This window comes from Condylostylus longicornis, unplaced genomic scaffold, assembly GCF_029603195.1.
Source record: "Condylostylus longicornis isolate FDR11 unplaced genomic scaffold, ASM2960319v2 ptg000009l, whole genome shotgun sequence".
In the NCBI taxonomy this organism is placed as follows: Eukaryota; Metazoa; Arthropoda; class Insecta; order Diptera; family Dolichopodidae; genus Condylostylus; species Condylostylus longicornis.
In genome coordinates this window covers 2,214,476-2,358,654 of record NW_026577978.1, presented here as the reverse complement: position 1 = coordinate 2,358,654, position 144,179 = coordinate 2,214,476, and the positions used below count along the sequence as shown (strand labels likewise).

General features: G+C 24.7%; 2 protein-coding genes across 2 annotated transcripts; one reads left to right on the top strand and one right to left on the bottom strand.

Annotated features, from left to right (window-relative positions):
- Nucleotides 1-35,862: 35,862 nt before the first annotated feature.
- LOC129618549 (probable cyclin-dependent serine/threonine-protein kinase DDB_G0292550) lies at nt 35,863-49,889 on the bottom strand. The gene is made up of 7 exons (XM_055533356.1): nt 49,723-49,889; nt 49,013-49,425; nt 48,639-48,824; nt 47,089-47,378; nt 46,178-46,449; nt 44,955-45,624; nt 35,863-35,943 (listed from the first exon to the last, which is right to left on the bottom strand). Exons 1-7 carry the CDS (start codon nt 49,887-49,889, stop codon nt 35,863-35,865), a joined length of 2,079 nt encoding a protein of 692 aa, XP_055389331.1.
- Nucleotides 49,890-57,489: 7,600 nt separating this feature from the next.
- Nucleotides 57,490-143,391, top strand: LOC129618548 (tyrosine-protein kinase Dnt). The gene is made up of 4 exons (XM_055533355.1): nt 57,490-57,532; nt 141,573-142,698; nt 142,792-143,088; nt 143,150-143,391. The coding sequence occupies exons 1-4, from the start codon at nt 57,490-57,492 to the stop codon at nt 143,259-143,261; spliced, it is 1,578 nt and encodes a 525-aa protein (XP_055389330.1). The 3' UTR covers nt 143,262-143,391.
- Nucleotides 143,392-144,179: the final 788 nt, after the last annotated feature.

The window sequence follows — 144,179 nt, the reverse complement described above, 5'->3', positions numbered from 1 at the left end:
ACACTTGTTCCAATTTTTTCAAAAAATATTCCATATTTTACATACATATATAAATAATAATATGAAACCTTTGATAATCTAACCGGTCTGCATTATTCATTAAAAGGTTATTTCCTTATGTCCCATATCCATATAATATCCTTTTAGAAATTTTTATAATCTTGTATTATTTTCCTTATTACTGTGAATGATATTACTGTGAATGATATTATAGTGTAAAAAAAAAAAGAAAGTACCTTCTCTCCTTCCCAATTTTTTATCCTAAAAGAAATATTATAGAATGAAGGGGGAAGAGGAAATTTTAAGGGGTTTTTTTAAAGTAGATAATATGAATTATCGCACCAGGTATATATACGCGTGTCAACAATAACAAAATATCCCCATAATTTAATATTTCTGTACTGTATATTATATCATTATACATATTTTATAGAAGGACTGAAGGGCTTTCTACATAATATTATAAAATTACTGAATAAAATTTTTGAAAATTTTTTAATTTAAAGATAAGTATGTATACGTTACGTATAATATACAGGTACGTACAGGTACATATACAAATACCTGTGGTTAAGGGTATGCAAAAAAAAATTCATTTCCATTTCAAATAAAAAAAACAAAATATTTTTTGTAGGGTAATTTATTTGTGACGAAAACAGAATGCAGAAAACAAAAAATTTTTAAAATTCTTATACTCTTATACAAGGATATTATGTAAGTAATATTTAGGACTTTAGTTAAGTTCTAAAATTTGTTTGTGTAGATAAAGGATAAATTTCAAAAATATTTTATTATAAAAAACTTTATTTTAATAAAGTATTAAAAACTTTATACTTATATGTTTGTACGCTTTTGTTTTATTTACTCATATTACTTGGTAAAATTAATTGAAATTTTGTTCTTTTTAAATACACGCGTACATTGACACACATACCTGTACTTGTAGTGGGTTCTTATGTCTGTTGGGGATCTGAAATTTATATAATGCTTTTTCAAGTTCTCTTCATTAATAATTTTTTTTTCTAATTTATAAAACATATTGTTTTTACTATATGAGTGTGTGTAGTGTGGGTGTTAAAATAAATTTGACGATATTATATACAAATTTATACCTTGCAGACATTCAAATTTTAAGGATAAATAATATATGAAATTTAATTTTTGTTTTTAAAATTATATAGTACTTTTATGTAATAATTTTTGGTCAGAAGGGGTAATAAAGAAAATTTAATTTGCTACAATATTAGAATTTTTAAAATTTTCAATAAATTGAATTGTAATTGGCAATTTTATAATTGAAAGTAATAATTCCTGAATATTGCTAATTTTTTAACTGTTACTTAAAGAAGCTTTCTAAGATCATAAAAAATATTGGGGATTTTAATTCAATTTATGAATTAAATTTAAAAATTACTTTTCTGATGTTTAGGGATTTAGCGTTCAATATGCTAATATATCTGCAAATATTATGGTGGAATCAGTACTGAAACCAGTAAAAGATATAATATTTATGTAGTTATATAAAATAAAAAAAAATTCGTATAATATTTTGGAGTTTATACAAAATTTTAAACGATTGTTGTACATTTTTCTATGTCATTGAAGAAAAAAATTTGGTATAAAATAAGATTTGTAATACTTCATTTTTCTCAATAACTCCTAAACAAAATCAAGTAGCGTGATGACTCATATACCAAATTAAAGCTCAGTTAACAAGATTGCCAGATGTGCTAAAATTGAAAAAAGCTTTAATGTTACATCACCTAGAAAATTAATGTTTTTTTAAAAATGAATAGTTAAAATTTCACATTTTTCGAAATTTAAAGTCATGTTATTCCGAAATCTGAACAGATTATAATTAATGTTGGTATTCGTAAGAAATCCCTTACTGTTTCCAAATCATATTTATTAATGCGCCTGTTTTACACTATCGTGGAGTTATAATTAAAGTTTGAAAAAGTATATATTATATAGCTTCGAACCTGTTGAGCTGTGAACATCGCCTACATACAAAAGTTTTAAGGGTTTATACAATGGCATATAGCACTTCACTTTGTCACAAAACACCCTGTATATAAATATTCAGCCGTCCTTAATTAATTTTAACTGCTTATAAGGTTATAAGACTTAAAATCTATACTAATTTTTACTTCTTGTTATCGGGCCCATTTAAATGCCGAAAATTTAGGAATAATGGCTCTCATCCGTAATAGGCTATACAATTTTTAAGTATTTAATTAGTTATAAGGGATATACTTAAATTCAAATACACTCAATCTATTCAAAATTACTTGTATCCTGTTTTGATCGTAGACCGCTGCTTCCATTTCAAATCAAAATCTTCAATAGAGATGCAATTACTTAACACACTAGAACATTTCTCATTAAAAACGAATTATTCATTAACACAGAGAAAAAAAAATTCAATTTATCATTAAAAAATTTCCACTTTATTTCACATTTCAAACCAAAAAAATAAAAAATAAAAATTTGAATTAAATAAAATAAGCGTTAAAATAGGAAAACAATAAATCGAAAATGTTCTTTAATCCTTCGTTTCAATCAATTTCAATTTAAAAACTATTTCAATAAAAAAGGCAAAATAAAAATTCAAACCAAAGTCTTTAAAATGTTAAAAGGAACGAATCGCAACTATTTTGAATTGTTTTTGTTTTTCCCTACGTAAAATTTTCTTCGTGTTTTTTATTTCCTTTGCTCTACACTTTAATGCACATAATATACGAGTATTCAATACTAATCTGATGGAACATCTTTTCCTCTATCTTTGTAATAAAGAGGAGAAATATTGTTGGGGAGCAACGGATGAAAATAAAATAAAACTTAAATTGCTTCTTTGTTACTTTTATTCTTCTATAATTTTTTTGTTTCTGAATCGATTTGTTTCGCTTACTGTACTTATTATTACACCAATCTGTATGAATCTAAAGTATACGTCAACGTACAATAAATCACCGGGCGAATTATTTTATACATACATAAATATATACATACATTCAATCTATAATACGAAAATCTATTTTACTCTTTGAATTTATGCCGTCAAAAGACTTTTTTTTTTTTTTTATAGAATCTTTACTATGCATGTCTTCTACACAATTATATGCATTTTATTGTACAGTGTCGTTCGAAAATTTTTAGGTACTTAACAGAATTAGTTCGAATTTTTTGTTAATTTTGCAGAATTTATGAAAATTTGTAGAACTACAATAATTGTTTGAAATTTAATAATTATGAGATTTCAATTGCACGGATTTAATTTTTGAGCGATTTGAGCGATTTGAGAATGAGAAAATAATTAGAGAATGACCGTACCATGATTCGAAAATGAGAAATTTTGAAAAATTTTAGGATTTATTGGTATTTTTAGGTAATAAACGAAAATTTTTACAATATTCCATAATTTTTTTATAAAATACTAGTAAAAAGTTTTGTATTATCTCTTTGAACAATCAAATTTCTCTCTCTCTCTCTCGCTTTTCTGTGTATCCATCATTAAGCAATGTAATGATTATTAGCTGTACTTAAACGACCACTTTTATATCAATAATTGACATACATTTTTAATTTTTCTTGCTCGCAAACTCTATTACACGAAGAACGTAAAAGTCTTTGGTTACTCTTTTATGTATACAATAACAGATATCAAACTTTATTGAATTTGAATATCGAATTTTAATGAAATGGTAAGGAACTCAATCAGCTTCTGATTTGCTTGAAAAAATATTCTCGTGGGAATTAATTTATTATTAATTCTGTTAAGATAATTTGAACTATATGATTCCAAACGACTACACCTATAATGTTCTTTATGCGGTGTTTCTCATTCATTCAAGTGACATTAGAGATTTTGACTGTCGTAGTCATTCCAGTTATTTAAGATTTTCTTATTTCGATTAAATAATTTTGTGCGCTAGTGTATTTCATAATTTTTTAATCTTCTTTTTTTGTGTAAAAAGTTTTTCTCAATTTTTTCTTCTTACTTATATCGTTAAACAAAATGATATGAAAATTGTAAGAATAAAAATAATTTTATTTCTATTTTTTTATTTTTTTTTAAAGTTCACAACCATTATTTTTATTACTTAACAATTCAGATAAATGGTTACCTGCCTTCTCTTCTACAATAATATTACCTTTTACTTTTCTATATTTTCAAATGTACATAGCTAGGGCAGAGCTATTTTACTGAATACAAGATACAACCACGAAACAAATAAGATTTTTTCTTCTACTTCTTGTTCTCTTGGTTTTAGTTTTTAGTCTAAACAAAATTCTCTTTATCGTGGTAACGTTTTGTTGGTTGTGTTTTTGCTCATCTTTTATATTTTTCAACATTATTTTTATTATTTTGTTATTTTTTTTTTTTTTAAGAATCATAATTCATATTTTCATATCTATTCTATGTACTATAAGAGTTTTATATTGCAATGCAGTAAACTATAGTTGAAATTATGCCGGTATTTCTTTTTAAGAAAATGAGAATTGAGAAGGTTTTTTTTCTGTGTTTTTTTAATAAAAACGCTTCTTTAAAAATAACAAAAGATAAATTATCAGCTCGTTACCTTATTCTCTCTTATTATTAACAATATTTTTTTTTTATTTCTTATTTTGTTAATTTTACTCAGAATAGTTTCTATATTATATATATATGATTCTATGGATGGACCATAAGATACGGAGACTTGTATACATTGGTAGGCAATTTATGCACAAATATACAAAAAAAATATTATTGGATTTTTAAACATAGATCTATTTTGAAATGGTATAGATAATAAGTTAATGGCACGCAATATACAAACTTTTTAAGGTATATTGCGTTTAGCCATCAGGGAAGGAATTATTGTACTTAAAAATATAAGAGAGAAACCAATAATATAAAATGTGATGAAAATATGGATCTAAAGAAATAGACCGCAAGTTCTTATTTAGTCTTACAATATGAGAAATTTAAATAGGCATTTTTATACTGTGATGATAGTATAATGATAGTGATGATGATGATGATGATGATGATGAATAAAAAATTTTCTTTGTTTTTGTTATTTATCATACAAGCGTGTTAAAAAAAAACGACAATATTGGAAAATGCTTTTTCCATTCTTATTTTTTTTTTCTTGCAAAAGATTCGACCTTTTGGAGTCATTATGATTTGCTACTCTTTTGAATTTCCTTTTGTTTTCTTTTTGTTTTGAATTATCATTTTCTATTAGTATTTAAACAGCATAGGAGTACACGCAGTTTTTGACTTTCCAAAACAATATGGAAATTTTTTTAAAACATTGATATTCAAAGTGGCTTCTTATGAGAATGCGTAAAAAAAATTGTAATCATCAAAAGACGGAAAAAATAATAAAGCAAAAAATGGAAAATAATCAGGATTTTGTGCATCTCGATTTTCAAGTATATGATATAGCACAAAAAATTAAATTTATACAAAGAAACGAATGGAAGTGAGCTCCTAAACACTGAAAAATCCGCTTAAACCATCTATGCCTCCTGACAGCCAGAACAGAACAGTCACATGTATGGATATTGTATGATGGTCTTGTCATCGTCCCGGTAGAATCTATATAAAAAGGAATGTCGAGTAAAGAAGCCAGTAATAGCACGAACCCGATTTTCATTCATCCTTAGCAGCTCTAAAAAGAATTGTTTTTGAACAAGATGGAAGAAACAGCTTCGCATGATGACATCTTCCGGTAGTTGTCAACTGAAAATTCGATTCCTTCACAAATTGCGATCTTGTTGCCCCTGTGGTCTGGCACCCAAATTAGTAGTATTACTCTGTTTGTTGGTATTAGTTCCGTCAGTATAAGCACACAGCCTTAAACTAGTTTTAATATGACTTAAGCCGATTGGTACACCAGCAACGTCGCCTAGAACACATAATTATAAGTAGTTTTAATTTCAATTCAGAACAATATGGCTTTTAGATAAGCACAATTTTCTGCTTTTGTTGGAACATGAGAAATTCGGAATTTTTTAAATTCACTTAATCCTTCGAAAGTTAAAATAGTACAGAAATTTTTCATGGTATAACAGCCAATAATATTATTCAATATTTCACATGAATGATTTTTTAAAACTTAGACAAGATTATGTATTGAGTGTCAATCGATTCCAAGTTATAATGTGGATTTTAAAGCTAGCCATTCTTTAATAAATTAGAAAAATATTTGAAAAATTTAATTTTTTTTTAATTTGAACTTTTACAGACTTTATTAAGCAATAAATTAAAATAATTTGAAAGAAAAAAAAAATTATAAATAAAATATTAAACACCAGGAGCAGTCCAGCTTTGTGCGTGAACTAAAAAAAAAAATAAGAAAAAAGTTTTGAATTTGCAATCCTTCAACTTTTTTTTTCACTCAGAAATCTCTTTCTTTTTCTTAATACTTCGATGGAAGAAGAGAATAGCTTTTTTGCTTCTAAAGGCATCAGACAGGAAAAACTGCTTTCGTATGCAGTTTTTCCTATTTTCTTTGTATTTTATTTTTTCTTTTAAATATTTTCATACAAAATTACACATACTTACATATTATACATAAATATTCGAATATTCTTAAATTACCCTTAGTGAATTGAAATTTTACCAGTGTGAATTCTTTACTACCCGCACCCAAACAAATATTTTTGAAAATACAACAATACTTTACTCCTTTTCATACATATATAATGTTTTGGTTCCTCTGGAAATGTTGTTCATTTTTTTTTAACTGCTTTGTTATCAAAAAAATAAACTTGGCGTCTTGCGTTTTTTGTCTGCCTCGAATATTTTCTTTTTCTTTCTTAAGTGTTGTGCATCAATTCAAATTTAAGAATAATAGCCTAAAAACAGTCTTAGAAAAAAAAAATTTGATAATGTTAAATCTTATGCTGAGAAAGCACAGTTCTGATAGTTTAATATGAATGGTTAGACAAAAATTATTCAAAAGATTGCTATTAAATATACAGGGTGACTTTCACTGGAAAATAAGTAAATATTAATTATTTTAGAAGAGTCAATAAAATTTACAGAAGCAGTAAGCAGTCATGCATTATGAAAATCATGAATCTTTTCAGATTAATAATTCACATTCAATCATTCAATTATTTAAGTTTTTTCCAATAAATTTTGCATAAATGCAAAAAAGAGGACATTTGAAGAGAATATTTTCTGGAGCTCACAAAATCCTAAAATTCAGGTCTTATTTAAGTAAGGGTATAGTTTAAATGATCTCAAATTACTAATACTTTTAATGATTTTCACAAAAATTACTGAGCACTTAAAGATTTTCCACAATAGTTCCGAACATATTAGGGTCCAGCAATTTACTGACAGTACCAATTACCTTGGACTATACATGATAACATCCGACATTTGAATTACCTGTAGACAACTTGTAGCACACATTTCTTTCTTTTTAATAGTAGGCAAAATTTTTGATATTTCTTTTTTGATGTAGCCGCAAGTAAGTTTGTTGCTTTCGGGAAAGGACATTCAACAAACAAGTAAAAGAAATTGTTAGAGTGAAAAAACCGAAAGTGTACGAAAAAAAAAAACTTGGAATAATATGGAAACACAATCAGTTGTTTATAATATGAGAATGTGTAAGTGTGGATATGTGGAAAGAATATAATATGTGTGCTTTAATATTTTATTGTTTGCCAGAGTGAATTATAATAGATGGTTTGTTTATTCCTCCACTCATTTTTTGTTTTTTTTTTTTTTTTTTCAGAATTGTTTGCTTATATTTAAAAGGTGTCTTTAATCTTCCGGTTTTTTCTTGGTCTATTCATATATTCCGGTCTATAGTGAATTTTTTTTCCACATGTTATTTATTATCCGTATACAGCCGTGTTATTTTAAGTGTGATATTTTGCTTTTCTTTGATAAATATTTGCTCTTTAAGAGTATTTTTTGTTTTTATTTTACATTGTGTGTGTGTTTTATCATTATTTGTAAGGATAAGAAGAAAAAAACAAGAAAAACAAAGAACAACACTCTTCCTAGTGACAAATTACTATTTTTTCTTTTCTTTAGCACTTTCGCATATTTATTTTAGGGAATGCTAGTGATTTGTTCAAATTTATTTCAAGAAAAAATCTTGTTTATCCAAAAAAAAAATTATGCTTGTATGAACATTAAAATATTTTTATAGATTATCATGTTTATTTAAGACTTAATTAAATGTATGAGATTTGGAAATCTTTGCGCCTATTTAATATGTAAAAATTAATTCTTACAAACATCGGAAATTTCGGAAATTACTTGAATATTTGTTCAAGTTCACTAAATTTAAAATATTTTCTTAATATTTAATTAAACTATTAATATTAATTTATTAATGTCATGTACAATAATATTCTATTCCGGAAAATGTCAGCATTACTATAAAGTAATGTTCATATTTTTGTATTATTTACGCTGTAATTTCAACTCAAACCAATATAATTGGTCAGACTAAAGTTAAACCTGTGACCGAATTAAAAATGCAAAGTTGTCACCATTCTAATATCGGGAATGGATAAAACCGCAGCGAAATCTCGAAGAGAAAAGTGACATAATTATCAACATCCGAGAAAAGTGATAAGGTGTTGACACGCACTAATATCAGCTCTGTCAATCTGAACTTCTACTATAGCCAGTCTCCTGCTTATATAGTATACTTTCAAATTTAGCTCTACAACAAAAAAAAACATAGTTGACACTTAATCTGCTTATTTCCAACGATCATTGCAAGAATCGATAACAGCTAGTTTTAAATAAGGTTGACATCACGAATCAAGTCTCTTCGCGCATTGTTTACTGCTCGGTATTTGAAGCTGATACGTATACGACTTTAATATTTCATCCAATAGCTCTCCACTCAGTTTAAGTTTCAAATTTAAATTTCTTGTTTCTTCCCATTAAATATTGACTAACTTAATATATGACATTGTTATTTGTTCTATCACTACCAAATACTTAGTATACCGAGTACCGAATACTAACTACCGACTATTATAATATATAATATCTACATATCTACCTACAAATCATATTGTACTCACTATATTATTAATCTGTTGCATCTATATAACATTTTACACGTGTTCATTATGTTTCAATAAATTTTTAATTACATAAATTTGACATTCGTTATGCATAACATACAAAATCACCAATCTATTTGTGTTCATCTTCCATTTTATTATTAAATTTTTAAATTTTAATTTAATAGTGGAACACAAAAAAATGTTATTGTTAAAATTTATGTTCAACAATTTTATGGTACATTAAATTATTTTGGTTGGTCGGAGCAGCGGGGCAATAAATCTCTATGAAAAATAAATTTTTTTTTATTCCAACATTTTGCACAAATTATAAAATATTTATTTGAATGTTGACAATATTGTTAACTTGTAAAATACTATAAAGTGAAGTTTGAAGTTTGTTGTTTTGCTTATTTTTACCTTCTTTTCGAGTAAATTATGTTTAAATTTCATTTAAATGTTAAAATTACATATAAATTAACTATTTTGATATTATGAGGTGACAATTAACTGTACAGAACGAGTTTTTGTTTTAAATCGTTTGCATGTTTAAAAAATACAGGATGTACCATCATAAAACTTTGAGGCAGAAACAAAACTATAAAAAATTTTCCGTAAATTTTCTGGGAATTTGATGATTTTATACTGATATCTGAAATATATTATGTTTTGATTGTTTCTATGATTGAACAACTGCCCCGATCTTGTAAGCAAATTTCTCATTTATTTAATGTTTGACTAAAATTATAAAAGCCATGAAGTCTCTAGTAAAGGAACGATTCTCTAGAAAACTTTTCCAAATGAAGTTTTTTTCGAAGATTACAAGTGAGATTGTGATGAAAATATCAGATGCAGTTTACATTATTTCTGCTATTTTAGTAATTTTATTAATATTTTTAAAATTTCTCGTTTTATATTATTCAACAGACTATTTAGTTCAACAAGAACAGCAGTTCTTGTTCAACAAGATATTTAGTTCAACAAGAACAGCAGTTCGCAAAGTAGGCATTGAATAAAACATCGCTCGTGTAATTTGCAACCGAAATCGAATGAACAGAAGTTTTTGTTATGTTCATTCTCTCGATCTATGTCCACAAATAAATTGATCAATGCATTATTAGTCTCAAGCAATAATTTAAAAATAAAATATATTCAAAATTTTATATTTGATACAAAATAATATTAACACGTAGAGGACAGGGACCGCTGAGCCACATATGGTTCAGGAAACGTGCGCTTGATAAGCACTGATATGTGGTATATGAAACTTCTAAAGCAAATTATTCGACTGGACGTCCTGGTACGATAATAAAGTAAAGAAAAACGCCGGGACATACGAAAAAATATTTTTTAAATTTTGCATTTTTATATTGGGACAGCAAACGTGTTAATCGGGAAAGTAACTTTAATTAACCGGTAAAATTTTTAATTTTTTTTTTCAAATAAATTTTCAAAGTCATTAATTCTGTCATAAATTACAAAATAATTCCAAACAATTTTTTTTTTTTGTCCAACGAAATTTCCTATATTTTCTACTAAATTATAAATTATTATTGGAAAATTTTCAGTAAATTTTTTTTTTAAATATAAAAGTATGAAAATTTTTGGATCAAAGCAATTAATAATAAGAGTCGTAAATAGCATGCTAACGTAATTTTATAAACAAGATTTATGAAATATTTCACGATCATTATATACAATGTATTGTAGTCGAAACGCTTATCTATAGTATGAATGTAATATTAAATGTGTTGTGTACATTTGAAATTATTACGCTATACTGTAATTTTGGTGGCCTATAATAAAAGTAGCAATTACTTGTTTTAATTGTGATATTATTGGCGTGATTTTACAAATATTTGTCTTGGCGGATTTGAAATCTTTTTCAATCACCGGAATAATTTTTATAAATGAAACCATATGCATAGTATAAGGTCTACTACAACAATGTTGTAATAAGAAGTTGTAAATCAGTCATATATAATGAGTCTCATATGCTTACATATTTTAAGATTTATGGTAATTTTTATTTATAATTTTCCAAAAAAAAAAATGTCGTTTATTTCAAATACATTACTGTCAATGGTTGACAACTGGACAACTGGAGAAACAAAGTTGTAATTTTTTAAACGTTATTAAAGTTAAACTCTTCTGCATTGACTCACATAAATTTTAATTTTTGGCAACAATTACAGCCGTAATATCACAAAGTCTATTTCTCATAACATGCGTAACTTTTAGTTTTAAATTTATTTTCGTTTTGTTGGTTTCATAAGATGCACGGGACAATTTCACGGGAGTTCACATTTTTTTCATGCTTGCAATTGAAAAATTCAGCAAATTTTGGCGGAAACTTTTTAATCTTAATAAAACAGATTAAAAAATCTTATGATGGCGCCCGAGCTTAGGCATATTCTCTTATGAGTATTTTAAATTTTTTTAAGACAATACGTAATTTCCATAGAAATTTTTCAAATTTATAACGTGAATAACAATTAATTTATACTACCTTTGATAATAATTTCAAATTTTATTTTAATTTTTTTAACTTTTAAATAAAATATTTAGCATTGCGATAGAAAAATTCTAATAAGCACACCAATTTATGCGTATTTTTTTCAAACCAATATTTACATAACATTTGCATTTAGTATTTTCATTTCCTTGATTTTTAACTTTAATCTGAAACCTTTAATCTTAAATTCAAGAATTATAACAAGAAATTTTAATCTTTAATATATACAATTGCCTTTTAACCAATATTTGTTACCAACTAATATGCGTACACCATATTATATACTGAATTTAAATAAGCACTAGTATGTACTATTGCACAAAATATTTTATGTAAATATATTTTGACCTTTTATGGATAAATCCATCTAATATCAGTTTTATACCAGTAGGAAAATTTAAGAATAATAAATTTTTTTTTTCTTATTTTGCTATTGTTAGTTTGTTTCTTCAACATAAATTTTACTGATTCATTTTAAGTGGTATAAAAAATTTTCCTATTGTGAAGTCACCATTCGGAATTAAATAAAATGTCGTAAATATGCGGGAAAATAAGAAAAGAAGGACAAAAAATTTATGTAACAAAAAATATGTTGGCTAACTTAATAATAGTTAGTCTTTATAATCTTTATTTTGTTTTGTATTAGAAGACCTTTAACGCACCTTTATTAAAAATTTTAATAGATTGAAAAAGTAAAAAATTAATACAAATTTAAAGTTGACTATAAAATTTCTGGATAGAATACCGCGTTGAAATTAGGAGGCAATAAATTTTTGGGTGCATTGTTTCCATTGACTGCATCGTCTAGAAATTTAATGACATAATTAAACAGGATCTAGAAAATTAATAATTTGAATTTTCAAAAAATCTAAAATCTTGAAGTTGAAATTTTATAGGTATTAAATTGATTTCAGCTCATATATCCAAATCTTTAAAGATTTAAGATATCGTCGAAATTCAATATACTGGTTCGTAACTGATTTCCCAACCTTTGAACGAATTTATAATATTCTAAGAACTTCTGAAGACGAATTCAAATGATCTTAAAAACGACGTCACTGATTTGATTCCAGCTTTAATTTCCTGGTCTAATTTAGATTATGTGACAATCAAATTCTGGGGTATTGAAATGTCTTACGATATTAAAATTTCTAAGTTTCTTAATATTTTTCGGGACTTAAAACAACACAATTTTCTTATCCCCATTTATTTTTATTTAAATAATAAATAATGTAGGAAAGTACGAAATTGATAATTAGAATGAATTTCGCTGTGTTTGAATGATTTTCGCTGTGTTTATTTGGATTTCGCTGCGTTTGAATGAGTTTCGCTGAGTTTGAATGAATTTCGCTGGGTTTGAATGAATTCAAATTAACCATTTAAAATTCAAATTTGGCGAAAAATTTCATCAAATTTCGCGAAGTGGAAATTTTTTCAAAATGATAGAAAAAAGACGGAAATACAAATTTTTTAATAATAATTAAAGCTCTCTGATACTCGTACTAATAACATAATATTTGTACCTATGTTTAAAACTATTCGTCATGTCTGAGTTTAAAGCTCTATAACTCAATAGTTTTTATAATATTACAATGTTAAATATTTGAATGACCAAGCAAAAACAAAAAAAATTGTTCTATATAAATAGTTCAGAAATTAGAATTAATAAAATGAAAATTCATTCTATTCCAATACAGTAAATAAATTAAATGACTAAATAAAAAGCCAACTTGAAAAACCTCAAAATCATTTTTGATGAAAATGGAATTTATTTCTTTCTTTTTTTTTTACCTTACTATTTTTATTTATCCTCTTAAACCTTTTGCAATCCGTACGCGTTCCCACTTGAATGACTTGATGATAATAATAAAAATTGTGTAGTTTTTTTTTTACCTTTTCATGTACATACCTACATTTAATAATATTGTGGCATATTTTGTCGATTTGTTGCTTTGTGTATTCGGTCTCTAAACTGGATTAAAATTAATTAAATTGATTTGAATTTAGTTTCTTTTTTTGTTTCGTTGTTAGTGCGTTGTTATTTTTTATCATCGCATTTTAACATTTAAATTGCCTTTAATACACTTGAATTGTCTGCTTTAATTTTGCAGTGTTTATTATGCTCCCTTTTCCGTTTTTGCCTTTTTTTTCAATGTTCTAAATCCGTCAAATAATGGTTTATAATCGCATTCTATACTATCTTGTGTGTTTTTTAAAAGAGTGAATCAACAACAAACCATAATAAAAATAATAACTTTAATAATATTTAAGTATAAATACATAGATTGTATTTGACTAGTCAGTCTATTCTTTTTCCCTGGAATGATGGTTGGTAATGAATGAAAGTTGAAATCATCCATTTTTTTTTACAATAATAATAATGATAATAAAATAGTGGGGGATTTTTTCATGGTTACAATGATGATTCTCAACGGAACTATTAAAATCGTCGCGTGCTCACATTTAAAGAATCATGATAATACGATAAAATAAAAGAATTAACTTTGAAATAATGGGAGGCTTATTTTGTGTTAGTATTATGTGTAGATACATACATAGTTTATTTATTGTAGGTATTTAACTGAATTATTTTAAAAGTAATATACTATGCTTGTCACTCCATTTGTAACATTGAATAATTGTAGAACTAATAAGTAAATTATATAACACGTACAACACTAATTTCGATGTATTTGAATTTATGGCTTAAATTTTGCTTTAGAATATGGTTCTGTAGTGGGGTTTTAAAAATAAGGAGCGCAACAAAATTTATATATCCATTTTTATTCTCTCAAATCTCAATTATTATTTTCTTAGAATATAAGACTTTATTTAACAATTTCTCAATTAACTTTTATCAAAAATTGCATTATATTGCTCAAAACATTTTATTCTGCATAATCTCTCAGTACGCTTCTCTCCTCTACTGTTCAAAATAATTTAAATTATGTACCATTTTTTGTTCATAAATGCTATCGTGTAATTATAGAAATTTCTCTCAAATTTATTCTTTCATATTATTTTCTCATTTTCACTACATTGATATTATTGTTATGAGTTGAGATTATTTTAATTTAAGGTATAATTGCTCTATAAAAATTGCAGCATACCTCAACTCAATAGGTTTAAAACAGCAAACTTATTATATGAGGTAATTTTGTTTTCCTGTTATCATCATTGTAACTGTATTATATGCTCTTATAGATATTATTAAAGTGAAATTATTTCATGTGAGAATAAAATTTATAGAGCTGTCATCAAGGTTAGGATTTTTTTTTGATATTTTATTATTGTAGTTATGTGAGTATAAAATGTTATCGGATTTAATTTGATAATGAAATTAATTAAAATTTTATTACAGTTCATTTTTTTTTTGTTTGTGAACAATGAATAAAAGTTGCATGATTTAAAAATTTATTTTACTCCTAGTGTAGGTAAAAATTTTGTGTTTTAAGAATGAATTTTCTTCATTGCGTTTAAATTATAGTGTGTTAATTTTAATATTAAAAAAAAATTGTAAATTATATTATATGAGATACGGCCATACACATTCCCTCTGACTGGTTATCAGAAAGTGCAGATGGTTTGGGCGTTGATTTCTCAATGTGAATTTTCGCTTGAGACCGAAGTAGTTTGAGTGGGATATGGGTGAGTTACAATACGATTGGCTGCGGTGGCTGTGAGGGAGGAATTTCCTTTGCCCATGTCTCTTTTCGGCAATTGAAAAAAAAGTGGGGTTATTATGAGGAGAATACACCTTTTATAATTAACATTTGGGAGGATTATTCAGTAAGAATTATATAAGTTACAAATTAAGTTTTGAAAATGCTGTTTTTATTTTACTACAGCACAAATTATGCAATACAATTCTTTCAACAAAAATATTAATTGTATGCTTACGGTCTTGGTTGAATTTCTACTTTGAATAAAAATTTGACGATTCGTTTTACTAACAAAAACTTTGCTATTTTTAATCACATATATAAAACTTTAAATAATTTTGTAGGTATTGCTCTGATAAAAAGTTTTCCTATCACAGAAAACATGAATTTCAAACAAACTTTTTACCAGTATAAATACTAATTTTATGTTAATTTTCAGATTAAAGTTACTTTTAGTTTAAAAAATATAAAATTGCTCTGAAATTAATGATAGTGGTACAAACATATTAAACCCACATTCATTTTTCTTCTATCCTCAAAATATTATGATTATTTAACACATAGAACCAAAAATATTTCATAAATACACGAATTATTGCAAAAAGATCAATATAATTTTACAATGAACAAAAAGGCAGAAATCTCACTATAATATTATTTGCATTGAAACAAAAAAATTAATAAAGTTCAAGAGAAAAAAAGTACAAGCCAATCCAAATATTTTCCAATATTATTTGTAAAATTTATCAAAGGGAAAATCTTCAAAACAATAAATTACATAACATTTTCTTTTTTTCTTATCATATTGATCCTGTATATTAATTTCAAAAAATTTTCTCCATTCATTTATACTTATATAGATTTTCCTTTCATTTTATCCAATTTTTATTTTATTTTCAAATCTTTATTTGAACACATCCTATATAGAAACTCATATAAAATTTTCCATTAAAATTGTACAAGAGATTAAAATATTTTGTAATCTTGCCATACCATATTTTCTGGCAATATAATTAAAATTGAAATACTCAATAAAATTTCCAAAAAAAAAAAAAAAAAATGCTATAAGAAGAAAAACAAATATTTTTAATATTGGAAAATTTTTACTTTTCTTATCCATCCCTCTCTACAACAATTAAAAATTCCTGAAACTAGAAAAGATTATGCTTAATAATTTTTTTTTCCTCCTAAAATTTTGTTAAGAAATTTTTTTTTTTTTTTTGTTAATTTTAGTATTTTGGCCTTTGTTTACTTTTTGGAGAGCATGCATGCACCTATATAATAGAAAACAAAAAATTTCAATTTTTGAGCCTTAAAATATGCAAAGAAATAGAATAAACAGCATACAAAAATTTTTAATATTATCAGTTCACAATATATTGTGAAATTTTAATGCAGCATGTTATTTTCATTCATACATGTACAAACATATAGAAACTATACAAAATGCATATGCATGCAATAAAATCATAACTAAAATTACAATTTCCATTTCATATATGAATAATAACAAAAATAATCATTATCTTCATCATCATCATAACAACTACTATTACTATCATAAGAATTATTGTTATTACACTTATCGTTTTTTAAAGAATGTGATAATGCTATTATGGGTTTCTTTATATACCAATAATAACATGCATGCAAGTGCTTATATTATATTATACATAAGTTGACCGAGAAGAAAATAAAAACAAAAATATTATTCTCCAATATATTTTCAAATTATCCTTCTATTTTTACTGTTATATGAATATGTATCCTTCTTCATGGTATACCCAAAAATATTAAAAACCAAACCACAAAACAAAAATAAAGATTTTTTTTTTCTCATATTATTGCTGTTATACTTTTGTTTCTCTCTTTCTCCAATTTTTGCCTCTTTGTTTTTAACTTTAACAATAAAATACTCTTTGCTTTATACTTCGTTTCTTGATCATAAAATTTCCTGTATTAATATTTTCATTTTATGGTCCAAAAGAATTTAAAAACCCCCCCAAAAAAAAAATAAAATTTGGAAGTAAATGAAAATGCAATTTAAAATGGATTATCCTTGTTTATTCTTCCTTTTAGTGCATTCCACACAGGTTTTTTTTCTTGTTTTTTTCTCTTTATATTGCAATTTCATTCTTGTTCTCTTTTTTTTTTTAATAATTTTCTCCCCTTGTTGTTATCCATACTGTTGTTGTCACTATTTTATATTGCAATAGAGGAAAACAATCCGGAAATTCATTGTTTGTGGAACATATTTTTTTTTTATTTTCTCATTTATGATTTTCTTGGTTATTTTGTTTTCTTCATTCTCTATATTTGGGAGTAATATAGTTTCTATGTAATATGCTCTCTTTAATATTCTTAACACTTGTATAATACGTATATTAAAAAATTATAATACACAATATTAAGGACATTTTTGGTATAACAACAGTATTGTCTTTGGGTTTTTTTTTATGTTCTGTTGTTCTTTGAAGAAATTTAAAAATTGCAATGCAAGTTATACAATTATTATGCAATCCTGCTTAAATGGTATATATTTTGTAAGGATATAGGTACGTGGTATACAAAATATTGCAGTCATATATACAAATTTAATTCTAAAAAATTTCAATTCAAGTTCTTTATTACATTTTAGTTAACTTTTAGGATAAAATGGAAAAATGTAAAGAAAAGGAAAAATTTTACTGGTCAAATTTTGTTTTGTGGTTTTTTTTTATTCTTATTGCCAAATGTGATTAAAAATTATAAACCAGAAAAAGCCTTTAGGGGAAAAGTAGACAATGACAAAATAATTCACTGAATACATTAAAAGTAATCAGTCTTGATCTACTGAACTAAAAAACTATTTTTATATTATTTATATTGAAATTTTAGTTATGTAATTAAGTTATGAATTAAAGGACATTACAAGGACAATTGAATTAGGAATTTAAAGACTCATTTAAAATGTCATTTGAAAATTATTATATATTATCGAAATTTGAAGAATTATTAAATTGAGGAAAGAGCAGAACAATGCATGTAACAGGCAAGAGAAGCTACCGTAATTTACATAAGACCAGAATGGGAAAATAAAATTTCGCCGCTTTGTATATTTTCGTTAAATATTATGATAACTGATTATTCAAATCGGATTAATTACATTGCATATTTTTTTCAAATTTTTCAAGTTAAAATATTTTCTACATCTTAGGAAAAAATTTATATGGATACTTATAATTTAGTTACTTATAATTTACAAATGCATGCGAAAATTTATTAAAAGCATGTTAAGTTCAAAATTATCTTCTCATTGCTTACATCAAAATATAAAAAACAAAATGTCTGATACCTCATTTTTCAAATTGAAATTATTCAAATTCCACTTCATATTTTCATTTCTTTATAGGTAATTTTTTTAATCTTTTAATTTTGTTACAACTATAATGATTTTGTTTTACAATAATTGTTTTGCTGTTTGCATTTCAATTAAATCGAATGCAAATTATTAAAGAATTTACATAAATTAACCGATAGCTTTTATTAGCACTTCGTTATAACTATATGCAAATATGAGCCGAACCGGTTCTCACTTGATCGGTTTCCAAAAAATGCGCTCTCCTGCTTTCAAAGCAATGAACAATATTAATAAATATTTCTTAAATGTTTTCTGGCGGTCATTGCACATGCTTACTTTGCATATACGGTAGATCCGCCGCTGCATATAAGACCATTTCACTGCAATTCTAACATATTATTCCTTGACAGAGAAAAATTAAATTAATTTCGATGAAAAATCTATCCGTATTTTGCTTTTAATCTTATGTAAATGTAATGAATACTAGTAATAGTGAGGTGATTAATAATTTTAATTATGTCATTAATTTATTTCATTAATATTAAAATATAATTCAGATTTTAGATAACTTAATTAATAAATTGACATTATTTTTTACATTAGCTTGTTCTATTTTAATCTTATTGAAAAAACCATAGAATTATTTTTTATAATTTAAAAAATTAAAAACTTGTTATATTAATCTTGGAATTTAATGAATGTTGATCTAAATAATAATAAAAAACCGGTTCTTTCAATCAGCACACATAATTAATTAAAATTTAATAAATATTTAAATAATTATATAAAATGCAAATACTTGTAAACAATTTATTAAATTATTTTTAATTAAATTTTAAAATAAAAATTAAAAATTTAATAAAAAAAATTAATTCTTGCTTGTTGACGCTTTTTTTATAAAGTTAATTAATATTTTTGGTATTTATTAAGCTCTTAAAGAGTTCTTACTCTTTAATTCTTAAATTTTCAACACCTTTTCTCTTCTTAAATTCGCAACAACTCTTCACTTAATTCTATTTTTGTCATGCCAAAAATCAATCTAATTAATCAAATATCAAACTCTTATTTTTTTTTTCTCTCAATTACCTTAACTTAAATATTATTGTATTATTGGAGAGCTGGCTTAACCGGACAGTAGGTTTGTTATCATATTATAGGACAACAGCTGTTATAAATTTATAAGCGAATAAATAAAATTATGGAACAACATGAAAACAAAATATAAAATAAAAGATAAGGTGATAAAATAGAAAGAGAATCAATATACCTCTGTAATATGTTACGTTGCAATTTGCAATTATAATAAACTACATTGCTACAAAAATTACATTAAAACAAATCGCTCGTTTAAAACTTGCACTCAATTTATAAATATTAATGTTACTCTCAATATTTTAACAACATTTTTTTCTTTACGATCTTAACAAAACTATTAATATTTTTACATTGTACAATAAAGACGTATACATTTACTTACCTATACATGATCATATATATAGATCCCCATTATAAATTATTAAAATATTTTCTTTTTAATGATCTTATATGTCAGCCGGTAGCATTATGATGTCAAATAACTAAAAAAAAATATATATATATAGAATAACAAATTATTTTCAACACTCTCTTTCTTTTTCTTCTCAAGTCCAACCATCAGTCATTATTGTTTGGGGAAAAAAAAGTTGTTAAATTCCAAGTAGCAATTGATAGTATAAGCATTTTACGCAGCTATCCAATGAAAAGAGAACATATACGTATGTACATAATGTACTTTTTACTCGAAATTAGTAACTATTAACACTGTGATTACTATTACTTTTGCTTTATTTTATGCTTCGTGTATTTCTGGAATATATAAATAAGGTTTGGTGGACAATAAAAGAAAATTTGATATGATCACCACATAACCGACCGCAATGTTTATTGCCTTAGATTAATAAAAATATTCCAGAAGATTATGAAAATGAGTTTTAAACACTTTACAATTTTAAGAACGGTAGTTAGCTTTTGGTTAACATTTCTCCATATATGTAAATTTGGCTCTTAGAAGAGTTTCTCTTTGTGATATTCGAATTCCACAATGACACAAAAGTGAAAATCTAAAAAAAAAGATTTTCGGTTAGTTTCAGCAACAACCAGAACTTAAATATTAAATATCAAAAAATTTCAACAATTAGTTTCGTAGTTATGGTACAAAATATACAATCTGCCCCTAGTTCGGCTTCCCCTAATCTTTCCGCAAAATTTATAGGTTCATTCTTTAAGTTTGAAGACAATTGGTTGATTATTTCTTTTTATGTACGCACAAATGTTAAATCGGCCTGCAAAAAGGTTAAGCTCCCGAGACCTCAACATTGGTTTAGTCGAACTTGTGAAGCACGCGTACACACAAAGATTGACAAACAAAGGACCGACATCTCTCTAAAAATAGTTTGTTTACATTCTTTACTTTAAATGTTATTCTCTATACAATCTCTACTTAACGCACTGTTCCTACCGAAAAGTCGACATCCCAAAATTTGGTGCCATCACATAACCTCCCTTATTGTATGAAACGCGTTCGGTTAAAAGGGAAAAATTATGATTTAAAAAAGAAAATTTACTGCTCATTTATTTTTTAAGCTGTGAGTTGTTAGGCGAGGCAAAAAAATAAAAATAATAAAACCAAAGTGTTAAGTAGTGTTAAGAAAATTTCTTTTGATAAATTCAGGTAGTTAAGTTAAATAACGGTTTATTAACTTAAGTATCGTTAATTATGAACAAAAGAAAATTTGCAAAATCGGAAAATTAGTCAAATGATTACTGTATACCTTGGTTAAGGTTAAATGTATTTACAGACATGAACAGAAGTGTTTACGTCTATACATAAATTATGAGTATAAAATTAAATTATTTTCAAAAGTAATGAGCTTTGAAGAATGCGTTAGTCAAGAATAATAATTAAATTTCCAAAACGTGTAAAAATTAAAATTTATACCATCGTAATATTATTTAAAATTGCATGGGCTGTGAATTTAAAAAAAAATTCTATTAGAATTCTATTGTAAATTGTTGTATAAGCGAAGCACATTTGAAAATATTAAAAGAATTTGAACTTGTTAATTTTCTTTTGTATTTGTTTAAATGCTGTTTAATAAATTATTATTTATTTAGCGGAAATATTTAGTATTTTCTGAAGGACTGAATGAAATTGATTAATGATTGCATTTAATGTTTATTCACATTTTTACTTAACATAGTAACACTTACAGTTTTTATTAATGTTTATTCACATGTTCATTTACATTTTTACTTAACATAGTAGAAATTTTATGAAAAATATTTGGAACATTGTGTTGATGATGATATTGTAATTTTTCAATCCCAACTACGTTCATATAAAACTATTTTGTAAAAGATTTTTTCGAATGTCGTAAAAACCAATTTACAGGATAAAGGCAGGTTTACAAAGTCGATTAATTGAAATAAGATTCGGGGTCGTAGTCGAAAATCAAATTTTTTTTAATTGAAAATTCATTTACAGTGGTCGGAATTCAAAGGTATTGACGACGGGAGTCGGTATATCTAAATTTTTTACCCATTGATAAATTTCGTTCAAACCAATTTTATTCTAGTATTGTTATGTTATATTAACAGTAATAACTTTTTGTAGTAAATATTTTTTCATATTTTGATTATTAATTCTATAACGAATTTAACACTAAAACGTTAACAAGTCGAATTATGGTAAATTTATAAATATGATCTGCTTAATTTATTTTTTAAAGATTGTTTACCCTAATACTGTATTTATCTATATAGTTTATATTTAATTAACTATATAGATTGTAGATTGTAGATTACTGAAGAGATACGAGTATGGGCAAAGGAATTCCTGCTCGTTCACCGATACAATTAGCCATGACTTGTAGCTCTTGCATATCCGAGTTACATTAAATATGTCCCAAATACCCTGTTCCCAAATAAATACACCGAGATATCGCTCAGGGAGTTGACATGAATTCCCCAACATTGACAAAGATCCGTCCAAATCCTCTGTACCTAATATAACTACTATTTAAATGGGTTAAATATAATCGTTATCTAGGCACATTATAACTATAGTTAATCTAAAAATTAACACGTCAGCACATTCAAATTCTGAAACCTCCCGATATCTCAATGAAAACAAAAATCATAAATAAATTTTAATCAAAAATTATATTTTGAGTAAATTTTTAATTAAAACTACGATTTTACAAGATTCACTACAAAATTTTTTTTATTATTTTTCTTCGTATTCTTCTAATTTTCTAAACATAATGTTTTTAAAATCTTGACAAGAATTTTTAATTTTTTTAAGATCTTAAATTTTAATATTCGTAAACAACGCACATTTAAATTTATAATTAATTCCTTAACAATTTTCATTATAATTTTTTCCTTACTGTGTTACATTCAAGAAGTTTATGTTTTTGTAATGTGGTAACAGCAATCAGCCAATAACTATGTATACTTCACTAACTACCATTAACATTAAGTACTCTCTATAATCAACAGTAATAATACATACCTATACTCATAAATACTATTTGCCACTTTTATAAATTCTAAAGATATTAAATGAGCTCCTTGAATTTTCACAATTTGGAAAAAAAAGACAAGAATAGAAAAAACATTAAGAATGATCAAGGTATTAAAAATAACAAGGTTGTACAACACAATATCTTCGTGATAAAGATGAAATAAAAAAAGAAGAAAAAAATATAAACAGAAAATGCTAAATTAAAAATTAAAAGACGACAATGAATAGTTGAGAAAAAAAAGAAAAATATCAGTAAAATTTTAATCCTTGTCGCGAATTTCTGTTTTTTTTTTTTTGAAAGTTGAATGTATAAAAAAGAAAAAAACAGAAAACACAATTCGTACTAAAAAAAAAAACCAACGATCATTTTACATAAACGCTGTTTTTTTTTAACTAGCTTGTTCTTCTGTACTTTTTTTTATATCCGTTGGGGTTGTTGTGTATAGTTATAGCCGCCGTTATTGTCCACGTAATTATTGTCATCCATATACTTATATAAAATATATATGTACCTACACATTTTTAAAACTAGATATAGAGTGTTCCAAAATATACAAAATGCTGAAAAACTATTTCTAGGACAAATTTTAAAAATACTACCCGCTCGATTAAGAGTAGAAGGCGTGTATTGAAATAGCATTAATGAATTCCAGGAAATCTCTTAAATAAATTAAAATTCTGAAAATTATCTACCGAACAGTAATTTCTCTGTTTAATTTGAGAAATTTCAATTGAATTCGGTTCGTAAGCAAAAATACTTTATACTCACCACGAATATTTTAAAATGCTTTCAATCTTTGGCTGTATCAGAGAGAAGAAAAAAAATAACTCTTTCTCAATTTGCTTACATAAGATCACGTGATTATGTTATTGAAATTTTATTTCTCTTACAAAATTAAGAGAAAACCTTATTAATTTTGCATTTCAATTCGGAAATCACCTAACAATTTTAAGAAATTGGGATTGTGATAATAAGAATAATAAGTCCGTTCGAGCATTAACAATAAGCAACAAAGAATTGAATTAAATGTTAAGAATTTCTTATAATGTTCACAATCGAATAAGACTCTTTTTGAATAAGAATCTTATTCAATTTTGAATATTATATTTTTTGGCCAAACCGTTATGTAAGTTTAAGTGAACAAAATAATGAAAATTAATCCACAATATACTAAAGAATACAAAGCTTGGAGGACGCACTCACCGGACAATCCAATATAATTCCAAATTTAATTAAAGAAATTTTAATATCAATTGGTACACCATGTAATTTATACATTTTATAACTTCATACTGCGAAACCATTAAAAAATAAATACACAATTTTATTTTTTTTCGTTTGGTACACGAAAGCCTCTTCAGCATAACTGCGCTAATGCTAATATTAGTGTTGGCGCTATTTCAATGTACTAAATTTTTTTTCATTTTTTTTTATATTTTCGTATTTTTTCAATTTACCAACAAATGTTGCAGTTTTTTCCCACTTACATAGAGTATAAAACATAACAGAAAATACACGACACGATACAGAAAAAAAAAAAAACTGAAATTAAAATTAAATTTATAGAAAACCAGGAATAAAAAAATAATATTAAAAAATCAAAAAATTTAAAATTAACAAGGCTCTAAAACCCAGCAGGACATTTTCATATTTGTGTTTTTGTTATTGTTGTACATAGTTGTACAATTGTGACACTCCGGAAGATGATTTTTTTTTCTACATGGAAAAACAGAATAAAAGTAAAAAGCCTCTGTGATTGCTTATTTTTCAGATCACCGTGAAATTGTTGAAGTGCGGCGAAAATTTAAATATAAAATTCAATTTAATTTTAAGAAAGAAAGAAAAACAATTACAATAAAAAATTTTAATTTTAAATTATAATTAATAATTTGTAAGATTTTCTTCTATAAAAAATTTAATTGATAACATGACCAAGACCTGAATTATGTCTAGGTGAATAACGCATTTGAGCTTTAAAAATTAATTTTTAAATAATTTAATATTCACTTAAATCATTTGAATCACTTAAAACATTGTGAAGTATTTTTGAAAGAGAATAAAAGTAAATTCCTGTTTCGTTCTAAAAAAGATTTAAACATTGACCTAGTGTATTAGATTCATAGCCCACAACTCTCCGCATTTAAAATAAGTTTTCAAGTATTTACTGTGCCGTTTTCAAAAATATATTTATTAAGAAAATATAATATAATCATTTTGTATACACCCTAATATTAATTATAATTTAATTACAAATTAAGTTGTCTTAAATTAAGTTGAACTTTAAATTTCTAGTATATCATTAAGACTATTTAAACTATATCTTATACAAAAGACTATGTTATATTAAAAGTAATCTAAGTATATTAATATTTTCATTGAATTAATCTATAATTTTTATTTTCTTTTTATTTCAGGTGAGCTATTTCATGCAAATTTTCATTGGTTTTATTCTTATTTGCGGTTGTGTACAATAACGTAAGCTATTAAGTGTGTTTCAAATAGAAGATTGCATGTAGCATCTTAATGTAAACAATACTTGGTAATCATATGGATTACAGTATAAAGCAATATGAAGAATAATTCGCCTTCAATTTTTTCATACCTCTGTAGCTGAGTTAGTAGATCGTCCGTCTAAAAAGCGGTTGGTCAATGGTTCGAATTTAGTTCGAGGAGAGAAATTTTTTAATTTTCCTACCTTTAACTCGTTCCTATGATTATGTCATTCATCTGTTCTGCAGTTGTATGAAAAAATTTCAATTGAGTTAATATTATTATTGTAATAGGCACAAATCTTGTTAGTTAAACAATTACACGTTGTATTAGTAATTTAGTAACGATAATAGGCTTGTATCTACATCATAGAAATTATAGCGAATAGAATGGCATACATTAACATTTTTTTTTGAAATTTTAAATATTAAAATTTAATTTTAAATTTTAAAATCTACTTAATTTTACTTTGCCACTCTAATTGTAAAATTATGTGAATTCATTATTAAATTTAAATTAATTTTTTAAATCATAATTGGAGAAAAAATGGAAATTATTTTTCATAAATAGCAGTACATTTGGGCTGAAAACTGTCCAGTAACAATATTGTAGTTAAGTTGATAACAATTCTAGCAATGTTAACAATTTAACTACAATAATGTTGAAATTTTTTTTAATTTACTTAAATTTGTGTATGTTTCTATGTTCGCAATTAAAAGAAGCATTGCCGATTATGCCAAATAAAAAACGCCCTAAATTCAATTTTTTTTTGTTGCTAGTATTGAATGCCAAAATTAAAATTGTATAAAAAAACCCCTTCTATATGGTACACGTATGTAATTACAAATTCAAATAAATCAACCAATTGTAAATAATTTATAAATTTCTAAAATAAGGAGAAATTAAAGTTTAAATTAATATTTTTTGTTTTAATTTTATTTTTATTTCAAAATTTAATATTTTTTTTTTCCAAATTTCTTATTTTTTCCCTCAATTTATATAATTTATATATAGTGTATGCGTAATTCTATTCATAATTTCATTTCTATATGTAAATACTAGAGTCGTTTAGGTTCATGCCTTATAACTTTCCACACAATATGTATACATACATATAATTATGTATGTAAATTTACTTCATTTGTAAATTTTAACCTACATAATTATTATTTCTATAATCGTTAATTCAAATGCATCATATTTATATAAAAAATATTATATGCGTATACAATATAATGTGTATAACACATTTTAAGTACATTATATTGAAAGAAACATACATAATAAAATTTATAGTAGTATAGCGTAACCATTTTCAATATTGTATAAATAAATTTTTATTGGTTTTCCACCAAAATATTCTTCTATAGGTCAGCGTTTTTCAATTTAAGCAAATAAGTAATTCCTTCGATTCACAAAATATTAAGGAATATTGTTAATACAAATAAAGGTCTTTGGAAACACTATTGAAATTCCTACTGAATATACTGGTGTTTACATTATTGGAGATTTGTTATTAGGAGATTTCACTTTTGTTGTCATTTTTTATCGTATACAATAACAATTGTTACCAAAACACCTGGAATAGGTAACTGTTATCAACTTCAAAGGAATAATTAATAAGTAAAGTAATAATTAAGTGAGGAGTCAACGAATGCCAAATGTGCACTTACACTGAGCGCCAATAAATACGGGCACCGTTTAATAGCATTTGCTTCAGTTTCGCACTTCAAAATGACGTATTCAGGATTCAGAGTAATATCACAAATATGGTTGTGTACACGTCATAGTAATACTTTATTGTGACATAATTTAAAAATAAACACTCATAAGCAAAATTTGTGATGCCATCCTTGTCATTTGTACTTCAAATAACTATAGAGCTATTAATTTAACATTTACAAGCCGTATGCAAACTGAACCTCAAATTTGCTATTTAAATTCAAATTTATGCAATGCCACTCAGAAATTCATAATTTAAAGAGTTAAAATTTAAAAATTCACACTCTCGGTATACAATAGATTGACAAACACTGTTCTAAGGCTTCTAAATATCCTAAACAAAATTAATGTTAAAGTTTAAATAAAGGCCTGCTCATAATTTATTATAAAATTCCAAAAAAAAAAAAATAAAAGAAAATTATGACAATTTTTGGCATCATGCCATCACCAGTTAACCCCTTTATTTTCCATTTTATTTAAATTCATTTATTATACATGTTTTGTTCTTTTTTTGTCAAAAATATTCTCATTCAATTTTTGTATACCAATTCACTGTTATCTCTATAAACTGTTCTTCCTATATACAAAATTAAATTATAATTTTTATTTAAATTTTCTGAAGTTTTTTTTTCATATTTTTCATTACTTTTTGTTTTTTATTTTAATTTAAGTATAAAAAGAACATTCAAAGAATTGAAGTTAAAAAAAAAAAAAGCAAAAATAAATGAATAACGCTTAGCACGCTCATAATTTTTCTATAGTCGAGTCTGATAATGAACAAATAACAGCAAAAATAAAAATAAACAAAAATATTTTTGATTAATGTCGCGTATTTTATAAATTCATAAATCCTTTGCAGTTCAGCTCTCCCCCTCTATAATATTAACATTTTAGTGACAATTCAGTTTGCAGTTAGAAAAACTACATTTTATACAAGAAAGTAATTTCAATCAACGCTGATTTACTTAATGAACCATATTACAAACTGTGATACAATACTCGTATAAAAAATATATTAAAAAATTTAATGCATGATAACTGTAGGATAATCAAAAAAATGAAGTAGATATTTAGTGATTTTAAAAAATGGTTTTAGTCCACATTTAAGTGGAACATAAACTCTTTGAACATAAGATCTAAAAGTCGTTTAAACTTTCATAATACGATTCGTGTTCCCTTCAAACCAAATATGAATTTGGTTTGAAAATTGCCCTTCGCCAATTTTCCAAGTTACTAGCAGATAATCGAATAAATCGCATGATAATGCTGATATTTCAATCTCTGGAACGTTGCATAATATAAAGAACTTCCAACACAATTTTTTCCAATATTTCTTAAAAATTTTAGCGACTTATAACTTTTACTTTTATTAAAAACTTATAGCGTTAAAACAAGTAGTTTTTACGTTTTAAGCAAATAATTTAAAGTTTCACCTTCTAAAGAGGTGTCCTTGGCATTAGTATGTTATTTTATTTGACAAAAATCTAATAGATCACGGTGTTAGACAATCCTCTTAATAAACAATCGAGTAAAAATAAGATAATAATCAATAAATCAAAAATAGAAATTGGTTTTCAGTTTTCTTACCAATAGAAGGTGTTCATCGAATTCAGTGGTCGGACTCGCATGCGCAATTTGCATACTGATCAAATTTGTGGTTTATGCTAATCTAAGTATTTCAACTTTTGTGTTCATTCCAAACGAGCCGTGATTTTTTCAATAACTTTTTTAAAATATAATCTTATTTCTTTTATTGAAAAGCCGTTATACAACAATTCATCTGTATTCATGTCTTACCAAGCCTAACTATATGTCTATTATGTACCAAATGAGGAAGCGAGGGTTGGCTGCCAGTAGACTACAATTTAACTAGAGTGGTAACGCTATAATTTATTTAAAAACAATTTTTTTCTCTTTTCTTTTAATTTTTTTTTTTCGTTTTTCTTTGTCACTTGTCATTTTTAAACTACTTGAGTCAATTATAAGAGGGTCCACCCTATTAAATATTATAAACAATGAGAAAAATAAAAAAATATTTTCTATTGTTTTCTTTAAATAATAGTGATGATTAATTTCTGTTTATTAAATATGTATCTAAAATAACAATAATTTAAGTTTTTTTGAAAAATTAAAGAAAATTATTATGAAATTTGTTAAAAAACTCCAACAAACTCTTAAAATATTAAAATATTTCTGAGCTTATTTAATTAAAATCTCTATACGAATAAGTCTATTACGTAAATGATTGTTTATAACATAAGAGTAAAAAAAAAACAGAGAAAAACAGAGACAAAAAAAAATTTTGTTCTCAATTTGTTTTGAGAAATATTACAAATTCTGTCACATTAACTTGTCATATTAAATTAAAAATGTCAACTCAAAGAGTGTTGACGATTTATAAAATATTTTACACATTCCTTTAAATGGAATTAAAAAAAAATTAAATTTAATGTAGTGAGTAATACAGATAACATTACATTAACATTATGCAACGATTTAGATCAGTATGTAATTTTACTTGACTCACCAACATGTTTTCAAATTTGATTCTGTTTTAATAAATTTGTATAAAATTATTATTGAAATTGATTTGATGATAATGAATTATTTTTATGTCAATGACAATTATTTGACATGATGGTGATGATAAAATATTTTAAGTGAAAATTTTCATTTGTGACTCAAACTTGTTTTAAATGGAATTGATTTTCATTTAAAAACTCGAGCAAAAGTTCCTTTATAGAAAATAGACAAAATTTCATATTCGATGTTATAACACTACCTTATACAAGTGATTTGCCAGAATGTAACAGTGGCTAAATTTACTTATGGTAAAATAATATTGGCAGTAGAACCTAATTGTTAAAGAATCGAAAAAAAATTACAGAAAGTAATAATATAGCAGTAGGACCTAGATAAAGAATTAGATAAGTAATTGTATAAGTAAACGGTACATGTAAATTTCGCAAAAAAAAATTTAGTTAACTCACCACAATTAAATTTGAGCGGTGGTACTCCAGTAGAGTATTATTCCAAAAGCAAGATACCTTGGAATGACTTTAGAAGTCAAACTCAGGTGGAAAGAATATTTATATAGATAAAACTATTGCAGGAGGCTGTAGGTCTAAATCAACAATATACAAAAAGGTGTTGTTATAAAAAAACAAGTTTATATGTGGTTGTGCCAAGCGAACACACATCAAACAAATACAAACTTTCTAGAGCAAAGTGCTTCGTAATATGGTAGTCTCTTTTTGATATGTAACATTCATAGATATTTGGATGTCTCCGGTGTAAGTGATGAAATAATAAGCTGTTCCATGAAACATAGTGCCCGTTATGAGCAGCGTGTTTATATTGGGGTCTCTCGAATCAACTTAACTTATAAAATTAAAAATAAAATAGTAATTATAGAAATAGAGTAGTTAATCTCTTGAAATTTTCATCTTTTTTTTGATTGTATAATATACACTATCCATAATTCACTGTACGAGTATAAATAAGCCATTCTTAAATTTTGAAGTAACTCAAATCGTTCGATACAATATATACGTCTCATGTAATCGGAATGTCATTTGTAAAACGTTCGTTGTACAAGTTGCTTGAAGAACTAAATTTAAGTACAATTTGATGCGTTTTGTTTATTACATGGCATACATTTTAAAAAAAATTATACAAAATTGATATTAAAAGCTTAATTCATAATATTCAAATAAAAGATGTCAAATTTTTGACACTCTTATACAACATTATTTTTTAATTTATTACTTTATTGTATTTATTTGGCTTATTGAGAAACCCCATAGTACTTACACATTATTCTTTCTCAGCCTATGCTCTGTGCTCTTTTTATAATTCTTGTAAATTTTTTTAAAAACTCACAAAAAACAAATAAAAATTTCGTCATTTATTATAACACTGCGGTATTCCAAGTACCTATATAACTTTGTTTTTAATATCAGCGGGAGAAAATCCCCTATTCTTGTTAAATTCTGAAAGAGTTATTGGTTATACAAAAATTTAAAATTAAATTTCAATATTTAAAGTGATAATATACGCTGTTTAAGATCACATTTTCTTCCTACACAACAAATTTTTGTTTATATTTTTGCTTTTTGGTTTGAAATACTTCAAAACTTCCTTTTCAATGCAATGCTTTTAGTTTTTTTCTTTGTTTGCTATAGAGAAGATGAGCGTCACTGTGTATTTGTTTTATTAAAAATAGAAAAAAAAAAAAGCGTATATAAAAAATTTCTCCGATTATAATTGATTACAACATTTCGCATTCTAGACATACCATTTTAGAAAAATATTAATAAAAAAAATGCATGTGCATTACACCAATTCAAGGATAATTCATTGCACTCGTTTGTGAATTGAGTACACAATTAAATATTACAAGAGCGAACATTACAGCTTGTTTTCTTCATTTCATAATAAATGAGAAAGAATTCATTACAAAATAAAAATAAAAAATTAAAAGAATTTTTATTATTATTAGTGAGTATACGAGAGTTGAGAGTATATCCCGATTCACATATTTTACATTTGAATTATATTTGATATTTACACTGGTAAAAAATTAATTTAAAATTATTTTAAAAAAATGTTAATAAAGTATGAGCAGCAAAAACATGAGCAAAATTTTTGAATTTTGTGCTAAGAGTATTTCCACAATTAAGTAAAAATTAAAATATTTCGTAAAATATATGAAATAAATGTGAAGGATTATAAAATATTTGAAGGAAAATAAATATTTCACCAGCCGCTGTGAGATATTCATAGAAAAATTGCTCAGATTCATCAAAAGTGTGGGTCTCGAGGGAGTGCTCTAGGTAGGACACTGGGAGCTCGTGGTGGGGAGCACAATAGATCTTTTAGGTCTCGGTCATCATCATCCCATTTTGCAATCTACAATCTACAAAAATTACCCTATTTCTCCAATTGAACGAAAACTTTAATCTAAGTTTTTATAAATTTTAAATGCAAACAGCTGATTGAAAAAAAAAAGTAAATATTCTTTAAAACGCAACAATTTTTACAAATTTTTGTAAAATGTCGCTCAATTAATGCATATTAATTAATTGTAACAGAGAGTATTCCAGCAGCAAAATTATAAAATAATTGCATATGAATATTTGTTCGACGCTATAAAATAAAACATGTTAATTTGAAATTATTAACAATAACATCACCATTTTGTTTAGTTTGTATAAAACTATTGCTAAAACTGAGCGAAAATTGATTTCTGTATGAATGCAGAGTAGAATTGCAGAGTTTTTGAAAGAAATTTTGCATGATTTTCGCTGAAATGTTGCTAAGCTTGTTTTAAATAAAATTCATAATTAAATTTATGTTGTCTAACACTTAAATATAATTTTCTTCTTACAGTAATTTTCTGAAAAGTTTTAAGAAAACCAGAGGCGAAAAATCGACTTCCATTAAAAAAATATTTTTTAAAATATTTTTGGCGTCACTCAAAAAAATGTTAAAAACTGATACTGAAGATTTTTAAACTCTCCTCCGTATTAATTTCTTATTCCATTTCGATTATAAGTTATTTAAAAAAAAAAATTGGATTCTCATATCCTCTCGGCAGGTGATCTATACCTTGATCAGCCTCATTTTACCAAACACACATATTAAAATAATTATGTATGAGTTTTTTATTTTGTTTTTTTTTTTTTATTTGAATGAAATTCAATTTTTGTTTTATTTTTTAAATAACGCGCTAACAAAAAAAAAATGCACCAATTGTATTTTGCATTTGAAGGGTTACCCATGGAAAAAAACAGAAAATACAAACAGAAAAAACAAGAGAAAAATAACGCGATCTTCATAAAACAAACACTATAATGAAAACTAAAAAACAACAACAGCGAAAATAAATAAACAGAACAGGAAAAGAAGAAGAAATATTCGCGAAAAACAATAAAACAACAACAATTTTCTAGTGAATATCCAATTTACGGATCACAGCAGGATGTTTAGTACTGGCTGGCTGGTTATTTTGGCTTTAACATTAAAATTTATTAAAAAAAAAATTAAAAGAGAAAAATAAGAATAAAATAAAAATGAGAAAAACAAACTGAAGCCGCCGTGGCTCACTGCTGAGCATTATGCACTCTTTTTTCTCTTTTTTTGTTTTGTTCTTTCATAATTTTTTGATCTACTGTCGTTCGTTGTTATTCGACTGGCGTTTTGATTTTTTTTTGTTTCAATTTTTTTCAATTTTTATTAATTTTGCTTTTTATTTTAAGGATCAGCAAACCATAATTTTAAAACAATTTGCCTGATGGTTCATTAATTTGTTTTTTTTTCTTGCCCATTTTGTTATTTTTTTTTTTTTTTATTTCAAGTTATTCAAAATTAATTTTCAAGTTTCGAAAATGATTTTCCAATAAAACTGTCAAAAATTCACAATACTGCAGACAAGTGAAAAAGAATTCAAAGTTCATTTTTAGATTCCATTCATTGGTGGTGGTTCGTGGTGGTGGTGACTTAAAGAGAATTAAAAAGTTAAGAAGTTTTTAATTTTTTTTTTTGTTTTCGGGTTCTCTGACACTCTTTTGAGTTAGGAATCAATTTGAAATTAAAAAAAAAAAAAGAGCTGAAATCATAAAATTTTTAAATTCAGTCCAACCATCAAAAGTTTTACGACTTTAAATAAAAAATTAATGAAAATGAGATGAAAAAGAAACCAGAGAATTTAAAATAAAAAAATTTTTTTTTGGGGTTAATTGAAAAGTTTTTTTTTTTTTAAATTGTTTCGGAACTTATTAAATTTTTTTCTTGTCTGATTAATATTATTCATTCTTTATGTTATATAGAATTAAATAATTGAAAATTTTTTAAATTAAGTGGGTAATTTTTGTCATTCACTGTTTAAAATAATTTTAAATTACTCAAATGAATAAATTATTATTCGTTGTTCTACGAATAATTTCAAATATTTAATATAAAATTATAACTTAGGTAGTATAATATCTGAGTCATCTTCAGCTCTGAGGCAAGGCACCTATTTAACTAAATCCAATGGATTTTAAATTATTAAATTAAATTCTTAGTAACACTGTTGTTGACTAAATTGTATTTATGTGCTTGCATTAAAAATTTTGAGATAAATTTACTAATAAACTGTGAGAATGAGTCACGTTCAAAAATTTTTTTTGCTCCTTGCGAATCAGTGCTGTTCATAATATTTAAGTTTTATAATTAATTTAATTGAATTCAAATTCTTCCTTGAAATCCATGAACCATTTCTCAAAAATACGCATATTTCTGTTATAGAGTCTTAAATTTCCAGCTTTCTCTCTAAATGTGCATAATTCATTTAATAAAATGTCTTTTCAAACAATCTTTTAATATAAAATGTTGATAATCTTTCCGAAATACTTTTTTTTCTGGTGTATGAAAAGAAAACTCCTATTCGGAACAAAAATAGTTTATAATAGCAACCTGTCGGTCTGTCTGTGTGTTTACGCGTGCATCTCAATTTCGGCTGAACCGATTTTGATGATATTTTATATGTAAGTTTATTTCTACTATGGCACGGATTGATCAACTTTTGGGATATATCAGGCTTGGGGAACTGCACTTTTTAGCTGGCCTGTTTTACATTTTTGACCATTTTGTAGAAAATAATCAACCGATTTCATTGAAATTTAATACGTAAATTCTTTGTATTAAAACAATGAGCATATAAGTTTTTTGGAAAGATCAGGGCTCGAAAACTAATTTGCGGGCCGATTTTACATTTTTCACCATATCTACGGAACGGATTGATGAAATTTCTTGAAATTTCATATTTGAGTTCTGGTTGTTAACGAAAATAACTGGTGGGCATTTCAGGGAATTCGGGTAGCACAAAGCGAAACTCTACTAAGACCCAAATTTACATTTTTCTAGGTATGTTAACTATAAGCTTACTAATGTCCTAAAAATTGGAAAGAAGTATATAACAGACATTTTTATAATATTCTGTAACACTTTCACTTAACTAGACAATACACATTGCGGTCGGTTATGTGCTGACCACATCATATTTTTTTGTTAATGTATTTTGTGCGCTACTAACGCACTTTATTAAATCTGATTTTTTTCTAATTAAGACAACAAACAATTAAATTGACTTAATCTAATTTTTTACTTGATTTATTCCTTAAAACTGGTCAAATAATTAATTTAAACAGACATTAGCCGCGTTACCTTCGTCCGTGTTCAGTATACAGTCTTTGTTTTTCTTCTTTCCTATATTTTCCTTTCACCTCTTTTAATACGTTCAAGTTATTTTCCGTAATTATGTGATCCGTTTCAATAAATGTGTTTTGCAGCCATTGAATCGAAATTCCTGTTAATTCCTACTCTCCTTGCACGTTTTATCTCACTTAAATTTTCCTTAAGTTTTGTTGTAACAGGTCCCTTCGTTTGTTTTCAATTTATCCTTAACCGAATTTAACAATTTCTTAAGCTAGTATTTACTATTGGTTTCCGATGTCCAAATATTGTGTTACTTTAGTTGCTTATTAATCAAACAAATTTATTGTTCATAGAGTGATGATCATAAGTTAAAGATGTCCATGTTGTTTTATGTTCTTCCAATAATCTGTTCTGTTTATATAACGTGTTCATATTTTAATACTCAATTTTTCGTTCGGTCGGTGTTTTTCATGTCGTCATTAAAAATGATTAACTGAATTTTGTCCTTGAAGTACTTCGGTATTCCTGCTAAAAAATTTATCTTAGTTTATTGTTATCGGAAATTTCGAAAACATTATTCATGTGTATGTGAATTGAAATTTTTCAAATAAAAGTTTTTCTAAAGAAAAATCAAATGTGATCATTTTTTTTTATCGTCTTTCAGGCAGCAAATCATATGTGAACATAAGAAAACAAAAGGAAAAGAAAACTTTTTTCATTTTAAAATTTCACTGTTTTTATTAGTGAAAAACTTAAATTCAAAAACTTTCTTATAAAATCTTTTCCAGTCTCTTCTTCCTTATTACTTTATATGGCATTTATTATCCTTGTCTCTTTATTATAAGAAAAATCCTTATGTCTTGTCTATACCAAAAATTTCCACAATAACCATTTTTTTGGTTTCTATTTAATTTTTCAATTTTTAATAGAGTTATTTGAAATTGTATTGAGAAATTTTGTTTTTGTATCGGACAAACTGTAATCATATCCGGTTACTTTAGTGCTTCCTTGATGTGGCAATTTGATATATTTCCGGGAAATTTTATGGATGATTTGTACTTTGATTTCTTTTGAATTCTTATTTTTTTTTTCTTTAGTATTTGGCTTTGATCTCGTTTGTTTTTTTTTTTTTAAATGAGGCCATTCGAATACTTTTGTCGTATTAACAAAGTTGGTATGTGAATTTTACATATACATACACTCGTAGAATTCTTAAGATCCAAAGTTGATTTTATTATTATGTCATTTATATTGTCAATAAATTGCCGGAAGCGCATAATACATACTTATATTATAATATTGTTTAAAGAAAAGAAAATTCTTGGAATATAGTTTAAATGTGAAAGTTGTAAAAAGAATAAAAATGTAGTTTTTGAAATTTTTTAAATCCTACCATATTGGAAAATAAGTAAGGGAAGACTATAAATATAACGAAAATTTAAGTTCTAAATATTTATTTTTCTTTTTATTTTATATACTTAAAAGGATGTAGACAAAAACGAGTAGGTTTTTATGATTTTGTATAGGATCAATAAGAAACGAATCCTTGATAGGAAATTTTTATTTAGATGTAGGGATTCGTTGTTGAGAAAATTGGAAAAATGAGCTTCCTATTTGAGAATATTCTAGTTTTTATTTTCACAAAATGTGTAAATTTTTTAGTTGTACAAAAATACTCTAAGTATTAACGAATCGAAAATGAATAAATGTGGGCTCCTACAAGGTGTATAATTAAAAAATTTGCCAAGAAATATGCAAAAGAAATGTGGTTAGAAATCTTGAATTAATTGGTTAATATTAATTTTTAATTTTGCCGCCATAAGGGTTTGTTATTATAAGGACGATTCTGAAAAATATTAACCAAATTTATTAAATATTTTTAATCAGTACTGGAAAACTTAGAAAGGAACAATCGAAAAATATCCCGCATTTTTACTTATTGAGGCAAAATTATACTTTACACTTATCAATTGCTCCCATGTAAAAATTTAATGTAAACGAAAGCAAACATGATCTTACGGTTCTGTATGATTAATTTCCAATAATATTACATTCTTCAATTCAAAATAAAAATTTAATGTTTGTTCTTCGAATTAGACAGCACTATATCGCTCACTTGCTACAACAGTGACGTACTCCATATTCTCCATAGCATGTACTCCATGTAATTTATAATGAAAATCTTGTATTAGAGAAGAATTTTACTTAAATAAAATTTGTCAATAAAAAAATTAAGCTTTTTATTATAAAGTTCATGGAAGATTTGTAAACGGAAATATGGACGATTTGTTGGGCAGAGTGAAAAAATGACTAAAGTAAATTAACGACTAACAAGATTTTTTCGGAAAATAAAATTTTAAAATCGAAAAAAATACAGAAATTTTAAATAAATTTCAAATATTCATACGTGTATTCGAAATTGTAAAATTTTTATTCTGAATCCTTTTTCCTAAAATATTCTATAAGATTTTAAATAATAAAATTTTTATTATCCCTTTATTCTACATATATTCCAAATTCACAATGATCAAACAAAAAAAAAATGTAGGAAAATCCTTATTGATATCAACAATTCTTTATTGTGATTATTGTGATTTTTCAAAGGAATAATAAAAAATGGAGTATTTCGCGCCCAGGATATTAAGGATATTTTACTACTACTATGTGTAGGTAGTTGAAAATACTTTTTTTTTGTTTTTTGATAAATATCAAAATGATCGAATTTAAAGTTATAAGAATCACATTTATTATTCTTAGAAAAAACAAGAAAAGCAATGAAAAGAAGAAACGAGAACGAATAAAATATTTTACTGTTTATTTTCTTTTGTAATGATCCTTTATTTTTTTTGATATCCTTATGAGAACAAAAAAAAATTGAGTTCGTATAAAAAGAAATTTCTTTATGTATAGAATATAGAATAAAAATTACTTCCGTTTTCTTTTATATTGTTATACTACTTTGCAAATATCATTATTTTTGATTGAATAGAAATTTATTTACATAAAATATTTTTATAGTTTCTAACATAGTAGATGTGATTGGGCCCAAAGTTCTTAAAAAGAGGATATTATGGCTTGTGTCAATACTTTATTTCTTGGAAATGACATTTTTTATATTCTTTCAAAAATTAAAGAGGTTGATTTATTTGAATAGAACCTATACACAAACACACACATGTATTATAATATTAAATTTAAGGACATTAAAGACATTAAGGACAATGAGGTAATAAATTTATTTCTTTTTCTACAGAAGAATTGATTTATTAAAGTTAAACACGTTTATTGGAATAATTTTTTGTTATCAGTTTTAATATTTATGTGAAAAGTTTGTAATATAAAAATTATTCTGTTATATTTCTGCTTTGGATTATGTAATTGGCAAGATCGTGAGATATTGTTATATAGTAATTTAATAAATATTCGAAGAGTGTGTTCATTACTGTACAATAAAGTTATGATTTTTATTGACGCCCTAATAATTTAATTTGAAAATGTGAGCAGCATTAAATATTTTCATATAATTGCTTTCATATACTATGATGATTTGACCAATAGTTAATTGGGTAATGTGAACAATAAAGGTTTTCTCCATAATTTGCTAAACCAACTTAGTGTTTATTGCTTAGTTGAGAAATTGGAATTAAAATTTAATATTAATTTGGTCATATGCAATAATTTTAATAATAATTGGAGACATTGTTATTATCTTAACAATCGATTGTAATATAGAAAACTACGAATTTTAAATTGTTGCTGTTAAAATAAACGACATCAAGTGTAATAATGTTTTAGAATATAAAAGCACTTTAGAGCAAAAAGCAAAAATGGGGAATAAATTCCACAAAAAAAATTTATAATAAAAAAAAAAATACAAACAAATAATTGTCAATCCGTTGAATGAATGTCTAAAATTGAATTGGTTCTATTAAATTTTTCAAATTTAAGTATTTGGTTGTGTCCAGCACCGGATCTTCCATATATGCAAAAGTAAGCATATGCAATGAGTGTAGGAGAACTAATGCGTATTTATTATGCGCAACGTGCAGTTTTTATAGTATACTGTTCATTGATTTAAAAGCGGGAAGGAATATTTTTTGGAGACCGCGTACGGCGCTCAACAAGCCGGAACTGGGCCTTGTTTATTCACACTGTACTTATAAAGCTGTATGTATTCAAAAACCATTTAAACAATTGTCCGAGCCTTTTTCACTCCAAAGAAAATGTATGTGTCCCTTAAGAGGCGATGGCTCCTCTGCGACTGAGAAGTTTTGAGAGAGCTTTTGTGAGACCGACGAAAGTCTCACAGCTTAAATTGGCCGCATATTACAATTTTGCAAGGGCCCAAATGAAATGTTAATGTGGGCGAGGATGGAAATCACAAAATATTCTATGAATTGCGCTCATTCTCAAAATATTTTGATTCTCAAAATGAAAAATTTTAATTCTCATAAAGAATAATGTTCAATACATTCTTGCATTTCTTGGAAAATATTGGCAATATTTATACCCATAATCTTCTGTCTCTATTCTGTGTACTCAACTTGTCCGTGTATAATGGAGAAAAATTTTTTTAATAATAATCTGCAAGTATATCTGCTTACTATATATACATATATATAAATGTATAACAATAATTATTACAAAAAAATTTCATTTTTAAATTACACATCATAAATCTTTTAACAAATTATCATCATGCATCCATTAAATTTTTTACAAGCTAAATTATCTCTCTACCATATTATACCCGTATACTGCATATAGTAAGTAGTTATGATGAGCTGGTATCTAAGTAAAAATAAACAAGAAAAATTCCAGTAATAATAATTTTACATCCAATTAACTGTGATTTTTCTTACTTTTTTACCGACCGTATTGTGTAAACAATAGGTAGGTTATGTGATGGCAACAAATTTTGCATATCGAGTTTTCGGTGGGAACGTACTTCTCCATAGTAGGGAAGTGTAAATAAACTATTTTTAGCAACCTGTCGGTCTGTCGGTCTTTTTAGCGGGCCTGTTTTACATTTTTGAACATTTTGAAGAAAATATTCAACCGATTTACTTGAAATTTTATATATAAGCTCAGCTCGACCGTCCGCAAAAATTCGTATGTTTTGGAAGAAATCAGGCATCGGCAACTAGACGTTTACTACGGGCCAAATATAAATTTTTGTGTATATAAAGAGAAATAATCAACCGATTTCATTGAAATTTAATATATGAACTCCTCGTATTAAAACAATGAACATATAAATTTTTTGGAAAGATCAGGGCTCGAAAACGGATTTGCGGGCCGATTTTACATTTTTCACCATATCCACAGAACAAATTGATGAAATTTCTTGAAATTTGATATTTGAGTTCTGGTTGTTACCGAAACTAACTGGCGAGCATTTCAGGGAATTCGGATAGCACAAAGCGAAACTCTACTAAGAGCCAAATTTACATTTTTCTAAGTATGTTAACTATAAGCTTACTAATGTCCTAAAAGTTGGAAATAAGTATTTAACAGACATTTTTATAATATTCTGTAACACTTTCATTTAACTAGACAATACACAATGCGGTCGGTTATGTGCTGATCACATCAGATTTTTTTTTTTTTATTTTAATATTTTTAATTGTGTTAACTTTGATTATTATTTGTTTTCTTACTTATTTTTAAATATTTTTTTTTTCATTGTACGTGTACATTATTCTGATTATATACCGTGACTTTTTGTTGTTGGTATTTCAGTTTATTAAAAAAGTAAATAAAAATTTAAAAAAACATAAATCATAAAATAATAAGAAGAAAAAGAAAAAAATTAGTTCACGAAATTTCATTACAACAACGTTGATTTTCTCAAAATCATCATTAAATTTTGAAAAAGAAACAAGAGAAAAAAAAAATTATACATGATTCAATCAAAAAATGCAATTCCTTCCCCAAAAACAGGATCATCAACAAATTATCAAGATCGTATTTATATATAAGAGCATCGAATTTTTATGTAATGTAGAACTAGTAAAAAAAATTAATGTTTAGTATTGGTACATGGTTGAGTCTCACACAGTGATGAACGGGAAAAAATATCCTAAAGGTACTTATATTAAAAATCTATATAATTACAAAATATATGGGGAAAATATTGGGGTCTTAAATGGAATTCTATTGTATAATTTAGATTTTAAAACTTCTTTTGTTTGTTTTTAATAATAAAAGAGTAAAAACACCCCAAAATATATTGATTTTTTTCTTAAAAATTCTACTTTGTTATTAAAACTGTTTAAATTCCATTGAAATTTCTTAGCCTTTTACATGAAATTTTTAAATACATTATCAGAATTTAATGGTTTTTTACTTATAGGCAATATTATAAAAATTTCTCGATATTATAAGAATTTGTGAACGGGAGCTATAAGTGTATTTATTTTTTCATGATTTTAATCAATTTTTTATGCTATTTATGCATTTTACGAGTACTTACTTTTTTTTTCGTTTTCAATAGTTCTTGTTTCTGACTTCACGATATAGTCCTCAAGATTTATAAAATTTAAATATCAATATTAAGACCACCATAGTATAAATATTGAGGTAATGTTGTGATAATATTTTGTGTATGCTTACAAATTTTTTTTTGTGGTGAATTCAAGAGTCTATTGGAATTCATTTTCATTGTAGCATTTGCATTTATATTTTATTTTTTTTAATATTGTATGAACAATAAATTTATTCTTGAGCATTTTTAATGAAATGGTTACTGAAAATTTTTTTAAAAAATTTTACAATAGATTAAATTTTAATCTGATTATTGAAAATTTTCATGAAATTGTATGTTTTAGCAGTAATTTTCATCGAATTTTTTAAAGTTTTGTATAATTATATGGCAATAACGTAAGAGTTTTTTAAATTAATTTATCACAAAATCAGATTATTCTCTATATTAGAATTCCCTATATCTATGCAATTAATAATAGTCAATAATCAGTATTAATTAAATTTCTCTACATTAAAATTTCTCTGCCATTTAATTCGGAGAGAAATTTTAATCGATTCAGAGAACTCTAGGCTTGTAAGAATTGAAATGAAGAGAGTATTAGATTACTAACCCGACTTTTTCTAATATTTACTTAAAATTCATGTATCAACAGTGGGGTTTTAACACAAAACAAATATTTTGTCTAATATACTTGATATTACTATGTGGCGCATAATCTGATGTGTTGCAAAGGAAAAAATGTGTGTTACGCCTAATTTTATGCAATTTTTTTGGAATTCTTCTTTGATAAATTAAATAATCACATCTTTCTCTCGTTTTCATCTCACTCTGTAAAAATACTTTGGTTTGTTTTTAAATAATTTTCTTCTTATTTTTACTAATATGATTCCTCTACCCTCCATCTTCTCCGCTGTCTTGATAATAATTTACTTAAGCAAAAAAACCACCGATTATAATATTTTGATAATATCAAATTCCATAACCAAAACACCAAAAAAAAAAAAAAGCCAAAACGAAAAATACCATCAAAATTCAAATTGAAATTTTCACGGAACATTGAAAAAGAAAAGAAAGTTCTCATATTTTACTTTTTGCCTACCATTATTTTTTTTTATACAAAAAAAAAAAACGAAAAGAAACAGAAAATTATTAACCACCATTGAATGCAAATAACCTGATGCTTGTTAAATTTTTTTTTTACTAACTTTAAATTGCAAGTGATTTCTCTTTTTTATTGTCTTTTTTTTTTATATGCACTTTTAATGTTACTAAAAAATTATTGTATAAAATCAAAAGAATTTGCAACTGCACACATAAAAATAAAAACAAAGAAAATATTAAACGCGTAAACGAAAACAACGCAATCTCTGATGAAGCGAAAAGAAAAAGTAATATGAAGAGGAAAAATTAAAAAAACAAAAATAATAAGAAATCCATCAAAAATTCAAATTATGAGATGCAACCCGCATCAAATGTAATTTAGGTTTTTCTTTAAGTCTTAAGATTCTTAAAAAAATAAAACAAAAATAAGAAGAAATTGAAATGAAGAAGGTTCTTCTCATTTTGCAAACATATATACTCGTATATAACAGTGTAAATTAAATTATAAGTTTTTACTTTACACAAAAAAAATATTTTAAGATTTATAAAAGTTCTTTTTATTTCATTTATTAATTAATTACACTTTAATTTCCAATTCCAAACTTATTAAATTAAACTATAAGTTTTTATTTTACACAAAAAATATTTTAAGATTTATAAAAGTTCTTTTTATTTCATTTATTAATTAATTACACTTTAATTTCTAATTCCAAACTTATTAACTTTATTTTTAAATCTTTATTTTCTAAACGGCAAAACGATTTAATAACTAACGAGCTACTGAATTACCAACCAAGCCAAGTTGCTATTGAATTTACTCTATTTATAAGAAATAACTGTTTAGTAAGCAAAAAATTGTTTAGAATAATTCTCATGGGAAAGTTTTAATATTGTAATTTGAATATTTGGAACTTTGCTTTAGTTTTGTCTGTAAAAGTTCAATCACGTTGCAATTAAATGATTTCATATAGGAGTTTAATTGCAACGTTGAATTTTAATTTTAATTTAAAATAAATATTTTGTTTTTGTCAAATCACGTTGCGATTAAATGATTTAGAATAGGTTTAAGTAATAAAGTATGGAAATTTGATCGCAACGTTCGATTTAATTTTAGTTATAGTTAAATTTTATTTTTTGGTGTTCCGGGCGTAAGCGAATATATAACTCCCCCCTCGTTAAGCTGGAAGCTCTCCTGAGCTCCAGAGATTATATTTCCTTTACTATTATTTTCATTTGTATCGTTTGGCCGTTTTTTACATTTATAAAATTTTTTCATATAGTATTTTGTAATAAAAATTATTAAAAGCAATATAATAGAGATATTTGACAGTATTAAAATATAATGGTTTTTAATTTCAAATTTTACAAATTCTATTTCATTGTAATTTTCAATTTGCTTCAAATTAATATTTTCTAAATTTGGTATATAACTAACATTATAAGGTTCTAAATAGTTTGGTATTATTATGTGGTTGTTAATTTTTCTCTCTATGTTTTTGAATATTACGTCATCTATTTTTATAGTGCAATTATAATATGTAATTAAGTTAGTTTTAATTAGTTTGTATTGTATGTTATTACAAGTATTTTCTAACATTACATTATTTGCATTTTTTACTAAGATAATATTAGATGAAACTTCCACAATCTCAAAATTAATATTTTTTCTTTTTGTACAATTCTTAAAATTATTATTCATTAAATTTTTTATACAACCATTTATTACTTTTAGTTTATTTTCACAATTCTGTTTATTATTAAAGTAAATTTCATTTTTAAATTTCAATATATTAGTAGATTCAATGTTTATTTCCTCGAAATTTTTGTTAGGTACTGGAATAATTTTATATCCAACTGCAAGTTCCCTTGCAACGTTAGGAATCAAAATGGCAAAAATAATATTATTATCTAGACTAATAAGTGAACTTTTTATTTCTTTATATTTAAAAACATCGATTTCAAATTCATCAATTTCTTCATTGGATAAAATGGAGTGAGTCATGATACCATGTTTAGCGAAAAGAATGTTTTGTTGGACTTTGTCTATTTCTGAATTTAGTAAGTTAATATTTGTGTAACTAGAAAGAAACTGTAAACTTTTTATGCTTTTGCTAAAGGTGTTGTTTTGTTCTCTCAGTGTAATATTTAAAATTTCTTGGTTTTCGTTAATTCGTTTCTGTAGAATATTTAGGTTTTTCTGAAATTGGTCGTTTATTTTAATCTGTTTATTTATGGTCTGAATGGAGTTGTAATTTCCCTGTTCAATAAGTTTTATGTTTTCTACAATTTCAGTTTTGTCATCATCGTCTAAGTTTCCAAATAACCATTTTAAAATTTTGCCACCTAAATTAATGAGTCCTCGTTTTTGTCTGTGTGGTAGTAATGTTTTAATGTTATGTCGAGTTTTTTCGATTTGAATTTGTAATTGTTTTAATGTGGTATTGTCTTGGTTAAAAGTGTTGTAAATATTATTTTCAATTTGTGCTAAAGTATTTTCTAGTTCGCTAATATTTATAAAGTGAAGAATTTTAGAATAGTTTTGAATTATAGGAATTTCTTCCCGTTTGATTAGTTGGAATCCACCTTGATTTTCCAATACCTGAACGTCAATATTTGCAGAACAAGTATTTGAAGTGAGGAGTAGAATTAGTAGTGCTAATTTAAGTTTGTTGTGGTAGTGGTTGAGTGGAGTTTGTTTCTGGGTTACCTGAGGAAAATTTAAAATTTCTTTTTAATCTACTTGGGTGAATATTTCTATTCCGGTTATCTTTTAATTTACCGTTAATTAATTTAGATTTAATATACGTATATTTCTTTTTATGTTTATATCTTAGAGCTTCGGGATTTTTTACAAGAACTTTATCTCCTTCTTTATAGTCAGGGTCTATCCTATCTTTGTTTAGTTTTTCAATCGTTTTAAGTTTATTTTCATCAATTAATTTTCTAATTTTTTCAATATCGGTTATTTCGTTATTTACAAAGTTTATAGGCTTAACTTTAGTTACAGAGTGAATGGAATTATTATATTTTTCGACTGCGAATAATATTTTTTCATACGGTGTTAAATGTGATTTTTGTGTATCTAAGATACGAAGGTGTTCGCTTAAAGTTCCGTGAGCTCGTTCGATTGTAGAATTTCCGGTATGGCTTCTGGGTGACGTAAAGTGAGCGTTTATATTTTCTGTTCTAAAGAAGTTTTTGATATTAAGACTATCGAACTCATTGTCGACAACGATTTTATCTGGCCTACCGAATAGTGCAAACCTGTTGCGAAGTGCTTGTATAATAGTAGTTGCATTTCGGTCATTAAGACGTTGGACCATTAAATGCTTTGAGAATTTGTCAATTATTGTAAGAAATATTTCCTTATAACAGAAAAATAAATCGACGTGTATTATTTCATTAGGAGAGCTCGGGGTTTCGGAAATTTCGAATCTATATTTATTTGGTTTGCGATCATATTTTGATTGATTACATATGTCGCAATTGTTTATATACTTATGAAATAGTTCCTTAAGTTTAGGGAAGAAAAACTCATCTTTCACTTCTGTATAATTTTCAACGATACCTCGATGGTTTGATTCTTTATGAATTTTTTCTATTAATTTTAAGGCCTCTTCTTCATTTTCTATGTCTATTGCTTTTTTAGTACATTTTATGAATTTCATTTTATTATTATTAGAAAAGAGTTCCGTGAGTTTCTGTTTTACTATATCAAATTTTTCATCATTTAATTCGGAATAGATAGCAGTTATTCCATTTCTAATGAATCGTCTAAGTATGTCATTTAAATAATGGCTATTATTGATTTCATTTTCACTAATAAAGATTTGTCTAAATTTTTTATATTTTATAATTATTTCCCTTTCTTTTTCTTTTGTCAAATAAAGCTGCGTCAAATATTTATTAATTATTATATCGGATGTTGGGAATTGATTTTCATGGCGACTATGGTTTGTTGTTATAACTGAATTATTAGAAGGTGTTTCGTTAGGGTCATCTATATGATTAATTTCATTATTTGTAGAATCCATTCTACTTAAAAAATCAGCAACACGATTTTCTTTTCCTTTTACATAGTCTATTTCGAAGTCGTATTCGTTTAATCTGATTCGCCATCTTTGTAGTTTGGCGCTTGGTTCTTTTAGTGAATGCAACCACTTTAAGGGTTGGTGGTCTGTTCTTATTAAAAATTTTGTACCATATAAGTATGGCCGAAAATATTTAGTGGCCCATACTATGGCAAGAAGTTCCTTCTCTATAGTAGAGTAATTGCATTCATGATTATTAAGGGTTCTGCTAGCGAAGCAGACCGGGTGGTTTTCTTGTGATAGGACTGCTCCAACCGCAAAGTTGGACGCGTCCGTCGTTAATACAAATTTCTTTTTAAAATCAGGGTAACGAAGTATAGGATAAGTTGTAATCAATTCTTTTAATTTTTGAAAGGAGTCTTTATATTGTATATCATTTTCATTGATTTTATTTCCCTTTTTCAAATATTTAGTCATAGGCTGAGCTACTTTCGCATAGTCCTTGATGAACTTGCGATAGTACCCCGTAATGCCTAGGAAACTTTTTATCTGCTTGGGAGTCTTAGGCAGTTTGATTTGTTTAATTACATTAATTTTATCTTCGTTTGGCTTTATTCCCTCTGGTGTTAATATGTGTCCTAAATACTCTGTCTCTTTAGAGAAAAATTTGCACTTATCCACTTGGATTTTTAGATTGAACTCTCTTAATTTTGAAAATATTTTATTAATAGCTGAGAGGTGTTCTTGTAGTGATGTAGAGAAAATAAGGATGTCGTCTAGATAGACAACGCAAATTCGCCCGATAAAGTCCTTTAAAACGTAATTGATCATCCTTTGAAAAGTTGCCGGAGCATTCTTTAGTCCGAATGGCATCCGTACAAACTCAAAGTGACCCTGCGGTGTAGAAAACGCGGTCTTTAGACGATCTTTTTCATCCACTAATATCTGGTGAAACCCCTTTGCGAGGTCCAGAGTGGTGAAATATTGAGCGCGACCCAATTTATCAAATATAGAATCTATATTCGGTATCGGGAATTAGTCATCAACCGTAATTTCATTTAATTTACGGTAGTCGATGACAATGCGCCATTTTTGTTTCCCTGAGTAGTCCAATTTTTTGGGTACTACCCATATAGGGCTATTATAAGGGCTACTGGATGGTTGAATAATATTTTGCTCTAACATTTCCTGAACTTGCTTATTTACTTCCCCCTCATGTATTTTTGGAAACCGATATATTTTACTATAAATCGGTCGGGAAGTAGTTGTAATTATTTGATGTTTTACACTTTTGACACATGTTAATCGATCTCCTTCTTTATAGAAAAGATCCTTATTAGAGTTTAAAATATATTTTAATGATTTAGTTTCTTCTCTATTCATATTTTTATTTAATAATTTTTCAAATAATTCATTATGGTTGATTTGTAAAGGTTCTATTTGACAAGTGTTTTCAAAAGGACAAGCTGAATTAAATTTAATATTACGGTTGTTAATTTCTAACCGCTCCTTTGAAAGATTAATATTTGCTCCTATTGGTTTTAAAATATTTTGGCCTAAGAGAGCGTCAAAGTTTTTATTGCTAAGATCCATTACTTTCCAGGACATAGTTGAATTTTCATTGAACTCGTCAGGTACTTTTGTAGTTATTTCGTATTTAATGGCTTGGTTTCCTGCGAGTGTTTTTAATTGAATTGGATTTTCTAATTTGTTTTGTTTAGATCGATCAAAAATATTGCCGTTTATAATTGAAGTAACTGATCCTGTGTCGATCAGACAGGTCAGCTTTTTGCCTTCTATTGTTAAGTCTACTAAGGGTAATGTCGGATAGGGGGACCACAGTGAAAATTTTCTGTGGAACCCGAATCTACATCCATTGGAACTGGACCTGACCGATTTTCGTTATAAGATGGTCCTGGTAGATTATTACCTGTACCACCAAATTGTTGGTTGGGCCTAAAATTCCTAAACTTTTCGTTAGTAGTGTAGTTTCTGTCCATTGGTCTATTTGTGTAAGTGTTTCTTATGTTGTTATTGTAATTGTTATTGTTGAAAGTTCTATTTGCGTTTCTATAGTTATTTCTGGAATTTGTATTATTACTACTATGTCTAGAATTTATGTTATGGTTATTTCTGTAATTTGTATGATTATTGTTCCTATACTGAGAGTTGGTGTTTGGAACCTTGCTGTCGGATATATTGGTTTCTAATAAGCTTCTATAAGCGTCTTCTAATGTTGTTACATTTTTAGTTCTAAGGTACATTGAGTCTACTCTATTTAATTTATTCAAAAATTTTTCTAATATTGAATTTTCATTATTAATTGGATTAAATTCTGAAGATTTATTGTCATCCAAATCATATTTTAAATTTAACAAATTTAATATGGAATTTAATTTAACATAAAGATCACTTACATTTCTAAAAATTATACAGTCTGCTTCTTCTTTTAATTTCAAATAAGATTTCTGTACTCCGAAGGTAGCTTTCAGTTGTTGTTTTACTTCGTCCCAAGTTTTTTCCTGAATTCTCCGGATTGCTGCCGCTGCAGGACCCTGGATCTTGCTGTACAAAATTCTGTATAGATAGTTTTTTGCATCGGCATCCGCTGCTAAGGCAATTAAACTTTCGACTTCTTCGATGAAGGATTTTAGACTGTAGGCGTCTTGTCCAGTAAAAATTGGTACTGAACGAGCTTCGCCTATCAAGTCTTTTAATGTAATTGCAGCAAGTGACATGTTAAAATTTTTTTGTATATTTTTTAGATTATCAAAGTATTTTTCTTTTTCACTTTTCTTCATAAATGTTAAAAAAAAAAAAAAAAAATATTTTGGTTTTTTTTTTTTTTCTCTTTTTATAATTTTTGTTTTATCAATTTAATTAGTTGTAAAATTTGATTTGATTAAAGATCTTTTAATAGATATTTTATTTGTGTTTTACTTATAATTTTTGTTCGTTTATTTACCGAATTAACTTTTTGAAAAAAGTTCTCCGCCTTTACACAACTAAACTTTTATCACTCAGTTCACCACAAAATTTTTTTTTTTATTATTATTATTTAATTTTGCTTAATGGTTTGAGCATTACACTATTTTATTTTCTAGTTTTTTGTTCATTTAAATTGACTTAAGAAAAATATTAGTGTTTTCTTTTTTTTTTTTGTTTAGATTTTTTTTTTGTTTTTATAGACGGAGTCGGTATCCTACCGACTGCGCCAATTAAATTATAAGTTTTTACTTTACACAAAAAAAATATTTTAAGATTTATAAAAGTTCTTTTTATTTCATTTATTAATTAATTACACTTTAATTTCCAATTCCAAACTTATTAAATTAAACTATAAGTTTTTATTTTACACAAAAAATATTTTAAGATTTATAAAAGTTCTTTTTATTTCATTTATTAATTAATTACACTTTAATTTCTAATTCCAAACTTATTAACTTTATTTTTAAATCTTTATTTTCTAAACGGCAAAACGATTTAATAACTAACGAGCTACTGAATTACCAACCAAGCCAAGTTGCTATTGAATTTACTCTATTTATAAGAAATAACTGTTTAGTAAGCAAAAAATTGTTTAGAATAATTCTCATGGGAAAGTTTTAATATTGTAATTTGAATATTTGGAACTTTGCTTTAGTTTTGTCTGTAAAAGTTCAATCACGTTGCAATTAAATGATTTCATATAGGAGTTTAATTGCAACGTTGAATTTTAATTTTAATTTAAAATAAATATTTTGTTTTTGTCAAATCACGTTGCGATTAAATGATTTAGAATAGGTTTAAGTAATAAAGTATGGAAATTTGATCGCAACGTTCGATTTAATTTTAGTTATAGTTAAATTTTATTTTTTGGTGTTCCGGGCGTAAGCGAATATATAACTTGTACAGTGCTGATCAAAATAATTTTCATATAACAGTTTTGTTCTTATATACGGTTTTTTTTTTGAAATTTCAAATACGGCTCTACAGAGTCGGAACCGTTGAAACGTATTTAATTGCTCAGTGCTCCATAATAATCACAAAAATATCAAAATATAATTTTCTCTTAAAATGTTCTGTTAAATAATTTACATTTAAATTGCATTTACTGTAAAGTTTTCTAGAGAAAGGCATTCATAAGTCATAGAATATAATAAGATTTCCAAATATATATTAGAGAATAATCGAGTATATTACTGAAGAGAGCTGACCTACAGATAAATTGTGGTGTACGACTTAATAACATAGCTCGCAAGTTACAAATAACCATTGTACTATTGCGAGTAAATTAAAATGAGCAGAGAGTTTACAATTCCATTCAATAAAGAGAGAGAGAGAAAGAATTTTTCCTGTTAGAAATTTTTTTGATAGAACATAAAATTCTTAAAGTAATTTTTTAAAAGCATTGCTACTATCGTCACAATTATAATTAGCTATATCATAGAGAAACTCCTACATTGTTTGTTTTTCTCCTGAGTTTTTTTTTTTCTCTTTTTTTGTAAATTCTCATAATAATAGTATTATAATTTTTTATGCTCATGTTTCTCTTATCGTTGTTGTGCTTTTTAAGTATCGTTAATGCTGCTGATATTGCTCTTTTTGATACACACAAATTTACTTACAATACCTTTAGTTTCTATTCTTTTAAATGCTCTCTTTTTTTTTTCATCTTTAAAATCTAAAGGAAACATAAACATTAAAATAATTGCATCATGAATAAGAAAAACGAAAAAAAAAAATTTTTTAAATCAAACGGTAAGACGAAAATTTACAATAAACAAAGTGTTTTTTTTTATTCTTCTTCCTCTTTTTTCATCTTGTGTTTTTCTTTCTTAAATTTTTTCTTGTTTACTAAACCATCCTCCAAAAAACCACCTCCTTTTCAATTAAGATGAATGATGATGCATTTTTAAGAAGCAAGAAAAAAATACAAATTTTTTGTCTTTTCCTTTTTTTTTTTTTTAAAGATGAGAAAAAATTATGAATGCAACAAACAAAAATTTTCTTCTCAAACTACATCAGCTGCTGCCACATATATGCAATACTTCTGTGTCGTCTTTCACTATTGATAAGATAAACATGTGTGCATATGAGAGGTTTGACATGCATGATAGTTATTATGTTCTAATCAGTTAATAAAGAGATAATCAATTTTACTATAACAGGAAAGAATATGAGAGATAGACCCTAATACTTACTTGTCTGGCAGAATGAAACTGTTACGACATTTTAAAAGGTTTTATTATTAAGCATTTAATATTCGTTAAGTATGCTATAAAAAGTAAGTTTTTATGAAATTTTTAAATTATAACACCACCCAACGAATTTTAAAATAAAATTTGTGAAGCTTGTTCAACAGGGAACAATTTATAACAGATCAAAAATTCACATTAAAAATTACTGTCATGTGAAATGTCAGAAATTAAATTGTTATATCAGAATTAATACGAACATAAACGACTAACACAGTTTTTGGAAAATCTTATAAGAGAACCTACTATATGGAGACAGAGAGAATATTTATTTTGCATAACATGTATGCAATGCAATTTACATGATAAATTCAACGGCCAATACAATAGTAAATCTTTAAGATTCGGTGTACAATATATTTAGGCACATACATTTACTGACAAAATTTCAATTATTTCAGAATTTCTTATAAAATAGCTAAGAGAAAACTATAATAATTATCCGGGGAAAACATTAAATTAAATTTTTGTTTTTTTTGCTAACTTAATAACAACATCCTTATATCTACAATTTCTGGCAATTTAGATCATTTTAAGATATTATTTGCTAATATTATTGATAGAGAACCTATAATCGAGTACTTTTATAAAAAAAAAAATAAAATATTTAAATTACTATGATAAAAACTAGAAATTGGTATTGAAGAAAACCGAGCAATCAAATATTGCTCAAAAATGAGCAATAATTCCTCCTTCAAACTAATGATGGATAACAAGTAATCCTACTGTTATAACTATAATGATTACCTGATTAAAAACTATTGAATTGCAATTTACTTAATAAGTTTTAGATGAGAAATAAAAATAATTTCCTTATATGCTTCTTATTTTAATACTTTAAATATTGCAAGGATTTTATTAAAGATGATGTTTTGCATAGTTTGCTTTTTTTCTGTACAAGATTTTAATCTAATTGATCATAAATTCAACAAAGTATTTTTGAAGAAATTCATTTTTTTTTCTTTTTGAAATAATCATCGTAATCAGTAAATGGGGGATAGAGATAAATTTCTATGGTAAATCTAAATATTTAGTATATAGAGAGAGTCTCAAGTATTCCAAGAAATCAGATATAAAATTTTTTATTTTAATGAAGATTTCAATTATTATTTAAATTTGTAATAATTTTATAAGTATATAGTTCATTTTTACCTATATTTTATAAAGTATATACAGGGTGATTCAGTAATACGTGCTTTAACATAAGTATTTAGGTCTTCAAAAGTTTTGTATAAAAATTTTTTAAACCCTCCGAAAATTTCAATACAAAATTGTTTGTATAAAGAAAATTAAAAAAATTAAAAATGAGAAAAATTGGAATTGTTCTAAGTTGTGAATACTTGCATTTTTGAAAATACTTAAGGAACAAAATGAAATAATATGTTGATTTCAAGTCTCTTATTAGCCCTTTTAGAAACTATTTGTATTAAGCTTCTACCTTTATTGAAACGGAGGTTATGAGCAAAAAACTTGTGCGGGTAGAATTTTCATTAAAAATTCGTTAAAATCTCCCAATCTCGCAAATCATTGACGTTTGATATTTGAACCGTTGAGTTCTAAGCAAAAAATTTTCCTCATTTTCGGTGTCGAAAGCGATGGCATATAAATTAAATCACCGATTACTGAATCACTCTGTAAATAATGTAGGAAATTATTAAACAAGCAAAAAATTAACCATTACAAAATTGTAGAAAACTCAAACAATATGAAAATTTTTTTTTAATCCTTTTCTATACTAGTGTTTTTTTTTCCTATATATATAATTTTTATTTCCTAGGTAATTAAATTAAGTTGTCTGGAAAAAATAAAATTTGGTATGTGCTCGTCTTGAATCAATTTTTTATTTCTACTCTTCTTCAAGTCAAAAGAAAAATACCATAGAGAAGAATAATTCATCTTTTATAATTATTTTTCAAAAATTTATAGTTATACTTGTAGAAAACCTCAAGAATTAGCAAAACTTTTTAAAAATTTTTATTTATAATTAGCGTTCTTCATAGTAAAATCAAATTCATTTTTTCACTAAGAAAGAAAAAAGGAAAATTATTAAAAGCAAAAAAATAAGGATGAATTTTTCAGGATTGCAAATAATTTATTTTATCTTAAGTATAGCTACCTTGATTACCACATAAAACAATTAATTTAAAATGGCTGGGTTGTCTTAGTAATCTTATATGTATACTACGTATAATAAGTTCAGTTCAATTAAGAAAGGTTTATCGTGTTATGGCATTATAGAAAAAAACAAAGCAAATGAGCGTAATTTTTTTTTTAATCCTTTAAGAGAAAATAATTTTTATTATTTTTTTTTAATTAGAATATTATTATTGAAAAGTTTAGGATTTTCTTTTCTGTTTTTATATACTTACAATATGAAGTAGAGGAAATGCGATTAAAGGATGAAATCAAATAGCAGTTAAATAGCTTTTCGTATCGGAAATTTTGGTGTATTCTTGACACAAAATCAAGTATGAAACGTATCGCATATTAGACCTATATTCAGCAATCAAAATCATATTCCAAATGTAAATGAAATTGTCGTCAAATCTTCATTAAGGCAGACATTTCCCGAAATCTTCATTATCAGCAAATTGTTATAAGAATTGATTTAAGAGCAATGTACTATGTTATGAATTAGAACAAAAATAGAGGACAGCTGTTAAAAATGCAAAATACTTTTCATATATACGACAAAAGTTAAGGTTAAATCTACAACGAAATCTGATCGTTGGTTGCACGTCAGACTGAAATTCTAAATTTTCTAAAAATTTGGCAATAAATCTGGTGCGAATAGAGAAATTGCTATAACACAACGTCCGATTTCATGTTTACAAATATGATTATCATGAGTCGTAGATTAAATCTTAGATTTTGTCGTATATGTAAACAGTAGCAAAAACTATTGGGCGGCTTAATTTATTCAGCAATTGAATTTGTATTGATCCATGGAATAGTATAGACACGAACCATTTAACAAAATTCTCACTTTTAAATCTTTTGTTAAAAAATTTTTAATTCACTGTACATTTTTATCAACACTAGATTCGCGTCCATCCAAAAGTAATCTGCAATAATGAGAAACTAGAGTATACAAAAACAAAAAATCACTGAAACATTGAATGATTTTTTTTTTCTAATCAAATTTTTGATTTACATATTATAAAAATCTTAACAATTTTAAAAAAATTTTTATACCAAAGCGACTTCTGTTTACTTATACATGAAACAGAAGAAGAAACCCTTGTTAGATGTATCAAACGTTGAACATACACAAAAACACTTACATAATATCTATGAATTGCAATCAAAGTCAAAGGTGCACCTAAAAAGGAATCAGTCAAAGTCTTGTCAAAATGTCAAGAATTAAAAAGACAAAACAAAAATTTAAAATACAAAAAAAAATTTTTATCTTTCCTGTTTGGTTTTGAATATTTTTTGCCATTCTATACTTTATTATTATCATCCAATTTATATTTTATTTATCCTTAAGGATAAAAATATTCAGGAAGAAAAAAAAAATAAGTCAAAATAAATTTCCATAAACATACAATTTGCAACGTTACCACAATATCTAGAGGCTTTGTATGGCCTTTTATGCGTTCAATCTGTAATCGAATGTACTTTTAAGTGCCTTTTTTTATTTATAATAACTACTATGGGTTTTTTATCCTATTTAAATTGAGGCCTATATAAAAGAAGAACAGAGTTGTGAGAGCAAAAAGGAAAAAAAAAACATAAATTTATGATCGTGGTACTCATTGAATATTCCACTTTCTTCTCATCTCATACAGAACAAAAAATAGTACTTTATTATTGTTGTCGTTTTTTTTCTGTGGGAGTAATTCTACTCCCATAAAATTATGTATTAGTAAATCATATAGTTACGCGAGCCAAGTACACATACGTTAACTTATGGTAGTAAAATAGTTTTATCATTAAATTTAATTTTGAAAATAGCCAATTTGGTTTTGAAATTTAGTAATTTAATTTTGAAAAACTCACTGCTTCTTGCTTCTCTGTCACTTTTTGGAAGTCAATTCTGCATAGAATTCTGTATTGATATCTAATATTTCCAGTTCCGTTTTTAAAGTTTTAGTAAACAATGTGTATAATTCACCAGTTTATTGGTTAATGTTGTTTTTTTATTCACCTTTAAATCAGATTATCGGAATTATTTTATTTAAAAAAATATATTTTACTAATTCATAATTACCGTAAAAAATAGATATTAATAATAAATAATAATAAATATTCATAATTATGGTATTGGCAGAAAATATTTCTGAAATGTTAATTTCTACGCATTCTAATAATAATAATGCAGCATAAATTTCTAAGTTGCATTTTATATTTATATCGCATTATGGTTTTGATTAAAATCCGTTCTTTTATAAACAAAAACATGTGGTAAAATTGTTATCTTCATCCTATCAATCATAATTCTTATTAAGCGTATAGTCTTTAACCCAATTACATAAAACAAAACTTAAAAATATTGTAATATTTTGCTTTTTTATTCTGATATTTCCCTAATTAAAAATTTTTAAATTTAATTTTTTTTTATAAAATTTAAAAGCCCACAGAAATTTTATTAAAATATTTACATTAAACCTTTATAACACTGTTTCGGATATCAATGGACGGCAACACTTTTAAAAAATGAAAATTTTCTAAAGAGAAAAAAATTGTGTTGTTTTTACATAAATGAGTGTATACCTACATGCATAGTTGTATTTCCTGTAAAAAACAAAAAAATTCCCTTTTATTTGCATATATGGAAATAATCTCTTCTTTTCTACTTTCTGGTAGAGTGAGATCAATATAACAATTCCTTACAAGGAAATAAATGTTATAATATATTTAATAAAAATAAAAATAAAATATTGTAGAAAAAAAAAGAGAATATCTTCCCTTTCCCCACTTCTATTACAATTTTCATATTATTCTCTCTCTTTTATTTTGAAGGGAATTAAATACTATTTTTAATAGTGTAATTGTATATAGTGGGATCTTATAAGATTTTTCTTGTCTGATTGTTGTTTCATACGACAAGTACACCGAAAATGAAAAAAAATGAAATTTATTTTAACATCAAAATAAGATGGATAGAATGCCTTCATACTTTGGATTGGGATGGATGAGATGTAAGATGGTAATTGATGAATTTTTGCTGGCAAAATATTGTATAGTTGCTTTGTTATTTCTTATTTTCTTTGTATTTTACTTAAATTATAACATATGTGAATAAATTTTATTCTTAAAATTTATCGGGCATGATTTCTTTTACGATTTTTTATTTTGCCAAGAAATCCTACATATGTAAAACATTTTTTTGTTTTTATTCTTTTAAGATGAACGGGAAAAATGTATAGCGCGACTCTTGTCGCATTTTTTCTCTGTTCTTTCCCTTATTCTTTTATTGTTTTTTTTTTATATTTGTACTTGGGGTTTTATTTTGCTTAATAGTTGTATAAGAGAGAAAAAAAATGTATTTATGTATATTTTAATTTAAAATCATATTCTTGAATTTTGTATAGGCGTATGTGCACATTTATGTACACAATATTATGTATATAAATGAATAATATGAGAATAAAATAAAAGAAAAATTCTATGAAATTATGCAAAAGGCGAATAATAAAATAGAAGAAGCAGAAAAATAAAGATGAAAAAAAAATAAAATATGTTTTATAAAAAAATTAAAAAATTTCAGTGAAAATTTATTCAGGGTCTTGTAAAAAGCACATTTTCCTTCAGAAATTTTTCTTTGAATTCGAATATTAATAAAAGGACAATTAGCTTTTACTCACATAAATTTAATATCTCTTAGTTCTTGAATCAAATATTAAAGTTTTCCATATACGCAATACTGCAGCAAAACCATGACTGCAAAACGCAATAGATACTGCAAATAACGTAGACTCATCAATATATTTTCATGCTAAATTCTGTAAGAGCAATTCTATAAGAGCAATTCTGCACTGTACATGTAATTTAACTGTGTGCTGCTCATGATCATTTCATTATAATCCTGATCGTTTATGAAAAACCCATAATATCTTGATTATCATCTTGAATATCAAATAACTTATGAGAAATTAGTATTATGACAGTGTTTGTTTTAGTAAAATGAGTAATTAACAATGGCAATTAGAGAAATTTTTTTAAAAAAAATATTAAATTTGCGATATTCAAGTTTAATTTCAGTATATAGGTATTGGAATCGTGAAATTAAATGAGTTTTTAGTTTTCTCCTTACTATGAGTAAAGATCATTGTGTACAAAGCGTACATTATATTCAATTTTTTTTTTCTAATTGAATGAAATTAACACTTAAAATTCCTAAGGTAAAATTATGGAAAATCCATTGCATTACATTTTTAGTTTTAAGCTAGCCAAGAAGTTAGAATTTTATAATTATATTGGTGGTACATACTAAAAATTCATGTATAAATTTGAGTTTCACAAATTCTTAGATTGAATATAATTAGCAGAAAGATTTTTATTCTTTATTTAAATCATTTTTTCTTCTTTGAAATAAACTTAAACGTAAAAAAAACTGAGAATATTGCAAAGAAAATCTTATACAAATCTTTTGCTATCATTGACATTTTTGTGCATATTTTACAGCCATAACAGCTTAAACTCATGCAAAACAATTCACTTATTCTTTATTTCTTATTGTTATTCTTTATTTTATTGTCAAATCAAATAAAATGTAGATGTATAGAAATATAGTAAAGGCGACATAAGAGATCATCTATCTATAATATGATATGATGTTGAACACATCTACAAACCTACACTTATAAGCATATGAACGCCAAGTTAATCATTTAAAATATATGTAACAACAGAATGTAGGTTATATATAAATATATCGTTTCTTATATAAGGCTAAAAAGGAATTCATCATCATTTTTATTCTCTTAGTGATTTCAATAAAGACAAGCACTTAAGCAAAAGAAATCAAATTATTTAACTTTGGCGACATCGGAAATATCAGCCAAACTATTTTATATTCTGTATATTTAAGTACGTATGTATATATTTCAATATATTTATGTATATGCAAGCACAAGCACATATGACACACACAATAATGAATCTTTTCTTAAACATTTTTTTTCCTTAATTTAATTGGACTGTTCTTTGTATACAATTTTTTTTTCATAAAATTTTATATTTGCATAAACTAAGCATAGGAGGTGGAAAGGATTTTGATTTTTATTATATTTATTTTATTTATTTTATTTATTTTTTTCTTATTTTGTATAAAAGAATACAAAATAAAGGATTAAATTAATATAGTAAAAGAAAAAAGAGAATATATTATAAATATCTAATGTAGGCGGTAATGATTTACGAATATTTTTTATTATACATGAAAATATACAAGAATATTTTATTAGTATTAAGTATGTAAAAAATTCGGTGTTGGTGGCTTCTCATGATTCTACTAAAATATTATTGTATAATATGCATAATATTTTATAGTTAATTGGAATTCAAATTTAGAGTGATGCTACAATGCCATAATATTAAATAAAATAAATAATATTAAAAAAAAAAAAAAAGAAGGGAAACGAGAATGTGGAGGATAGAAAAAAAATATGCATAAAATGATTAAGAAATTTTATTTTATAGTGCATTTAAAATGTATATATGTACATAATATGTATGTACGCATGTAATAAATGGTAATAAATATGATAATACAAATTTACATATTTTATATTATGATAAATTAAGTCTATAATAGTTAGTTTAATAATAATATGTCGAATAAATATAAAAAAAAAAACATAAGCTTGTTATATTGCAAAATAATTATGTCTCATGCCACTAGAATTATTAAATGTCTAATACCACCATTAAAAAAATATTCTTTGTCGGCAACAATATTATATTTAAAATTTTTAATTAAGGTTTTTAATACACTCTTTATATCATACATTTGGTACTTTTACTTCTCTCTCAAATTTTAAAATCCCTTTTCATATTAATTATTATGACATAAATTTAACATATAAAATGTTATTTTAATTATTCATGTTACTGTTATTAATTACATTGCAATTTATTTACTTACTCTTATATTATTATTTATTCTCATACTTTTGTCACTGTCTTTTTCAAGGTTCACTATTTTGTTAGTATTGTTGTTAAGTTAAGTAATGATTGATCACTGATGAATAATTACCACAATAATTCCTAAGTTCTCTTTATTTCATTATTATGATGAGAAAATTATATATTTTATTTTTAAATATAAGCTTCCTCATTCTCAAGAATTGAATATTGTAAAATTTATTGCATGTAAAATATTGAATGTTATGTTATGTTTTTTTTTACAGTGAAAACAAAAATGTTTCATAAATATTTTAAATTGCTTATGTAAAACATTTTTAATATCGTTTTCCAGACGTATTCTAAAAAACTGTTATATTGCGCTCATAATAATTATTATAATATCGAAATATTCTTAAATATTCTAATTATTAAAAATTTATAATAATAATTTAATAATTTAAATAAAAAAAAAAAAAATTTAATTTTGTTTATTTAATTTTAATTTTATTACAATAAAATTTTATTGTAGTATAGTCAAAGTTGTCCTTCTGACTAAATTTTTCTTAAAAATTATAGGTAAGACTATAATTAAGGTATAAAAATTCTAAATATTTCAAAAATAATTTTACAATTCAATGGCAGCAACCAAATAATAAGAAAAAAAATTCCTAATCCTTATTTCAGCCTTCTAATTTATAACAAGGACATATTTTGAGAAAACCATACCAAAAAATACTTACCAATAGTACAATGCAAGTAAAAGTAAAACAAGAGATGAGCAAAAAAATTATTCGAATTATCTATATGATCTGGAAGGAACTATTATAACAGTAAAATATACATAGAGGAAAAAATGTAAACAAAAATTTTTGTTATTCTACTTCGAATTTTCATAATTGTTAGGTATACAATCTAAGTATACGACCATAAAATGTGGTAAAAATATAGTTATACCAATTACATATAAGTGTATGTAAATTATTTATAAAATTTTTGTACAAAAACATGGACAAATGTTTAAAATTGTACACGGTGCTTGAAAATTTCACTGCATGTAGTTGATTATTGTATTCTGTACTATAAATGAGTTGTGTAAGTAATTAGTTTTTCTAATTACTTACACAACTTAGATAGAAAAAAATCAACGAAAATTTCCCTTTTTTTCTTAGACACAATTTGTTTAGACCTCAAACCGTTTACTATGAGGTGGATTAAGTAGATGAGGTAGTACACGCGTTTCAATTTGAAATTAAATACGAAATTGGTTGTGTTTTTTTTACAAATTCACCACAATATCATATAGATTAAACTTATAAAATAGATTACAGAGTTCAAATTTGAAGAGTTGATTTTTTCTAAAAACTAATTCAGTGCGCTTAATTATTATTATTAAAATAAATTTTGACTTTGTTATCTGTTTGAGAGGTTCATTGTTCCATAAAATAGGTGAACTTTATTTGATTCTTTTATATGAACTATAACATATAAGGATTCTTGTTTTTGTTTAAACGGCATTCGTAGAACACTTTTACTTCGCAATTAATAATAATTGTTTTTTCACCTAAATTGCCTTTTAAAATATAAACGTAATCCGAATTTCTCAAGCACTTTCAATATTATTTTTATTACTCCTATTTTTACAAAAATTTTTTTTGGTAGTGCTTCTTAAAATTCGAATGAATCCACTTTTATTCTTTAAATTTTTTTTTTTATTTCTGTACATTTATGTAGGTATTATGAATTTATGTTATGGGAATATTTTGGGTATACATAGGGAAATAATTTAATAAAGCTAGTTAGTAAAAAATCAACAAAAAAAAAATTACCAATGAATAAAAATTTCTGTTCAAAAAAAAACTTGTAGAACCATTTTAGTTTTTTTCTTATTACTTCATGCATATACATACACTTTTACACATACAAATACAAATTTAAAATAAATATGTTTTGTGTGTCTCTTAACATTACTACAACACGGTTTTATATTTTTTTTTTTTTTTGTTAATATAGAAAGATAAATTTTCCACTAACGAGAATTTTATTCATCCTAACAATGTAAACAAAAAAAAAAAAATATTTTTAGATAACATGTAAAATATGTTAATTTCCTTACTATTCTAGGAGCTTTTCTATTTTTTATTTCAATTTTTTTCTCTTTCAATTTTTTACCAATTCCTGTAACCATTCATTTTGGTTTTTTAAATACTCTTTACGAGTATATCGTATACAGATAGAGCCGAAAAACAGAGTGAAATGAAAAATAGGTTAAAAGGATTTTAAATGAATCGAAAATAAAAAAAAAGAACAATAATAATAATAAGAATACAGAAAATAAAGGATCCTTTTTTATTTTTCTTTATTTGTAGGGAATTTGTTTAAAAAAAAAAAAACATATTTGTTTTCGTTTTTTTTATTATAAAAGAAAACAAATATCCCATTTTGTTTATATACAAAATAACTGAACATTCGTAACCAATGGAACTACTAAGTATGTGAAAAAAATTGAAAAAACGAAACAGAGAAACAGTGCCATGTCTTTTTGTTCACTTAATTCTACAACATTAACATTTATAATGTATATAAACGTATGTGAATATGTCGGCATTCTCACATAATGCCTTCATGAATAATGGTGTACTACTTGTTACATAAATAGTTTTGGTATATAATATGGAAGGAATTAAGAATTTAAAAAATTTTTCAGAATATTTTTGCGAATATATTGTAGGTTTTCGAATATTAAATTAAATTTTTAGTGCAAATTGTTAAACACATTTTATCACGCGTTACCATATATCCTTTGCTACTCTGTGCACATTTAAATGTTGTATTATGAAGCACGTCAGAAACGTATAGAGTATAATAGAAGTAAGACTATTATATATATATATATATATATATAGAATGTGTGTGTGTGTATATATAAAATGCATAAAGAAGTTTCGAATTTTTAATATATAATTATGTAAAAAGAGGTATTTAATTGAATTTAAAAATGATTTAATAAATTTTTTTAAAATTATATCTAATTACAATTATATCTATTATCTAATCAATCAGGAGCACGTCTACATGCTATCATATGAAAATCAAAATTTTTAAGGATTTGGTCACTTATTTTAACATGAAGTGCAGCAATTTCATTGCTTCATGTTTTATTTCTGGAGTTATTGTTGCCTTATTCACATAGATTTTACTTTTCAAAAAATCCCACATAAACTACTCTAATGGATTTAGAATAATTTCTTTCTTTATATAAAATATAATTATAATTTATTTAATTTTTTTAAATTACTGAAAAAAAAAATTATTGAATTTATTTCTTTAATACAAAATGGTATTTAATGGCAGCATAGAACTACATTTATAACAGAAATATTGAGAAATACAGAAATAAATTTTGTAAATTGAGAAATAAAATTGCAAGAGAATAAAAATAACATTTTGATTTGATGAATGTTTCGTAATTAAAATGAAAGAGTATAGAAAGTAAAGAGAGAGTAATTGCCTGAGACAAGAGATATTGTGAACTGATGTTATATTTTAATATTTCCTAAGAGAATAAAAAGTACGACCTGGAGACATTTTAATAACTATATCTTTGAGTAAACTGCTATATTATAACTTAACTGTGGGCAAAATTGTAAGAATCAATTGAATTTTTAAAAAATTTCAAAATAACTCAAAATTCATTCTTTAGAATAATATTTTTAAATTTATTTTCTCTTAATATTATAACACAAAGGTTCTCGTTAACAAAATACCTTTGTAAGTTAAATGTTATCATTTTAAATTTCAGATCTATATTAAATGTTAACAGATTTTTAATTAAAGAAGTTCAAAATTTGTTCTTTTTAATGATATTTCGTAAATATTCTCATACTCGTACATTTATTTGATTTTAAATAATAAAAAAAATTAAATTAGCTACTAATATTTTTAAAATCAATAATAGTTCATGGTCATGATCACATTATTGACAATGAATTCTTGTCATGCAATTTTTTATAAAATATTATGACAAAACAAAATTTTATGACTCAAAATATTCTATTTTCTCACACTATATTACATAATATGTCCATTAATGTTAAAAAAAAAAATGTTCTAGAGTCAATATTATTATAAAAGTTTTAAAATAAAATATTCTTCTTTATTATTGTAGCAACAGAAAAAACATAATGAACAAAATCATAATACACATTATGTACGTATGCATGTAAACAAAAAATGAAAACATCATTATAATTTAAAAGGATTTAATGGAGAGGCGTTCAATATTAATATGATGACAAAATTTATGGCCAAATTCCATTAAAATTTTCTCAAATTTTCCTGTTTTTTTTGTTTCATTATTATTTTTTACATTATATCAGAATAGATATCAGTATATTACTATCATATGTTGGTATTTATTTTGTATATGCTCTATGTACATTGTATACAACATAGAATATTATATACATTAAGCACATATGTACACAAAAATAATAATTATAAAATTTTCTATAGTGTTCATTGAAAAAATGAAATCGTATTTGCTTGTACGTATGGGAACAAATAATAATATTATTCTTAATAAAATGAAAATATTAAATAAAAATTTATTATTTATATAAAACTGAAATTTATGATTAAAATATTTGTAAAAAAATATAAAATATTATTTTATTTCTACTTTATATTAAATTTATTCGTTTTACTCCAATACCTTTATTGATTGTATAAAAGAATTACCGAAGAGAGTGTGTGGAAAACGCACTGACAAATCAAATTATATCACAAGTACAATTTTTTTTTAAATTTTAATAAAAACTTGGTCTGTTTTCGAAATTTTACCAAAAAAAAAAAAAAAAAAAAAAAAAAAAAAAAAAAAAAAAAAAAAAAAAAATCGAAATAAAAAATGGATTGATTTTATTTGATTGGTTTTTTGCGGTAAAATGAAAATTTTTATGAATAAATTTTCATTTAAATTTAATATTACACGCACGACTACATACATAAATATTATTATTACTTATATTTAAACATATGTACATAAATTGTGTACCTACAAAAGTGAATTTCATAAAAAAAAATATGTTTTTTATTGAGATTGGTTAAGATTTTTTTTTTTAAAAAGGTGTACAAAAATATTTACTAGACCCATTAAAATGAAATTAATGGAAAAATTTTATTCGTAAATAAAATTTTTATTAATATGATTGGAGTAAATACAATTTTTGTATGTACAAATTTATGTATGAAAATTTTTAATATGGGGACAAAAAAAAATTATTTTTTTATTTTTAAATTTATTAAGTTGTAAGGGAGTACAAGTTCTGAGTGGTATACGTAAATTTTTATTATATTATTCTATGCAATATAAATATTATTTTACAATCATTAATGCACACATAATTTTTATAAGGTATGTGATAAATTGAAATGAAAATAATTTCAATACATTGTGCAAACCAACTTAATAAAAGAGCATTGCTATTCAATATCAACGATGAAATTCCTCTGAATATACAAGAAGAGTGTTTCGGTATTGTAAGAAAATTCAAGTACATATGTATGTGTATATAAATAAAGTTGAGTCAAACCAATGGTTTGTAATGAAGCACTTTTCCCATCAACAACGTGAAATTATTGTTTTTAAAACAAACTTTGTACCTGTACCTACTACATTAATAAAATTGTTTTCATTCAAATCATTGTACGATTTCAAGAATTGCATACATTTAGGGTGAACAAGCAAAAAAAAATTAAAGAGTTAAGAAAAACTTATACGGATTTTAAATAACGGTAAATTTTTTTTTTTTTTAAAGCTCAAATTTGGTATGTCGTGGTAAAAAATCAAACCACTGCTTTTCTGCGTTTGCAAAATTTCACAATGCTTATGGTTTCACTGCAATAAATAGTTGAAAAATGGCAATATTAAGGTATTGGAAAGGGGGGTGTCAAATAAACTTAAAGCATACCACTTTCTCTTTTCTCTTTCTATCAATTTTGGGCAATGTAACTGAGCTATTCTATAGTTTGAATTTCTCTTTGAAATCATTTTAATTGTTCTCAATTTAATATTCTTAAAATATTGATTGTTTTGTATCTCTTTCAAGGTTTCGAACACCTACATTGTATTGGGACTAAAAACTCTACTGAAAATCTGAGTAAATATAGTTGCAAATTTCTAAAAACAACCGGAAATAATAAAAATTCCAAAAACATACAGTCCATATGTATGCAATTTTTATATAACAATTTTTTAAATTAATTTTTGTTCTCTCTACTTAATAATATAAGTATAATTTAATTTAAATAAGAGAACGAGAAGTAAATTCTTACTTCATGTTATTTACAAAGTGCATATTGTACTATCACTTGCATAAAAATGTGCACTATGCTGTTTTCTTTAAATTTTCTTTAAGTTGCAAAAACCACAAAATTATCCTTATATTTCAAGATATTCTTTATTTTTATTTCTTACTATTCTTACTTCTTCTTATTTGTAGAAATTTATTTGCTAAGAAAATATTCTTTATAGTATTGCACAGGCAACTATTATTGAGAAATTCTGATGGTTACTAATGTTGTTAGAAAAAATTATCTATATAAAAATGTATAGCTATGCTTGTTATGAACATAAGAAAACACTTATTCATCATTCAATTTCATGTAACTCATCACATACTAGTAAATAGATATAGTATTGTAAGTTTCGAGAACGAAAGAAAATTAATTATAAATCAAGCTTATGTAGGTATATACCTACTTTAAGATCATGTTCTCGTACACACTACAATTTATAGTCCTATGTAAGGTATAGACATATCTGTATCGTGCAATTTAGTTGACGCTTATCGTATGAGATCGAAGTGTACTGTAAGCAAAATAGTTATATGAGTACATAGTTAGTTAAACTACATCGATACAATGATTCGTGCTTACTCTCATCACAATAAAAAACCATTAACTTTAAAACAATTTTAAAACAAAGAATAATTTGCTAAAGCAATTTTCACAAAATTTTTTTTTCCTTCTTTATTTTCTGAATTTTAAATTTGAAAATTACTAGGTTTTCACAGTCTATCGAATGCAATTATCATATTTGTTTGCTTTAAAACATGATAAACAAGAACCAAAATAATAAAATAAAAATAATTATTATTATTAGGTGAGGCCAATCACCGACAACATTCATGTGGCTTAAAAACCAAAAATTTTGTTAAATCTATTGAAAATTTTAATAAATCACTTTCAATTTTTAAAAAACAATGGTCAAGTGTCTTGCATTTTCTGGAATTTTGTATTCTATAAACTCAGTTAATTTTTGTAAAGCTCCCCCTTTGTAATTTAGTAGATTTTCATTCAATATAAGTAGATGTTTTTCATCACTGCAATGTCTAAATACCTTTCAATTTTATTCTAACATTCTTCTAATTCACTATAAGCAAAAAAATTCCTTAAAAACGGAGTATCAGCACGTCAATATTGCGTTGTCACTTTCCAAAGGGTTGAACAATCTTTTACGTATAGTCCAACAATTTTCTCAACTTCTTTTTGCTATTGCCTTAAATTTTTCTTTTCAATTTTATTGTGTTCCTTCCTTATATAATTTTTTTTATTTTCTTACCTACATGCAATTTAAAATTAACGTTTTTATACAGATTTGAAAAGCTTCTTTAAAACTTGTTAAAAGATTAACTAGAATTTCAAAAAACAAAGAAACAACTGTAAGAAGAAAAAAAAAATAACGCCCAAACAAATTATGGTAATTTTCACAACATAATTTTAATCTTGTTCATTTGTTGAAGTCATCATTATCGTTTCTTGTTCATCGTTCATCAGTCTTAACTATATAGCATCAAAAAAAAAAAACGAAAGAAAAATGGAGAACAACGACAACAATAACAAAATTGTTTTTTTTTTTCACAAGACAGTTAAAAGGAGATTCTACAGTTAAATAGGGCATTGAGCATAAAAATAAATACGAAAAAAAACTATGGTTTTATAACAAAGCATTAACAAAGAAAATTGTTAAAAAAAAAATCTGCATTCATTTTAACAAAATGCATAGCATCTATACCTAATCCTTTTATAGAACAGCATAAAATTAAATTTTGTTTCGTAAATGCAATAGGGGGACGCAAATTTTTCAGGAATTTTTAAAAAATTTATGCGATGTATTGTTAAAAATTATTAATCTATTTAATAAAAAATATCCGCCAGTCGCCGTGAAGTATGCAATTTTAGTGATATTATGTGTAAAACTTTAGAACCTAAAGATTTTAGATAATATAATTAAATTAAACCTAATAATTTGGTAATTTCGGCAAATTTTTAATGATTAATCAAGAATAAGATGAAATTATCGAAATTCCGAACAACTATCTTCAAACTATCTTCAAACGTCACAAATTTCTGAAAAAATTTCTCTCACCTAGTTTTCTTCTCGACTATATTTTAATTAATTTTCTATAATATTTTCCTTAAATACCGGGTTGACTCTCAATATTTTTGCTCTTGTAATAATATTTAACCACTAAAAAGGCGGACTATCATTCCGTCTAAAATAAAACCATTTATTTCAAAAGTTTTTCCGCAAACTTCCGATTAGTCGAGAAATTGTGGAAAGAAGAGAAGGGAATAGAAGAGCTCATCGCATGCGAAGTTAATTGTTGAATGAAATAATTTTAGTTTTTTATTTTTTATTTTGACTTTTTCTCTTCATCATCTTCTCTTATACAGAAAAATTATATTTACTTGCGTGTTGTTGTGTTTCTGGCTGCGGGTTGTTGTTATGTGACGAGATGATTTGATTTTATTTTTAGTTTTGAGAATTTTTAAATTTTAAAATCATTTTCTCATCAAAACAAAGAAGAAAAAAAAGAAACAAATTAAAGGAACTCTGAATTTAATTTTAATTTTTCTGTTTTACTCATTATTAGTTTTTTTTTATTATTATTGTTTACTATTATTGTTATTATTGTTTACGTCATTTGTGTTCTCATTCACTCTACTTATAACACAACGATGTTGCATTTTTGTTGTTGTATTGTTAATCTTTTTGTTTTCATTTTTCTCTAAAATGAAATGAGAAATTTGCAATTGAATTTTAAATTGCAGTATACAATATAGTTGTATTGTAGGTTAAAGGTGGATTTTTATAGTATAAGAGGGAGATGCAGAAATTTTAATAATATCTTTTGGAACTATAGTTGAATGAGTTTCCAAGTTTTATCATAGACTGCAATGGAGAGGGGGGTGAGATTCACCAAAATAGGGAGAAGAATCAAAAATTTGCACATGAAGTTAAAATTGAGAAGATTTCGTTAATTTTATATTTTATATATTTTTAATTTTTCTCCTCTCTCCCCTCTATTTCCCTCTCTCTCTCTCTTTGCCTTCTTCTTTTCTTTTCCTATCTTTTATTGTATTTCTTTTAGTTTTGTTTGTAATGATGCTGTGGGTTTCAATGTGGCTTTATTAAAGCCCATTGTTTGGTTATCGTGGTTAAAAATTTTATTTTTTTTTTTTCCTTTTTACTCTAATTTTTGTTTTTGTCTTTCTGTTATATAAGTACGTAGTTATTTTACTTGTAAAGTTCATGATGCACGGATTTGCATTTTAATGAAAATTAAAGAATTTATTTTTGTTTTGTTTTTCCTTTTTGTTTTGGTCTCCTTTTGACTTGTTATTTAAGAAAAAAAAAACAAAATAAATGAATGGTTTTATTCAATGTTTGTCGTTTTTATGTCATTTTGTGATCAGATAATTGTCTCGTTTTCCACTTATTTTTTATTTTATTTTGATTCTATATTTTTTTTTCTCCATTTTTTATAAAGCTAATGGAATTCGGTTCTTTTTTTTTTGGTTGTGTTTGATATTGAAAACGTGCAACATTGAGATCCGATTTCAAGGATTTTTTTTTGTTATACTTGTTTTTTCTTTAATATTTCGATTGTTCTTATTCTTTTTCCTTTCCGAATATACAACAAAAAAAAATAAGACAAATTAATGGTAATATTTGGAATTTCTTTCCTATATTTTTGTTCATGTTTTTGTGAAGGCGGTAATTATTGTATAAATCGGATCAAAGATCACAAAAAAAAAGAAATACAGTTGGAAAAAAAAAATTTTACAAAACTTGTGATTACACACATATACGATATGTTAAGTGAAGTAGAAAATTGAAGAAATTTTAATTTGGTGGCTTTAAAAATATAAAGAAAGAGGGAAATGTCAGATTACAAGGCGATATAAGTGGTTTATTTTCTTGTTTTCATTGAATTTTATGCTTCCAAATTGCTATAGAAGTGCTTAATATTTGGAGGCAAATCTGCATATACGTTGTATGCAATGTTTACAATACAAAATGCATTGCAGTATAAAAATTAAGGCGATTTAATTGTAATTATTTTTTATTGTAAAATTCAATTTATTAATAAATTAATAATTTTGTTTTTTGTTACTTTTTCCAATTACAGGTGAGTGCTGAATTATTCTTGAATTGTAAAATTGTGGAACAAGAGTATTTCAATTTATTTTGGAGTAAAGTAAGTGTTAAATAATCACTTGATCTTAAAATATCTTATTGTATTAAATGAAATTAAAATTTAAATTGAATTTTATATAGTCGTAATTTGTAAATAAAATTAATATAATGTAATAGTTTTCAAACATTAGACACGAGTATCGTCTCTTGTCACGAGCCATGACTCTGTCACAAATCTCTCTCACAAGAGAGGAAAATTTACTAGGTTTTCAAAAATAGACTCAAACTTAATTTTCTGTCATTCACAAAAAAATGTTCGAAATGCTCTCCTATAAGTAAAATATTTGAGATAAATGGTACAAATTAGTTGACTTAATTTTAATATTTTTTGTATTTTTTTTTAAATTTTAGAATTTTCGAATTGAAAACTTAATTTTAATATTTTTTTTTAATACTTATATTAAGATTTATCTAAATTTATATAGTAAAGATTTTGTACCAGATTGTCATTATATTAATATTATTATCTATTGTATGGAATAAATACAAATGTTGTTAAAATTCTTGAAAAGGGCACAATTACATAATTAATGAGTAAGACCCTTACGCTGTTTCTGAAGGTATCACCCTTCGCATTTCGGGCTTCACACTTTTGCACTAGCACAAGCACTTTCCGGCAATATTTTAATTCGCACTATTTTTAGTATTTTAGTATTTTCCGAACTTTAGTGCGATGAAGTCCGGACACACTAGATACTTTTCCGAAAAAGAAAATAGTAGTGATAAAGTAGATTTAAGTGCGAAGTGCGATTCGTTCGCAAACAACCTTAATATACAATAAATTATATACCGAATTGCAAATTATATAATTCAAATTCCACAACTGATATAAAACAATAATTTTCTGTTATCAGTTTCGTTCATATTAAATTTTAAATGAAAAGTATTATTTTTAAAATTAAAATTTTCAAATTCTATTATCAAAAAATTTACAATAGTTATACGAAATTTCTATACCTATTAATTACTATACTAATCAGATTATCAAATTCATATAAGGTATAATTTTGAATTTTACCTATGCCAGATATAATAAGGGAACCTTATTAATAGAACAGTATAATTTTTATACATTTATGAAGTAAGAGGGGGTAATAATCTCATAGTAGTAATTTTCTACTGATAATAATAGTAATGTAACTTAGTAATAGTGTGTAAGAATATTCACAACAATATTCTAGAAATGTTCTGAATAAAAATTCTGTAATATACCAAAAAAAATAAAATTTTTTCAAATAACTTGTTTGTAGTTGAGATTTTTTTTTATATTTTTCATGCTCTTTTAATAATTTCTGTTCTGATAACCATAAAATTATGTTCAAATTGTAGACGACTTGTTTGTTTCCTATACAATTTTTGGGAACTCATATACTTTAGTTTACTTGCATATTTATATAACAGTTTTAATAGATACTATAGGTACTTTTAACATTTTTGTTCGGTTTTGTAAATATACCGAAAATAAGTACAGGGCCGGTATATTGTAGCAAAACGGAACTTTTCACTACTCTCTACCTCTCTTTAAATTTTACACTTTACTCACATCATTGTATTTTTGTACTATTCTTTATAATTTTAATTTTTTTTTCAGTTTTACTATTATTACTGTATTTGCTGCTCTGTTTTTTCTTGTAATATCAATAAAAAACCAATATGCTTCCCTCCCTTTTTTTTCTGTGCGTGTTTGTTTGGTTTTTTTTTGTTAGTATCTTTCATACAAATGAGATTTTTATTAGCTCGGTAGGATTCTACATAACTGTAGACAACAAAAACAATAAAAAAAAATTATAACTGTTTTTTATTTTACGATTATTAGCACAAAGAGTCATAAAAATAAGATGAAAAAAAAAAAAAACATATTGAAAAACAAATAATAATAATAAAAAAAGAAAAGTAAAAAAAAAAAACAAAAACAATTGTAAAGTTGTCCATTATATAAATAGTAGAGAGTAAGTGGGCCCAAAATAGACCACATATTGAACATTTATCAGCTATAATATTGTATGTATAATATAGAGTCATAGAGTCATAGAGTCACATAGATAACAATATTTCAATATAAAAAAAAATTACATATATATAATATGTTATTTAATGGGACACATGTAGCTCACACATTTTTAATGGTTTCACCAATGCAGATTCCTATTTATATGATTTTGGTATATGTATATGAAAAAAAGGGATAAAATAACCCCCCTATATCAGTGTATTTTACATGATTTTTTTTATAAATATTAAAATTTTCTAAGGATAATTTTTTTTTTTTCATTTTGCACACACAGGAAATGTTTTATATGCTAAAGGTGCGGTAAAAATTATATTCATGTTTAGTACACTCATATTGTACAATAAATGTATGTATAGATAAAACGCCGCAGGTAAATTGAGGTTTTTCTCTCTTAAACACCCATGTGTATTCTCTCATACATATATGTACATCAGACACTATTTTAATTTACAATATAATACAATTTGTATATACACGCTAGCTGTAGTAGACATAAGTGGTAAGAGTTAATAGACAACCAACATATGGTAAATTTATAGTTATTTACATATATACTGTTATAATATATATGTACAATAAATAAAATTCCATTTTCATTTTTATAACTCCATTGTTTAGTTCAATATATTAAGGACATTTTCAAATTGGAATTGGGAATTTTTCGAATAGTGTTGTAGTACATTAATTTTTTGTATATGTGTATATATATAGGTGGTAATTATATTATGAAAATTCATTTGATTTTGTGAAAATTATCACTCTTGACTCTACTGTACACATAACGTATGTATGTAGTATTTGTTTATTGGGTAATGTTTATATGTGCTTTTATACATTGAAATTATGAGAATTCTATTGTAACTTTTATTTTAAGATAATTAGTGTATGTGTTATTTATTTATGGACTTTATATAACAAAAGTAGTATTTTATGTATTTAATAAAACATTTTTTTTTTTATTATATTAATTGTTCTACTATAGATAAGAATGAAAATCAATAATTTTTAATAATAGTCTATATGTTTCACGTATAGAATAAGTAGATAGAGAAGCTATACTGTTTTTGTATTATACTAGCTTTGAGAATTAAAATTCGTTGTTCTGCCACATAATAAATGTTAATAAAATTGTAGGTGTTTTATGAAACTTAATTAATACGTCCATAGTGCTATACACTCCAAGCATAATGTTATATTTCGATAAATTCTATATGAATTTCTCAAAATTTAGCAAATTTATGAATTGTACAGGATAATAAAAATTTTGAATTAATAATTGGATAATTTATTAATATTTTCAAAAATTGTAATAAATTTTAATTGAACAATATATTATATTTAGAATTCCATTTAATTTTTATTAAAATTTTTGGTCAAAAATAATTTTATTTCTGTTTTAATGTGAAAATATTTTCAATAATTTTAATAATTTATAAAATTATAATAATTATTATAGTTAATTAATTCTTATTCAAATTTGTTAAAATATTAATAATATATTCGAAAAACATGTTTAATTTTAGTATAACGAACATGCATGCTTTTCATTTGTAATTCGCGTTGGTAAGAGTAACTACAAGTAAAAATCGTCTAAATTCAATTTGGTCACTTTTCAGTTTATTACAAATTTAAATTCTCCATTGTTCAATATTTGTTCTGTTAAAATTTATTTAATGTAAATCAAATAGATTCCGAGTTATGGCTTAAATTTTAAATAGTCGAAATTTTTCAATAAATTATGGAAAATGTTGAACGAATCACAATTAAGCACTATATATTAGTTAATATTGTATTGCATCTTAATTTTAATATTCAATGAAATTCTTGTACAAAATATTTTACCCACAATTTTACCCACAAGTTTTATACAATACGAACTTTCTTGATTACAATATCATTTTTCTTGATTAATCGAATTTTCTCAATTGAATTTCCTTGACTTTAAATAGCAATATTTTCAATATACTTCCTATTTTTACTTGTAACTTCAATTAATATTAGAACGGCTACACTCTGAGTATCTTACTCAACTCTTAACAACTATCTATTACTTATTTTAAATTATTGTATATAAAAACAACATAATTTCAAAACGACTTCCCTTTGAATAGTGCTTTATTCCTTATCTATTGCACTATACGTATCGTATAATATTAAAACTGGATGATTTAGTTTAACTATGAGATTATTTAAAATATTTTAAATGATATTTTTTAATAAATAAATATATTATTATGTAGCTACATTTCCCAATAATTTTAAATTACTTACTCATACTGATCGTATATAATATAACCATATACAAACATATATAATTTTTTATAATCTTAAAAAAATCTTATGCATATTCGAAATTTAATTTTATTTCATGTTTTCCTACACTTAACAATTAAATTATAATATATGTGTATTTATACAGATCATTGCCCTATTGAGAAATGTAAAAAAAAAAAAAATTAAATATAAAAAGCAAATTTATGTAGGAAATTGCGTAGATTGCATCGAAATGCTACTTCTACCTACAAAATCACATATTTTCGTATACATATTTAAAAATATTCCATATTCATGAAAATATAAGAAAATTTACACATGTTCATTTTAACAAAACTTTTTTTTTTCCTAACAAGCATTGAAACATTTCACCAAGTTTTCTCACTCTCATATGTTTTAGTATAGATATATATGAATGTGTATAGCTTATATATTTGCTATAATATACAGATTGTTAAAAGGAATTTTGCTGTCATAAATTTTCATTTTTCTAAATTTAAATTATGCCAAGAATATACATAGATGTATATTTGCATATGGATGCGTATTTTCAGAAAATCTAATAATAATAATGTTGCCAGGGGTGATATATGAGAGATGCTACTGCATCTTAATAGAAAAAAAGTCTCTTCTCTCTAATATTGAAAATGCTCAATGTTTTTCGTCAAAATGAGAATAAAGCTTTTTTGACGGAATTTAGCACAATCAAATTTGCCTTAGACTAGGCTCTGTCTCATTTCTTATTGTTACCTTACTTTAATTTAAAGATTTTGTTGAGTTTCTTATACTACTTCGAATCCTACTTCGAATTTATTTCTTTCTAATAATCTTTTAAAAACTCTTAGTCTGCAAATTTGTAAATCCATAAATTTTTCCAATTAATTTTCTAACTACACACATTAATTTATCTCGTCAACACTATGTTTATGAACTTGTTACGAAACGCCTATTCGTTTATATTCAAATAATACACACTTGTCCGAACTCTACTCCGAAAAATACAACTCCCTTACCAGTTTTCACAATTTCCATTTCATACGCAATAATCTAATTTTACCATCACTGAATACTATATACATTTTGTTTAAAAAGACATGAGTAAAATTTAAGAAAAACACTACAAACAACAAAAATAAAACATTATTGCAATAAACATAATACTGTCATGGCAGTGATTCATGTTTTCTTAACAATAAATATTTATTGCTACTCTATATAGTAAAGTAGTATTCGTGTACACATTTATATAAACATGTAAACATTGTTATATTTATAATAATAATATGAATACGCACGGATACGATTACAATTCAACCGGACATAATTTGATATAAAGGAAATAAAAAATAAACAACAAGAAAATAAAATAAAATATCTAAAAAAATCAAAAGATAAATTTAATAATTGAGAGAGAAAGAAAGAAAGAAAGAAAGTACCTAATAGTTTATGAACATAAATTAGAACTGTAGAGCTTGTGGGTTGTATGTAAAATTTTTAGAAAATCTTAAAAAATTGAAAAAAAAATTTCAAAATATTATAAAAATATTTAATTTGTATAGTTTGGAATTGCTTGCATTAGTTAAGAAATTTGAACATAAAAATGCATAGCGTCACACGCATAACTGAATCACACGGAGTTTACACTAAATAGTAAAATATACAAGTATATATAGTATTATATGAATTGTAAAATTATTGCCGCCACTGAAGTTTCCATTAAATTCAAAATGCCGTATTTAATTAATGGAAAAAAGCAAGTCATTTTATATATTACTTACATACTATTTCGCACTCTCATTTACAGTTAATTGACAATTTGACATTTCCCATTCACAATATAAAATCAAAATTTAGAAAAATATACACAGATTTAGTGCACGATCGCTACGTAAAAATGTTGAAACTACACCAGTAGCAAAATTTTTCACCCAGATTAAGTTTCTTCTTTAAATTTCTTATTCAAACTTTCTTTATCACAGCTATTGTGAACTAATATATTTTAACGAGTAAATATAGGGAGAATTATATAAGTGTTTATGTTTTATTTGTTAAAAATTACTACTATTGAGATAAAAAATTAAACGCGTTCTTATCAATCTAAGAAATCTTTAGACATTAATTCAAAATTTAATTAAACAGACCGTTCCTTGATTTAAGAACTTTTTCATTTTCTTGACTTTCTGACCGTCTCACAATGCCAGTTATCAATAGAAGCCCCACTCGAGCTAGTATGCAAATAAAATCTTCTCGGTAATAATTGTTAACAAAACAATAATTTTAAGAATATATTTTCAATATACCGAAAATGTTCTGCTACTGCGTACGATTTAAAATACTTAAGAGTCAAGACCGAAATCAAAATTTCATGTTTCATACTTAAATTCATTGAAATCGAATTTATATAATCTCATAAATACCTTCTATTTTTATTTTATGAATCATACAATAATACTAAAATATGACATACAACATAAAAAACAAAGTATTTCTATATATACTTTTACTATATAAAAAATAAAAACAAAATTATTTTCAATATAATAAAAATAATGAAATATTTAAACTAAGTGAAATAAAATTTATAGATTTTATAGCTTTAAATTAAGATATATGTGACATTAAAATATTATTAAGGAAAAAGTAAATGAAACATTCAAAATTAATTGAATACTCCTAAACAAATTGTCTGACTTGTGTACTTTTATAAAAAATAATATAACAATAACAATTTTAATGGCAAATAATAGTATTGTATATTAAGTATAACTATAAGTGAAATAAAAAATTAAGTTGAAATTCGTTTGAAAATTTTAATAAAAAAAAAAATTATTAAATAGAAATTTATTGTAATGCAAATATCATGTAGGATGTATCATCAAACTACCTATGCATATACTATACGAGTATAATAGACAATGTTGTTATATATTTTTGTGTCATGCAATAAATATTTCAAGTATTTCATGTGAAATTGTTTAATGCGATTTTGATTATTCGCAAAATGATAAAATCTATTTTGAGGCATTAATGTAAATCTCGTGTGTGTGTATTGTTTTATACCATATAATCCTACAAGATGACAAAATAAAGTTGGGTCAAACCAATGGTTTGTATTGTAGCACTTTTCCCTTCAACAAGTGAAAATTCTGCTTTTAAATACAGTCTATGTATAGCTATCACACTATTAAAATTATTTTCATTCATATACAAAACTATTTCTAGGATTGCATATATTTAGGATGAACAATTTATACATTCTTTGAAATAAAGCAAAAATTAATATAAAGTGGGGTTAATATAATGCTCGATTTTAAGCGTTAATTGTGTGAGTTAAGAAAAATAATTATATTTTTTAATGTCATGGAATTTACCGTTTGCTTTTTGCGTTTATAGAAATTTGAAAAAGCTTGCGGTTTCGGAAATATAAGGTGTCAAAAATTCAAATTTTACAAAATTCAAGAGGCGATAACTTGAGAGGGGGTGGAGATGGGAAAAAATTTTCTTCTAACGAAATAAACTATTTGTTAATGTCTAAAAGCTCCTAAAATTTCAGGCTCTTACAGGCTGGGGTCTAGAAGAAAAACGACATAAAAAATTTGGAAAAAAAGGACTTTAGATAACGGTAAATTTGAACGGCCATTTTGTTTTTCTAAAGTTTAACTATAGTATACCGCGCTAGAGAAAGTAAGCCGCTGCCTTTCTGCGTTTGCAGAATTTCAAAAATGTTTATGGTTTCTTTGCAGCAAATAGTTAAAAAAGGCCATTTTTAGAGTTTTGGGGTGGTATAGCTTCTAGAGGGAGATTGGTAAAAATTTTGTTCTACGGAAATAAGTTTCTAGTAAAGATCTATTTACATACAAAATTTCAGCTTTCTATCTTCAAGGGTGTAAAAGTTTTGTAAACAAAAAAAGTGTCCACGGACGGACGGACGGACTGACGGACGGACGGACGGACGGACGGACGGACGGACGGACGGACGGACAGAGTGAAACTAATAAGCACTTTTTTCAAAAATTTTTTGGAAAAGTGCTAAAAAAATATTTTAAATTGAATTATGTGAATTAATTGCCGAAAAAAAATTAATCATAAGAATTAAAATGTTCGTGTTTATAAGGGATAAAATAGAAAATATTTGTTATTGAAATTAATAATAGGAATGCGTTAATTCTGATGACTGTAATTGGAACAATAAACTGTACTTTTAGTCTTAAAATTATTTAAAGTATAACTTATGTTAATTCCTTAAACAGATTCCGTATACTGAATATCGACGCACGCTAGGGATCTCATTGGAACTTTCTCCGAATCGAAGCTTTGTATTTTTCCAAAAATTTTATTTATGTCTCCTTTGTCTTCTAAAAAATCCTAGAGATGCGTAGGCCTTCTGGAACTGATTTTATCATATGTCTTCTTATACTGCAGTTAATCTTGTTAATCTTGTTCTTCATTTCCATAATTTTCTTTAATTACTTGTAGTCACAATCATTAAATTTTTTTTTCGAATGTTTCAGAATTTATTTTTTTCGAATGTCCCCGAATGTTTTCTCCACAATTTTTATCTTAATTTCTCGGACTTCCTTTCATTACTTTTTATAGGTTATAGGCTTTATCATATAGAATACAATTTTTATTTTGAAAATATTTAAAATATTTTAATTTCATGTTATTCTTTAAGAATTTATGCCTACAATCACTTTGAATTATTTACCTTTGACTAAGAGTCAATTGATCCAATATGTACACATTTAGTGAATTAAATCGAATCAACACAATTAATGAAATAGGGCCTTTGGGTCATTTCAGGAAATCAGATACCAATTATGTACACGTATAGAGTTGTTCTATTATTCTATTTTTTCGAATAAAGCATTCTTATATCTTAAATTCCTTATATACCTTAAATGATATATTATAACCAAAAATCTAATAACACACAATCTATACAACTTTTACCAAAAATATGCATAATTGATTTTCACTTTAATTACATTTTAAATTCACTAACTTACTATAGTTTTGATCCTTTTTATATACAACATAGAGATTATGCATTACAGAGATTAGTGCACTAATTTGCATATTTCTAATATAGTAATACAAACATACAATAATATTTCTCATTCTCTTGCTGAACATAATTTTAATCAAATATTTCTATTCAAAAATTAATTAATCATTATACCAATTAAAATTCAGTAGAGTAAAAAACAAGTCAGGAAAATTTAAAAGTAAAATTCTAATAATATTTGACATGGGATTATACAAGAATCTTCTATACTCGTATAACTACACACTAAAATTTCTCTGACATTAAATTCAAAATTTTCAAATCAAACAGTATAAGGGTATGCGATATACTTGTATGTTTGCTTTAGAAGTATACCATTGCTGTCAATAGTCATTAAACATTATTTGTAGAGGAAAGACAGTCATTTGCACATATTGATGCACAATGATTGTATGCTTGTATTAATTTACTCTTAAAGATAAAATAGTCATATGTGTATGTACATGTATGATATTTTGATTAATGAAACAGACCTTTTAACTCTAGGTTTTGATATTAAAAATTATCATAAATTATAAAATTATATTTTGATAAAATTTTATTTAAACATTATAATTTTCTTCACAAAACAAAAATCTATTGAAATTAATCTTCAATATAAATTTTAGAATTGTAGTGCATAAAAGGCGCAAAAGCAACTCTTAACCAATAAATTATGGACTATTAATTTTTACGGAGTTGGCTATCCAGTTATTAACATTGAATTGCACGACTTTTATAAAATTTTATAAGCAAATCAATGTTTCATTAAATTAATCAAATCCAATTGAATTCCGGGGATTTAATTCGGATTTCCAATGGAATTACGTAGGAAATTTCCCATAAATTCTGAACAGAATGTTGAGTTTTTTATGCTATACAGCTTTTTCGAATAAAATTATTAAATTATGTTCCAATATATACAACGATGTTGTTATACGAAAAGTTTTCAAAAATTTCCGAGGAAAAATATGCTGAATATGTTAGATATTGGAACAGCGGAAAAATGCTTGAGACAAACCCAAACTCAATTGAGAAAGAATTGACTATATTTGTTCTGTTCTAACTATGTTTTAAATTGTTATTAGGCATTTTTAATTAAATTGATATTTAAATTTTTCAAAAAATTATGAGTTCTACTCATAAATTATGAGTTCTACTTTGGATATTTCAAACCAAAATTTTACTAATGCTATCAAAGAGAGTTCCAAAACTCATTAACCACCACATATAGTTGAGGTATAAAATATTCTCGTATGTTAATAAATAATTTAATACACATAAGTATAGTTTATATAGTGATGCCATCATATTTGAATGTCAAAACAATTTTCTATTTTATTATCAATTTATTGATATTTTTAAGAGAAAACAAAAATCAATTTTAATTTGATTATATTTACGATCACAAATAAAAATATTCTTTAATTTTATATGAAAAATTAAACTTTTAATCTTTTATCATGGTATATGATTGTGGTTCAAAAATCAGAGATCCCTGCATGTTGAATCAAATATTTTATAATATTTTTGATTTAATTTTATTGAACTGCAAAATGCTTATTAATTAAATTTTATTTTATTTCTATTTTTCTAAAAAATTAAATTATAAATTGTGCCTATGCTGGCTAGCATGTAGTTCTCTCTTTATAAAATTTATATTAAAATTAAGCCTGATGAACATTTTAATTCATCATTTATTCTTAAAATACAATATTATTTCATTAAGTTTACATATGTATGTATGAATAAATTGAAAATAGGATATGTCAATTATAATCAACATCAAAGAATTTTGATTTTTTAAGAAAATAAAAATGTTTTTTTGTTTTAAATTAAATAAATTTACTTTTTATACCGTGTTTTACTTTATTTTTAATTTTCTTGCCTCGGTACCCAATATTTGTATGTATAAAATGTTTATCGTGTTATATTTGCACACGTTTACATGCAATTATACGCATGTACGCTATAGTAAACATAGATACAAATTTTTTTTCATCAGATTTAATTGGTTTTGATTGACTACATCAACACCTGTGGTTTTGATAGCTAAATAAACAAAATGTTGTACATAAAACAAAAAAGAAACATTAAGCAAAGTAAATGAATTGCCATTTTTAATATTAATTGATTAATCAAGAAATCTACTAGAAAATTCTAGTAAATTTTTTGTGTAATTAAAAAAATTTTTAATAATTATATTTTAAGTGCGCTTCTGTCACATTAAGAGTGTTAATTTTTACATGAATACCAAATTTCTTTGTGTAATTAGGATTGTTCATCTGTTGTGCTGATTCTGTCATGATGTGGAGGATGCGGCTGTGCACATTTTCTGTTTACCAGGACTCTGGGGCATAAAACCATAAATCTTGCGCTCGCTTACCTCTCAGACTTTATATAAGTATTAGTTCCTCTATTTTTTCCTTTATTGTTTTAGTCCGATCTTTCCGTTCGTGTTCATTTTCCTACCTAAATATATAAATTAATAATATGAGAAATTTATATTTATTGTAATCTGAACTCATATTAATGCTAGTATAGGAATTATATTAAAATTGTTATCAAAGTTGTGCTTCCTCCTAAAGGTATAGGAATTATATTAAAATTGTTATCAAAGTTGTGCTTCCTCCTAAAGGTATGCAATAGCGTAATACAATGATTATAATATTATTTCAATAGAATTTTCTTGAGGTAGAGCCAAGCCTGTGTAGCTATTAGTTCTAAATTAAAATTTTAAAAGGAAAATCTAATATTAAACAAACTATAAATTTGCTCAACGCCATTATTGCAGTACAAAATTATCTATATTGTTGGATTATGCAATTATATTTAAGACCTAAATATTTTTTAACTAGCCAATAAAACTTCTTTTCAAATTAACTCTTGTTTTAATTTAATTACTATTTTAATTTATTAATTTTATTATTAGTACATTTCTATTACCCGTACATGAATGCTTAAATTAAATTTTTTCTGCCAATTTAAAATTATGGTTTAAACTAAACCAATTTTTTGATCGAAATTAATTTAAATATATAATTTTATTTTAATATACATAATCAAAACCATTCTAATAAATATTATATGTTTCAACACAATTTAATACGAGGTCAAATAATATGAGTATATAATATAGAGAAGTATGTTAAATGAATTCCACTCTAATAATTATATTGAATATTTTATTAATAAAAAAAATTATAATATTAGCAAATTTAAAATATTTAAATTATAGAATTACAAAAATTTCTATATACATATAGTTAATTATTAATATACATATAAATTGTATAGATAATTATTATTATAACCGAACTATGGTATATTTTTGATTATCTATCAACATATATGTAATTTAAAATACCACAATTTGGTTTCCATTTTAATATTTTATAAAAATATATTAATATACCCTATAGCTATCTATGTAAGTTAATGAAAAATATTATGTTTTACGCGTTGTACATAATAGACTACATAAATTTTGATTTATATTAATTTTTATTATTTGTATAGATCGGATAAGAGCAAGTATGTAAACCAATATTTGTAATGTTAATGCTGAGCTATATATATGTATATACATATTGTAATTTTTTATAATGTTATACTTATTGTGCTTTAAGTGCTAGAAATTGCATTCAACTACATGCGTATTTCTGTATGTAATATGTCCATTATGTATTTATTGTTGTGAAATATTAATTCATTTTCATCTCATCTACTTAATATAAAACTTCAAGTTCAATTAAGATGAATGTCATACATTTATTTTAATTGTTTAAGACCGTATATAATTTCTTACTTAATAAAATTAATATAGAATAAACCAAATTCTCACACCTTATTTACAATATAGTCAATTCTTTCACAATGACTATATTTATAATAATAAATTATTCTGTGAAAAAATTAATTTTTTGTATAAATAATTTACTTTAACATAAATATATGTTATTTAAATATTTATATTCAAAAGTGTTCATTAAAAGTCTTTAGAAGATTTCTTGCGGTTTCTTGAACTCTATTTAATACTTAAATTTAATATCTATGCATATAATGAGTTAAAAAGCTTATAATAACATTATCATTGGTGATCATATAAAAGTGTTTATAAATTAGGTGTACTCTTTGGTTAAGAATAATAATTATAAAATATATAAATACATGTATATATCTGTAGATTATGTAATAAAAATAATTTTATAATTCAACAAGAGAAATTCTCAACTTTATATAATATAGTTTTGGCCGATGTAATGTATACGAACTTGAAAAATTTTACAAAGAAAATGAAAAACAAAATTAAAAATAATTTCTCTTAAAATGCAAAATTTTATATCCAGAGAAGGCACTCTCCATCTGCGAATTTTCAAGCAAATTTTTGCATGCAGAGTGGGAATCCTTTCCAAAATACTCTTTTTAAGTTGTAAAAATTTTTGCATGTTTTATTTTCTGTGAAAAGAAATCTATATGAAAGTGTGTGCATATTCGTTATGAAAGTTGGTCATGCAAGTTGGTCATGCATGTGGGTCATGCAAGTTGGTCATGCATGTTGGTAATGCAGGTTGTTCTTGAACATGCTTGTTGGTCATGCATGTTGGTCAATGCAAGTTGTTCTTGAACATGCTTGTTGGTCATGCAAGATTATTTTGCTAGTACGTCATGTCGTTTGGTTATGGAAGCTGTTTATACCAATCATTCATAGCGTTTACAGATGCATGACAAAAGAAAACGTTTTATATAAAGTTTTATGTGCACTAATTTAGTTTTTGATGTGACAATCATTATAAGTGTGTACGCTAGATTTGGAAAGTCTGTGCTTCTTTTAATCTTTTAGAATGTACTTAGTTTTTCCTTATTAGATTTTTCGTCCAGCCGGCTTTCTTTACCTTGTATGTCCGTAACGGCAAACTATTTTACAATATTTTAATGTATTGAATTACTCAAATCTTTAACTTTATAAAACATCTGCTGCAATCTAAGCTTAAACACTCTGTAGTTAAAATATGTACACCACTAATAGTTTAACTATATAAAAACTTTACTTATTGGTGAAAAATTAATGATGACATATTATTATTTTGCTAACGCCCAACACTTCCACTGACAGTAAATACTTTTAATAAAGTCTTCAAGAAATTAAACATGGAAAAAAAACAAGAAGAACAAAGTAAAATCATTAATAAAAGAAGCGTAAAAGCAGAAAACCTTCCCTAAAAGGAAACTCTTTATATAGAAGGAGAGAGGGATTTTGCAAGCATAAAAATAAAACTAAAATGAAAAAGAAAAAAAAAACATTAAAAAATTTTATTGACATTTAAAATGACAGCTCAATTGCAAGAATTAAACAACAAAAATTGTAAGCAAGCATAACATTAAACAAACACAAACAAAAAAAAATTGAAAAAAAAACTAAAAGAAAATTTTATACACAACATTTACATGAACTCGTTACTGCCATGATATTTTAATAGTAAAAATTATAAATGCTGGCATCAACTTGTGGTTCCTGTCTCTAGATTTATATTCAGATATAATATGCATTTACAATGAACTCTCTAAAATGAGTACAAAATGTATTACACTTGTTTGTATGCATGAATGTATTTTAATTTGCAGAATATATCACAATTAATGTGCACATATTATAAGTAAAAGTTTTTATAATATGAAAGAATGAGATAGAATTAAGTTAATTTTTTTTGCTTTTCGATGATAAAAGGGAAATATAATTTTTCATTTATTCATAATCTATGCATATTATGAAAACTCCTTTAGTAATGCGGCCGACGACCGTAGGAAGAATATTCAAATATGAGTTTGCGATGCAGGAAGAAAAGAAAGAAGGAGTAATTACATATTGTGTATAACAGTATACATATTCATATTACATATATACAAATATGATAGTTGTTATTAGAAAATTATTAAAATATGTAGTACAATAAAAAAAATATTTTGTAATGAGCATAATATTGTATAAAGTGTCTTTAACCACATATTATTATGTAATAAAAAATATTTTTATGTTAAAAGAAAAAAAATGCTAGAGAAATTATTTTTAACTTTTTATTTTGCGGTAATTTTGAGAATTGAAAAAAGCAAATAACGTTTAGAAAGAAAATGAAAAACAGAGCATGTGTTTTCCAAAATTCTGATTACGTTCATTATCACAAAATTTTTATTATCATTATTTTCATTTCTATTACATTGATATTCTCTTAATTTGTTTAGATATTAAGCACTCAAAAATTGAAGAAGAAGTGTATAACAATCAAAATGCGTCATGTATTTTAAACAAATTCGGTAATGCATCAACGCAACCTCCATAATTCACTCTTAAATGTTAAAACTAATGAGAGTTCAATTATACAAAGTGTCAGATGTGATGCACTATGTATTTTTGATTGAATGGCAGCGTTACCCCATCTTTATTTAAAACATAGCTTCCCAGACATAACGCAGAATTACCAATTGTCTATATCAGAAAATTTTACTTCCGGAAACGACAGTAGAGTTTGAAATTTACTCAATTGTTTTATATTACAATTGGTGACAAAGTTTCGGATAATTAATTACTTTGAAGACGGACAGATATCAGTTTTCATTACTAACTTTGTACTGGCATTACTTTTTTTATTGCTTTCGTAATTTGCCTTGCATTATGGTCGAGACGTTAGCATATTTCAATTTTGACAGGTTTGTTTCTAAAGAAATTTCCAAGTACATAACCAACTTATATAGAAAATTTCAAATTGTACAAATTTTCATCAAATCTTCATTCATTTAAAATAATTTTATATAAAACTAAAAAATTATCTTATACTAGGACGGTATGAAATTTTTCTTATCTTTATGTTTTAAATATAATTTTGTTTAACACATATAAGTTTAATATATGCAAAATTTTTTATGAACATATTAAGTTTATGGTTATAGAATATTAAAAAAAAAATTTATAATTTAAAATTGTGGTAAAATAAACTGCAATTAAAAGATTATAAAGAAAAATTCTCTTGATTTTTATGTTCAATTTATGTTATTCAATTTATGTGGTGATAGAGGAAAGTTCAGAAATTGTCATAAAAATCCAGAAATATGACATTAACTATAAAATATATGAGGAAAAATTAAAATGCTCATTAAATTTAACCTTAGTTTTATATTTAATTTAATTAATCGATTGAATACACACGGTCAAAACTCTTCTAATATGAGGCAAATAAAGTTTTCAGTTACATACATAATTTGAGGCAGGTTTATTAATATTAAAACTAAATGCTTAATATGAATTCCACAACATTCAAAATTTAAATGCACTCTTTCTTTGATTTTATTACTTTTTAGCTACTGGAAGGCAAACGTACTTTAATGTTTTGTACTTAAAAAATTTTTTATAAGTAAATATAAAAAAATTTAATGAAATTCTAAATTTCGTGATTCAATTTTGAACATTACAATTAAATTGTAAATACCAAAGTGGGAAACCTGACTGTATTCAATGGAGCACCATTTATGGAGTAATTTCTTTTAAATATTAAGTTGTGAAAATCCTCAATCCGATTGTTCAATTAACACTAATTTTATCCTATTTTAAATACAATAGATCATAACTAACGTATAAACATTGTTATTCTAACATTAACTTTTGTTTTATAACTATTTAACAAGTTGATGGTCATTAATTCATTCCCAGAAGTATAAAACAGTCTAGCAAAACATATAAACTACAAGAAACCTCATAAAATTCATTTAAATTATGCTAATTTCAAAAATTATTATGAATTAACTGTATATATATAGGGGTCCTTTTGGGCAAGTTTTTATTATCTCAAATCTATATTGTTATAATATCCTTATTGCATTATTATCTTTATAACATATTGTTAATATGCATAAAATTCTCATTTCATGATTTTAATTTCACATTATTTATTTTATATAACCAGAAACAATAATATAAATCGTAGGGGCTGCAAGAAAACAACTGCTTAAATCAAAAAAACGTGTTTTGAATAAATTGTAATAAGTGCTAAAATTCGATTATTGTGGCAAAAATATAATTCTTTTTTATAGAATTTAGAAACTAACTAGATTATATTAATCAAATTTCGACAGAATATAGAATAAACTCTACCGAATTCAAATTTGTATAATAATTTCTGATAAAAAATTGGCTAAATTTAATAAATTTTTAAAATTTAAATATAATTTTTTTTTTATAAGGGTTAACCTTATTGATTAATGTAGATTATACTACAAGAAATTCGAATACAAAAGAAAACTATAAAATTTGTTAAATTTGACTTGACCACATTTTGATTGTAACCACAGAGATCGTATTATAATGAAGTTACTAATGCATAGACTGAGTATTGTGTTTTGTGTTTATTGTTATGGTATGAGCTCATGAATAATATGTAGTTCATGTAAATTGTTTTAACATTCATTTATGTTTAAGGTTTCAGTGTAAACAGTCTTTAATAATATGAAATTTCTTCATCAGCAGAGTGCTGCCCATTTAAGTTCAAAATACGGCCAATTATCATATTGCTTGCAAGAAAAAAAATATATTCGATCCCAACTAAAAAATTTTGTGAACTCAATCGTAGATATATCATAAAATTTCATACAAATTTATTATTTGTCAAAACAAAACAATTAACAAAGTCATTTGAAAATGTCATTTCTTCTTGTGAAACGGTCGGTAATATAAGAAACTCGAGTGGCCCATACCCATATTCATATAATACATATTTGCACATAACCCCCAAAAGTTTGCCGAACTAAGTAAGCCAGTATGTTTCCTAGTACTATTAAGATTTCAGATAATTTCAGCTTTAGTTTACATTTTTATTAGGATATTTATTGGAGCTTCTTTCAAAATTAACTGATGATGCCTCAACTAGACTGTTGAATTAATACATAACGTCTTGATTTAATTTCACTTTTAAATCTACTGGAATCTTAGTAACGTCCTGATTAGATGACCTTTTACATGTCTAACTATTCATATAAATTCACAATTTTTTTTAACTATATCATAATAATTCTCTTGATTTATTCATTTTTAAAGGATTCTTCATAATAATTACCATACATATGTCCTTAAGAATTATTTAATACCTATTTATATACATTATTTATTCCCCATTCATTATAATATATGCAATATAAAAATTATGTAGGTATAAGAAATGGGGGACAAAATTATAAAAAATTATGCAAATTTTTTTTTGTCATCCTTTTTTACCCCTATAACATTAAAATTTGTAATATTTATTTTTGTTTAGTGTTTGAATATAGTTGGCATGCTTTCAATTCCCAAAAAAAAATTTTTTTATGAAAATTCTGTTTCCCATGAATTTCATGATCTAGGATCATGATAAAAACCAAAGAAATACAATGAACAATGGTTATGACAATGATGTAGCGATTTAATTTTAACAAAAGGTATAAACTATTTAAATACTTAATTAACTTTTATATTATAAAACTAGTAAAGTTCTTTTTGTTTTTGTATTTTCTCTGATAATATCAAACAGTTTTTAGTACAAACACAAAATTATTTGTGATGGGTAATGTTATCCTTAATAGAATAGCATAAAAATAAAAGGAATTTAAATTAGTTTAATTAATATAGACATAAGGTTATCCTTGAACTTAAAACAATCTACAGTTTTTGGCAAAAAATTTTGGGTATGGTGGGTGTGATATTTAAATTTTTTTTAAATTTAATGACGTCTTTTTTTTTCTCTCTATTTTCTAAGAATTGAGTAGGAATGCCTGGAAAAGAGCCATAATCGTATGTGTAGTAAACAAAAATATAAGTAGTTTTTTATTTTGTATTGGCAAAATATCCTGTCTAGACTAAAATTTATTCTTATATTTTTAAGTTTTTCCTTAATTTTTTTTTTATTTTTTGGAAAAGATAATCCCATATTTCCATCACATTAGGCTTTCTTATTTAATTTTAATTTGTTCATTATTTTGTGTATTAGTAAAATGCTAAGTAGAAATTTTGTAAATCCAAACGAAATAATCTTTAGTTTGAAATGTGAGTAATTTTTAGTTGAATTTCTTAGAAGGAAGACCCATTATCTGAGAACTTGTTGTTTATTGCATTAAATTTAGTACATAAACGAAAACTCGTTCTCAACTTAAAATTTTGTAATACCCGTCCAAATGAATAATTCTAAAAGTTTTCTTCATATAATACCTGATTCTATTATTTTTGAGGTTATGTGCTGAACTTTACATAATTTATTCCCGCTGTAGGTTTAAAAATTATTTAGCGCTGTAGGTTTTAAAAAATTTTTTTAATATTATTAAACAAATTTTGAAGCTCAATGATATTCAGACTTGTACCACCTCACAAAATTTTACCAAATGATCTAAAATGGTGGAGATGTAACAATATTTGTCTGTTTAAAATTTCTTTACTTATTGTAATTTCAATAGTGTCTTTAATATGACCAAATTAATTTTCATGTTGTGTGGTAGATATCTTACGTAATTTCAATTACTCATACAAGAGTTTTAATATTGTTACTCTTTTAATAAATTAGCTCATGTGAATTTTTAAAACTATTGCTTCTATAATATTATCTAATATATGGTTAAATAACTTCTAAGATTGCCTGCTATCCAAACCAGATCACATTAAATTCAATTGTAATTCTGGCATTTACTATGGTATAAGAATCTATTTGGGAACTCAACTCAATACTGTTAATTATTTATTATATAAACTCTTGAAACTAGTTAGAATACTTCAAATGCTTACGTACTTCTTGTGAAAATGTATTCAAAAATTAATTTGTTTCGTGGTATCAGAATTGTGAAAAATCAGAAAAATACGCTGAATAAAATTGTAATAAATAAATAAGAAAGCGATGCAGGAGTAACTAACAACAAGTTTGGTTACATTTCTTCAATTGTTTCTTTACTAATGATAATATCCTGCGAAAGACAAACTGAATTAAAAATCAAACCTTCCTTATCATCATGCCATAATTATTATCCCATTTCATTAAATGTAATTCATATATCGTTTTATTTTGTTAAAATCAAAACCATTTAAAAATTTTTAATACAAAAATAAGAGATTTTTAAATTCGGATTACTTTTTAATGCAAATATAAAACTTATGAAACCCTAATTAAAAAAGACAATGAAGACAATAATTTTATACATATACAACACATATACATAGTGTCTTTAACACAATAAACTTAAATTTCAAAATATTTAAAGTAGCTTTAAAAGATTTACTGCTCCTAATCTGATAGCATAACCTATATATAATTCCTTTTTGGAAGCTCAAATTTTCATGCAACTCATATGCAGAGAATTTAAAAATTTTTTTTTATTTAAGCAAGAAATAGACACAAAGAAAACAATACAAAAAATGTAATATAAAAAAAGTTCTTAAAACTTTTATTATCCTCTAGGATAAAATACACATACTCGTATATGGAAGAAAAAAATACCCTAAAGTTGGAAAACAACTAAATAAAATTTTAGGAAAACAATAGCAGGAAAGAAAAACACAAAAACATCCTTCATGAACATTTTTCTTTTTTTTGTTGTTCTGTTTTTGTTTTTAAACTCTTTTAAACAATTCAGCAACACTTTTAGCCGCATAAGGATATAAAGTTTTTGATCAGATGTTAAAAATAATGTTTATTGAAGGTCTTTAACTGCGTATATACGAATACGAGTGTACTTAAAACTTTTTCTCCGAAATTCTTAATTATTGGTAAAAAAATTTTATTAAAAAATTAATTAATTTTCATTATTAATTTAATAGAATAAAAGGATTTTAATGAAAATTTAGGAGTTTTCAATGATTTAAGTATTGGAAACTCCCTAAAGTATGCAATTTTTTTGTAATTTAAAAAATTTTTAAATGAATTTACTTTGAGTATTTCTACCCAAATTATTAATGAAAATTTAGAGTTTTTGGAATTATTAATGAAAATTTGGAGCTTTTGCCAATACTTGAGCTGTAATAAAAATTTGTGTTTTATTTAATTTAAATATAAATTGGAATTCTTAGTTAAAATTGTGCATCTACACGTCTTAATTCTAGCTTCTTTAACCATTCTACTTACAGCGATCACTGAGAGAAAATTGATATGTTTTTTGAGGGATTTTTCTTTGAGGCAATCTTCGTCGCTATAACGACTCCCGAAAATAAACCCATTTCGAAAATACAAATTATTGCAGATCTTCAAATCCAAGTCCTTCATCATTTAGAGAAGAACCGTTTGCAAAAGCTCCTGCCTTGCATATTAATTATAACAATTTTTTCAAACTTATTCCAGATTTTTATGCTGTGTAATTTAAAATTTTTTCTATTTTATTAAAGGAGCTTCTAAAATGCATTTCAATCTAATTTTTTATTATGATCGGAAATGTCGATTTTATTTTAGTTCACTTTAAATTTTCAGTCTTTAATCTGTTACTAAGGTTAATATGAAAATTCCTTATGAAAAATAATAAAAACACACAGAAAAATTATAATGATGAAGCAAGGATCTAAAGGAATAAAACGCTATATACAAAAAACCAGTAGAAAAACGGAATCTATTTTTTCAACACTTTAATACATTTTTACATTAAAATCTTATAATATATAGCTTCCGGGAATTCACAAAATTTTCCCTTAAAAAAACAAAAAAAAAAAAAATTTACAAAACAAATCATTTTTTTTTTTTCTTACTCTTTATTCTTGGAAGGTGAACTTTTACATTCGCATATACGAAAATAATGTCTGGTATTTAATACATGCAAGGGAATATTATTTGATGTATGTATGTGTGTGTTTATATAAGATTTAAAATTGAAAATAATTCCTTAAAAAACATTTCTTAATAAATTTTTGTGTTTTTCTTTAAAACTGACATGATTTTCTCCCTGTTGCTACTTGGATTTATCTCCCAAAACATCAACCAACATCCATCCATATGTCAATAGATAAAAATATTATAAAAAAAATTTATAGACTCGGAGAATGGTTAACAGCAATAAGAAACTTTGCTTCATGTCCTTAATTCTTTTGCTTTTTTTTCCTCATTTCAACTTTAAATTTTTAGAGCAGAAAAAAATTTAAACTAAAAAAAAAATAAAATTGGAATATTTGGATATATGACGGAAAATAGAACAACAATAAAAAAGTAAAAGAGAAAATTATATATGAGAAATGAAAAAATTAGTTTGGGGATGTTGATTGAGCCCTCAAGGGTGTCAATCTATATTCCATTTTATTCAATGTCGGAATAAATAAGCCAAGAAATAGCAGAAATAACGAAACAAAAATAACATTAACATAGTATTTTTGTAATAGTAGCACAGCATATAGCTCGCAAGTAATAAGAAGAGAATAAATACTTCATAAGAAGAGAGAATTTTTTTTTATAAATAATATTGAGAATGTCGCCTTTTGATACTCCCCATGTGCAATCTTAGTTTTTATTTGTTATTTTCTCTGTTATTATTAAGGATTTGATAAGAAATAAAAATTGGATACGTCCTTTTACAAAAATCTTAATATTTATTCTGTGTATAAGAAATTAAAGGAGAAAGAGAATTTTATTCTGAAACAAAGTATAATTGAAATACGATGAAAAAAAAAACAAAACAAGATAAACTTTAAGAGTGAAATGGTAAAAAAAGATGAAGAAAATTATGTAAAATTGGCGCAAACAAAAAAAAAAATTTCCAAAAGAATTTTCCATTCGACAATTATTTGATTTTTTATTAGAAAACAAAACATTAAAAAAAAAAACAGATGAAAAAATTTTTAAATTTTTTCCTTGAAAGGAAAAGAAAATTCCTGTTTTTCTTTTTTTCCTTCTTTTTTCTGAAATTCGAAATTATGCATTGGGTGTGGATGTTTAGTAGGAGTATATGTGTTTATAATATAGATGAGGAGGGTGTGAGAGAAATTTAAATTATTTCAATATTGAAGTTTTATTTGTTATAAAAATGTTCGTTCTTGTTGTTGTTGTTGTTGTTGTTGTTTTTTTTTATTCATTTTTAAGGATATAAGCAAATTGATTATTATTTGATGATTAAAGTTTACAAAAGAATTCCGGTTTTTTTTTATTTTTATAAAATGTTAGAAGGATGTTTGGAATTGAAAATGATAATAAGAAAATTATACTTTTAAAAAATTGTGGAATGGTTAGAGAGGTTTTCCTTTATTAAAGATTATATTGAATACAGCTCCCTGCTGGTAGAATGAAATTGCGAGTTGGTTGGAGAACTAGAAATTAAAATATTTTATTGATTGTTTTTGTGTTTCATTTTTTTTTTAAAAGTAATTGTTATAGGGATACATTTTATTTCAATTTGAAAATCTTTTCTAGTAAATTATTAGTAATAAAATAAATTTATGAAAATAAATAATTTATTACCCCATTCTATGAAAATTACTATTTTTAGAGTCACTTAATTATAAATCCATTCAAAAAGAAACGAATAGAAAATGAACTGGGGTATATTTTATAAATTTTAAAGTAAAGTAATTAAGAGATAATGAGGTATAAGTAATTATTTAGTAATTATTTAGTAATTAATACACTACATATACTGAACCTGTAGCCTCAACCATTATAACGAGAAATTTCAAGAGTTTTGAATTAAAAATTTAAAAATATTTGAGTAAATTAATGCAATGAAACTGATAATCTTGCGATATTATTGATATTGCTAAAAATATCATATTCTATAGCGCAAATTTACTATACTAGACTACTCAGAAAAAAACGATCCTTTTAGCACTTATCACAATTCTAATAGGAACTGCAAAAATTGCACAAATGTAGTAATATTAAAAAGATCTCTGCACCAAATCATAGTATTCTTTTAATAAATTACATTTTTAGACATGAATTCTGTTATAACTTTTGTTATGTTTATTGGATATCCCAAATTTCCAGTTCGTTAAGTAAGGACAGTTCAAAATTAAGTAAGAACAACATAATATTATTAATACACTTTTATAAAGAACAAGAATGCGAACATTTTTCTTAATGAAATGTTAAGACAAATTTAATTAATTTTGCCCAGTAAGAAAAATTTATAACATTTTTTTTAATTTTTGCAAACATAATTTCTATCTGGTTATATGTCTAGTCGAGACGCAACATCATATTAAACCAAATATTTTGAATCAAAATAGAACAACAAATTGAATGCCAAATAAATCATAGTAAACGAAAGCCATAAGAGGAATAATAGCCACAGAGACGAAGCCATAAGAGGAATAACAGCCACATAAGGGAAGCCAAAAGAGGAATAATAATGTAATAAGAGTAAATTAAGTTCTATGAATAATTTCAATACATAATATCAGTTGAAATTATCAGTTGAATTAATATGTTGAATTTGATTGGAGGAAAATTAATTTTCTTGAAGAAATCCGTGTTAAATATTAAATTTCTTTTAAATGATACTAGATTGTTGCATTTACCCTCAACTTCATTTAACATAATTGAATGCTTATTCCTTAATGATTAGGACATTTTTTTGTTTCAGGCTTTTTTTGTAACACTTTGTATACCAACAAAATTACCCTAATTTTAATTTTACCCTAATCAAAATCACAGAATATTTTAACATTAATCGTATCTTATATGCATTAAAACCAAAAAACTATATCTTACACTATATAATAAGAACTCTAATATTTTAACTAAAAAAATCTTTAATTACATTTACCACTCATCATCATTAATTCTATAAAGCTCTATAGCATTGGAAATTAATTTCTATATTATCTAGGTAGCTATAATAAATACAAAATGAAGAATCATCAAAAAAAATTCAATATATATATATAATATTAATTTACTTAGAAGCAACAGTAAAAAATTTGTTGAACAAATGAAAAGAACAAATTAAGAAACAGAGGGCTGGATATAAGGCAATTTTTTTTTTTACTTTATAATTAAATATTTATCTAGCTCATTTTTTTTTTCTTGTCATTTTTAATGTATAGTTCCTTTTATTTTATATGTATATATATATAAATTTTTTTGACAATTGCACATGGTATTCAACTATTTATATAGATATCCCAAAACTTCTATTTCATTTAGTCTCCATCTATTTGAAAATATTTCAAAAAGAACAAAAAATTGGGGTTGTGGTGGATGGGAGAATTATTTACAATTCCCATTCCTAATTTCATACTGTCTTTATTTTATTAAATTAGTACCTATCACCAGATAGATAGAGCATCAAAGAAGCTTTTATAAAAATATATAAGAATTTTCAGAATTGAAAAGAAATGAATATATAGAGAAACAAACAGAAGAAACCTTCACGTTGAATTTCATGTACTCAAAATTTTTAAATATATCCTTTAAAATAAAATATTATAGAAGAAGAAAAATTTTTGTATTTTACAAGTAATTTTATTTAATAGAAAAAATTGTTACTTTAATAACACCTTCTGTTAAAAACAAACAAAAAAAAAATCCTATTTTAATATCCAATTTAAGGAGATATCATCTCTTATCTCTTACTCTCCTTTTCTTCCTTTCTCTCCTTTCCTTTCTTTTTCTCTCTGTCTATCCCTATTATCGTCTGTTCTACCCAATCTATTCTATCATCTATGTATCTTTAAATAAAAACACAATATATTTGATTTACCCTATGTTATAGTTCACCCTAATTTTTATATTTTCCAATATATTATATTTCCTGTGTTAGAATAGCGGCCGCGTGATGTAAATAGAGAAAAAAAAATTTTCTATATAGAAATAAAATTTACAGTACTGAACATTTTATTCTTTCATTTTCTATTTTGAATTTGTTTTCTTGTTTTTTTATTAAAAATCACAACAAAGTAGATTTTTCCCATTTTCATATGCTTTTTTTTTTGTCTTTTGTATTTTAGATTAAGATTTGTGGCCAATATAATTTGTGTCATCATTTTAGAAGTCCATTAAATGAAATATTTTTCAGTGCTTGTTTTTTTTGTTTTTTGTTATAGGGACACATATGAAATATTTATTGATAAAGCAATAGCATATACCAAACAAAAAAAAAATTCCAATACCATAGAATTTATCCTTTTCAATACCCTTTCAATTTCTGGGATTTTATTCCTTTTCTTGTTTTTTTTTTTGGTGATTATCTATATAATTTATACATATGAGCAATATATGAGCTTTGATTATAAAGCATTTACGAAAATATTTTGTTAGTTTGAAATGGGGGGGAGATAATGCCATTTCACGTTACCTACTGTTTATTACATATACGATATTATGTATAGGTATATGTATAAATAAAAAAAAGGACTCTGATCGGATAGTCTAAAGTTTAATATCATGTTCTTTTTTTTTCTCTCTATACTCTGTTGTCTTTATTCAAAATGGCGCAAAGTGTTTTGGGTTCTAATTTTTTTTTTTTGATTATCCTTCCTTTTGTGTTTGCTAGTTGCTGTTTTATAGTTGGGGTTTATTGTTACTAAAATGGAGAATAAAGCCTGATTAGATTATATCCTTTTATCCTTAAATTTCCTTCAATTCGATGTTACTTTTCTGTTATTTTCAATGGCACTTTTTTTAAAACTCACAGTTTGCGCTTTATATAAGAGTAAAAAAGTAGATACACATATTGTTTTTTTTACATAACAGGAAGTATTTGGTTTGTCAGAGACTCCTCTCATATATTTAATTTTATTATGTGTAGGAGAAAAATTTTATATATTTGGTATATTTGTACCATTGTTTTAAGGATTTTTTAAATAATTTTTTTTTTTGCTTTTTAAAATACAAAATGTAAGGATTTTTAAATAATATATTGAATGCCATTGTCAAGGACTTTTATATTAAATTCATGTATGCACATATAGACGCACACAACATATACAATCAATTTATTAAAGATTTACAATTTATCAGATTCTTTAAATGTACAATTATTTTAATTTTTTTTTTCTACTTTAATTTTAGACTTTTCATTATTAATTATTTGATTCTTTTCCTTTTATTTATGTAGGTTTAAAAGTTTAAAAAATGTGACAAATTGTGGCTCTTTTTCATGGTTTTCGAGACCTAGAAACATCATCTAGTGTTTTGTGTGTCTGGAACCCTAGAAATAATCTATAATATTTGGATCTGGAACATAGAAATTAATAAGAGAAATTTTGTCTTTCTGGAAACCTGTTTTTGTAAAAAATTGTATCTGGATCTGGAACATAGAAATTTTGTCTTTCTGGAAACCTGTTTTTATAAAAAATTATAATATTACAAAATTGTATACTCGAACCAGTGATTTCCTAGTTCCTAGATGCGCAGGCGAAAAAGAATATAATTCACAGAAAAATTCTCCATAATCCTGTAACTCAGTTGATTCAGAGCTTCGGCTTAGAAAGCGTTTCGGGTCGAATGCTAAGATAAAAATTTTTTTTTAATTTTTCATTCTTGACTCCTTCCACGAATCATTTTATTTATCTGTTCTGCAGTTGTCAGGGATATTCACTATTTATTTTTGAAATTTCCACTGTTAGTAGAATGAATTTTTCGCACGATTTATTTCTATATTAACTAAAACACATGCCACATGGAATGTAATACTTAACAATTTTATATAGCATGAATTTTATAATATAATTAAAGTGAATAAGGAAACGATTAAGGATATATGAATAAGAAGAAAAGAAAAACAAAATATTTTCTTGCTCTATTTTCATTATTTTCTATTCTTAGAAATTATATAAAATTCATCTTTTAACCTTATTTTGTTTTACTGTAAGAATATTAACATTGTAATATAAAACATAATTGTTATATTTTCATATACATATACATTATTACTTTCCCTTTTATCGTGTAGAATTAAAATATTTTATAAATTTTAAGTTGTGTTGGTGATGTTACAAAAAAATTGCAGAATTTTTGATACTTAAAATTTTACATTTTCTATTATGTAGTTTAGTGTTATCGAAATTTTAACAGCAATTAAGAAAATTTAGAAAAAAAATAGAAAACCACAAGTGGTAACAAATTGCATTGATTTATTAAATTGCGACCAATGTTAAATTAAAATGAGAATATTCACAAATTCTACCCTATTTACTGCTACGCGAATTGTTAATAAAATTCATGAGCTTATGTAACGAACGAGCACAATTATAGAATAACACTCAAAATATTCCGACATTCACCTACTTATTTATTTTAAAAATACAGAAAATTCCAAATTGTCAAATATTTTCATCATCTTAGTTAAATATGAAAATTGTTATCATACTCTCACTATATACCAAAGAACTACTGAATATATGAAGGGAACTTTTATCAGTATCTAATTAAAACTCATTTGCATCGACAATAGTATAAATTGTAAGCAAAAATTTTGAACTACTTACATTAATATTGTTTCATATATTAGTAAACAGTATACTGGAATAGTAATAATTACTATTATGGCGAGTGGAGAGAGAAAAAATAAAAATAAATTTTATAATCTTTAAGACACTTTCCTTTTAATGCATTACGTAAGTGTAAATAATTATTAAAACGCACACACACATACACGTATTTGTATACATCCTTTATTTTGAAAGGATCATAATATAATATAATCCTTTCATATATATTTTCATCAGTGATAGTGTCATATCATAATACAATAATGAAATTTAGTCCAGTCACACACTTTTTATTCTTCAAAAATGAAAAAAAAAAATATGAAAAATGAATTAAATTGAACCTTTTTTTTCTCATTTTCTCTTCATATATCCTTAAAATATGTTATCTTTTCTTAAGACACACACATTTGTTTGTATATCTTATATATTTGTATATGAAATATGAATAAAAGGATAATAATAAAAGCCTACACTTTAAGTGATTATAATTTTTTTCTTTCCTTTTTTCATACATTCTTCATTCATACATCCTTTTTCTTTTAATGATTTTCTTATGTTTTTTTGTTTATTATTATTTATTTAAATGTTTCTTATCTCCTTTCTTTATATATCTTTAACACTATCTTTATTTTATATTTTATACCGGTTTGATTCAGATATATTACTATACTACTTTATTATAATGTAGATTTTAAGAAATTAAAGCTTTTCATTATAACGTATTATACATTGGTTTTGTATGAATCATACATACATATATGTATGATGTATATGTATGAATAGATATTATGTTATAAAACAGTAATATCATACAGTAATATTGTGAATATTATTTATTTGTGGTATATTTTATAAAAATCTTTATCAATAATAATTTCAGTGACATAATCATCATTATTATTACTGTTATTATTATTATTATAAACTCTTATAAAGGGCTCAGGAGTAAATCGGTATGAATCATTTTTCTATCAAACTTATGACTTCCGCAGTGTTTACATTATAAATATTTTTTTCATGAATTTTGTTTAATCTGATGAAAATTGGAAGAAAATTGGAGGCCATCCAATTTTCATCAAACAAAAACCAATATTGAGAGTATTAACGTTGTAATACACGTTGTATAAGCGCTGTCTTAAGTTCTTCTTTAGTTCACGAAATTATTAAGTTCGAACCACTGATATTATTATTGTAATTATGCACAAAAAATTTATGGGGCTAACTGAATTTGATTCTGATTCTTATGTTACGGCTTTCAATTCCTAACTTAGTTACCATTTACTGACTTACGCAGTAACTGACTTCTTCTAAACCCTCAATATTATTATGAATGCACCATTTTCATAAAAATATTAAGTCAATCAATAAAAAAATGATTATTTTTTTTGTTATTATTAAAAGTTATGTAGAGGATGGTTAGATCTTAAACAGAAAATATATGAATAAGAAATAAAACAATGATATATTTTATTTCATATACATCCAAGAAGTTAAGAAAAAAAAAGAAATAAATTAAAAAAATAAGAAAAAAGGACTGAAAACATTATAATGAGAATTTTTTTTTTCTCTCTTCTTTTATCATCTTTTATGAATTAAAATTGTGAAGAATAAAATTGTATGTATGTTAAATTTAACATTCATACATACCTTCATACCATATGTATATGCATAAAATTATACATAAATTTTTGTATTTAAAATTGGAAACAAAGTCCTCTTTTAACAAAGAAATGATAATAATAATAAAGAAAAAAAAAATATTATAACCGAAAATGGGGTCATATGAGAGATAATGTATGTATACCTCATACCATACAGACATTGTAAACATACCGCACATATACGTCGCATATTTACACACAATATGTATGATATGTTTAATGTACATACATAAAATAAAAACTATATTAAAAATGTATCCATATTTTGTTTTTTGTTTTTTCTTTCTATATTAAATCTGCATATGATCCTTTCTCTTTCATTTCTCTATTTATAATATTAAAATATTGTAATCATTAAGTTACCATATCTCTTCGACATATCATAATAATATTCTTTTTTTTTGTATGTACATATATATATATATATAGAGAAATAATTAGAGCGGAAAAATCAAAAGCAGCTAGCTATCAAACATTTAAAGGCTATCCTGTAAACTATATATTTCAAAAAAAAAACTATTATAAAATAACTAAACTATTATATTATAGAGAACAAACAAAAAAAAAACTAGAAATCCTGAATAGTGTAAAAGAGAGCACATATAATGCACTTTTACTTCATATATGCAATATCAACTGTCATATGCAAATTCATATATGGATATATATATATAATGTGTGAATGTAAGTAAACGCATATTTATACATGAATTATGTATTATAAAAGAACTATTTATGAGCCCTTATAAATTTTATTAAAAATTTGGGTTATTTACTTTTATATTTGCTTATAATATAAACATTATTTGTCCGTATATATTCGAAATTTACTTGAAATATTTTCGCAATTCAATACTACTATTATATAGATTCCGAGATTTTTATATAACAAAATCATGATCTCTAGTTCAGTAAATAATATTGAATATTGAAAATGATTATCAAAAAATTGATTCTTTATATATAAGTAAGGAATATTTGAGTTAAAATGAGTTTAGGAAATTTCAAAATATCTTGAATTCTTAATTATGGTAATCGAAACAATTAATACCATTTATTGTCATATAACAGTAAAATTTTAATAAAATGTGTTTATTATCAAAATATTTTGTAGAATTGTATTTCGCGTATGAATAAATCCACTCTGGAGCAGTTCATTACTTCAAATATAATATTTTTATGATATTTTGGTTGAAATTTATTTAAGATTTTGTTAGAAAAGATGCTGCAAGATCGATATAAATTTCAAATCATCGCAAATTAATGTTTAGAACGAATTGATCTTTTTAAAATAGAATATAATTGCAAATTACGGTATTTGGCATCAACAAAATTCTATTGTATAAGCATAACATCTGTGTACATAACAGTAAATAAAATATTTTTTAATTTTATGCTAGTAGAGAGTAAAAAAAAATTAATTCGCTACAGCAAGCCTTAAACATTGTACAAAACAGAGAATATACAATCAGAAATAAATTTTAGTTCAGAGCATTTCTCTCTTACTTACATGACAAGTGACAACAAAAACTATGCAGATAGTCTGCAAAAATTAAGTCTAGAATGAAATAAAATTTGATTTTATTAAATTTTCGAGATTTTTCAATATGAAGCTGTAAAAAAAAAGAATATTTTTTCGCTAATTTACTCACCTCACTATACTAATGCAAATATTTTTATTAGAACTCATAGAATATTCTTGTACACACTATTTAAAAATAAAATAATAATAAAAAATACAATGATAATATGAACAATCGTTTCATGTATCCCTTCAAACGCAATATTATTATGTAGACATAACATGTATTAAAATTATTTTTATAATTAAATTAAATTATAACAAGCATTCGTAATACAAGACTTTCTTTTATCTTTTAAAAAATTCTTTTAATATTCATATGTAAGACAAAGACATTGTTGTATACTCATATCACATAGTTGCAGTATAAAAAATTGCAAAAAAAATAATTGTAAAATGAAACTTATGAAAAATGAAAAACAAAAGGAAATTATTTAAACAATATTATAAGAGAAAATTATGTTTTCCTGATTTTTCCATAGACACATTGGTACTTGACAATTTAGTTCAGAATATAACAAAATAAAAATTATGCTTGATTTAATTTTTGTAATGCGTCATTTTATTAGTTGCAATCCTAAACATAATTTCATTGTTTGTTCCGCATTTTAGAGTTTTAATTCATAAAAAAATTTTTTTTTTAAAAAGGTTATTCGAAAATCTTATATTATGTACAAGATAAAATCAATGAATTGAAATTATATTATTAATATTTTATTGAATATACTATACAATTGTAATTTATAAAGACTACACACACTTTTTTAGTGATTTTTAGTGATTCACATGAAAAATCATAGAAGAAGAATCATGTATAGCTTGCAAATTCTTTACTTCAGCTTTATTTACTGTTCTGTTTCCCATTTAGACTTTCCCACTTGATCATTAATTGCAGAATGTTACCTTAAATAAATTTTCACAACAGTGTGCATAATTAATAGTCACAATATTTTTTTGACTATATAAAGTGTAAAATGAATGAAAATTTTATAAATGAATAAATTTTAGTGTTTTGCTTGAATAACATTTTAGTATATGAATTAATTCGACAGAACATCTTTTATATTATCTCAATTTAAAAAACAAAATTAAAAAATTCCAAAAATTAACCCAATTACAAATTGAATCGTCTCTTACAATTAAATCTGAGAGCACCCACAGAAAGGATTCAATTGTGCATGAGAAAATTTTATTAATTACTTTATGTGTTTTTAAAGTAAAATTCTCGGCATAAAAGTAACAATATGCACCATATATCCATAAGTGAGAACTAAATTCTGATTTCTTCTATTTTAATAGGATATATTCCAACTCTTCTATTATATTTGTTCATAAATATTATCCTTATAAACTTACAAACATACCTCTTTTTTAATAATAATTTTCGCGTGCCCATTTTCAACAATTTCTAAATCAAATTTTCAAAAAATAATACGACTATCATTATTAATCTCAATTGCAATAACTTCATCCTGTATTTTATAATACTAACCAGGTTATGACTACAGCATACATAAATAATATGTGTAACACTAAAAATCCCTTCAATTCCCTTCAATTATTACAACAATTTATCTAAAGTTAATCAATAAAAGTATTTAAATAAAAAAAAAAGTTTAATCCTGTTGTCAATAGATGGCTTTAAAATTATTAACACTCTTTTTTCTTTCCACAATATTTTCACCATTGTATGCAAGTGACAAAATAAAAATTAAAGGAAGAGAAACAAAAAAAATAAGGACAATAAAAAAATCTTTTATTTTTTTTCTAAAAAAAAATTTAATAAAATGTTAGAATGAATGCAAAAAATGGCGAATATTTCAATCAAAAATAATTTAAGTACTTTTTTTTGAAAAAAATCCCTGGTTTCTTCACTTCTTCTCTAATAATTTAATTTGATTTTGAGAAAAAAATTTTTTTTTTTTAAAAGTTTTTGAAATTACATTTTATCGATAACAAAATCCCTAACAAAAAAATAAACAAAATGAGAACGTTTCCTTTAAAAAAAAAAAACAAAGCAACAAAAAGAAGAGAAATAAAAAGAGCAGAAAAAAAAATTGTTCGTTTCAAACCCCCATATTCAAAGTGTGTCTCGACACGATTTTATTATAAACAAAACTCCCATTTTTTTCCTTTTTTTTGTACAACACAAAAAAAAATACCAATAATCCTTACGCTCCCAATATAATCCTTCGTATAAAACGGAAAAGAGACTAGAAGTGTCAGAGACAAAGAGAGTAGAATATTTAGATCAAACCGGGAGGGAAAATGATTTTTTTTTTCTCTCTCTGGTTTTTCTTTTCACTGAAAGAAAAAAAAAATAAATTTATTTTTTAAGCGTTTCTTTATCCTTTTTCGAACAAATATAATGAAAGAATATAAAAATTAAATTGTTCTCTAAAAAGTATTGAATAATATTGGCACACACTAATACTATTCAAATGTTCAATGAAAAAAATTAAGGATTGATAAAAAATTTAAGAAAACTTGGAAAAAAATTGGAATATTTTTTTCTTTTTTTTGCGTATTTTTAAAATTTAATCGGAAAATATCGAAATTTCAAATTATATTTGACTGGCATAGTGATGATTTGTAAAGCATGTGTGTGTGTGTGTGTTTATTTGTACAATTATTGTAAAAATCAAAGAGGTTACTGTAACAGATTCTATATAACATAAAAAAAACTGAATTGATTGCATAGGGGTTTTTGTTGCAAATTTCATACTATTCAAAAGTAATTCAAATAATTGTAGAAAATTCTACAATATTGACGTATATACCAATTCTAAAGTGTTGCAATTCGAAAATATATTAATTTTGAAATAATTACAAAATTAGCAATTGTAATCATATGTTATCATATGAAAATGAGAAAACAAAAAAAAATACTGGGATTATCCTTTATCCTTTATTGGATAATGAACTTTATAATAAATGGAGATTTTTGATAGTTTACAAACAATTGGACATTTATATTCACTTATATTTTAAAAAGTCTTATTATTTGTCACTCAAATGTTCTGTTTTCTAACTGATTTTTCTTTGGAAATCCAAGGTACATCGAAACAAAGCAAAAATTTACGAAATATCCTTATTATACATAGAGAATCCTTGAAATATATCACTTTTAATATTGAAAAATACCAGCATATTGCCTGTATAATTTGAAAATTCATATTCATAAAATATTAATTAGATACCATCAATAATCATTGAATTTATAAAAAAAAACAGAATATTTTTGATTGATTCTATGAAGAATTTTTTGATTGAATAGTATTAAGACTGCGGCATTCGGGACATTAATAAATCTGGGGTATCTGGAATATGAATAAAGCCACGGCACTTTCATATTATCACATGACAATCAATTTCTATTCCTTAAAACTGGTAATTTTACATAATATGCAATTAAATCCAACGATAATTTTTAAAATGATATTTTACTTGGAGTTTTGAAAGAATTTTCTGATTTAGATACGATTTTATAAATCTAAGTTAGTGAAATTTATAATTTTAATTCGAGAAAATTAGAATTTTTGCTTTTCTAATCCAAAATAATTAAATATTTCTTTAAGTTTTGCTTCAAATACTCTTAAATTTAAAAAAAAACCTCATATTTAACAAAATATTCTTTAAAAAAATTTTTGAAATATAAAATACTAAAAGAAATACTCGCGTTTTCTTCTAAATATGTATAAAAAATACAAGCACGATAAATATAATTATTTGATAAAATAAAAATGAAAACAAAAATTAACAAGAATTTTATTTGCTTTTCAAAAATAATTCATCCAAAGTCTAAACAAATATTAATTATAAGAGAAGAAGAAGAAATTCTTAAATCAACCAAATACAAATTTAAAATTTTTGATTTTATCGGAAATAAAAATAAATATTAAAATAATAATTTTTTCCTTTTTCTTTTTAAACAAAATTTTGTGTATGATTCAGGAAACTTATAAAATGACCTGGTTTTTTTTGTATAAGCGCAGATTATAAACTAATTATAGTTTAGTCCTTTATAACAATATTTTGAAATAATTCAAAATTCCGGTTTTTAAATTTCAAATCTGTATAAACTAAGAATGCTGGGAGAATATAAAATTGAAAAAGTTTTAAATAATTCTCATTCTTTAAAAATTCACAGAATTTAATAAGAAATGGAATTCGTCCCTTTAAAATAAATCCTTTCCGTTTTAAAAAGGGATCTTCTCTTTCCTCTTTAGTTAAAAACTTAATTGTCCTATTCTTCGCGCTCGAATTATGTTGTTTTACAATTTAATATTCATCTACTTAAATTATTAAATAATAAATAATTCCAAATTTTAAATATAATTTCCTTTATTATTAAATATTCTCTATTATTTTCGTCTATTATTCAGAATTATTCTTCCAATATCCTTTTATAAATTTTCTTCAAAACACTTATAAAATAATTGAGTAGCTATTCTCAAGTAAAATATTTTAAAAATTTTAATTATTTTAGTTTTTGGAAGAATCTACAATATATTCTCTTTTGCGCATTAAAACAATTTTTCAAATTTGAAAATATTACATTTTAAGGGGACAAAATAAAAAGGATTTAGAATCCTTTCAATGATGATTATTTTCATTTCATTAACACTTTGAGAACAAAATTTAATCTGTTAATTTTAAAGTAAAATATTTTATATAATTCGTTTAAAATATGTGTGTGTGTACTTTCAAGGGATAAAGGACATTTGAATTACAAAAAAAAAAATTACATATAATAAGGGTATATTTTAAAATTTCAAAGTAATATACGTTAATATGTTGGTGCTTGTAAGGAAAAAAAAAGAAGGTTGTCAAATACAGATATTCAAATATTTTAAAGTGGATTAAAATTTAATTTTCGGAATATCAAGTAAAATTTTAAAATTTCCATACACTAAAAGGGATTTAAATAAATTACATACAGACGTCTTTCATATTATTATTACATCTAATATAACAAAATTTACATGTGTATAAAAAATTATTTGGTTTAACTTTAAATATATTTGAAGATTATAATTGTCTGCACTCTGATTTCGAATTTTATTATATTAAAAATTTTTGAAAATTAAATTATACAAATATCCTTGAACAATTTCTCAGCCGTTTACAAAAAAGAAAAATATTGTATAAATTTCATTTACAAAACTCTATAGTAAAAGAAATATTTAAAATTTAATTAAGTCGAACATAATTTAAAAATCCTTAAATTATTTTGTTGAGATTACATTATTAAATATGTATATACGCAGTCCTTAACATTAAATGGAATTAAATTATTACAACTCAATAACATATGAAGCAAATATAACAAATTAATTTTCTCTTTTCAATTCAATGCCATGACAGTACAATATTCCTAAAATAAACAATATTGAAATAAATTTTTATTGAGTGGAATGCTTTGCTATTGAGTGGAATCTGTCTGTGGTGAAAATATTATTATTTAGTTGTTCTCTTTTTAATCGGATTTATTTTAAAATATAATTGAGGCATTATTAATTGATTGCTTTGAGTTTTAAAGTAAATATACTTACGGATTATTAACGTATAAGAAAGTAATTATCACCAATATTGTTGTGCATGTAAAATAAATATAAATGAGAAGTAAAAAAAAAAATTTGTGTTTTCTAAGTAGCTGTATGTACACGCTTTTGAGAGAAAATGATTCAAAAGAACTTGAATTTGTTTTAATGACAGTCAACTTCTCTTCTCTAGGACAATGTACTGATATTTATTATTATGGTGATTCAAAAGTTTTAAAATATAACAATTTGGTACAGAGATACAGTATTGCAGCAATGATGTAAAAAAAATCTAAAACTGGAATATCTATATTTGCTCAGTGCCTTCCTAGTAATAAACTGGCATTCTATAATTCAGCCTTATTCAATATTATAAAAATTTATTATAAAGAATAAAAATTTTAAACGTATAATATGTTGTTATACTAAATATGTACGAATGCGGCTTATTCAAGTTTCAACTCAATGAGAACATAAGAAAATTGATTATTAACATAAGAATATAGTCAATTAAGTTACACTAAAAAATTTCACGAATAATTTAAAAACTTTAGGAAAATATTCAAAAATTATTATATTAAAAAACTTCTGAATTGTACCTATATATACGTATACATACTCGTATATGTAATTAAATATCCTTTGAAATATAATTTATTGACGCGTCATAAATTCAATTAAAATTTATGAATTCAAGTGTTGTTTTTAAAACAATTAAAATATCAAAATCCAAATGCCATATTGCACTCAAGGGAGCATATATAGCTTTACATATAATAAAATATATGTATATACATTATATAAATTCAACAAAATAATTTTTTCGTAATTATGAATAGAAATTCATTAACAAATGTATATAGGCTATGTACAATATGCATAAAATTTATTTAAAAGAAAAAATATTCTTTTTGTAAATAATACAAAATCTAGTTTTTTTTAACAATAATGATGACTAAAAGTAGCAAAATTACCAACAATGAAAATCTTTCATTAACCTCATTATAGCCTCATTAGCGATAATAATTTTATCATAATAATTTACTAATAGGCGCTTTAAATATAATAATTGTTGTCTATTCAAAATTCAAAAAATAAAAAAAGAAATTAATTTTAAATTAAATTTTATAATGTTGAATTTAATTTGTATAACAAAATATTCAAAATATATTATAAATAGATTGTTATATCACTCAGGAATCTTTAAAGAAATGATTCGTATGTCATATAAATTAATTATTCCCTTTAGTAAATTGCTAAATGTTAAAGTTCCTTTAACATTCTTAAATTAAAAAAAATAAAAATAATTGCCGATTAATAAAATATCAAATATAAAAATTTTAAATATACATAAAAGTATTTTCATATATTTTAGAATGTATTAATCTTAATTACTTTTAATAATAATAATAATGAAATAACGAAGGTAATATTATTATATTATCCTTTTGGTTTCATTACCTAATTTTTATAAGCTTTAATTTAATTCTTTTCATATAAAATTTAAATTTTTTTGTGATTCTATATTTTACACATACAAAAATATTTCATATGAGATTTTCTACTCATCTCCCATATAGATATATGCATTTTATATAAATATATATATATGCTAACTGTTATACGTATAAAATTATTTTTTAACATCATCATCATAATATGTTAATCCTCTGCATGGATTATAAGAGCACATGGATCTGTTACAAAAAGAAATCATAATAATTATATCATGTAATATTGTAAATAAATAATTTTCTCTTAAATCACACAGAATAACATAAGATAACGTATATATTGTATGCTCCGCTATGCTATCTCTTTCCATTCTCTTCGCTATTCTTTACCAGTGTTGCGATATTGAGGAATTTTTCCCATATAATGATGGGAATTTCAATGAAAATATATTATGGGAATTTATTGCAAATCACAACATATACCATTGTTCCAGACAAATTCACACGGCTGCCTAGACATAAAAATTTTTCAGAATCAAAATATCCTCGTATGTACAGAATGTACAGGTATAAAGCTACAATTGGCAAATCTAAATTTCTGAAGATGCAACATGATAAATTTTATTGGATAATTACGCTGAACCATGTTTGGCAATGATTTTTTTTGCCAAAAATTAACATTTAATATAAGATTACTTTCATTATCAGTTTTATTTGAACCTTGTATAGGCATAGAACCGCGTTATGGCGATTTGTTGCATGACACATTATCGATACTCTCGAATTTTTTTATCGTTGTTTTTGACTTTTGATGAGTGTGGCATTATTTGTAAGAATTTGTGGAAATTTGTTATTTGGGAAAATCTAGATTAAGAGGTTCACATTGTGGAAACTTCAGTAATATTAATTATCACAACAGTGCTCTATACTGCAATATGTAAAATATATAACAATTTATTTTCTCTCATAAAATTTACTTATTTTTATTTTACTCAAAAATCAACTAATTAAATTTTTCTTCTCCTCTCCTCTCTCCTTACTTTTCATTTGATTTACTTGGTTATAATTATGTTATACTTGACATATCTCTTCTCTTCTCATATTTTTTTTCATTTTTGTAATTTTTATCAAATAATAAGAGTACGGGTTGCTTTCTCCATGTGTGTATGTATAAAATTTTAGGCACTCATTATTATACTGTCTATTGTGTTGAGCTTATTATAAACAAAATGAAATGATTTAAAATTTTTTGTTTTTTTAGTCTAGTTGGAGTCCTTTATAATATTTTAATTTTAATTTTTATGATTTTTAATTTTTTGGTTTTTGAATTTTTTTTTTATTTTTGTATAAAAATTTCTGTTAATGACTTTAATTGGATTTTTAGAACTCATCATCATAATTATTATCATTTATTGTGGTTTGCTATAGTGGTTTATGGTTTATAATAAATTATTTTTTTTATTGTAAAAATTTCTTTTATATTTTTTATGTAGAAATTATTGTATAATAATATTTTTATTTGTATATTTTAAATTAACATAATTATATTATGTATATATATATTTGTATATAACATTATAATAATCTCATATATATAATAGGGTTTTAATGTAAAGTAATTATCATGATTATAAATGAATTATGAAAATAACTGATTTGCGTTTAAATTAGCGTAGATATATACAAAAAAATTTATTAATTAATTTTTTTCCCTATAATTATATTTTAGAATTTTATAAACCAGAATAGAATAGAAGGTAAAATTGTTATATATTGCAAATTAATTGCAAAAAATAATGATAATAATTACTGAATATTAAAAAAATAGAAGGAAATGAATTAGATTTTACAAATAGATACGCATGCAATATTATATAGATATTAGACTTATAAAATTGGAAATTTTGAAATTATATAAGATAAATCTTAAAATAATTGAAAGTATATTATTTAGAATTTTATTAGGAAATTAATATTAAAACAGCGTCTTTGACAAATAGATAGCGAATAAAATAATTGCTTACTTGATAAAATTTGCATTAAAATTTAATTGGACCTATGTGGAACTCTTAATATTAAAAAAAAAACTATAGAATTTGAAATTTGATTTTAACAGAACCTCACCTGACAAACGCAATTTTACTATAGTATATTTACTGTACATGCACATACTTCAAGTATAATAAAATAAATTTTATTTTCCTAATTCCATATTTTCCTTATTGCATATACAGAAATAATATTACGCACTTGATACTCTTAATCAATATTCATTTTACAAAGTCATTACATATCTTTTCAATTTATATCCTTATGAGTATCTTACTATATATACAATTATTTCTACCTATGTATATAAAATCTTATCTATATTTACATACTGCGTTCATTCAACTTTTAAACTTCTTATACTATATAGTAGAATCACTTTAATTTAAATTCTTATATATGAATATATCAAATAATAAAATATTAATTACATCAATATTATATAAGATACCGGGTATATAGTGAAAATAAAAAATAATATTACTTATAGTATTTGAATGTATATTAGAAATTTAAAGCAAAAATGCAAAAAGTTATTGAAATTTATTTTAAATGCGGGAATATACAAATATTTGATCTCCATCTACGTATGTTTATATAAATATTAAGAATCCTTTACATACAATCCTTCACAATTTACTTTGACATAATCTTATTTTAAGAATCATATTTAGAAAAATAACAAAATATACCATTTTTAAAGACGTCGCATCCTTACTATACCTTTATATGCATATTATGTATTAATGTGTGTAATGCAAAATATCCTTAAACTTTGAAATATATTAATGAAATATAACGAATGCGATTGCGTATTTGTACACGAATGTATATTTTATTGCAATTAATGAAATATATATATATATATATATATATATTATATATATTATTATTTTATACATATTATTATATGTATAGTCGTATACATAGTAATTTTCGCTCTAATTCTCTTGATGTCTTAAAATCTAAAAATCTGAAATTGAAAAGGAGATATAAAGTACCTTCACATCTTTCATACTTCTAATTCTTTTTCATAATATAAAACAGTGTTGTTAAACAATATTGAAATCATCTCTAGCAATACCTATAGCAAATTTTGTCTGCTTTTTATTTTTCTTGCAATTTGTACTATTAAAAAGCTTTTTTTTTATTCAAAATTCTGAATCCACATTAATTCAAAAATCTCAAATGTGCTTTTAATGATAACTAAACTTTTTTGAATTGCAATAGTTCAATTCTAATTTTATGTAATTTATTGAATATTTAATTCGTTCTTATATATTCTAAAATTTATATAACCTAATAGTATGAGCAATTACGCCCGCGTTGCTCAAATATATAGCAACAAAATTAACACAATAGTCCGATTGTGTAAACATGTAAAGTTACAACACTGCTAAACAAAATATTTTAAATACAAATTATTTATATCAAAGACATATTTATGTGTTGCTCCTACGGAATATCACTGGCACAACACAACATACGTAATAAAACAACTGTGTGGCAATTATAATATAAAATACCAGTTTTTATATGTTTTATTTGGAAGAATAGCTACAGTACAAAATATCGCTGCTTTACAGTTCCATATAAATATTATGTAGACTATACTCAAAACATTTTTGAATTATCACTGTGTTACTTTACGGGTGCAAAATTATTTCTATATAGTAATGGAATCTAAAATACGCACATTATTATTTTATATTTATGTTACGCGTGATTATGTTTTGTTTTCAAATTACAGATTTGCAATATTTTTATAATATCTACACTACATAACATAATATTAAGTTATATGCTACCGTATTACACACATAACGTGTATGTTGCACATAATACACATCCTGTACACCAAAATGTATATATTAAATTATTTTATGTATATATATAACTTGTACTTAATAAACTTCAAAGAGGTATATCGTATAATTCATTTCCGCAATATTTTGATATGTCGTTTAATCTTAATAAGATCAATTATGCTCCAATTCTGTTCTTTAATTATATAAACACACACATACATACATGCATTATCTCTTCTCTTTTTTATATAGATTTTAAATTTAAATGTAATTTGAAATGTATTGAAAAAACAAAATTAAATTAATTAGAAAAAAATTGGAGTCATTACAAATATAAAATATTTTATTTATTTTTAATTATTTTATATGTCTATGGTATATACGCCATTCGGAAAATTCTCAAAGAAAATTATAATAATTATCAAAGATGATTAATCGCCTTATATACGGAAATCATTTTCTAACACATATTTTTTAATTTCCGGTTCAGTTCGTTTCTAGTTACGAATTAAAACCATAATCAAACATTATACATATATTGTGGCATTATTTTAAAAATCTTATACAATCAACTTATCAATTCTCTAATAAAAATTATTAAATATCAACTATTTAATAATTAATTCTAATGTAATATTATTTTTAAATTTGTGATGTTCTAATGCATTTAATTCGTGAAATTCGAATGTATTTAAATTAAAACTCAGAACTTTTAAATTTTATTCAGGGTTTTTAAAATAATTACTCCAAAAATTTGCTTATCTTTGGCAAAAATTTTAACACATAACGGCAACACCATTCAGTCATTCAAATCTTCTTCATAAATATTTTAAATCTTCTTCTCCATAAATAGGAAAGCTATAAAATAACTAGAAGTTTTCAATATTCTAGATTATTGTCTCTCTTATATAAAACAAATATAAATAATTAAGGATAAAGAAGAAAAAATGGTTAAACTTACAAAACTTCAAAGAAAATTTCTTTTTTTTTTTTCCTCCTATACTTAATTCATTCTCTCCTGTTCACTTGTTCTTTAATCCTCTCTTACCTCAGCTGTCTGAATTTATTGCTCTTCCTCTCTTGCTTTAACTCCGACCAGTGTTCCCACTCAATAAAAACAAAATGTATCCAATTTCAAGAAAAAAATGTATCCAAAATGTATCCAGCCTCCTAAAGTAGAATTATTATATTAAGTCGTCTTATTTTATACCAATAAACTCATAAATAATATTAATTTGCTTTATTCAACAATGTAAGTTTCGTTATTTATAGTAAATTCTTTTAAAAATCACACGCAATTTCTATTACATTTTAAAATTTAAGGTCAGAAAATATATGTTCTGTAGCTATTGAACTATGCGGTAAAAACTATTCAGCACGAAAACGGGCAAATTTTATTTAGTCAGCAAATAACATTTTTTGGAAGATAATGCACTTAAAAGTTACAGCACTTTAAAAGTTTTCTAACATTTATTTAGTGTTCGAGAAAGATATGTATCCATATTTCAGCAAAATTTTAAAATGTAGCCAATTTCGACATTTTAGCAGATTTGAGTATCTTTGTATCCAAGCTAAATTTTAAAGCAAAAATGTATCCAAATGGATACAATTGTATCCAAGTGGGAACGCTGACTCCGACTCTTCCTTAGAGAGTATAATAATTTTTGAGTAGCTTGATTAAAAAAAATTGAGAAAAAAATTATGTAAACAAAACTTTTTTCCTTGTATTTTTCTCTTTTATACTCTCAATTTTTATTTCGTTTCCTATATACAAGAAATTTTTCAAAATTAATTTACTAGTATTTTTTTTTTATAAAATTTATGATTAAATAAAAAGGATAAAAGAAAAATAAAGAATAAATTCAAGATTTTTGGATTATTGCGTTGCGATGCACTGCAATAAGACTTGAGGCAAAATCATAAAAACAAAAAAAAAAAACTCTGCAATAATAAAAATCTATTCTTCTAGAAAATAAGATGATGAGAAGAATACTTTTATGTTCACATAGGTGTACTTAGCCATGGCTAAAAAAAAATAAATAATTTATTCAGTTTTATATGAAAAGAAGAAGAAAACAAGAACGACTCATAAACAATTTAAAGAAAATCCTGCAATTTCTTCTTTTTTACAATACCAACTTCAAAGTTTTATATAAAAAAATCCTCATACTATTTACAATATTGTCTTTATTTGCGGGATGTACTCTTTGATCAGAAAATAAAAAAAATTACGAATATAAGAGGGTATAGACTATGAAATTAACCTAAAAAATTTTCACTTAAAATTGCATAACAATGATAAATGAAGGGGTGCAATTCTCTTGTTTTGTTTTTTTTTGTAAAATAAGCACCAAAAGGACTTTTATAATATGATTTATTCTAACGATGCTTTTTTTCCATAACCAACCAGAAGTATATGCTGCTTTGTATAAATAAATTTTGTTAAAAAGGATTCTATTAGATGTTGTTCTTTTCCTATTACAATATAAATTACAAATAAATTAGATTTATTTTCCTAATTATGAATTCAAAATTTATTTTCCTTTATAATATTTTTTGCAATTTTGGATCGAAATTTTATTCAACCAATGTATAAATTAAAAGCCCCATAGAGTTATGACAGAAATATTCTGGATATTTGTCAAAAACAATTTTCTTGCAATGCAATTTTAAAACAGTTCAAATTATTTTTGACGATGTCCCGAGATTTGTGGGTATATGTTGAATAAATTACAAATTTTACAGCTTAACTCTTAACCCTTTTTTGACCCACATTTAAACAAATAAGTTGCTAGACTAAAGCTGAGAAAATTTTAATTTTTTATACCCTGCACCGTCGTGAAGTGGTCTCTGGTATGGACATGTATATATTATATTAATTAATTTCCGTTTTCAGTAAGCGGTTATAGCATTTTCAAGATTTTAAAATTTCTTAAAATAATTTTACTTAATTCAGGAATTATTGGGGGGATTGTTGACATTAGTGGGCTTATAAGGAACTAGTGGAACGAAAGGATTAATATTATTTTTTGTATAATTTATTACATATCTGATATATAGAGTAATTAATATATTTTAAGTCACTTAATTACTCGTATTCATATTGTAGTAATGTAGTGCACATTTTATATTTTCTTTTGATATTGTTAAAAGTTATGTGAGTGAAAATGAAAACAATTTGTGCACCTTAAGGCAGAATTTCCGTCTGTTGAACATTACAAGTTATTTGAATTCATCATAGGGTTGGGTCTCGTAAAGTAGTCATGCGAACAGGGATGTTGGTCGCAGGGTCATACAACCCCATTGTTATAATCTACAATAAAAATAATAAAATTGCTGGTTAATCTGCTTTTCACAGCATAATTATACGATTGCAAAATATTGCCTTCCTACATAACTTACATAGGTTTTCAAATTATCAAATTTTTGAGAATAATTGAATTTTGATTATCCATACACACAAGAGTGGAATAATTTTTTCCTACTCTATAGCGTATCGTTAATTTCTCTTAATGAGAATTTTTGAAAAGAGAAATACAATTTTTCCTATTATAGCTGCCCTTATTATATTGATATACAAATCGAGTAACTTTGCGCTACAAGAAAAATAGTTTAGAATTCAACTATTATGCACTATTATAAACATACGAAATCACATATTAACCTCTTGTATATAACTATTCTAAATTCTTACAAAAAACAATTATTTATACCATAAGATTGAAGACTCCTTTACTTTTTATGGTAGAATAAAACATAAAAGAATTTTATTTTCTGATTAAAATGTTTAAAACTTTATTTAAAGATTTATTATATGAATGTTTTCCTCAAAATTTTTATCATAAATTCAGTCCCATACTAAAATATTCTATGGTCGTCATATTAGTTATACAATCATAACATAATCACTCTCTATACATATTACAGCTACAAGTTTATGGTGCATGAACTTGAAAGAAGAAGAATTTTTAAAATATAACAAAATGTTTTTTTATTCTCATTTTAAAGAACTAAGTCTATTTTATTTTTATAAATGCTCCCCGTTTGCACCCTCTTGAGACAAAAAACCTAAGAAAATAAAGAGAGACATGAAAATATTTTAAAAAAACACCGACAAAAAACCCATAATTTTTGGGTAAAATTTTAATATGGTAGTAGATTTTACACCTGATGTTATACAAATTGTAGAACACCTTGATAATTTGTTATACTGCACTTGAAAGATGATATAGAAAATTCTAACTTTAAATTTTTTATTTCACTAAATTTTTTTTTTGTATGCATCTTATTTGCCTTCTAGAAAAATATCCTTGTTGGGCAATTTTTTTGAAAAGATTTTCCATTTATATTGTGTGTTTCTGGTGGGACAAGAAGTTGAATATTTTTTTTTTTTTTACATTTAAATATTTGACAAATTTCATACCTTAACTTTTTGTTTTTTTATATAAATGTATACAAGAATATTTTTAAGACAAAAGAAGTCATAGTAGCCCGGAAGTTATGTAAATAGTAACATTACATTTTTAGTGAGTGCTTAAAAATTCCCCCCAAAAAAAAGTAAAAGAACAAGGAAAACAATAAAGTAGAGTAGAAATTAAGCAGACTTTTGTATATAAAAAAGTGATTGAAATCCTTGTAAAGGAAAACTTTGTCGAAAAATTAAGAAGTCTATGTTGTTTTTTTCTTTTTTGGAGAGGAAATATAATTTCAATTTTTAAATTTTGCTTGGGGTTATCATCACCATGAAATATGAGGGAAAAAATTCTTAAATATTATAACGATTTTTTTTTTCTATTCCATTACCGTTGCGTAAATAATACGGAGCACGGTAAGATGATTTTCTGCAAATACAAGAAACTGAGAAAGAATTGAGACAAATAACAAATAATTTTGTGAATTAAAATTTTTGAAATAATTAAAATGCAGACATTTAAATTTTAATTAGGATATTTTGATTAATTTTTTTCCACAAATTCTTTACAGAATCGGAATGAGTCCCCATTTAATTTAGACAATAGTAAATTCTAATAAATTAAACCTTAAATCTGAAATTTTTAACTGGGAATGAAAAATTTAATGAGAATAGTAAATATATGGAAAAATTTGCATATGCTAAGGCGAAACGTGAATTTTTAGCATATATTTAACATGTAGTTATTAAAATTTGAAAATTATCAAAAAATTTTAGAACTATTAAAATTGCAAAGCATATTATAACACCTATTTTTTAATTTCCGCTTTAAACTAGAACAATATCGAAAATTTTCGTGAAAATTAGCTTATTTCTGCGGAATACAAGAAATTTGTTGCATAAATTATAGTTAATCAAACTAATTTTCGGCAGTTCTATCCATAATCTCTTTGTAATTCCAGTTATGAGCTAAATTCCAGAAGTCAACAATTTTACAAAATGGAAATATACGAAAAAATGTGAAATATATGAAAAGTATACACGAAATTAAATATTTCTAAAAAAAAAATCAATATTAAAATTTTCAATGTAAATTAAATTCTAGGATACTTTTAAATAAATTGAAAAAAGGAATCAAAAACTCATCCTCTCAAACAATTCAACTTGAACTCAATCATAAAATAAATTCTATGGCTTTTGTATAATAATTCACCATAATTTTGCCTTTATGATAATTATATAAGGTGATGATGATAATGGCACTTTATAACACTATAATTTTGGCTATTATCATGAAAATAAATATTTATTCAACTCTTCATCAGGATTCTAAAAATAATTCAGGATTCTAAAAATAAATATGTACATAATATATAAGTATATTAATTACATTAGAATAGACTTAGGTACACATTACAAAATTCTATTTTAATTGAAATTTTATGAACTTATTATTATAGCCAAATCTGTGTAAATGTAAGTGAAATTCTCTTGGAAATATTAATATTATATTTATATATATATTATAAAGTAATCCTGGATTAAATAAAAGAAGGGAAAAGTTAACGTGACTCTGAAAGATGAAAATTGTGCTTTATCTTTTTTTGATTTCTGCAACCTTGATAAATTACTCTAAAATATTTCGGTATTTATGTGTAGTAGGTTCGTGAAATTTAGAATATTTTGAATGTACAAAATGAAATTATTTTCCCATAAAAATTTTTAAGTAAAAACTTTCTATTATAAGCCTAATGTGCCTAAATTTTTATTTTGCGTATTAATTTAAGTGTCATAGACAGCCTTACATTAACTTCAATATATACAGTAAGATCAGTAAGATTGTGTTACACTATCTGTAATAAAGCACAATTTCCATACAAACCTTTCTGACAATAACGTATGGGAAATGAATCGTCACAATTTTTCAACTCCAATTTGATTTATTCTACATAATTTTATTTAGCCTAGGTATATGCAATGTGATATTAAAAAAAAAAAATTGTAAAAATAAAAGTTCAAGAGTACCCTTGTAAAAAATAAATATTGAATTTGACTTTCTCATGCAATATTATATAATATAAGAGATTACAACTGTTATCCTTATATAGGCATATGAAAAAAAAATAGTTCGTAAGGATCATATGAGTTTTAAATAATTATACGAGTACAAGTTTAACACTAGGAGTGAGTTGAAAAAGAAAGTGTAATTTCAGAAAATCCCTCTAAATTTTATAAAATTTTGCAAGTTCAAGTTTAAGTGAGTAAAAATTATAAGAATTTGCTATTAAATTTCAATTAAGCAGATCACAAATTTTATTATTTTGTTGCATTCCATGTGCCGCCTAAATTTATTTGGAATTTATTTACATGTAAAAGGTATAACAGATTTCGTATATAAGGTGAATATTGTGAATTCAATAAAATCTGAATGCATTCGAATCCCCCAACTTCTCATATCATACATTTACAATCTATATAAAATTTACAACCAAATAATCGGAAATGCAAGACAACAGAAAACAAGCCAAAAAAAAAAAATTTAGTTTTTCATAAAATCTTCAAAATCCTGATCAAAAATTTATTTTATTTATATTTGATGAAAAAAATAAAATTTCAAATTTTTTTAATAAATAATAAAAAAAATACCAAAAAAGAAATACTAAACATTTTTCTACATTCGTGACAGAATTTCAAAAAATTTCCCGATTATTTCAACATTCTAAGTATTAAAAATCGAATAACTCAATAAATAAAAATTGTTTCAATTTAACCCCAATAATACTCTCCTGATAATGTAGAATATAAATAGAAAATAAAAAAATCAACAACAGGAACTTTAGAATATGTGAAAAAAAAGACAGCATTATCTTTGACATTGTCATGTGTTTCCGTTTTCGTTCATTTTTTTTTATCGTATTTTTTTTTATTCTCATATTTTTATTCAATATTTTGTATTGTGTTATGAATTTCCTCAATATTATAAGGAAGTTAAATTCGAAATTTTATATATGTATGTAGTTGGTACATTATGGTGAATCAATTGCAGATTTTAAAAAATCCAATCCCAATAAGATATTTGTAATTCTATAAGTGTTTTCTAGTTAATGGAAAGAAAAATTTTCAAAGTTTTAGTTAAAATATTAAAAAACCAGACTGAAAGAAATAGTAGTACAAGAAATTTCACAATAGCAACATTTTTATGTTAGAAATAATTGTTATATTTTACTGTTATATCTGTTTTTCAATTATTATCTGAGTTGACGCTTTGGTCTAAAATTGGTTCCAGATAGAATTTTGTCATTATCAATCAGACCTTGGTTTTTGTATATTTGCTTTGAAATTTGATTCTTATTGTTACTCGTAAAGATTTGGTTCGATATCGTGCTTTCTCAAACAAGTGCTTTCAAATACAGTCGAAAGGACTGATAAATATAGGCATAAAATCGACATTAAATTAACATAGAATTTCATACTGAATATATTTTGTGAGATCGTAAATATTTCCTTCTTGATGTTACACGCATGTCGTCGTGACAGACTGAATATACCCCGCATATAATAAAAGATGTGTATGACAAAACAAAAATCTTTTAAATCTCTATTCAATTTGTGATCAAATTTTATAATATTAGTGATAAAAATACGATCTAAATTATTTTTAAATAAAATAGGAATCAAGAATTCAATTGTATTATGTACAGTATATTTATATTGTTCGTGTGTGTGTATTAAAAATTTTAAGTAAAAATATTGAAAAGAAAAAAATTTCAATTTTTAATAAAATAAAATTGAATTTTACTTTTTATTTTATTTTGTCTTCGGGAAATCTATCGGAACTTGAACTATTAACGGAATTGAAAATAATATTTGAACACAAATAAAATAAAAAAAAAATAAAGAAATCCGGAATTCTGAAACACAACTACTTTTATCATTTCAGTATGTTTGTATGTATGTTTGCAATGTATGTATGTATACGTCATATATGTTTGAATAGTTGCACTAATTTTATTGCATTTGAAATCCGATTGTTCAAAAAAAAAAAATTTTTTTTTCCTTCATATTTTTTTGTGTTGCATTTCTAATAGATTCGAGAAAAAAAATTCGAATATCTTCTCTATTTATTTTTTTCCTATTACTTCTTTTTTTTTCAAAATAAAAAAGCAGAAAAAATTTTTGTTAAAAAAATAAACAAAATATTGGAAAATTTATTTCCTTTCAAGGGGAAAAATCGATTTTCATCATTTCAACTCAGTTTTTTTTTTTCAAATTTTAAGGCAAAATATTTATTCTTTTACAGAGTCTTCACTTTTCAATAATAATAATGATTGCAATTTGTTAAACACATGTATTCGTAATATTTTTATCTCTTATGTTTGTATGTAAGTATATTTATTGGAATTGTATAGAAGCTAAAAGGGTTATCAAAATATTTTTGCTTAAAAGATTGAAAAAAAAAATACTGATACATTTTGTACATCGTTCATCCGGAAATTCAATTACAATATTTTTAGAGAAAACTTTTACAAGACTATATTTGAAATTAATAGATTTTAACAATCTATATGAAATTTAAATTCAATTATTTAATTATTGGGATTTTTTTTTGCTAGAATAGCATTTTCAATTTGAAGCATTTTTTTTTTTTGTTTTTCAATTTCTTTCTATTCTATTTTAAAATAACTCTTTCTAATGAACTTACGAATATTGCAGTATATACTAGTTATATCATGCTATGCATCTTATTATAATATTCAATACCATTGTTTCAAAATATTGTATGGAAATTAGAGCTTATTGATTTAATCGGACAGAATTTTATTGGCATATTGCTTCGAGAATTGAGCTGGTTTTTTTTTTAAAAAGACTAAATTAATGGTAATTTTAGTTGGCTATATAGACACCTTCCCTTCACAGTTATACTAGAGTATAGCTCTATTAACCTAGTTATACTCTAGGTTAATAGAGTTATATTTGCTCAAAAAGTATACAAATTATGTTATTATGACCAAAATTTTTAAATTGATTCAAACGCAAACCCTTAAATATCTCAATATATGAAAAAATTGACTTATACCACTTTAAAAAACCAGCTCAATTCTTACAAAATAAATTTTTAAGTCGAATATGTGTTTTGTTAAGAATCCTAGTAATTAAAATTTTTTTAAATACTGCTTTAGGATTTTTTACAATTTTGGGAATTTCTAAGAAATTTAGCGAAAATAAATTTATAATGTATATCTGCACATTAAATTGATTAAGGTTTACAATATGTTGTAATAATCCGAAAAAAAAAACCCTAGTAAAGAATTTTCATATTATTCAAAATGCATCCAAAAAATTTCCTTTGAATTTTCTTAAAAGTTGACCCTTGTTCCAAATTATTCAAAATAGTTTTGGTTTTAAATTTGACACATAATATATTTTGTGTGTACTTAAAATTTGACACTCATATGAAACTTGATACAATAAAACCAAAATTATCACATACTTTTGGGAAGATTCTTGTCTAAACTCTAAATCAAAAAATGCCACATTTACGACTGTTTATTGAAAATTTTCCACGGAATTCAATTGAAAAATCTATAATTTGTTAAAAATTCTAAATAATATCGTAATTATCTTTGAAATTTTTAATACTAGACCATGTAGATTCTCTAGATCTTCTTTTAAATATCAGATCTCATGTAAGTTGATCTTTATATTTTCTTCGCTTCGCCATTTGGGTTGACGTTTGCAATATAATAAATGATCAAATAAAATTACAAAATATTTGATAGTACCAAATATATTTGCTTTTTAATAAATCATAATGTGGTTTTCATATAAATGTCACCATTAATAAAATTGTAATCATAAAAATATCATTTCTATACAATATTACCATAATTGAATGTCATAATGTTTCTCAATTATACTATTATACTTGTATACAATTTCGTGGACATATTTTGAATTTCAAATTAATGTTTTTGTTATTTTTATCCTCGAACAAGAGAAATATAAATTTTCATTTATATTTTCGATTTTTGTATTTTGTTATGAAGAATCTCAAAATATCATTGAAATTTTTGGTAATGAAGGAGAACTGAATAGTAAATTTGATAACAAGTTCTTAGACGTGAAAAAGGAGAAATCGTAAAATAGATATTTCAAACCAAAGTGCTGAGAAAACAAGCGGATCTAGCCTTTTAAATATATTAAATGCATTCATCTAAAGTCAGATAATTTCAAAAATGTTAAAAAATATTGTTAATAACTCAATGATAGCATAAAAATTAACTCTATAATAACTTGAGTTCTCTATCTTTCTACAAAAGTACAGAAATAGGGCGTTATAAAAAATCGATCACATTCGCTTAAAAATCAAAATCAAAAATTTTCTTACCAAAATCTCAACTTTCAAGATTCCTTTCTTTAAAACAATTTTACAGCCTGCAATTATTTACGATTCGTTTCATGAAAATTTTAATTTTCACTTTTTTCTTGCGCTCTACACCTAGGAACCTTTTCAAATTCACTATAAAGAACGGTAACTAATTGTCTTTGATGAAAATTTTAACGTTATAACTAAACCCTTTTCAAAAAATATTTTAAGGACAATTCATTTTTTTACACCAATATAATTGTTATACACCAATATAATTTTTATACATAGACACACGTCATATAAGTCTTAATTCAATTTTCTCTGAATGGGAATGGTGTAGCTTTTAAAGAAAATCAATAATTTTCAGGAAATCAGAAAGTTTTAAGTCCTTTATAATTAAATAATAATGAAAAGTGTTTTAACAAAAGACAGCAAAAATATAGAGTGAAATAAAAAGGATATCAAAAAATAAAAAAATTTCAAATTTAATTAAAAATAATTTTTAAAAAGTAAGTAAAAAATAATTGTACCAGGGACTAAGAAATAAGAGAAACAATTATTTGAAAAAGAGTAAGCAATTTCAAGAAAAAAGAAAATATTAATTAAATTTTGCGAGCATTATTAATGTTAAAAGAAAAAGCACCCCAAGAAACTTCGTTATTTTCAGTTTGTAAATGGACAGCTTACAGACACGACGACAAACAATTCCTTTTAAGGTGATGACATAAAATTATTTTATTTTAAAATTTTTCTAATATAATATTATTCATATTTCTATGCATATGAGAGAAAAAATGGCAGTATGAGAGAATATTATGACTTAATGGAATTGAGAAATATTATAAAAATGAAAATACCGATGAGAAAGAGAGAATTAAGGCACTGGTTAATGCGATATATTTAATAAGAGCGCGCAAGAGCGGAAAAATGAAAATTGCAATTGATATTTTATGAAAGAGGATTTGTAATGCAATTCAATGTCATGCTCAATATTAACAGTATATTTTCCCGAATTTTAAAGAAATATTTGTAAAGTTTATGATTATTCTGCCTAAACATGGTCTTCTAAATGAGAACCTTTTAAGATTTTCAAAATTTTCTTAATAAAATACGAGTAGACTACGTTCTTCTCTTCATATTACAACATTTCTGATATTAACTATATTGTAATACCGTGTGTATCTTATAGAGCACATTCTTATTTTGAATTAAAATTTATTTTAATTTATTTTTCATTGAATTTCTTATATGTATTCCTTAATATTTTATTCATATATATTCTAAGGATTCATAGATAAATAATATAATTTTTGATTTATTTTATGTCGACATCTTTTCACTTATTTTTATTTTTTGTTTTTGTTTTTTTACAAGGATTCATGAATTATTTTCACTTTTTATTCACTTTTACTTCCATATTTTATATTTATAAAAAATTTTTTTATAATAATGTAATCTAATTTTGATTTAAGGATTTTATCTGATATATACATATATATTTCTACATAGATTTAAATATAGAATTTTATTAAAGGAAAATATGATATATTTGCCATAAAGGGATAAAAATTTAAGTAGACTGGGTGTCCTTTAAAAAAATTTATGAGTTATTTAAAAATTATGAAAAATTATTGAAAATATTCAGTGTAAAAGTTTAAAAAAATTTGGAGAATCGACTAAGAAATATCAAGTTTAGAGACCAAGTTTCGGCTGTTTTAATAAATAAATGAGTTAACAAAAAAAACAATAAGTTTTTAAGAAATTTCAATTAAAAGTTGGTTTAATTAAGAACATTGTACATTTATAATTGGAATAAATTTATATAAAATACTTCGGATTTGGAGCCTACTTTGTATGAAATTTAGCCATTAAATTTCCAAAAACTCAAAATATGTATGTACAATGTTTTAGAAAATGAAATTCATGAGCCCGTCTCCTTCTTAAAATTAAATCAATTATTTATAATAATTTTTCAATGTTATTATTTATTTGGAACACTGTTCCAGAATTTAGAGCACAATATCATACTAACATTTAAGTCATACTTATTACACATATGAAACTTTATATTCTTAACTCTTATATCACAAATGCTATGTATAATATATAAGAATTATGTAGAAGATTTTGAAATCCATGCTTATCCTTGTTAATATTGTACATTCATATATAGATTATTATATTTTACATTGAAAAGCATTGAATACCAATATCTAATCAAAAAAGAAGCATTAATTTTTATTTTCATAATCGGATTCACTTATACATAATACATACTATATGAAGTCCTATTTGTAAAGAAAGAAATTATGGAAAGAAACCAAAAATATGAAAAATCTGAAAAATGTAATTGATATCAAAACCATATCCGAGACTATTAGAAAAATTTGGCCACAATATGATCTTAAGAAGCATCCTTTTAAGAAAAGATTTGTGCCCTTCTCCGATCGACAATATTGGCGGCTGGCATTGTCGTTTAATTCCTTGTGTTTTAACTTTTATAACGGGATGTGCAACATGTACTATATGAGTAGTCCAGTTTGATACAGGGGAAAAACTGCTCTTTTGAGAAATAGCAATAAGTTGCAGATGGATCAGGAGGCACACTTTGAGGGATTGGTTGATTTTCCTCATGACACTTGAATAAATGATCTAGCGAGAAGGAGTATATCATGGAGGAATGCCGATAGGCCTACTGTTAGCTTAATGTTGAGTGTAACTTTTATTAACTAACTAGCTAAATGACATGGAATAAAAAAAAAATTTGTTTACTACCCGCATCAATAATCTCCGGTAGTGCACAATATTCGCTACGATAGTTTTAGTACACATTTGTGCTGTTGTTTGTGTCAAAATTAATTACACATAATAACTTCAACTTAAACGGAACTAGTACAATTCTAGAAATTTAATTTTACTAAATATAAAAAATATTTAATTTTACTAAATTTATTCTTAAACGAATTTCCGAAACCTTTAACAAATTTTAGGAATTTTGTACCATAAAATATAATAAATATAACAATTTGGTTGAAATTCCTTAGATTACGCAAAAAAAAACAAAAATACAAACCTATAAGAAATCTTTACCTTTAATTTTTATTTAAATTCATGTTTATTCCTTTACAAAATTATATATATGCCTATACATTACATACATACATATAAATAACAAAAATAATATTTATGTATAACATTAAGGAGTACTTTTATGTTAAAAATTTCATTTACTTATGGTATTGATCCTCTTTTGAATATGTCTTGGTCTCTGAAACAATATAATATTGCATAATCCTTAAAGAAATATACAAATATAATCGAAATACGAGTAGTATATAGAAATCCTTAAAATAAATATTGCATTAAAAATAATATTTACTATATTATTGTACATGTATGTAGGTACGTATATGAAGTTAGGCATAAATGAAATTTTTGAACTCTTGTATATTGTATATGAGCATAGATAAATAGAAATGCATTGATACAAAATGCTATAGTTATTCGTTTACAATGGAATAATAATGTAAATTGCACTTTATATGTAGTATAAAAATTATGAGGAAACTTAAAATTCAAAATTAAGGTTGGAAAACAGGATTTTATAGTTATAGATTTAAAAAAAAAAATTATCATTGAAACAAACAACTTAAAGGTCTAACCAAGACCGAATATTAAAAAAAAATTATTCTCCATAAAATTTGAATTTGATATTTTGGAAATACTAACAATAAATAGTTCAAGTTTCCCGAATTTAAATTGTGCATTGATTATAAAAATAATTTTTTTCAGCACAATTATATTTGAATTTTACTAATTATATCTTATTAATGTGTGTCTTAAGACTGCAGTTCCTATGTTAGTGTAAAAGTAAATGAAATAAGGCAATGCGAGACAAATTTATATAGCTTTCATAATTGGTACATAAAATTTTAAAACAAGGTCTTCTCCAGACAATATGTGATCAATGAAATGGAAAATAACATTATGCAATAGTTTATTGTATCGCAATGAATGTAAACTACAAAAATGGCCTCTTAAATTGAAAATCTCATAAAGTTTCTTAAATGAGTTATTCAATAATGTCAATTTCAATATGTTCGCACCCTATTTGATTTTTCTTTTTGAGTTTCTTTTTGAGAAAATCAAACGAAAATTCGAATGGTGTTACAGTATGAAAGTATGTAGCGTAAGAATTTTCAGATAAAATCTCAGAACACGGTCTTGTTACTTAACAGGCCTCATATCGTTAGCTTTCTTTGAAATTCCTCCATGTAAACAATATTTTTTTTTTTAAATTTCATCTTAACTTTATCGCATTACAAATGAATTAAAAAATTTATTACATGGCATTTCACAAATTTAATGCTCCTCAAATGGGTGGTATAAAAAAAAAAAGTACAGTCTAGTGATTTCTTTAATGCTTCAATGCCTTGGCAAAGTCAATTTTTATATCATCTTCAATATCTTTATATTCTTAAATGCTTTTGGCAAGGATAATTTTTTTATATTATTTTTATTTTAAATGTTATTTTCGTGTTTTCTTCCATTTTTTTGTTTATTGTTATTGTTATTTGTATAAAATATATCCTGGAAATATTAAATTTTCAAGTTCCATAAAGAATCACAATAATAATAATTTTTTTGTATATGTAGAAGAGGATCAACAGTGTATAATATTATGATAAAATAATTCAAAAAAGGATAACAATAATATAAATGTAATCGTATGTATATAAGGATATGTAGATATGTAGATGTCGGTTAAATTTATTATTATTGTTGTTGTTTAAGTTTTTATTTATTTTGTTAATTTTTTTTTGGTTTTGATCTTTTGTCATTGTTTTGATTTTATGTCGGAGATAAGTAATCGTTTCTTGCCATTTATTTTATACCAGATATTAAAATTGTTCAGTTTAAATTTTGAAAAGTGCTTACTAAACAATTTGAAATTAAGAAATAAATTAACAATATAAAATTTTTAGTAATAAGATGACATTATTTATAATTTAAAATTGTGATTGAATTTTTATTGTCCCTAACGCTTGTATTAATAGTAACACTTGAAGTGGTGTTTATGTCCAACAATAATTTCTGAAATAATTTTTTTTTTTTAATTTCCACACAAGTTTATGGAAAATAATAATGATGCCGATATGGACCAGTAACACCTCCTCTATATGGTATATAATCTCTTGCAGTTCTCTGTGTTCACATATCTCCTACTTACTTTTTACTTAGGTAAAATATCGTAGCCTCGCAATTTATAAATTCACATTCTAGATAGCCCAAATGGTAAGCCAGAACACTTCCTGTGGAAATAGTATTTATTCTCCAAATTGGCTCGATGAGTAAAGTCACATGAAATACTCGGTTTTTCTTTATACACTTGATCACATGCCACTAAGCGATTACCAACCTTGAATGCTACACTGTGTACTACACATTTTTTGTGAAAACAGAATCAAACCAGTGAGCCGCAACCGCGGACGATTTCCGGTATTAACACTAAACAAAAGCGAAACGACAAACCGCGGACGATTTCCGGTATTAACACTAAACAAAAGCGAAACGACAAAATCAATTGGACAATATTTTGCATATACTCGTAATGTCACGTACACATGTAAACAGATTTCCAAAAAAAAAAAAAAAAAACGTCAGCAGTAAAATTAGAGCGGATTTTTGAATTCAGGTAAACTTTCTGAGTACAACAGGAAATTCGCAATAATACGCTTTGACTTCGTCCAGATACTAGAATTTCGGTGACTTTAAAGAATTATACGAGTAATGCCACTAAACTTTAAGCGCTTACCCTGTATATTCAACAAGTGCTATTGTTAAAACACTCTAATATTTACCAATTTTTGCTATAAAATTGATTCATATAGAAATTTTGGAAAAACAAATCTCCTCACACTTCTCATTCTTATATTGTCTAAAACTATCTCGATACGATAAGATATTCCTAGTATACAACTTGTATCAGAATGTAATCATTTGTAACATTCCATATCTATACATAAATATATTCAAAATGCTCATTAAGTTCTACAATTAGTTTTAGTAAATATTTTGTTCCTTAATTTTAACATAGTCACTTGTATATAATAATTATGTACACTACTTATACATATGTATATTAAATTTAAATTTCATAAAATGACTCCTTATATATACACAAAATTAACTTAATATTAAAATTTGCTACGTAGATACACTTATAGTTATATGAACTGACCACACTCTATGAAACTATACTATTTTCCATATTCACTAGTAAATTTATGGTAGGAAAAGGTCTGAATAATAATAACAAAATGTTAATCATACTTAATTTTTAAAAGGAAACCATTTAGTATAACAGTTTGATTTTTTAGTAAAAAAATTATTTTATAAAAAAAAAACTTCAATTAAATTAGGCAATAAATTGACCAATTTTGTTCTAAATTAATCAACTTTAAATTTAGAATATTTTTTAAATATCTTGTTTATCAAAATGTTGAAATGTTATTAGTGTTATTATATTTAATTGGAATAATTAACCTAGACCGCACAATACCATAAGAAATAGTCTTAATTATTTAAAGGTTTCAATGAATTTTGTTGAAATTTCGATAATAAAAATTAAAATCCTTGCTATCACATTAAAAATTTTCATTTAAAATTCTTTTCAAAGAAAAATAAAAAAATAAATAAAAATCTACCCATTTAATACGATTATAATTGTATAGAGACGAAAAAGGACAAACCAAAACGAACTTATTATATTGAAAAGGATATACAAAAGTAATTTGATTCTTCCACTCAATAAATTTTTTTGTATTTTCAAATTATTTATCCTTAATTTTCAAACCAAAAATTGGTGGTTTGTTTAAAAAAAAAAGAAGAGATTTCGGATTAGAGAATTTTTTGTTTTGTTTTATTGCTTGGGGTTTTGTCTGCACTTGAAATAAAAGATTCCAGATTTTTGGGGTATTTTATTAAACTTTTGGTTTTTAAAAATTTTCTTATTTATTTTATTTTTAGTAATAAGAATTATTACTTTTTTAAAAAAATCTTTTATAATATTAGAGCTTTCGAGATTTGCTTTAAAATTTTGCATATTAATTCTAAAAATATTAGCAGAAAATGTATTAAATTCCAAATTGTTTGAAAAAAAGTAGAGAATGTGTCGAAAAATTTCCTGATGTTTTTTATAAATATTGTTTAAGCTATGCTACCACTGAATGCAAAAATTTATTAAAACCTTTCTATTTTAACTTAAAATAGCTATTTTCACTACAAATAATTTAAGCAACAAATATCACTAACAATTAAAATAACAATCTAAATTTGAAATTTTATAAATTTTAAAATTTGCACATCATGAATGAAAAATACATGCAATATCATTATGACGTCAAAAATGACATTCCATATTGTCTTTTTTAAAACTGCTGTGCAGTATTTTGGCAATCTATTGCAAAAAAGCTCAAAAGCACAAGTTTAAAGGCGGTTTAAAAGCGATTTATAATCTGTTTTTTATACAATACGGAAGTCACCTAGAAGTAAGCAATGTCTTACTCTTATAAAAGACAATTATTGTGTTGAAAGTACAGCAGCTTCTTAAAAATATCAAATTGATTAAATGGTCAAAGAAAAGGGTTAAAAATATTCTTAAAAACTATAAGACGTGTAAAAGCTCAAAAAATTTTCGAGGCGCGAGAGTAATTTTAAGAAAATTGTTCTATAATTTTTTCCTTGTTCACGTATCCTCAGCTTATAATTTTCATTTATTTTTTCTATATTTTATAAACTCACACAATGTCTAATTTAACTTAGTTGTCTCTTAATACAATTAAGAGACTAAATATTGGCTCAGCTGCCAATTAAAATGAAAAAGTGAAAATTTTTTATTTCTAATCTTAGATTTGAGCGTACCAAATGAAACACATTACGAAATTATCATTTCAAAATAGAGAATTTTTTTGTGACAAAGGGTCTTCCCAACTGTGTATATAAATGTTATAATAAACAGTCAATCCTCCTATAACGCGGTACGCGCAGAACGCGGTTTCCATATAACGCGGTACGCACTTACTCCAAAATTATCGTATACAAAACAAGTTAATTCTTAAATAAAATTATTATAAATAGTTCAAAGCCGGGTCTAAAGCAATTCTTCATGACTTTAAGAAAACTACATATCGTTGGCTGAGTGCAATTTTGAGTCATACGTCACTTTCGTGATTTTTGACTTAAGAACACTTTCACAAGTTTTTGAGGTTACTCTTTCAGAATATGCAATCCGTTTTTCTGTCATACAAAAAATTTTTCCAACTCTATACCAATTCTAACATACCATTCACTTCAGGTGTATAGAAAACAATTGTTATAATTTTTTTCAATCCCGCAATTACGTTAAATGTTCCCATTATAAATTTCGCGATATACTGCTCCAAAAATAAATAAAAACAAAATAATGTAACGAGTAATCATCAAGTACCAATTACGTTAAAATAGCAAAAAATTTAACAAATTTCTTATATTAATTGCCAATAAATGAGTGAAAAATGCTCCTAATTCAAATGAACGTAATTATAACCTTAAAGAACAATTTTCAACAAATTTTTTATAATTAAAATTTAAAGAATTTTAATTATTAATACACTTGTCAACAATTATTAAATTAATTCTGAATGAAATTAATGTCTTCCTTAACTTATTCATCATAATTGTGTTTTCTTATATTCCATCTAATGTCGCACATCTCTTCCAAAACAAATCAAAATTTTTCTATTATAATTAAAATAATTGTTTTAATTCTCTGTAAGCATACAATCACTTTACATTTATAGTTCAAATGCTGTGCAACTTAAAACATTTTACAAAATAAAAAAAATCATAATTCTTCAAGTATTTTACATACATATATAAATTTTAATATTTAAGACCCATAAGATGCGTATAAAATTTGAAATATAAATACATAAATGAAAATTTTTAAAATTATGATTATAAATAAATTTTTGACTAATTAAAACATCAACAAATTAATTTTAACAAAAATCACAAAAAAAAAAAAAATTAAAATATAAAAATTTTCCTAACAATTTTAAAAATATTTCCATTCCACTCTCGTACATAAACCCTTAGAAGCGTCACAACTAATATTTACTGCAAATTCATACCACAGAGAATAGAAATCAAAGTTCAAGAAAATATTTTGTTTATTTATTTTATTTAAAATTTCAATTTTACCTCATTCATACACCTTCACTCTCGCGACCCCCCCCTCCCCTTCCGTTTCACCACCTTCCAATCTTCAACTGCATTCTTATATCCGAATACGTATACACATAAAATATGTACAACGTCTTCTTATTTATTTTTGTTTTTACAATTAAATATCAACATAAAATTCAATCAACCTTCTGCCACCTTCTGCTTAAAACAACATCCCCAGATGACTAAATCAATTTATTTTAACATCTTCATTTTAAATTGCAAGCATATATAATATTCATCGTAATGCAACACGATTAGAAGAGCTTATGCATTTACCAATATACCGTAGAGATTTTATATAGAAAAATTTTTTAGAAAAAAAAATAATCATTTTCTTTAAATGGAAACAAGAAGAAGAGATGGATGCGCTCTTTTAATGAAATATTGTTAAATTAGACTTCCAAGAAAAATAAAAGAAAATGTTGTGTAAAAATCAACAACTCAAAACAAAATTAACAAAAAAGTGGAAAAAAAAAATAAAAATCTTCTAGCTATATATATTGATTTTCAATCTTACTTTAATTTTATATGCCATGGTGTCCGTAATTATTTGGTAGGTGTTAAGAATTTGAAGTTCAGTCTAAAATATCGGAAAAATTCATTTTTATTCCTGTATAAATTTGTAATCCTGTATTCTTCTTCATGGACAAGATGCAATGCTACATAGATGCAAGATGCAATGCTACATAGACAGGTTGCAATGCTAGATAGACGGTGCTATTGGAGAGATAATGTAAACAGGATAAGCGAAGACCGCGACTACCCAAAAAGGTGATTACTAGCAGACCCAACATAAAGAAACCACCGTGTGGACTATACCTAAAAGATGGCATGAGTATCATCCTAGGATCAGCAAAATTCATGTAACGTATATGCATACTCCAGCGAACTCACTGAATAAAATGTAAACAAGAGATCAGCATATTCTAGTGTTCACCGTAGCTTTTCAAATTAGTAACAATACATTTAGATTGTAATTTTAATATTATTAATTAATTACCTGTATGTGAAATCAAGAATGAAAAATATCTTAAAATTGCATTGACCAACTCATAAAACTTTCTATCTCATATTTTCAATTTTTCTAAATCATTTTCTTTTTTATAATTTTCGAATTAACAAAAAAAGAAAATAAATGTTAGCCTTAAAGGTGCAGCTCCTAAAGCTATAAAAATTATATTAACAATTTACGATTCAATACCTTGTTGCTGTTATTGTTATGGAGGTTGGTTAACAAAAATTGAAAGAAAAAATTTTCTTCATTTCTAGTTAAGTTGATTTTCTTCTTCATTTCCTTTTTGTTTTTCAAATTTTTCAATTTAATTTTTCAATGTTATTTTTTCGTATTAACATGCGCCACAAATTTATGTCCACATACATATGTATATATGTATATCACATTAAATATACACGGTCTATAATGTTTTTTTCTTTTTCTATTCTCTAAATAACCCTTCTTTTTTTGTTTAGTTGGAACTTAAAAATTCGTGCAACGTTTATTAAAACCATTCTTGTTTTCAAACCGAATACAGTAAAACTTAAAAATATTGAACTATTTTTTTATTGATGTCCTATTCAAAGTCATAATATCAGAGCTTTGTCAAATTGGACTGTGAGAATTTTCGTTTCGTTCATATAGATAAACATTTCTTTCATTTTGGAATATGTCTGCACTAAATTTGGTTCCTTATTTGTTACTTTGATCATATTGCAGCCTACTTGTGTCAGTCTAAAGGCGCAGCTTTTCTTCCAAACGAGATAACTTGAGTTGATAGGATTATTAGTTTTACGTTTTCAAGAGAATGTATTTCTTCTAGCTGCACTTAAGCTTATTACTTCTACGCAAAGGTCTATTATACGCTAATGTTAATTCCGTTATTATAAATGCCACAAATATCTTTGTAGGAATGTGAGAAATGAACAATTCGAGATCTGTGCAATCGACGGCCACACTTACTATAGATACCGATTGTGTAAAATACGAGCCAAGAATTTGAATTATTTTTCCATACTTTTAAAATACAAATTTAAATGAAAGTTTCCTTAACTTAAAAAATTCATTTCTCTCTGAACGAAATAGAAAATCCGATTTTAAAATTATCAAATATTTTAATGCTTCAATAATATTATTGTTATACTGTAAATTAAAATAGAAAAAAAATTTATGTCTAACTCTTAAGTTGCACAAATCGCAATTGAATTTTCGAGTTGAGTTTTTTCTTTTCCTATATATACACACATATCACACAACGGTATAACATGTTACTCTTTATATGCAAGTATGACAGATTTACCAATAGTACATTTTATTGTTCATCACATGCAATAAAATTCAATGATATAGAGAGGCGCTCTCAAACAAAACAAAAACTAAAATAAAAAATAAATTTTATTAAATTTTAAAGAAAACTAGACCGAATTGCAATCATTCTGTTGTGCAGTGTGTAGGTAAATAAAGGAAAGTATAGTATAAGTCAAAAATAAGAAGAAGAAAAATATATGAAATTGATTTGTTGCTCTTAGAAGTTTATGAAAAATTATGCTTATTAAAATGATTATATAAAAAATTCCAATATTGTTATCTTGTCTATTATAATAAAAAATTGAAAAACTGAAGAAAATTGAAATTAGAGTATGGTACAAAATTGCATTCACTTCTTGTTATACAATTTTACTTTGTGCTAAAACTGACTTCTTCAGGATATTTGTCAAAATGATTGGTAGTTTATTATTAACAATAATCAGAAAAATAAAATAGGAACAAAAAAAAGAAAATTAGATATTGCCTTAAGGAGAAATTTTGTGTCTTTTTCTACTTTTTTCTATTTTGCGATTTTCGTATTGACTTGTTGATTGTTCAATAATAAATTCAATTATATTTAAAGAAAATGTATATTGAATGAAAATTATTGTTTTTGAGACGTTGTAGTTTAATTTTAGAATATTATAGATCAACTTTCAGCACTAAATTTTTTTTTTGTTATATTAAGAGTATGTCTTGAATATGAACTCTCTAATTATGTTATAATAAAGCAGTCCGGTGGGCGAATAATGCTCTAAACGGCAAAATTTTAAAAATTAACTTTTTTTTTTTGAAAATGTGATTCGCGAAATTCTAGAGGCCGTTCTATATAAAAACAATTTACAATTTCTATTTGCCAGTTATCCATTTATATGAGTGAAAATCTTATGTTATAGAAAAAATTACAGAAGAAATCATTTGGACTTTTATTTGGACCGAACACTTTCACTTATATTAGGTATAACGAATTTTTTATTCCTATAGTATTCTAGTCATGCCAAAGCATCGACTTTTTCTTAATATAATGTGTTTTTTTTTTTTAACTTGATCCTTATAATATTTTAAAATATAGCGATACATATCAGGATCACTGAAATGTATCAAGCAACATGAAAGAGAATAGAAGCAATTCCATTGAAGGCAAACTGTACAGGCCAACAAAACGTGCAAATCAATGAAAAAGCTAAAATACAACAAGCAATGCAAAGAAAGCCATTATATGATTATAAAAGGAAAAATAGCTTTTTATCGTAAATTTTCATACATACATATGTCATAAAATAATGCATGTATGCTATCATACAATTTCATACCATTTTCCGAATATTGCAAAATGCTTATTCCTTCACCGTCCTATTTGATACTTCACATCATTCTTTATATTCAACTCTATTCAAATTAATTTTAAAGTTCATCATATATGCTATTGAAAATTTCACGATCGCTTGTAAATGAGCATACTTGTACTTGCTATTGTTGTCAGAAAAAACCCTTAATAATTCTCATTTCAAGGTGAAATTGCAAGTTTTTAAATATGTCATACTCATGCAATGTCAAGATGTTATTCAAAGTCTCCATAAAATTCAATCACATGATTCACTTTTTTAAATAATCATGAAATAAAAATTAAAATTGAATCCATTACTTTAATTATAAATATTTATTCCTCCTATCTTCTCTCCCCAAAAACTCTACTAAAAGTATAGATTTAACTTTATTAATCACCTTTGAAGAAATTCATGTAAAAAATATAACATTAAAGGGAAAAACAGGGGAAAATTTTATACCTAGGGTAATTAGAATTTTTTGCCCTTTATCCTTGTATAAGTACGGAATTGTTATTATTTTTTTCGTTTTTGATTTTGCTAAAAGAGTGTTATAAGGAAACATGATTATACAACAACACTTTTAACGCAAACATTTCAACTTATTATATATATATAAAAAAAAACAAAAATACCCTTTACAAAGTTTTGACTTTTTGTATACTCTCGGTTGAGCATTAAAGTGTTGTAAAATTGAATTGAAGTGTGTAAAGTAAATGACATCAAAGAGAAATTATACATAGAGACTAACAAAACAAAAAAAAAAAATTGATTGGGAGAGTAACGAAAAGGGAGAAATACGACTGCCAGGCCAGTAAAGTAAATAGACAGAAGAGAAATAAAAAAAGCAATTGCATTGCAATTCTCTCTTTTTTTTTTAATTCAGAAAATTTAACAAAAATGTTTCTGTTTTTTTTTTTGTTCTTCGTTTGTCTTCTTATCCTTGTTTAAATTAAGAGTAAGTCATGTAAAACGGAAATATTTCCTTTGAAGTCCTTTTGCACTTATTTGATATAAAAAAACATTAAGGTTCCTTATATAATAAAGAAATGAGAGAAAAATTTATTTCAGTATCATTTTTTTTCTGCTCCTTAATTACTTTTTGTACTCAATTTGACCAAATAGGACAATTTTCGAACAAATGTATTTTTATTTTAATTTCAATATAAATTTAAAACCAAAAAAAATAATATTTGTGATGAATTTATTGTTACGTTTATGATGTCAAATTAATTTTGGTAGTGGGGAATATTTATCCGATAGGCGATATAAGGAATGGGGAGCAAAATTCTATAGCTTTTATTTTTTTTTTTTACATGTTATACACTACGCAATCTCTATAATATAATTTGCATTCCCACAATTTGTTCTATTAAGTTCTCCTACAAGTTCACGCTTCTCTATTATAAGCAATTCTATAAACGCTCTATTGTGAACAAGAGCGTAAATTTTTCATTGATTAACTCTGTTGAGAAGAGCACATCCATAGCATACAGCACACAAAAGAGCACAATGTAGAAATCTTTTATATCATCTCTCCGTTGTAATCTATTCAATGAAACAGTATAAATTTCACCTAATTTATACAATTACTATTAAATTTACATATTAATTTTTTCCAATAAGAGCAATATAATTTTACATTCAAATGAAAAAAGGATAATTTTACAATTTTTACAAAATCTCATGTTGTATAATGTTATGTTGTATATTGTTTACATTAATAGTATACGTTCAAAGAACCTGCAGAAAGAATCAATTAAAAATATTAAAAATAAAAATTGTTCCATCCTTATAATTAACTGCAATTGAATTTTTTTATTACTACTCATGAAAATTATTTTTATTACACAGATTTTTCTCATTACAAATTTAAAAAAACTAAAAACGGGAAATTATTTTAGATTTACTACACATTTTTTTTATTTCTGTATCTCAAAAAGGATTCATAAAATCTCGTTTTGAAGAGGAAAAACAAGCCTTGAAAACAAAAGAATTAAATTCTTTGAATTTTTTTATTTTTATTTTTTTTTTTTTTGCATTAAAACTCTAGAATATCCTTAGGTTGTTATTATTATCTCTTAATACTATTTTATTTATTTAAGTTCTGAAATCACAGAATATTCGCACTGATTAAAATTAAAAAAACAAAAAAATGGAATCTACTGATCACAATCATATCATAGAATCAGTGTCGAGACAAAGGATAATAAAATGTAAAAGAAAAAAAAAAAATTTTTTTTAGTATAGACGGAGGTCCTGTGAATGAATGGAAATAAAAAAAAAAAATAATTTTTTTTTTAAATCATTTTTTTTCTGTTTTTTTTTTTGTTATTATTATTTTCATTGCTTATTTTAATGAGATGGATAAGAGTAAATAAATAAATTGTATCCGTCCAATGTCCCACATAAGAAGTTTTACAATATTGTTTTTGAATTGTTTTTGTTTTTTTATTATTACTATAAATGAATGAAAATTTAAAAGGTTTCTAATTTAAAAAAAAAATATTTATTGTAATTTTGAATTGTGAATCTAGGTTAAAAAGTTATTAATGAAATTATTTTTTTTTTTAATTAGATTTTAAAGAAAACTGAGTATTTAAAAATATTTTTTACAAAATAATTATTACTATATATAGGCTTTTGGTAATTAGAGTGAATTAACAAACTAAACTGTTGTTCAAAATAATAATTCATTCCTTAAGTGAGTCTAGTCTGTAAGAAACAGATTTTATATACGAAAATCATCTCAAAATATGGAAGTGAGTCGGTCTGAAGCGAAATTTTTAATAGAAAACTGGTAAAATATAGAAGTGACTCTGTCTGGAACGAAATTTTTAATAGAAAACTGGTAAATATAGAAGTGACTCTGTCTGCAACGGAATTTTTAATACAAAACCAGTAAAGTGTGGAAGTGAGTCTGTCTGGAACGAAATTTTTAATAGAAAACTGGTAAAATATAGAAGTGACTCTGTCTGGAACGTAATTTTTGATAGAAAACTGGTAAAATGTAGAAGTGAGTCTGTCTGGAACGTAAGTTTTGATAGAAAACTGGTAAAGTGTGGAACTGAGTCTGTCTGAAACGCAATTTACATGAAAAATATGGTAGTACGTATAATTGAAACGAAATTTATACAAAAAGCTTTAAAATGTAGAAGTATGTCTATATGAAACGCAACCTTTACGAAAGAACGTTAAAATATGGAATTAGATCTGCCTGGAATACAACTTTTATTGAAAACCGTAATATTTGCATTGTAAAATGCACGGAAAGCGAATATATTTAGAGGGAAATTTTGTTGTAAAGAATTCGAAACAATATAGTGCTTACATTTTAGTAAGTTTAAAGTAAATCATAAATTAATTAATTGTTTGATCAATTTTTATCGATATTTAAATTAATGTTGAAATTCATTCGAGATTTAATGCTCCAATAAATTAACTTTGTATTTGGACACTCGACCAAATAAAAACAAGGATTCATTAATGTTACGTCTAACCCTTGTGTCCCGTTCTTTGAAGAACTTTTTCAAAATACACACTTAAAACAAAATTCAATTTTATTAAATCAACAAGTTTGTGTTATCAACATTTTGATCTTATTCTTCTTCCTTACTTTTCATGAATATTTTATTTCAACAAATAAATTCCAACTAATTCAATTTTAACAATGTAGGTTGCTTGAAATTTTTATTGTAATTTTAAGATTTGAATTTTAACAACATTTTTTTCTGGTGTCTACATCACGATTTATATACTTTGTAAAACGGCGCTTATTATTCACATCCGCTTTGAAGCAAGCTCTTATCTGTGAATCGGATATGGTTGTCTTGTCTGACAATTTGACCCAATTCTTTCTACTCAAATATTCTTATTTTTAATGTATAAAAATAATTACTTTTTTGTACTTCCTGACAGGAATACGATTATAATAAATGAAATCCCTAGCATATGTTTTGTTAAATTCAAATCTGTATTTGAATAATCATTCTTGAGAATTTTAAAACTACTTTTATCTATAAGAACTTTTTCATCATAACTTCCATTTTTTCTTTCTTTCAGGTGTATCAGCTGAATTATATTATGTTCGTGATGGTCAAATTAATGATTATGCATTAAATTTTGTTGTACCGGTACCAGCAAATGTTAAAGAAATAGCATTTACATGGCAAAGTTTAGCTGGCCGACCATTACCATATACAATTAATATTCAAACATCAGATCCAGCTGTATTACCAAGACCAGTTTTAAATATTTCAAGAGCTGGTGAAATTCCAATTGAAATTCAAACATTTTCAATATCAATGAAATGTTCTGGTATAAGACCAGCTGAAGTTGAAGTTACATTATTAATTGAAGTTACATTGAATCGAGCAACAAATAATGTTACACAATTACAATTTCGTAGAAAGAAAATATGTTTGACTGGTGATCAAGATGATAATAATATTGATGATCCATTATTAATGGAAACTGCTGCACCACCACAAAGTGGTTTAATTACATTAATAATTGGTGGAATATTAGCTATAGTTTTAGTAGCATCATTATTATTAATTGCATATTGTGCACGTGGACCAACAAAACGTAATAGTCATGGACAACCAATGCGTACATCAAGTTTTCAAAGATTACAAACACAACCACCATCAGCTCCACCATCAGTATATATTACATCATCAACAATTATACATCAAACACATTCAACATTACAACGTCAAAAAATGGAATATCAAGAACCGGAAGAATTACATCGTAGAATAGCTGAATTAACAGTACAAAGATGTCGTGTTCGATTATCTAGTTTATTACAAGAAGGTACATATGGTCGTGTCTATAAGGGTACATATAATGATCAACAAGATGTATTAGTTAAAACTGTTGCACAACATGCTAGTCAAGTTCAAGTATCATTATTATTACAAGAGGGTATGAGTTTATATGGTGCTAGCCATGATGGTATTCTATCAGTACTTGGTGTTTCAATTGAAGATCATACAACACCATTTGTTTTATATCCAGCACCAAATAATACAAGAAATTTAAAATTATTTTTACAAGAACCGGCATGTGCACGTTCTGTAACCTCAATTCAAATTGTAATGATGTCAAATCAATTGGCAACCGCTTTAGTACATTTACATAGTCATGGTGTTGTTCATAAAGATATCGCAACAAGAAATTGTGTGTAAGTGATCACCATAATTTGATTTTCTTGAAAATTTACAAAACTCTAAAATAATTAATTTTTTAATTTTACATTTTTTGATTTCTATTTTAGGGTTGATGATCAATTGCGAGTTAAATTAGCAGACAGTTCATTATCAAGAGATCTATTTCCAGGTGATTATAATTGTTTGGGTGACAGTGAAAATCGACCAATAAAATGGTTAGCTCTGGAAGCACTTCAAAAGAAAGTATTTACAGAAGCTAGTGATGTATGGGCATTTGGTGTTTTAATGTGGGAAATTTTAACATTTGCAAAACAACCGTATGCCGAAGTAGATCCATTCGAAATGGAACATTATTTAAATGATGGATACCGTTTAGCACAACCATATAATTGCCCTGATGAATTGTAAGTATAATATTCCTAAGGACCTAAAGGAAAATACTAAATGAAAATATTTTTATTTTAGATTCCACATAATGGCGTATTGTTGGGCAATGTCACCATTAGAGAGGCCAACATTTACACAATTACAAGCATGTTTATCTGATTTTTATACCCAAATAACACGATATGTATAAATTAGAAAAATTACAATTTTTTTTTTTTAAATAAATATAAATTAGTTTAAATGATAAAATAAAAATAAATAAATAAAATTAAGTAAAACAAAAAAATATAAATAATTTGTACGGAATACAAGTTACAAAATCGTAAAATAAAATAAAAAACCCGAACGTAATTTGCAATATTTATAATTAATTTTTTTGAAAAAAATTAATAATAATAAAAAAAAATCGAAAATGTTATTGATATTTACAATATTATACAAAACAGTTAACTTTGACTGCCATTTTTTTGTTTCATTTTTTTTTTATATACAACAGTGTTATATACAAAGAAATAATGTTTAAAAAAATATTAGAAATAATAATTATATAAAAAAAACATTTTACAATACAAGGCAATAGATTTTCAATTTTACAAACAAGAAAAGAAATCAAATAACAATAAGTAGAAGAAAATTATTAAAAATATTAATGTACACCGGATTTCATTATTAAACAAAATATAATCATAATAATTATTAATAATACAAGAAAATTTATTAAAATTCAAAAAATACAAAAAAAAACAAAAAAATAATAAAGTTTTTTATGCAATATTTATAAAAAATAAATTTAAAAAATAAAAATAAAATTGTATTTTTTGTGCCAATAGCATTAAGAATTCACAAAACAAATTATTTACTAAATTTTTTTCTTTATATAAATTAAAAATATAACACAACTATTAATACACTATTATAAAATCATGTGAGACCAAAACATATTGTAAACTTTTTTAAAATCTACAGAAATTTTTTAATATTTCATTTAAATATTATGTTTTTTTAGATTTTAGAGAATATTGCAAGATATTAGCACGAAATTTCATTCATAAATATTAAACTTACCGTATCGACTACGAAATTTAGGCCGTAGTTCACCAAACATTTT

Bases quoted from the DNA above. Each gene is read 5' to 3' on its own strand.
- LOC129618548 (XM_055533355.1), top strand. From the start codon at position 57,490: ATGGATAGAATGCCTTCATACTTTGGATTGGGATGGATGAGAT. The intron at 57,533-141,572 runs GTAAGATGGTAA...TCTTTCTTTCAG, and splicing joins TGGATTGGGATGGATGAGAT to GTGTATCAGCTGAATTATAT. The intron at 142,699-142,791 runs GTAAGTGATCAC...TTTCTATTTTAG, and splicing joins ATCGCAACAAGAAATTGTGT to GGTTGATGATCAATTGCGAG.
- LOC129618549 (XM_055533356.1), bottom strand. From the start codon at position 49,889: ATGTCACTTGCTGCAATTACATTAAAAGACTTGATAGGCGAAGCTCGT. The intron at 46,450-47,088 runs GTTATAACAACA...AAATTCTCAAAG, and splicing joins AAACACCTTCTAATAATTCA to CATTTAATGGTCCAACGTCT. The intron at 35,944-44,954 runs GTACCTAACAAA...TTATATAAACAG, and splicing joins TTGGATATAAAATTATTCCA to AACAGATTATTGGAAGAACA.